Source organism: Macaca thibetana, chromosome 4, assembly GCF_024542745.1.
Source record: "Macaca thibetana thibetana isolate TM-01 chromosome 4, ASM2454274v1, whole genome shotgun sequence".
NCBI classification, from domain to species: domain Eukaryota; kingdom Metazoa; phylum Chordata; class Mammalia; order Primates; family Cercopithecidae; genus Macaca; species Macaca thibetana.
The window spans coordinates 92,826,373-92,970,551 of record NC_065581.1 but is presented as its reverse complement, the minus strand read 5'-3'; positions in this window follow the sequence as shown (position 1 = coordinate 92,970,551).

Sequence of the window (144,179 nt, the reverse complement as noted above, 5' to 3'; positions counted from 1 at the left end):
TGTTTTTCTACCTTATAATGAAATCAAGGCAAAAATCTTCTTTTTCTACCTTACAGTGAAATCAAGGCACATAGGAGTACTGGCGAATTATGAGGTAGAGTGGACATGGTGCAAAAACCTGAACTTGGTAGGAAACCAGCTTATCAAGCCAGAGTTATGCAATTTGGCTGTAGCCCATTAAGGAAGTCCATGAAATGGTGGTTCTTTTTGCCTTGGAGCCTCAGCATGTTTATTAAAACTATCAGTACAAGTCAATAACCTTTTGTGAAAACTTTGTAAAGTACTCAAAAATGTCCCAGCCCAGTCAATTCAAATTTCCTTTTGCTTTCCTTGTCTCCTTCAGCTAAATGCAGTTCAACACACATTTATAGAGAACCTTTCATTTTTTTAGCCTGGTGCTAGACGCTGAAAACCAAAAATCAAGAGACCTCATCCCAGTCCTTAGGGATGCTTGTGTTTATAGGACGTAATGTAACTATGGGCTATAATCTTATTAAGATAATACTAAGTTCACTGAATTCTGTTCCCAGTTTCTAGCAAGAGATAAATATAGAAAAAAAATTAAATGATATTTTTCTCCCATTTTTATTCCTTTTAGGTATGAGTCACAAGGTAATCTTAATATTGGTTTATTTATTTGTCCTTTATTGTTAATTAATATAGTAAAGGATTAGAATAGGAAAACGGAGAACAAAGGAAATAAAAATCTAGATTATTGGTAGGGAAATTGTTCTCTTAGTGGGCAGTCAACCATAAACATGATTTGGAGGAATAGAAAAATGGATTTTTATAGAACAGTAACTTTTATTGCAAAGTACACATAATCTATTCTGCTTGATGACTGAAGATTTGTCTACAGAGTTCCAAATATTGGTTTAAAAACATAAGGCAGTCATGCAGTTATTTCTTAAAGTGTAGATTTTAAGGTTGTGGAAAGCAGTAATTTGGATAACTGACAATTTTAAGGATTCTAAAATTTTAAGCTAGAAACAACCTTAAATATCTTTAAGTCTAATGGATGAGTTTACAACCTGAATAGCTTAAACAAATTATCCAAAATCTCACTGTTAGACGGTGATAAAATCTGAAGTAGAACCTACTGACTTGCTGTTTACTGTTTTTACATTTTAACTAATTTACTTTGCTATTTAAAATGTACTCCTTATTTTCATGTGTAGTTTTACTGTTCTACAGCTCACATCTATGCAAAATTTGCTAAAAGTCTTGCAAGAAATGCCTCTGACTTCAATGAGATACGCGTTTGACAGGTATTAGTAGATAATTGCTGGTTTTTAAAAAAATATTTTGCTTATTTTAAACGTAAGTGTTCTGAGTACAATGGACCACATAGGAATTAGTAAAATTTTTATTTTTTCCAGCATAAAGAATGTGGCAATAATAAGAATACACAGAAAAAAAACAACTTTTTTTTTTTTCCAAATTACTCATTCCCTCCACAGTCTTAGCAGTCAAAGTGAAGGGTTGTCTTTGTTGCTTTATGTATTTCTTGATGAACAAGCAAGAAGTTTATGGCAAATTTTTGTCAGTCTCCTTGTAGTAGAAAGGAAAGGGCCAATGCCACCCTCTTGATTTACCCAATATTATAGCTGTTATTGCTCCTGTTAGTCCTGGATAAAACTCAGAAATTCAGGAAGTAAAGAAAGTATAATTCAATTACATTACTGTAGAATTCAGACCAATAAGAGTGAGACTTGCAGACTGAGAATAAAGATATTAGCATTACTACTGGAAGTATAGATGACCCTCAATAACATTCTCTTAGTATATGAGAACAGAAAGTGAAAAAGCAGAGTGTGCTCGATTGAGAACAGCAGTCTACAAAACAATGTCTGAAAGAGATGGACCTATGGTGTCCAAGTTTCAATTCACTGATTCCTCCTTTGAATGGAATAAGAAGAAATCTTTCACAATTTTATGAATTGTGTAAGTTACTCATCTTCCAGGAAGAATATGTGAGTTGGTGGAAATACAGACAAGCACTCACTCGATGCTCAACAAGCCAGCGAGGCAAACACAAATGAGCTGAGATGAGAAGCAGGAAAAGGACACGAAGGTTTCCACATCACATTTCAGCTCCTCAGTCTGGTTCTCAGCTTTTTAATTTTATTTTATTTATGCTTTGGTGACCAGAGGACAAGAATTTCCATTTGTCTTCCTTTTTTCCCCCTCCTTTCTCCCTCCTCCTTTCTCCCTCCTCCTTTCTCCTTCTCCTTTGTATTCCCCTCTTCCATCTTCCCCTCCTCCTCCTCTTCCTCCTTCTTCTTCTCCTTCCTCTTCTTTACCTTTTTTTTTAATTGTGGTAAAATACACATATCGTAAAACTTACCCTTTTAGCCATTTTAAGTGTACAGTTCTGTGACATTAAGTACATTCACATGGTTGTGCAACCATCACCACCATACATCTCTAGAGATTTTTCACATTTTTCATATGGAACTTTTGATTGTGGCGACGGCATCGCAGATATATGCATATCTCCAAAGTCACTAAATTGTCTCCATTAAGTATGTCCAGTTTTTAAAATGTATCAATAATATCTCAATACAGTTTTAAAAATTCAATAAAACACTATTCATTCCCTCTCCCCGTCAGCTCCTGATGACCATTATTCTACTTGATCCCCATTTTCAATAATACTTCTTGCTACTACACATGTTAATTTTTAATTTTTTAAAATCTAGTTTGTGCTAAATAATGCAGAAATACTGTTACCTTGTGTTTCTTTTTTTTTTTTACATGATTGAGTAACATGTCACAAGTACATTAGCCATTTTTTTTTCATTTTTGTGAAATGACTAAGTTTTAAAATATGTATCAGCTTTATGAGATACAATTAATATACCATATAACCTATCTATTTCAAATGTATAATTTAATGGCTATTAGTATATTCAGAGTTGTTACAATCTATTTCAAGTGTACAATTCAATGGCTGTTAGTATATTCAGGTCATTGCAATCAATTGTAGAGCATTTTGACCACTGCAAAGAGAAACAACATGCTCACTGGCAGTAATTCCACAGTTCTTCCCACTTTCCCATCCCTAAACAATCACTAAAATACATTCTGTCTCTATAGAGTTTTTTGTTATGGATGTTTCATATAAATAGAATACTAAAATATGTGGTGTTTTGTGACTGGTGTCTTTCACTTAGCGTGTGTTTTCGAGGACCATACATGTTTAGCACGTATCAGTACATTACTCTTTTTATTTATTTATTTATTTATTTATTTATTTATTTATTGAGAGAGAGTCTCGCTCTGTCACCCAGGCTGGAGCGCAGCGGCGCCATCTAGGCTCACTGCAAGCTCCGCCTCTCAGGTTCACGCCATTCTCCTGCCTCAGGCTCCCTAGTAGCTGGGACTACAGGTGTCCGCCACCACGTCCGGCTGATTTTTTGTATTTTTTAGTACAGACGGGGTTTCACCGTGTTAGCCAGAATGGTCTCGATCTCCTAACCTCGTGATCCGCCCACCTCGGCCTCCTAAAGTGCAGGCATTACAGGCATAAGCCACCACACCGGCCACATTACTCATTTTTATTACTGAATAATATTCCATTTTATGAATATACCACATTTTGTTTACCAACTCATTGGTTTATGATTATTTTGGGTATTTCCACTTTTTGGTTAATATTTATAATGCTGCTATATTAATTCATTTAAACCTTTATGTGTAGTCAAACATTTTCATTTCTAATAGTGGTATTCCTGGGTCACAAGGTCACTCTATGTGTAGCTTTGTGAGAAACCTCCAAACTGTTTTCCAAAGTAGGTAACCATTCTGCTTCACAGCACTCAAGTCCATCTGTTCCTGACATTAAGTTTATGCCATTCTTTTACAGCCTGTTTAAGATAGTGTCTATTCACAACATTTTAATTATAGATTTATTTCAGAGTTAATGGGATACTAAAATAAAATTACTAAATTTTGATTACAGAGTGTCTTGAGATAGTTGAATCTCAGTAAATGTGTAATAGTTTCATCTGGATATTTGATTTAAATGATTCAATAGCAGTAAGCTAAAATTAGACCTTCTATTCTTGGGGATACAATGGTAATCTCAAAATGAATATCTTAATAGAATTCTTGTATTCTCTCCTGGCTAGTTCTTCTGTACATTTTGCTCAATGAAAATAAATAATATTATTATTCATTTATTTTTTCAGGAAAAATACTCAGAGTTATTTTGTGCTTGTGATAACGTGGGTCAACATCCCTTACCAATATACATCTCCTTTCTTTGGTAGTGGGTTGCCATTGCAAGGACCCCAAAATATCTAGGAAGCAACTATAGCTTTAGGTTTAACGCACTCCTTACCCACCCAGATAACTAGATCTTTTTGTCTTCAAAGTATTAGGGATAGTTCATCACTAGAGGTGAGGATGAGAGGAGCTTCCCACTTCTGTAACTGTAGTTCTCCATGTTTTATGGCTAACCAGGGACACAGTGACATATAATGTCCATTGGTTCAATTATATATCAGATTTTGAAGAATAGCACCCCAAGCTGTCATTCTCAAGTTGTCATATTAACTGTATTTTTAAATAGACTACTGAGAAATTCAGTCAGCAAGTATATCGTATATTGCAGGCCTGAAGAATCCATAATCATGCACCCATGTTGAACCTCTTTCATCAAAGTCCCAGGTGATGCTATGTTGGACTCCATGAAGGTATTCAGGGAGTCTTACTCCAAAAATGGTGGATTGGGCAAGGCGATGAGGGCAAAGAAGGCTAACTCATATTCCCAATTTGTACAAAATACCTGTGAGGTCAGAATCCTGGACCTTATAGGAAATAAGAAATATAATGTCATTAAATTACCACTAAGGAGCTAGTTGGTTTCCTCAAGGGATGAGACGATATCAGCATTATTTTCTGTTGCTGCTACATGCTTTAAGGCCTACTAACTGCCTCCATCACTGCCACCATGACTGTTGAAACTCTGGAGTGGTTGAAGTCAGAGGCTAGCTCACATCCACAGAGAGGTGTATCCTGTTGAACTTGCCTTTTATGGGCAAGTGTTTCTGTGCAGTCTCTGCTGTTCTGCAATTCTATCATCTCCATCGAAACTGGGAATATCAATTCCATGGAAGCATCTTCTACTATCAATCTTGACTAACAGAATTTAGCCACTGCTGGGCTTCTGAATGATTCAACAATCCCAAGTGCCCCTTCTTACTAGCATATGCCTCATAGCATGAATTCTCCCCCACTCCATTTCTATTCCATCTCAGTATACTATAGATGAGAGTCTTAGTTAAGGTTATCCTATGGCATATGGGAGACATTACCATGCTACTTACCAACAATGTGGTCCTTTGAATATCTGTCTGAGAAGTAATCTAATGCCAGAAGCCCATCCTGAAGGTTCGCTTCCTAGAATCAATTCCAGTGCTTACATTTTTTTTCACCCCAGAGCAGACTCTGAGAAAAATATTTGAGTGAATATAGAAACACTAGTAGAAAAATAGGTAAGTGAAAAAGAAAGGGAAGACAAAAATATTTGTATTATTGAGCATGAATTACTCAGTGCTTCCTGCCTAACCTGAGCACTTAGGTTGAAAGAGAGTTCCCAGACATGATGTTAAAATTGTTTGCAGTAAAATACCTTTGGTGTAAACTGGGTTCATAAGTGGCAAAGGGATATTGAATAAATACTAACACTTGCTACAAATATTCTATATATACTTCAGCTTGTTAAATATACTTTTCAAGTTTTGTATACTCTTAACTTTATGTTTGCTCAATCTACCACAAATTGAGAAAGTACATTGAAATCTTCCATGATAGTGTGATATTTTTCATTTCCTTCATGCATCTCTATCAGTTATTGCTTTATATATTTTGAGTGAATTGTATTAGAAAATACTGTTTCAGAATTTTTATATTTTTATGGTGACCATTTCTTAGACCATTTTCTGTCTTTTCACTTTCGATGTTTCTGTGCCCTATTTTAAAGTGAATGTCTTGCAAAAAGCATATATAAAAAAAATCATGTACGACAATCTCTGTCTCCTAACTAGCAAGGTTAGTTCTTTTACATCTATTGTGATAATTCATATATTTATACCTTTTCTTCCATTTTACTTTAAATTGCTTAATCTGTCTTGCTTTCTCTACCTTTTTAATTATCTTTTATTTATTTGAAAAAAAATGGGCATTGTTCCTCCCATTTTGTCCCTTTTGTACTTTTGGAAATTTTTATACAGTATGTAGACTTAGCATAAAGTCTGATATTAATATCTTAACTGTCTCTTAAACAGTACTTACCTTGGAATGATTTTATTCTGATCATGCCACTCCTGGATTACATTCTTCTGTAGTCAAGAATATTTTCTGATATGCTGACAGTGAAAATTATACATTATTATTTTTACAGACCTTTTTGTAGAGATTTACCTATATAACTAATGATATTTTTTGTTCATCATTTGTTTAATCATCTCAGTCCTCCTTCTGGAATCATTTTCTTTCTTCCTCAGTGGCAATCCTTAGAAATTACTTTATTCAAATTACTTGGCAGTAAGCACTCTTACTATTTATTCATGTAAAACCTCTTTTATTTCACCCTTATCCTTAAAAGATATTTTTAGTAAGTACACCATTTTAGGTAGACCATTGCTTTTTCACAGCAGTTCAAACATATTATTTTAGTATTTTCTGCTACCCATTATTGCTTTTGACAAGTCTGTTGTCAATATAATGGACTCATTTACGGATGATCTAGCATGACTATTTCTTCCTTGATCTCTTCTTCACTCTCTGTTCTATTAAAATTACTATGAGTTACTGAATACTATTATTGAACTCTTACTATGTACTATGATAAAATATTTACATCTTTTGTATCATTAATTTTCACAAAATCCCTATGATTTACTATTATCAGACCCATTCTTCAACTGAGGAACTGAGGTACAAGGTGTTAAATTTTCAGGGCTATGTAATTATAAAGTGGTGGAACAGGTATGGGATCTGTGTTTGTTTGATTCCAGAAGTTGCACTCTTAAAAGACTTGCTTTCTTGAGGTGAATTTTCACCTGCTCCCTCTCACACATACTCCATTTAAACTTCACATGAGACTTAAAAATGATAGGTGTTTCTGATTATGATAATTTAAGTGTGACTCAATGAATATCTCCTACTAAGCTAAGAGTTGCTTTTCAAAACTATGCTCTTAGGAGTAGAGTCAGATGGAGACTGTCAATGGCATCATGCTGTAGAAAATTTACCATTAGAATTTTACATCTGCTTTAGCAATTTAATTTTTTAAAAAGTGTACAATATATTTAAATATACTACCATGTACTTGAAAAGTTTTCTATGTTTGTTTGGATATACTTTTGCATTTTCCAAAGAGACTCAACTAAAAATATACTTTTTATTTTTAAAATTATATTTTAGCATGGTGTGGCTTTAAATACTTGATTCCTTGTCTCAATATTTTTTGGCTTCATTTAATAACTATTTATACAACTTCGGTATTCCATTTTGTCCATTTAAAATTTTTTCATAAATTTTTCATATATTACTTTATATAATATATTTTAGATACTTGTTTTATTCAGAACCTTATATTTATACTATATCTAGACTCCCAACATACTAAATAATTTCATTATCTAAACCTGTTTTGCTATTTTTCAAATTTTGAAATTCAACTTCAATTTGACCAAGCCACATATCATATGAGCTTTGAACTGATATGATTTATTCTTGGAGAAATCTGTATTCATATTACTAGATACCCAATGGTTATAATTAATTATATTGTTCAGAAGTCACAACTCTACAACTGGAATATCTATTCTATGTAAAATATACATAACCACTGGTTATGAATCATTACACACTCTCCTTCATCTTAAACACTGAAGTACTAAAAATTCTCCTTGAAATGTTGAAATGTCTCCTAAATAAGGTCTTTATTTACTCTCAATGATTTAATCAAAATTCCTCAATTATCTCTTGAATGAACTATTGCCATAGATCCCTAATTGGTTTCCTTGTTTGAGTCTTCCTACCGTAACCAATGCACAAAGCAAAATCCTAAAAATATCTCCATCATAAGCCCATTTTAAAAGACCTCGGTTGCCCTCATGTTAAGTGTATATTTATATTGAATTTTGCAGCCTCACCCCAAAATAACTCCCCTCAAACCTCTTAAAATATTCCTTCCAAGCATCTAGCAGTAAAAACACATTAAACATTTCCTATCTCCTGGATATATCATTACTTTAATACGTTAACTTCCACATTCTGTCGCTTTTTGGTTATTTCGTCCTCTTCTTTATTTGATCCATTTTTACATACCTTTCGAGAGCTGGCTCAAAGTTTACTTTCTTAGTGACACCTTTCTGGACACTCCTAGATAATATTCCATATTCTTCTCTATGTTTCCAAAGCAGTCATCACCAAGTATTATCATAACATATGCCATACTTTGTTGCAACTATATATTTACCTGTCTTTCTTCGATGGTTGAGAATTCTTTGAGGACAGGAACCATATCATATTCACCTTTGAATCTTTTGTATCTAATAGTTTGCCAAATAAATTAAACATGAAGAGAGATCAGGGTGTTATTCTAACAGTTTTTGTCAGGTAATAATCATGCCTATTGTGATCTTTATGTTTTATATATACTGCCTTTGAATTCTTTTTCAGCATTAAAACTATTATTTACAGAAGTGTCAATGGTATGAGCTGGCTTAGGTGTTCTCTACTGCATCATCCCATGACATCTTGAATTTCTCCTGTGATAGCACATTTTCAGCTTTATTGATTTTACACATATTATTGTGTGCTTGCCCTCTAAACTATAACTCCGTGAGAGCAGGTACCAATTCTGTTTGGTTTACCAGTCTTTCTTTGGGGCTTTGCACAGTGACTGATAATTAAATTCCTTTATTAGTGAATGAGTTTATAGATACTGAACTCAAGTCATAAGTATGGGTTTCATTTCCATCTCAATAATTTCCTAGTTCCTGTGATGTCACTTTCAGATTCTCTGAAATTCCATTACTTTGTGTAAATGAGACAAAAATATCCACTTATATTAGAAAGTCTAGAAAAATCAGGGAAGAATATATTTATTTAAAAACTTCAAAAAATGGAAAGCTGCACAAATACAAAGTATTTTTAGTTTTACAAAAATAACTGCCATACAGGTGAGTTCAGCACAAATGAGGCTGGTGCCTTTTTGTGTAATTATAAATCATTTATCTTTACCGTAAAACTTTTTGATACATACATTTTTGGCACTAAGCTTCAGGAGTGACAAATAATCATTCTTCTCTTCCAAAGTGAGTTCTAGATAAATTGAGAAAACTGCAAAAAAAAAAAAAATAGTTAAATTAAGATATAAATTATTGATAAATCTGACTTGGAAAATGTGGCTTGAATCAAAGCCAAAATTAAGCTTTCTTAATCCTTAAATTGCCAAAATAATAGGCTTACGAGACAATTTTAATAAATACATCAGACATAAGGAGGGAAAGCATAATTCCTGAGAATAAGTTGCTTCCAAAACAGATTCCATATAAGGTATATAAGCAGGTACCCAGTTCCTTCTCCCAGTCTCACCTATGCTCTCGTTGAGAAATAGATTTAGGTAAGAAAAAGGCTAGAAGGGTTTTTTTGTTTGTTTGTTTCTGTGTTTTCTTTTTTGGGAAGAAAGAGAAAATTCTTATTCACCTAGGGAAACATGAAAAATGAAGAATAAGAACTTCTTCCATTAATACTGCCAAGCTCTTTGCTCTCTTTATTGGACATCCTGCTTCTACTTTCAGAAGTCCTCATGACTCATATAAAAACTGATATTTTATTAGATTTTTAGTAGGTGTTTTCTGGGATCAATTGTTGGACAGTTTAGATTTATGACACAAAGCCTCTGATAGTGTAAAATATATTAGATAGAAAAAATGTTATTCAAAGTAAATACAAGTTTCTACTGGTTCTTCAATTTGAACATTTTTATTTATTTGTTTATTTTTTATTTTTTTGACAGAGTCTCGCTCTTTTGCGCAAGGGCTGGAGTGCAGTGACGCAATCTTGGCTCACTGCAACCTCTGCCTCCAGGTTCAAGCAATTATTGTGCCTCAGCCTCCTGAGTAGCTGAGACTACAGGTGCCTGCCACCATGCCCGGCTAATTTTTTTGTATTTTAGTAGAGATGGGAGGTCTCGAACTCCTGAACTCAGGGAATTTGCCTGCCTTGCTGAGTGCTGAGATTACAGGCATGAGCCACTGTGCCCGGCCTAATTTGAAAATTTATTCTTATTCTAATGTTCAATTCGAATAATTCTCAGACATATGGTCCCATACAGTTCTCTACATCTTATGTGAAGATCTTTTGAGAACATCAAATTACCTTAATCCTAAAATAATGGTTTAGAAAATGATCTAAAGTTAAAAATCATAATGCCCCCTTCCTGACCAAACATCTAGGCAAAAATTAAAATCCCAAAACATGATGCATTTATTCTTGCCAACAGTTAGGATATTAAAGTCTAACATTAGTAAAATCTAACAGATGGTAAGAGCACAGTTGTTTTCTAACTAACTTCTCATTTGTTAGGAATCCTGTGTAGAACAAGTGCAGACATAACATTGAAACGTGGGCTGTCATTCACAGAAATTGGTGGAGTTTCTCTACCATGTCTAAATAAATTAATCCATTCCAGATAATTTCATATGTTTTATTTGTTCATAAAGCAATTTCCATTCTGCCTTAAGTCCTGTGTCTCTGATGCAGGCCAATGGGCCAATGTTGAGTTGAACCTGGGACACAAGTACACAGACACTACCCTCTCCTATGGGAAAGAACTACCAACCAGTGGAGATTTTAGCCTAACTTTCTCCAAATTCTCTGATTCTTGTTTCTGCCTCTGTTTCAGTTATGTCTAAAGGCATCTTCCAGTAGGTTCTTACACATTGGGGATCACCATCAGCATAACTCCTGAGGCAAAGCTGCAGTTGATATAACTGAAGCTTATGCTTATATGCATCCAGTGAGAACCAAGACCTCAGCGACATGTTCACAAGATTTCTGAATAATCTTTATACTTCGATAATAGAAAACTATGCCTCTTATTTTCTACTATATTCTTTTTGTAGAAGTGAACCATGACCCCAGTGAGCCATTTCTGATTTTGGTGCTTGACTCCTTCCAAGAAAATTCAAGTGATTTTTTTAAGGGTTAAATTATATTCCTGACTTTCTGGATTTGAAGTTTTTGCTGGATTTGAAGGTCTTTTTTCTTTTGCTTTATCTTTGTTTCTGGACCCAGACTTTTTTTTCCAAAAGTGTTACACCACATTTTATGTTACAAAGTCTCCTGTAGTAATAGGAATGAAAGTAATGAATTCTGGTTCTCTCTAAAAGTTAAGTCCATTGAAATAAATTGTGTTGACTTTCACCTCCTTAAGTTGGATAATATTACCTAGAAAACACTTCCTTATGATATCAATATTGTAAACAATCAATCAGAGTTAAGCAGATAGTATTGAAATCATACTTGTACAGCAAACAAAAGCCTACACAATTTCTGGATTTTCATATTTTTGTTTCAGCTGCTACCTCATAAAACTGTACCATTTAAGAAACCACAAAGTTAAACTATTTACTGTAATTTATTAATATTTATCTGTGCCAAAATGATTAATGCAAAGCAGCTTTATCAAAATCATTGGTTTGACCTCTATATAGGCTATATATCATAAGCATAGCTAGTTGTTGTGAAAACATTTATTATTGAACATAAGGGGCCTTTGGAAACTGAATGTAAAAGGATCAGTGCAATTACATCACTATTATAGGAAAACAATAATTGAAAATACATTTCACACTGCCTGAGTCTTCATTCCATTATATTGCTTTATAAAAACAAATTAAAACAAACTCTTATTAATGTTACCCATTTATGATTCTGTATAAATGATACAAAAATTCCTAAGTAAGAACAAAGATGAGGAAATACATTTTCCAGGTAAATATAAGTACTCCTGTATAAGAGCTATTTGATTGATTATATATTTCCTCTTACACATATTTTCAATAATCCTGATCCTAATTATATTAATTCCAATAGCTAAGGTTAAAAACTTCAGCCACTTATGGTGGCACGCACCTGTAGCCCCAGCTACATGGGAAGCTGAAGCAGGAGGATTACTTGGGCTCAGAAGTTCTGGACTGTAGTGTGCTGTGCCAATCAAGTGTCTGTCCTAGGTTTGGCATCAATTTGGTGACCTTCTGGAGGCAAGGGTAAGTAAGGGTAAACCAAAACAGGTTAAAAAAAAAGCAGATCAATGCTCCCATGCTTTGTCACTGCATCCCAGCCTGGGCAACATACCAAGACCCTATGTCTTAAAAAATAAAACATAAAAGTTAAAAACTTCAAAAACATTCTAGTCAAGATGATCCTGAGAATCCAAATGTAATCAACCACCTGCAAATCCAAACAAACAGCAATGATAGACATATCTGTTTAAATGCATTTAAAAGGCATAGTTGTGTATAAAAGCAAGCTATACATCTCCAAAAATGAGGAATGCAACATAAAAAGAACAGTGCCTGACACCTGAAGCTGTATGCTTACTGGGCTCTTGGAAATGGGCACAGAGGTAGATGGTCTGGAATAGTTTTTCCCCTTCTGAGTAACAGGAATGCAAAATAGGCCATACATATCAGGAGATCAGAGAAAAGCTAAAGGTAGAGCTGGTGACTGGGTTTCCATTCTTCCAACTCTCCACGGAAAATATTCTGGAAAGAGTTGAAACTGTTGCCTAGGTCTGTAGTTTGAACTTCTACCTGAAGCAGTGGAAGAAAGCAGAGACAGCTGCATGACTAGAATCTGAGTGAAGCTGGTAAAGAAATCAATGAAATCTCAATTCTCACATGACTGGGGCAGAGTCATAATGATAAACACTGTTTCTAACGTCAGCCTTCCAGGTTGCTAGGTAGAGAAAAAACAGCTGCTGATTGCAGAAGGGATAACTATCTGTCAAAATGAGACAAAAATTAAAGTGTTAAAGTACAAAAGGAAAAATACATGTGATATATTTGATAAAAGTCAGTCCCAAATTGGTCAGCAAAATTTATTCTTGAAGCAACATGAATAATAGAGCAACCTTAAAGGATTTACAAATGAATATTTCGTTCATAGAATCCTCATGAAAATGTAAAATGGTACAATTACTTTGAAATGGGATGCTTTATTCTATTGCGATGACTATTTTGTTTTTGTTTTCTGGGGCTTTTTGTTTTGATACGGAGTCTTACTCCCTCACCCAGGCTGGAATGCAGTGGCACACTCGGCTCACCACAGCCTCTGCCTCCTGGGTTCAAGGGATTATCCTGCCTCAGTCTCCCGAGTAGCTGAGATTACACTTGTGCACCACCATGCCTGACTAATTTTTTGTGTGTTTAGAAGAGATGGGGTTTCGCCTTGTTGGTCAGGCTGGTCTCAAACTACTCATGACTCTTTTTCTATATAGTGTTGATTACTCTTTTTAAGAAAGGTCAAATAGATAAATTGGTATATTCATTATCCTTTAAAAGCTAGATAAATTCATATAATTAAAATTTCTCTTTTGAATTATTCATTTACTAGCATTATATAGTATATCCTATGTTATACCACTGGGAAGCAGAATAATTTTCCCCATGATGTCTCAAATTTGTTGTGAAGATCTTACATTTATTTATTAAGAAAGATAGATGGGCAAGTCATTTTACTGAATGTTGGGAAACAAAAATATTACTGTCTATATTCATTATACAAATATATGTATGATGCCATCAAACATTCTTTAAGCTTACAAACCTAAAAGAGTTTTAGAAAACTATATTTTAAATTAATTTTTAAAAATTTACTTTTACTGGGATGGGAGTGTGGTATAATAAAAGCATAGCCAATAATGAATAAGGTGCAAATATTTGATGAAAATGGGTAAGATAATGTAGATAATGGTAAACACCATACTATTCACTGAACACATTGAAATAGGTGAAATTATCATTTACAGTCAGAAGTTATTTAGTGTTAGTTATTAATACTATTGAAAATTTTAGTTTGAACTGGCTCAATAAAGAAAAACTACATCCAAACTTAAATGTACAGAGAGTTTATTAATAAACATTTTTTTCTCTAACTTCATAATCAGGGGGAAATGAATAAGGAAAGAAAATACTATTCTCAATGACATGCTGGATAAGAGAGGGTTTTTAATACTGCTTTCTAGAGAAGAGTTTAGCATAACAAGTCTTCTCCCATTTTTCTGTAGGGACATGGCTAGAATATGTTACATTATTCCTGAGATCCTTTTCCTAGTATATAGTCTCCCCTTACCCACAGTTTTGCTTTCTGAGATTTCAGTTTCTGGGATGAACTGTGGTCCAAAAATTATTAAGTGGAAAATTCTGGAAATAAACAATGCCTAGTTTTTAAACTGTGCACTGTTCTGAATAGCATGGTGAAATCACGGACCATTCTGCTCCATCTCGCCTTGAATGTGAATCATCCCTTTGTTCAGAGTATCCATGCTGTATACTCTACCCATCCATTAGTCACTTAGTAGCTGTCTTGGTTATCAGAGCTACTGTCGGGGTATCACAGTGAGTGTGTTTAAGTAGCCCTTAGTTTACTTAATAATGGTCCCAGGGTGAAAGAGTAGCGAAGTTGGTATATTGTTATAATTATTCTATGTTATTATTATTGTTAATCTCTTACTGTGTCTAATTTATACACTATATTTTATCCCTGGTAGGTATGTATAGGAAAACAACATAGTATATATAGAATTTGGTACCATTCATGGTTTCAGGCATCATCCGTGGTTTCAGGCATTTACTGAGGTTCTTGGAACATATTCCCTGTGGATAATGGCGGGGGTGGGGTTACTATGTTCACTCACTGTAAACCAAAACCATCTTTCTCTGACCATTTCATGAATCCTCCAACTTTCTTGGTGAACACCCTTTTAAATTCCTGAAAACTTTGCTTCCTGGCCCTCATCTACATCTCTTGACTTACTCCATTATTTATAATTCTTATCTCTAGCTCTAATCTTTTACCAGTGTATTTTATATTTCAAGTTGCCTGGATGTACATTTTACTTTGAGGAGTGGACAAGCTCTGATAATTCACATTTATATAACTGAAAGTAGACTTTGGTTCCTATTAATACAGCACAATAGATAATCCCCAAGTAGTCTTACTGCAAAGTATGGGTAGATGATTGATGAAATGTAACAATTATAATTCAAAATGCATAGCTGACTGGCAAAAATGGTAGAAAAATGGGCCAAATATCAAGAGAAAGCTGAGAAACAGCTTTAGTCATGAGGTGTGGATACTCTGTTTTGGTTTTCATGTGGAGATGCGAAAGGCTGCTTTGGGTTTACATAAGATTGTGAGTTAGAATGAAACCAATGCATAAAGCTAGGACTTTTGAAAAGCTGCATTTTCCATGACAGGGTACACTAGAAAACTCTTATTTGCCATCTAGGATACACTCTCAGTGGAAAAATAAAAAAATTCCCTAATAATTAGTACAATGGTCTGCCCTTAAAGTGGTGTTGGAATACTAATATACATAAAGTCTAATAACATTTAAGCAGATAACTTAATATGAAGAGCGGCCCTGAGATGGCAATACCTCCAAGGTGATTAGTAGAAGCACATGCAATATGACTTTGCAAACACATACCTTCAGCTAAGGTGTCAAAGGATTTCGACTAAATATGAGCCTACTATCAAAAACTGTAAAATAAAAGCAGATACAGGGTTCTATGAGCAATAGAAAACAGCACCAAAGAGAAGTCATAATTAAAGAATTAAAAACATAAGAATGGAGAAGACACAGTAAATAGGATCAGACCAGTTTGGAAAAGACCCAAGTAGAACACCTAGAAATGAAGAAATTAAATCAATAAGATAAAAACTGAATAATTTAGTTAAACAGAAGACTAGACACATCCAGAGAATGAGTTAGTAAATTGGAATATAAATCAGAAAAAAAATATCACTCAGAGGCAATACAAAAGAAAAATTTTAAAAACATGTAGAATAAGAAATAAATTTCTATACATATCAATGAGACTTCCAGAAGAGGTAATAGTGATGTTATGGCAGATGGCACAATTGATAAGACACTAACAGTGAACATTACAGAACTGATTATTTTGAATTGTCTATCTGAGAATCCTCAGATTTAGGCAGCACAAGAGTAAAATTGAGTAAAGAGTAAAATTGAGCAAGAGTAAAATTTTACTAATAATTTATCTGAGCATAAAATTCCAGCATGACAGTTATTTTATTTATCACTTGAAATGTTTATTGTCTTTTAAATTGTATTGCCATTGGTATATCTATCACGTTGTTAATTGTCTTCTTGATTTTCAGCTATTAAGACCTCTTTATTTATACTATTGCTATTTTGTTAACATACATCTATGTATGATTATTTTCCTATAATTTATAATTTTTTATTTCAACAATTTAGAATACTTATTTAACTGTATTCTCATTTTATTAGCACTATTCATAAATTTATTGCCATTCTAAAAGTTGTCACTTTAATAGTGATACAATATTTCTCTTTGGCTGTTTTTAAGATCACCTTTTGGTCTTTAGTTTTCTGTAGTTTCACTTTGATTTTAAAAAGAGTTTTAGGTTTTTAATTTAAATTTAAATATAATTTAAATTAATAATTTTATTATTTTTAAACATGTACTCCAATGTAAATTCACATATCTAGGAACTTTTACTGAGATGTTGGATTTTTATTTTCATGAATACTGAAAAACATCTGATAGTGAGTTAAGTAGTGCTCCCCCCAATTCATGTTTACTTGGAAGCTCAGCAGTACATCTACCGTTTGATCCAGCAATCCCACTGTGGGTCCAAAAGAGAAGAAGTCATTATATGAAAAAGACACTTGCACACATATGTTTATAGTACCACAACTCACAATTGCAAATATGTGGAAGCAACTTAAGTGGCCATTCACTAATGAGTGGATAAAGAAAATGTTGTATACTTTCTTTACAGCATGGAATACTACTAAGTCATTAAAAGGAATGAAATAATGTATTTTGCAGCCACTTGGATAAAGCTGGAGACCATTATTCCAAGTGAAGTAGCACAGGAATTAAAAACCAAAAACTGTATGTTCTCACTTATCAGTGGGAGCTAAGCTATGAGTACACAAAGGCATACAGAGTGATATAATGGACTTTAGAGATTCATAAGGGGAAGGGTGGAAGGGAGGCTAGGAATAAAAAACTACACATAGGTACAAAGTAAGCTACTTGCGTGACAAGTGCACTAAAATCTCAGAATTCACCACTAAGTAATCCATCCATGTAACAACAACAACAAAAAACTTGTACTGCAAAAGATACTGAAATAAAAATTAATTTAAAAAAGAATGTGAGAATCATTTAAAATAACGTCTTTGCAGACGTTAATTAGTTAAGGACTCATGATGAAACATCCTGGATATAGGATGGGCCCTAAATGACTGGTGTCTTTATAAAGAGAAGAGAACACAGTGAGACACATAGAAAAAGGGCCATATGAACACAGGGTCAGAGATGGAGTTTTGCTGCCACAAACCAAGGAATACCAGGAGTAGCCAACTGGAACCTATAAGGGGCAGAGGCTCTCTCCTAGAGGCTTTGGAGGGAGCATGGCCCCTCTGGTACCTTGATTTCAGACTTGTAGCCTCCGGAAATGTGAAAGAATAAGTTTCTTTTGTTTGAAGCCATCAACTATGTTGTAATTGCATGGCAATCAGTACATATTCCAACCAGCATTTAAAAAATCTTGTTAAATCTATGGTGATGGATTCTAATTACACATGTTTTAAACCTGCATATTCTGCTTTCCCTGTATCTTTTTTTTTTTAATCATAAAAAGAATTTATTTTTTTTTATTTTTTTATTTTTTAATTTATTTATTATTATTATACTTTAAGTTGTAGGGTACATGTGCATAAGGTGCAGGTTTGTTACATATGTATACTTGTGCCATGTTGGTGTGCTGCACCCATCAACTCATCATTTACATCAGGTATAACTCCCAATGCAATCCCTCCCCCCGCCCCCCTCCCCATGATAGGCCCCTGTGTGTGATGTTCCCCTTCCTGAGTCCAAGTGATCTTATTGTTCAGTTCCCACCTATGAGTGAGAACATGCGGTGTTTGGTTTTCTGTTCTTGTGATAGTTTGCTAAGAATGATGGTTTCCAGCTGCATCCATGTCCCTACAAAGGACGCAAACTCATCCTTTTTGATGGCTGCATAGTATTCCATGGTGTATATGTGCCACATTTTCTTAATCCAATCTGTCACTGATGGACATTTGGGTTGATTCCAAGTCTTTGCTATTGTGAATAGTGCTGCAATAAACATACGTGTGCATGTGTCTTTATAGCAGCATAATCTATAATCCTTTGGGTATATACCCAGTAATGGGATGGCTGGGTCATATGGTACATCTAGTTCTAGATCCTTGAGGAATCGCCATACTGTTTTCCATAATGGTTGAACTAGTTTACAATCCCACCAACAGTGTAAAAGCATTCCTATTTCTCCACATCCTCTCCAGCACCTGTTGTTTCCTGACTTTTTAATGATCGCCATTCTAACTGGTGTGAGATGGTATCTCATTGGGGTTTTGATTTGCATTTCTCTGATGGCCAGTGATGATGAGCATTTTTTCATGTGTCTGTTGGCTGTATGAATGTCTTCTTTTGAGAAATGTCTGTTCATATCCTTTGCCCACTTTTTGATGGGGTTGTTTGTTTTTTTCTTGTAAATTTGTTTGAGTTCTTTGTAGGTTCTGGATATTAGCCCTTTGTCAGATGAGTAGATTGCAAAAATTTTCTCCCATTCTGTAGGTTGCCTGTTCACTCTGATGGTAGTTTCTTTTGCTGTGCAGAAGCTCTTTAATTTAATGAGATCCCATTTTCAATTTTGGCTTTTGCTGCCGTTGCTTTTGGTGTTTTAGACATGAAGTCTTTGCCCATGCCTATGTCCTGAATGGTACTACCTAGGTTTTCCTCTAGGATTTTTATGGTATTAGGTCTAACATTTAAGTCTCTAATCCATCTTGAATTAATTTTCGTATAAGGAGTAAGGAAAGGATCCAGTTTCAGCTTTCTACTTATGGCTAGCCAATTTTCCCAGCACCATTTATTAAATAGGGAATCCTTTCCCATTTCTTGTTTCTCTCAGGTTTGTCAAAGATCAGATGGCTGTAGATGTGTGGTATTATTTCTGAGGACTCTGATCTGTTCCATTGGTCTATATCTCTGTTTTGGTACCAGTACCTGCTGTTTTGGTTACTGTAGCCTTGTAGTATAGTTTGATGTCAGGTAGCGTGATGCCTCCAGCTTTGTTCTTTTGACTTAGGATTGTCTTGGACATGCGGGCTCTTTTTTGGTTCCATATGAACTTTAAAGCAGTTTTTTCCAATTCTGTGAAGAAACTCAATGGTAGCTTGATGGGGATGGCATTGAATCTATAAATTACCTTGGGCAGTATGGCCATTTTCACGATATTGATTCTTCCTATCCATGAGCATGGTATGTTCTTCCATTTGTTTGTGTCCTCTTTTATTTCACTGAGCAGTGGTTTGTAGTTCTCCTTGAAGAGGTCCTTTACATCCCTTGTAAGTTGGATTCCTAGGTATTTGATTCTCTTTGAAGCAATTGTGAATGGAAGTTCATTCCTGATTTGGCTCTCTGTTTGTCTGTTACTGGTGTATAAGAATGCTTGTGATTTTTGCACATTAGTTTTGTATCCTGAGACTTTGCTGAAGTTGCTTATCAGCTTAAGGAGATTTTGGGCTGAGACAATGGGGTTTTCTAAATATACAATCATGTCATCTGCAAACAGGGACAGTTTGACTTCTTCTTTTCCTAACTGAATATCCTTGATTTCTTTCTCTTGCCTAATTGCCCTAGCCAGAACTTCCAACACTATGTTGAATAGGAGTGGTGAGAGAGGGCATCCCTGTCTTGTGCCAGTTTTCAAAGGGAATTTTTCCAGTTTTTGCCCATTCAGTATGATATTGGCTGTGGGTTTGTCATAAATAGCTCTTATTATTTTGAGGTACGTTCCATCAATACCGAATTTATTGAGCGTTTTTAGCATGAAGGGCTGTTGAATTTTGTCAAAAGCCTTTTCTGCATCTATTGAGATAATCATGTGGTTCTTGTCTTTGGTTCTGTTTATATGCTGGATTATGTTTATTGATTTGCGAATGTTGAACCAGCCTTGCATCCCAGGGATGAAGCCCACTTGATCATGGTGGATAAGCTTTTTGATGTGTTGCTGAATCCGGTTTGCCAGTATTTTATTGAGGATTTTTGCATCGATGTTCATCAGGGATATTGGTCTAAAATTCTCTTTTTTTGTTGTGTCTCTGCCAGGCTTTGGTATCAGGATGATGTTGGCCTCATAAAATGAGTTAGGGAGGATTCCCTCTTTTTCTATTGATTGGAATAGTTTCAGAAGGAATGGTACCAACTCCTCCTTGTACCTCTGATAGAACTCAGCTGTGAATCCATCTGGTCCTGGACTTTTTTTGGTTGGTACGCTATTAATTATTGCCTCAATTTCAGAGCCTGCTATTGGTCTATTCAGGGATTCAACTTCTTCCTGGTTTAGTCTTGGAAGAGTGTAAGTGTCCAGGAAATTATCCATTTCTTCTAGATTTTCCAGTTTATTTGCATAGAGGTGTTTATAGTATTCTCTGATGGTAGTTTGTATTTCTGTGGGGTCGGTGGTGATATCCCCTTTATCATTTTTAATTGCATCTATTTGATTCTTCTCTCTTTTCTTCTTTATTAGTCTGGCTAGTGGTCTGTCAATTTTGTTGATCTTTTCAAAAAACCAACTCCTGGATTCATTGATTTTTTGGAGAGTTTTTTGTGTCTCTATCTCCTTCAGTTCTGCTCTGATCTTAGTTATTTCTAGCCTTCTGCTAGCTTTCGAATGTGTTTGCTCTTGCTTCTCTAGTTCTTTTAATTGTGATGTTAGAGTGTCAATTTTAGATCTTTCCTGCTTTCTCTTGTGGGCATTTAGTGCTATAAATTTCCCTCTACACACTGCTTTAAATGTGTCCCAGAGATTCTGGTATGTTGTATCTTTGTTCTCATTGGTTTCAAAGAACATCTTTATTTCTGCCTTCATTTCGTTATGTACCCAGTAGTCATTCAGGAGCAGGTTGTTCAGTTTCCATGTAGTTGAGCGGTTTTGATTGAGTTTCTTAGTCCTGAGTTCTAGTTTGATTGCACTGTGGTCTGAGAGACAGTTTGTTATAATTTCTGTTCTTGTACATTTGCTGAGGAGTGCTTTACTTCCAATTACGTGGTCAATTTTGGAGTAAGTACGATGTGGTGCTGAGAAGAATGTATATTCTGTTGATTTGGGGTGGAGAGTTCTATAGATGTCTATTAGGTCTGCTTGCTGCAGAGATGAGTTCAATTCCTGGATATCCTTGTTAACTTTCTGTCTCGTTGATCTGTCTAATGTTGACAGTGGAGTGTTGAAGTCTCCCATTATTATTGTATGGGAGTCTAAGTCTCTTTGTAAGTCTCTAAGGACTTGCTTGATGAATCTGGGTGCTCCTGTATTGGGTGCATATATATTTAGGATAGTTAGCTCTTCCTGTTGAATTGATCCCTTTACCATTATGTAATGGCCTTCTTTGTCTCTTTTGATCTTTGATGGTTTAAAGTCTGTTTTATCAGAGACTAGTATTGCAACCCCCGTTTTTTTTTTGTTCTCCATTTGCTTGGTAAATCTTCCTACATCCCTTTATTTTGAGCCTATGTATGTCTCTGCATGCGAGATGGGTCTCCTGAATACAGCAGACTGATGGGTCTTGACTCTTTATCCAGTTTGCCAGTCTGTGTCTTTTAATTGGAGCATTTAGCCCATTTACATTTAAGGTTAAGATTGTTATGTGTGAACTTGATCCTGCCATTATGATATTAACTGGTTATTTTGCTCGTTAGTTGATGCAGTTTCTTCCTAGCCTCGATGGTCTTTACATTTTGGCATGTTTTTGCAATGGCTCGTACCGGTTGTTCCTTTCCATGTTTAGTGCTTCCTTCAGGGCCTCTTGTAAGGCAGGCCTAGTGGTGACAAAATCTCTAAGCATTTGCTTATCTGTAAAGGATTTTATTTCTCCTTCACTTATGAAACTTAGTTTGGCTGGATATGAAATTCTGGGTTGAAAATTATTTTCTTTAAGAATGTTGAATATTGGCCCCCACTCTCTTCTGGCTTGGAGAGTTTCTGCCGAGAGATGGGCTTCCCTTTGTGGGTAACCCGACCTTTCTCTCTGGCTGCCCTTAAGATTTTTTCCTTCATTTCAACTTTGGTGAATCTGGCAATTATGTGTCTTGGAGTTGCTCTTCTCGAGGAGTATCTTTGTGGCGTTCTCTGTATTTCCTGGATTTGAATGTTGGCCTGCCCTACTAGGTTGGGGAAGTTCTCCTGGATGATATCCTGAAGAGTGTTTTCCAACTTGGTTCCATTTTCCCCACTTTCCCTCACTTTCAGGCACCCCAATCAGACGTAGATTTGGTCTTTTTACATAATCCCATACTTCTTGCAGGCTTTGTTCATTTCTTTTTCTTCTTTGTTCTTTTGGTTTCTCTTCTCGCTTCATTTCATTCATTTGATCCTCAATCGCAGATACTCTTTCTTCCAGTTGATCGAGTCGGTTACTGAAGATTGTACATTTGTCACATATTTCTCGTGTCATGGTTTTCATCTCTTTCATTTCGTTTAGGACCTTCTCTGCATTAATTACTCTAGCCATCAATTCTTCCACTTTTTTTTCAAGATTTTTAGTTTCTTTGCGCTGGGTACGTACTTCCTCCTTTAGCTCTGAGAAATTTGATGGACTGAAGCCTTCTTCTCTCATCTCGTCAAAGTCATTCTCCGTCCAGCTTTGATCCATTGCTGGCGATGAGCTGCGCTCCTTTGCCGGGGGAGATGCGCTCTTATTTTTTGAATTTCCAGCTTTTCTGCCCTGCATTTTCCCCATCTTTGTGGTTTTATCTGCCTCTGGTCTTTGATGATGGTGATGTACTGATGGGGTTTTGGTGTAGGTGTCCTTCCTGTTTGATAGTTTTCCTTCTAACAGTCAGGACCCTCAGCTGTAGGTCTGTTGGAGATTGCCTGAGGTCCACTCCAGACCCTGTTTGCCTGGGTATCAGCAGCAGAGGCTGCAGAAGATAGAATATTTCTGAACAGCGAGTGTACCTGTCTGATTCTTGCTTTGGAAGCTTCCTCTCAGGGGTGTACTCCACCCTGTGAGGTGTGGGGTGTCAGACTGCCCCTACTGGGGGATGTCTCCCAGTTACGCTACTCAGGGGTCAGGGACCCACTTGAGCAGGGAGTCTGTCCCTTCTCAGATCTCAACCTCCGTGTTGGGAGATCCACTGCTCTCTTCAAAGCTGTCAGACAGAGTCGTTTGCGTCTGCAGAGGTTTCGGCTGTGTTTGTTATTGCCCTGTCCCCAGAGGTGGAGTCTACAGAGACAGGCAGGTTTCCTTGAGCTGCTGTGAGCTCCACCCAGTTCGAGTTTCCCAGCAGCTTTGTTTACCTACTTAAGCCTCAGCAATGGCGGACGCCCTCCCCCAGCCTTGCTGCTGCCTTGCCGGTAGATCACAGACTGCTGTGCTAGCAATGAGGGATGCTCCGTGGGTGTGGGACCCTCCTGGCCAGGCGTGGGATATGATCTCCTGGTGTGCCTGTTTGCTTAAAGCGCAGTATTGGGGTGGGAGTTACCCGGTTTTCCAGGTGTTGTGTGTCTCAGTTCCCCTGGCTAGGAAAAGGGATTCCCTTCCCCCTTGCGCTTCCCAGGTGAGGCAATGCCTCGCCCTGCTTCAGCTCTCGCTGGTCGGGCTGCAGCAGCTGACCCGCACCGATCGTCCGGCACTCCCCAGTGAGATGAACCCAGTACCTCAGTTGAAAATGCAGAAATCACCGGTCTTCTGTGTCGCTCGCGCTGCTAGTTGGAGACTGGAGCTGTTCCTATTCGGCCATCTTGCTCCGCCCCCTCGCTTTCCCTGTATCTTAATACATCTCCTTATTTATTACTACCTCCTTATCTTCCTGTGATGCATTCCTATCCTTCAGATAAATCTTTCAGTTCATTTACTCTTCATTCAGCAATGTCTAATCCTGTTTAACCTGTCTTTTTACTTTTCAAAAAATTTCAATCTTTATGGTTTTCATGGATTTTTTAAAATGCCTATTTATTGCTTATGAAATATACTTTTCCTACATATATGTTCTAAATTCTGTATCTAAAAGTTCTGCAGTTTGGGGGTACCTAATTCTGTTATTCGTTATTCATTTTTTGTGATCTAATGGCTTGGCTTATCATGTGCCTGTTATTTTTTTATTAGCTTTTTGCTTGCCCTTAATCTGTGGGACATCAAGTGACTATATATAAAGGAAAGTTTCCCTCAGAAAAATATTTCCTTCTGTTGATATCCCAGGAGCACTACTGCCTGGTATGACTTTAGGCCTACCCCGGGGTCCTTGCTCAGGGCAAATTTCAGGCTTACTTTCCTCAAATTAGTACCATTAAAGGCTCAGTGTGAAGATTACACTGTATAGCATATATATACATATATATACACACACACACACAGATGTGGTGTGTGTATATATATATATACACACACACGCACACACACACACAGATACAGTATATATATATAAATATATATAGAATCTAAGGAGATTCTTATGTACCCCCATGTACCCATAAATGAATTGTCGTCCTTACTAGCTCAGTTGTTATTAGTTGTAACTATGTAACCAAGTATAGAATTGGTCCCAAGTATACAGGAGGTGTTTTATATTAGAAACCCTTGGATATAATTTAACATGTTAATAGAATCAATGAACAAAAATAAGTGTGACCAACTACAAAGAAGAAGGGATAATATTTAGTATAATGCAATACATGTTCATAGTGAAAAATCTTATTAAACTAGAACTCTAAAGGAATTTTCTTATCCTGCTTATGGCAGCTACTCCAAGTCTACAGGAAAAATTATCTTTGTAAGAATGGTAGATATGCATTACATGTAAAGTTGCTATGGTAGGCAGCCTTCTAAGATGACTCCTAGTGACCCTCAGTATTCTATAGCCCACTCTGCTTTGAGTGTGGGTGGGAGTTAGGACTACAAAGAGATATCACTCCCATGACTCTGTTAACTTATTTAGTAAATGGGAAATTATCTTCAGTGGAACTGACCTAACCAGACAATGCCTTTAAAAGCAGAATTTTCGCCTGCTTGTCACAGAAGAGGAAGTTAGAGAGATGAACTTTAGTGAGCCTTAATGAAAGCAAATGTCCATATTATAAACCACCTAAACAAAACTCCACCTAAACAAAACTCCAGCCACACTGTGCTCAGATGTTTGACCTGCAAAAACTGTGAGATACATTTGTGCTGTGTCAAGCCACAAGGTTTATAATAATTTATTACACAGCAGCATGAAAATGAATATAATAAACATATCTGTATATCGGCGATCCCAATGTATTCAATTCTTTTCTATACCCGAGGTTTATTCTGGGACTGTAGAACTTTCTGTGATGATGGAAATGTTCTATTTCTGTGTGGTACAATATTGCAACCACTTAACTCATGTGGCTATTGAGCACTTGAAATGTGGCCAGTAACTGAGGAACTGAGTAGTTAATTTTATTTAAATCTACTTAATTTAAATGTAAATAATCATATGTAACTAGTGGCTACTATTGAGGACTGTGCAATTCCAGCCAATGCAGTGAGTAACTAAAAATAAGGCAAAGTCATAATTCTTATAAAGAAAGTAATACACTTTTACATTGATAGGACTGCTTATGTAGATGATCAAAAAGAACCGAGTTGCAAACTTTTGAAACTACTCAGGGAGTTCTGCAATTTGCTATACAGATATAAAACAAAGATGCAAAAAAAATGGTGTTTCTGTTCACTAGTAAAAATTCAATAGTATCAAAATTTTGAAAATCCTGGTTTTTAGCAACCAAAAAAATTAAAATCAAGGTTGGGCGCAGTGACTCTTGCCTGTAATCCTAGCATTTTGGGAGGCTGGGGTGGGCAGAACACTTGAGCCCAGGAGTTCGTGACCAGCCTGGACAATATGGCAAAACCCTGTCTCTATAAAGAATACAAAAATTAGCAGGGCATGGTGTTGGGAACCTGCAGTCCTAGCTACTCAGTAGACTGAGGTGAGAGCATCACCTGAGTCTGGGAGGTTGGGGTTGTGGTGAGCCACGGTTGTGCCACTGCACTCAAGCCTGGGTGACAGTGAGACTGTGTCCCCACCCTCCAAAAAAGCATTAAAATTATAATCTATATTTAAATCTAGCTAAATATAATAGCAGTATCTTATATGAAATATCATAGAGAGTTTTTGAAGAATATGAAGTCAGACTTAAGTGGTGAGATATATTCTTTCCTGAATGGGAAGCCTCAATACCACAAATATATCTCATTTCCCACAAGTAATCTATACATTTAACATAATCCAGTCAAAATATCGGCAAGGTATTAGTAGATTTTAACAAGTGATAGTATTATAAATACTTATTATGATGTTATAAAAATCTAAATATTATGGTGTTGATGCAAGGATAACAAATACAGGGTCAGGGGAGTCACTCACAGACAAAAAAATCTTTCTTAATACAGAGGTGGCATTGAACATGAGTCGGGAAAATATTGACTGTCTAATAAACGGATAATTGGCTGTCCATATTAAAAAGCAGAAAATTGTACCTCAACCTCATGCGACATGTTATACCGAAATTTTGGCTTAACTCCCACATTTCATAATTAAATTTAAAACAATACAACCAAACGATATAAAAGCAACAATAAACTCTATTACTTCAAGGCAAGGAAGAATCTCTTAGACAAGATATACAAAGTACACACCCCACAAGAACAGAGTGATAAATTAGACAATAAAATTGGAAACATCTGTATGACCAAAGACACTATAAACAAAGTAAAAACCCACCCACAGTGAATGAGTCAGTGAATGAATGAAACCTGTATCACAAATATTTACATAGGTAACCAGTAACTCTGAGTTAATAAAGTAAGATGCATAATGAAAGGTTTAAATACATTTTGAACATGCATAATCAATACTTTATGGAATCACACAAATTTAATGAAAGTATAAAAACATAGACTGTAAACATGAAATAACTTTAGACTTATGTCTGCCTTTAATCATGGGGGGTGGGAGTGAATGGAATAGGGGTGTTCAAAGACATCTGTATTATTTCTTTATATGAAAACTGTAAAAACAAAGACGGCAAAATTACAGCAGTTGTCAAGTCTATATGCTTAAAAGAGGTAGTCACATTAAAAATTCAGCATTTTCCAGGTATCTCCACAGCCAATAACATATCTATTCTTACAATATTGTTTGACAGGTTGGGATCTCTCATCTGGTATGCTTTCATTTACTTTTATATTTTTCTCTATTTTCATACGTAAATTGTCCTTTACATACTGTGTCTGATCATTGTATTTCTTTCCCATAAACTATGCTAATCCTTCTTTAACTAATGCTGGAATATCTACAAGTGTCTTCAGTTTTTCTAATTTCAATAATTACTGTTACAACTCAAGCTACGTATGACTTCAAGAATGCTTTTCCTTACAGAGCATTTATACCCTACTAATTTTGAAATAAATTTACGGCACCTCTCATTGTCCATGCCCTGAATTTAGAGTCAGTCATTTAGTGTATTCATTTTAGACACTGCAAATGTAAATGCTATGCATAATTTGTCTATTATTTTCCTAACAATTTCTCTTGCATAAATTTCTCTCCTATTCTTTCCTACCAAATTACGTCCATTAATTCCTGAACTGGCCAGAAATAATTTTATTCTAATCCAGCTTGTTCTGTATCCCATCTCATTTAATGAATGAGTCACCTAATACGGGTTAAGCACTGGAGCCATAATATGCATATGCATGGTCCTCATTCTTATTACAAACTTCTATTGCTGTTTGTTCAGAAGGTCTTGCTTTCTATCAATGAGATGCTATAGATCTCTTGTATATGTCTTAGATCCCAAATCAAAATATTAGTTACTTTAACACTCTAAGTTTTTCTATCCTTTTCCCTATCCCCTCACTCTGTCATCCACTTTTTAAAAGTATATGCAATTAGCAAATAATTGATAACTGACTTAAATCCAATTCATCTTCTTATGTGTGTCATATTTCATGTGCTTTGGAAAGTAAGTGCAGCGAAGTAGATCTACTAAGTGGCTGAATCGTGACTCGTGTTCAGCCTCAAACCTCACCTGGGGATCTACCTACCTAGTATTTGTTACATTTTAAGCTTGAAACAGGGTTTAATATTAAAAATTCAATAGGCTGTCTTGTCCCAGGTTGGTCCTTGGCTAATAATAGGCCTTTCCTTGATTCCTCCAATTATGAGACTGGTTGAATTGTTGGGACTTCTGGTCTAACATTATTTAATTCACTTTTATTGTTTGCCTTCACTCTTTCATGTAAATCATCTGACGAGAAAACATCCACCTTAAGCCTTCATATCACGGGACAGATCGTGTAAGCGGACTAGATGTATCTAAAATTTCTGCTCTCGTGAAGATGCATCTTTGAGATTTACACCTTAGAATATCATTATCATTAAATTCTACTTAATATCTTAAATTAACTTCTACTTAATATCTTAAATTAACTTCAACCTGCATTCTAAATAGCCCCTGAGCTCTCCTATTTGTACTTAAGACAAATGCTAACATAACATTGCTTCAGAAAAAAAAAAGTATTTGCTTCCCTGTCATATTTTATTCACTGTCTTGAGAGCCCATTTCATTTCACTACTGACTAATCATTAAAAAAAACCTCAAAGAAGAAAACACATGCTCAGCAGGGCCTAAACGTTTTCAAACTCATTGCACAAAGTACAGGACCCTGAGAGAAGGTATCGCACCAGGTGGCAGCTGCAGAGCCAGCATCTGGGCTTCACAATAATCACCTTGTGTGAATCACAGCAGAGAAAGAACAGCATTACTAGATGAGGTGAGCCTCAGACACTTCCATCTGTTTTTCAAACTGCACTGTGTTTATCAGGGTTGCAGTTTGTGACATCTGGCAGCTTTTCTTATACTTCATGTGTCTTTGAGATGAGAAAAAGAAAGAGAGGCAACAGAAAGTATCATTCCTGACCAGCGAAAGACATTTGTGATTAAATTGCTGTATCTTTAAAGTCTTCATATCTTGTGTACATGGTTGAAAAGCAAGAACTTGAAGGTGAAGTGTTTCTAAATAAATTGATTTTCTTATTACTTCCATAGTCTATAAATGTGTTGAGCTGCTATTATTGTTATTTTTTAAGACTGTCACAGATACAAGTTGTTAAATACTTACATCTAAAAACATGTATACACCTTATAGCTGTGGTAAATCAATAAGGTAAGTCTGAGTGAAATTGTTTTGAAGATATCTCCAAAAATAGCCTCATATTCTAGTAGGTATCCAGACAAAATGTTAGTAGTTTATGTCAATTTAAACCCCTTTTCAGGAGCCACTTATTCCTGTGAGTTTTTGACCAGTCTGCAATGACTGTACAATGTGTTAGTGTCAATAAAAGAAACTGTGACTATCAAATTTGGCTCCAAGAAGTCAATATCTTTGAAGTCTGGGTGTAGTAAACAAACATATAACCTCAAGGGCCCATAAAAATTTTGATAATTATCAAATTATATTGATTCTATATGCACTGAATATGTTAAAATGCCAGCAATTTTTCATAGAAACATCTTAAATTCGAATTTAGGAATCTATGAAGATTCAGGCTCTGCTAACTTTCCATAGCGCCCTTTGAGATCTCCTCCTCTTATTAAATTTCACGCTGTATTTACATGGGGATGCAAGAAGAAAATTGTTTTGCTTGGGAAAATTGCCCATATCGGGTTTCATATTGGAACATTGAAAATAACACTGATAGCAAATGTGTCCCTGACTCTGATAGTGCAACCAAGAAAAAGTGAAGAACCTGGAAAATTCTAATACAAGCACATATCAAAATGGAGATCCTACTCCTCCAACAGGAAAGTGACAGTTTATTGAGACACTTTTAAATAGAAAAGGAAGTATTTTCACACCAGATGCCTTGATATTACTGGACAGTGCTTGATGAAAGAATATTGACAGATTTATAATCTCCAGATTTTTTGTTGTTTTAATCATTGTTGTTATTTACTTGTTGATCATTTTAACATTTATTCTGGGCCGGGCACAGTGGCTCACGCCTGTAATCCCAGCACTCTGGGAGGCCAAGGCGGGCGGATCACGAGGTCAGGAGATGGAGACCATTCTGGCTAACATGGTGAAACCCCGTCTCTACTAAAAAATACAAAAAAAAAAAAAAAAAAAAAAAAAAAAAAAAAAAAAAAAAAATCAGCCCGGCGTGGTGGCGGGCGCCTGTAGTCTCAGTTAACTTGGGAGGCTGAGGCAGAACAGCGTGAACCCGGGAGGCGGAGCTTGCAGTGAGCCGAGATCGAGCCACTGCACTCCAGCCTGGGCAACAGAGGGAGACTCCGTCTCAAAAAAAAAAAAAAAATTATTCTGTTAGTATTAGTTAGCTTGAACTTTCCAAAGTACGATTCCACTTTTTTTTTTCTTTTCTTCTCTCCTGGTAACATATAGCATATTTGTTATTTTATTTATAATAGGGGACACTGAGTAAGGGAATATGACTGATGTCCTTTATTACTATCCTTGTCTTTGTAAGTTTTATCAGCAGCAACTGTCTTAAGAGCTCTAAGATATTCACTAAAAGAAGTGTTGATTGTGTGAGATTCATTGTCCAGCTTATTCTTTGAGAGGAACTCTTTTTTTTTTCACTTGGGATTATAGGATATTTCTTTCTTTCTTTCTTTTTTTAATTATACTTAAGTTCTGGGATACATGGGCAGAACGTGCAGGTTTGTTACATAGGTATATATTTGCCATAGTGGTTTGCTGCACCCATCAACCCATCATCCACATTAGATGTTTCTCCTAATGCTATCCCTCCCCTTGCCATCACTGGTCATTAGACAAATGCAAATCAAAACCACAACGAGATACCATTTCACGCCAGTTAGAATGGCAATCATTAAAAAGTCAGGAAACAACAGATGCTGGAGAGGATGTGGAGAAATAGGAACACTTACACTGCTGGTGGGAGTGTAAACTAATTCAACCACTGTGGAAGACAGTGTGGCGATTCCTCAAGGATCTAGAACCAGAAATGCCATTTGACCCACCCATCCTATTACTGGGTATATTCCCCAAGGATTATAAATCATTCTACAACAAAGACACATGCACACATATGTTTATAGAGATGAACTCTTTCAGGTTTCCAAGCTTTGCTTTTCTAGTCAACTCATTAGGACAAATCAATCACAAAAAACATCTTTGTATGTCAGCAAGTGCTTTTTTCCTTAATGGACTGGTGCTTTCCTCCTGTGGCCTCTTGCCTGCTAATATATTGCCGTTTGCAATACTTTCCTTTATTTCCTCACCTCTACTACCTTTCATTTCACTCTCATCCTTGCCCATTTAAAAATTAAGGAACTTCGGGTTCAGATTCTAGGGAAGGTGGGTAAGTACACTTCACCCAGTTTCTCCCACTGAAACAACCCCAAATTCCAGACAGAATGCGTGAAGCAGCAGTCCGAGGCCCTAAAAAGCACATGGTAGCAGTTGTATTGGACATTAGAATTTCAAAATTCAAAGTTCCGTGGAACTGGTGGTAAGTTTACAGTGTTTTCTTTCTGCCTCTGGTATTACCCAACCTGGACTAAAAACAGCTCCAAATCTGGAAATGCATGCCAAGCACAGATAGAAAAAGGTCCGTGAGAAATATGTTCTCCAATCTGAGGAGAAAGAAACTACCGAAGTTTGGAAAAAATGAAAGAAATGGCCTGTTTTGTTTAACTTTTTTTCCTTCTCTCCTGTTCTAGCTCCCAGGCAGCTGTGATGGTGGGGTGGCAGCTGCACAGTGATGGCAGTGGCTGCCAGGCAGGCTCCCACAACTCTAAGAAAGGAAAATTCTGCTCTCTGGCAAGAAAATCTGGGGTCCCCAGAGCATGAAGCAAATTTCCATTTTTCCCCCTCCCTCTGTCCTCCCACCATTTGGTCCTGAATACAAACATGCTTTTTGGAAGTGTCTGGAAGAGCAAGAAGTTAGGTTTCTGGAGAGAGGACAGGAAAGGGTGGCCTTAGGAAGGTAGAAGGTGTTGTGGAGGTCACAGAAAGAAGAAAGATCAACAGAAATCCCATAAACTGTGTGGGAACTCCTCAACTCACCTCCAAACTGCACATTCATGCATCTCACACTAAATATCATATCAAAGATTTTGGAAACTGAGACCAGGGTAGGCTTCCACTCACTGTTTGGCCACTGGGGGACACAAATGTGGGGTGATCTAAATAGTACAGTAAATGCTCTGAAGACTAAACTGAGGGAATAAGAACCCACAGAAAGCAAGTTGTGGCCTAAACCTCTACCTAATCAGATTGCGTGATAAAAAGCAAAAAATCAATATCCTCTTCAGAATTTAAATGAGGCTGAAAGTCTGATAACATAATATTAAAAATATCTATAATTTGATTTCAAATTACCTTGCCTATACAGAACAAGGAAAATCACAGGGGAAAATATAATCACAAAATGACACAGATGTTGGGATTATCAGACAAAGTCCATAAATTAGCTGTTATAAACATGCCCCACCCAACTAACAAATGACAAAACCAAGACCTGAACTCAGCTCATGCCCTATACATTATGTTCGTTATCTTCTTCATTCCCAATTCAAGATAAACTGTCTCAGAAGTACAGCCTCAGTGTGAAAAATTAAGCATGAAGCTAATGCATAAACTGTATTATTGAGAATAAGGCTGAGCAACTAAGGGAAATGCATTTGTTATAGCCATGCAGGTCCTGTCATAAGTACTTTTTGATATAGTGATTTTATATTTTTCTCTCAGTTTTTGGGACATTGCACATTAAAAGAGGATTTACTAATAAATTTACAAGTTAATTAAATTAGAGTACACACTTGTATTTGGAATGATATAGCTGTGTTTAGTGTAAGTCATAGAAGTCGTGTTTGTCCATTTTATTCTCTTACAGCGGGAACTAGCAGCCTGTGCCCCAACTCTGTCTGGTGGCCCATTTTACCCAATATGAGAGATAAGAACTCTTTTTTACCTATTTAAAGAATTTTTAAAAAGAGGAGGATGAGTAGGAGGGGCAGGAGGAAGATATGGAGAAGGAGAAAGGTGAAAGAAGTCTTCATAAGTACTGTATGTGGCCCATAAACCCTAAAGTATTTAACATCTGACACTTTACAGAAAACCTTTGCCAACCCCGGTCCAAAGAAATGGAAGCACCTTGATAGGAACAATTTCATGTTTTTCTGTTTCTTTCTAGTGTTTTAAATTCATGTCACAAGGGAGCACCTAATAAGGACCTGACCCACGGTGGACATTCAGTGACTATGTGAACTAATCGGTGGATATATAGTTGGCTGTCTGCCTCCAGCATAGCAAAGCAAGTCAGCTTCTTGGATACCTTTTATGGGAGATAAATGTCTATCCAAATGTTCACCACTCCCTCACTTACACCCGGCGCCCACTCATGGGAGATATATAATTCCACACCCCAGTGATGTTGGGTTTTGACATGTGACTTGCTTTGGCCAAGAGAATGTAATCAGACATAACATATGCCACATTGTGTCAGAAGCTGTGAGAGTTATTTTACGTTTCTATCAGTCACCTTTAATTTCTGCCTTCTGCAATTTTAAAAGTATGTTGTAGTAGTGGCTGATATTTCCACTTGGATACTGCAATAAGGAAACACAAGGAGACAGGCCAAGCACAATAAAACCAACCAACCAAATCCAGAAATGCTCAGCCAAACTGAAGCTGACCCTCAGCATTCATATAATGGGTGAGAACTACAAGGTGTAAGCCTTTGAGATTTTGTGGTTCTCTGGCTGAAAGAAAAGTTGATTGACATACTTCTATAAAACAAAAGATTCAGAAGGATCTAATGGATTAGGTTTTAGTATATCATTGCAAATCATAATGAATTCTTAGATACAGATTTTTTTAACATAATAGGAAGAGTAGCTATTTATACAACTCATGTTTACAGGATGATTTCATATTTTTAGTTCATTTTCTGCTGTGTAGAAACGTAATGGTTATAATATGGTGCCCTTTCATGCTCATCAAGCACCATTTTATCTCACTAATGAAGGGCAAAAGTGATGGATATATGTTGTTACTAGAATAAAAAGGCACCTTACACTCAAGAAAATTAATGTATTACTGTGATAACTTTGCTCTCTATTAAAAATGAATCATTCTTGAATCAGAATTTCTTTCCCTTGGAAGTTAGTATTTCACTCTTACAACAATTTAACTTTGTAGAATTACGACTAGAAATTAAATGGCATAAAAACTGAGAAACAAATTTATACAGAAAAGATTTATAATTTATAATGAGTTGTGCCAAGTAGCAAATATTTTAACCTCAGTAAAGGTAAGTGTGAGATCAAGAAATTTGTAATCAAAGGTGGTTCATCCTATAAAAATAAAAGTATACAGGAGAATACTGATGAGAAAAGAAAATTAAAATATCCAGAAATTTTCATGTAGCTTATTTGAAGTCACAAAATGTGACAAAAATACCATAAAATAAAATGTGTAATTCAGGGCTCCAGAAATGGCCATGGTGCTGATAGTTGACAGCTGTTGTTTTTGCCTGCCCAGCACTCTCCCACTTCTTAATGTTAAGAGAATTCTAATTCTGTTTTGGGAAACATCCTCTCCTCTTTCACTTCAGTAACCCTAGTGCTACAATGTCATTCCTCTTTTAAATGTGGGCAATGTGAGCCCAGTAAATCAGAGTCTCTTATGACCCTTGCCACAGGCATTTCTTTAGGACTGGTATCTGAGCCAAGAGAAGATACTCAGAGCAGATAGGAATCTGAGGAGTGAGAGAAACTTTCTTCAGCTATTAAAGTTGGTAGAAGATAGCAGTAAGATGGGAGCAGCCGGTGTACATCTGGTCAGCAGAAGTGGCAAGCCAGCCTGAGAACTCCACTAACACAAAGGAAAGCAAAGATCAGAGAAAGCAAGGGACAGACCAAGTTCTGATGATGCCATATAATCCTACATCCTTCCAAACAGGATATATCTGATTTTTTAACCTTGTTTTCCTTTCTCTTGCAATTTCAATCCCTGAAAGATACGGTGCTACTGGGGGCAGTTGAGACATTTCAAGTTGAATATTTTACAATTAGTCTTTCCCTTCACGTCTGTATTTCAGTAAACCTATAAAGAACATATTTCAGAAGTGGTTGAATTCTTGTGATGTTTCTCAATTTAAGTTTCATTTTTGCAACCATGGAATTCCAGCAAATGGCTGGCAGTGAAGTTTGGCATGCAAACATATAAGAACTATATCTGAAAATCTCCTTTGAATATAGATTGATCAGATGATTAATCTCTATTTTTTAATTTAAAAAAGCAGGCTGTATTTTCAATATAAAAAGAGTTTTGTTCATTTCATAAACTTTTTATTTTGGGAAAAAAGTCAAACCTACAGAAAAGTTGGAGAAATTTTACTATAGGTACAATGCCACCTGTACCTAGCTAAATTTAGACATTAAATTTTTCCTAAAATTATTTTCTTTCTCTAAATACATACTTTTTTTTTCTTTTGCTGAACAATTTGAAAATAATTTGCAGGCATTTCATAACTTCTCTGACAAATATGTTAGCAGGACTCTCCTAAGAATAAAAACATTCTTCTCTATAACTACTATACCAATGTTGCATCTAAGAAAATTAACACTAATTCTAAAATATCACCTGATATACTGTCCATCTTCAAAATTCACTAATTGTTCTAAAATTATCTTTTAGAATCTTTTTGTAAAACTCCAGGATGCAATTCTGGTTTGTAAATTGAATTTGGTTATGTCTCTTTAGTTTCTTTTAATGTTGAACTGTCCCTTATCTTTTTTCTCATTATATTGAAATGTTGACCATTCTAGGCCTCTGGTCTTTTACAATGTGTTCCATTCTTGTTTTTTCTTATGTAAATTCAGTTTAACAATTTTGGCAAGAATAGTACACAGTTGCTGTGTTGTTTCACAATAGTACACAGTTGCTTGTTGTTTCACATTAAGAACATTATATCAAGTTGTCCTACCATTTATGATTCAGAGTTTGGCTGCTAAATCTCCAAATCATAAAGAAAAATTGTTTTCTATTAATAATTAATATTATACTTGTGTGACATCTTGAATAGGTAGGAAAGCCCTGTTTTCCAACAATCCACCACACAATGGTTTTAGCATCTGTTGACAACATTTGCTCAGAGAAGGCAAGGGACAGACCAAGTTCTGATGGTGCATTTTCGTTTTCGTTTGAATAAAGTTCATTTTTAGAATTCAATTATTTTTTCCATATTTGTTAGATGTCCTTTATATATAAAGATAAAGACGAGTTTACTTCCATCCCTCCATCTTCTTCATACTCACACACATAATTAACCATTTTCATTATTTTCTGTGTATCTTTTCTGTGTGTGTGATGTATTACATATTATACATTTTAAATACATATATAATAGAGAACATTTGTTTGTACACATACACACACACAAATTTCTTCTGCGCTCATTCACAAACATGCCATAGTATGTATACTTTTTTAAGCCCCTTTTTTCACTGAACAATGTATCTTGGAAATACTCCATATAAGTTAATAGCTAGTTATCTTTTCATTGTTCTATAAATTATTTAATCTGTCTTCTATAGATAGGCATTTTGTTTGTATCCAACATTTGTTATTTTAGTTAATGCTGCAGTGAATAACCTTTTGCATATATTGTTTTGTTATTTGCAGGAAGGTATATACAAGCAAAGTCTTAGAAGGAGGATTTCTGGATCAAAGTGTAAATGCACCGGCAGCTTTGTTAGATATTGCCACATTGTGTTCAACAAGGGTTTTACCATCATATGATCCCATCAGCAGTTATGAGTGTCTATTTTCCCAAAGCCTAGCCAAAAGGATGTGTTTTCAAGGCACTCATTTTCTACTAATCTGGTAGGTAAGAAATAGCATAATGGTGTAGTTTTAGTTTGCATTCCTATTATTATCAGTGAGTTAGAGTGCCTTTTCATATGTTCAAGGACCATTTTAATATATTTTCTCTAAATCTTTCTTTTTTAAATCATTTTCCTATGTTTTTTTCACTTTATTTTCAATAACTTTTTAAGTGAAAGATACTAGCATTTTATTTTCTGTGATGTAAGTTGCAAATATTTTTGTCCAGCCTGTCTCTTAATTTTTCTCAGTTTTATCATGAATTTTAAAATTTTTAATGAAGTTGCATTTATAATTTTTATGTAGCTGCTTGATAGTGAATCATAATTAGAAATGTCTCCACACACATTATAAAGAAAGCCAAGCATGTTCCCGTTTAGACTGTTGACCCAAGTAGAGTGTTTTCACGCTCTCTACTAGATCAATAATGGATCCAATATTTTTCTTTTCTAAAATACTATCCAGTTTTCCCAACACTATGTTTTTAAAAAGCTATATTTTTTCCAGTAGCCTAAGATAACATATATAATATTTACTAAATCTTCATTTATACTTGAGTCTATTCTGAACTTTCCATACAATATTGTTAACCTATTAATATATTCTTGAATCTGTATCATGCTGTTTTGATTACAGAGACTTTATAGTATTCTTTTTAAAAATAGACTTTAATTTTAGGCTAGCTTAAGGTTCACAGCAGAAGTTACAGAGATTTCCCAGATACTCCCTACACCAACAGATGCACAGCCTCCTCCATTATCAATATGCCCTATCAGAGTGGTACAATTGTTATAATTGATGAACCTAAACTGAAAAATCGTTATTACTCAGAATCCATAGTTTACACTGAGGTTCACTCTTGGTTTTGTGCGTTCTATGGGTTTAGAAACGTTTATAATTGTATATACCCATTCTTATAACATCATACAAAGTAGTTTCACTGCTCTAAAAATCATCTGTGCTCCAGCTATTTGCCTCTCCCTCCTCCTAACCCTTGGTCTTTTTGTTATCGCCACAGTTTTGCCTTTTCTGGAATGTCATATAGTTAGAATTATATGGTATATAGCCTTTTTAAATTGGATTGTTTCATTTAGTCATTTGCGTTTGAATTTCCTCGATGTCTTTTCATGGCTTGATAGCTCATCAAAAAAAAAAAAAATAATATTTTATTGTCTAGATGTACCTATTTTATTTATCCATTTACCTACTAAAGTAAATCTTGATTAATTTCATGTTCTGAAAATTATAAATAATTGTGTGTATTTTAATATCTGGCAGTACTACCTAACTAATTGCACTTATTTTTAAATGTTTACTTAAATATTATTTCATGTTATTTCTTCTAGAAAATATATAAATTAAATGTAATACTAACAAAGATGAAAGAATCAGCATATGTACGGATATTGAGACATATCCATGAACAAGGAATTCTTGAATCCAAACAATTGTTCAAGCTTGGTCTTACAGAGTGGTTTGGAGATTCTTATAGGTTTAAATATTTCTAGAAAGGATTTAAGTTAATTTAAGCATGTTACTATTTTTATTGTTATTATATTTTTAAATTGTTTTCGGATTATTTTTTGTTTATATAAGGATTATTGATTTTTGTGTGCTAACTCAGAAGTTTTGTTCTTATACAACAGTTATTGCAATCCCTATAATACTCTCTTTGTTGAAAAAAATTTACTTCTGCTATTGAGTTCCCTTTCTTTCCTAAAATGAACTTACCACTGGCACAGTGACTCACACCTGTAATCTCAGCTGAGGCAGGAGGATCACTTAAGGCCAAGAGTTGGAGACAGGCCTGGGCAACAGAGAGAGACCCCATCTCTAATAAGGAAATAAATAAATAAAATAAACTCATTTTCTCCCTGGTATTTATTTTTTTATATCTACCTTATAATTGAACACCCATAGATCACAATCACTTAGTGCTCAATAAGAAAAATGTATTCAGTGCATGATAATTGTGTGTATTCAATTCTATTATTTCCATAAGCTAATTATAAAGTTGGACATATGTATCTCTGAGAAAATAGTGACCTCCAAGTGTAATAAAATTTAAAATGCTTTTAAATAATTATTTGATAAAATATATAAGCTTAAATGAAAAATTAATGTTCTGTTCAAAAATCACACATTTCTAATCAAATGCCATCCTCAAACTGCAATTCTATGAACATGCAATGTTTTGTGTATGCACAACCATAGCAAGTAGAAACCATGCAGGATCATTTGAGCAGTGCTGAGAAGATAAGCTTTGCCCATGTATCTGACCCCTAACCTTCATAAGCTTCAGACTGAAAATCAGATTTAGAAATTTAGAAGTATTAATATGTCTAGTTATCTTCATTAAATACACATTACATGCCTCATTAGCCAGGGTAAGCTTTTCAGATTAGTCTGTTCACCACTATGGACCTGAAGACATGAGGTCTAGGGCACACCATTTTCACAAGGGATAATGGTGACATAAGCTGGATGCTATATTGCAGTCCAGGAGATTGTGTGTTGTAGCTCTAGTAAGACAAATAAAAATAAATGTTGATTTTTAAGGAATTTATTTTGGCACAAACCTTCAAAGCACATAAATCACTTTGCTTGCTGAGATGCTGTGTCATAATTTTTGAGTGTGTATTGGTCCTGAAAAAAAAAGAATCAAGAAATGTGTGTTCGACTGGGTGTGGTGGCTCACACCTGTAATCCCAGCACTTTGGGAGGCCGAGGCAGGTGAATCACCTGACATCAGAAGTTCGAGACCAGCCTGGCCAACATGGTGAAACTCTATCTCTACTAGAAATACAAAATTCAATGGGCTTAGTGGCGCACACCTGTAGTCCCAACTACTCAGGAGACTGAGGCAGGAGAATCACTCAAATCTGGGAGGCGGAGGTTGCAGTGAGCCAAGATCACACCATTATACTCCAGTCTGGGTGACAAGAGCAAAACTCCATCAAGAAAGAAAAGAAAAGAAAAGGAAAAAGGAAAGAAAAGAAAAGAAAAGAAAAGAAAAGAAAAGAAAAGAAAAGAAAAGAAAAGAAAAGAAAAGGAAAGGAAAGAAAGAAGGAAGGAAAAAAGGAAGGAAAGAAGGAAGGAAGGAGAGAGAGAAAGAAAGAAAGAAGAAGAAAAAGAAAGAATGAAAGAAAGAAAAAAAGAAAGAAAAAGAAAGAAAGAAAAAAAGAAAGAAAGAAAGAAAGAAAGAAAGAAAGAAAGAAAGAAAGAAAGAAAGAAAGAAAGAAAGAAAGAAAGAAAGAAAGAAAAGAAAAGAAAAAAAAGAGAAATGTGTGTTCTAAACCAGGAATACTGTCTTAGCAAAAAAGCTCTGAAAGGACTTTGGACCTTTCATATTGGTCTCTCTCATAAGGTATGGGGTATACTTCTTGGGAAAGAAACCACTCTTAAATAGAGAACAGCAAGCCACATTGATTATTTCCAATAATCTGACCCATTATTAATAAGGGACAGGTGTACTGAAGGTATCTGGGTGCAAATCATGTTCCCTTTTCTGTGAATGCTCTCTGACATCAGAGGCAGTCACCAGTTATGTCAAACGTAATATGTATGGCAATAACTACATTTCCTGATATATGAACCAAAACATTGGAAAACTGGACTACAGGGAGGGTCAGGGACAAAAAGAGGAAAAAACACGGGACTGCAGAGTAGAGCAAAGTCCAGGGTCAAAGCAGAAGTCCCAAGAAGACTCAGACTTTCTCTTTAATATGACTTTGCCTATTATATTATAAAGAATTACATTTTTGTGATTATGAAATCCAGAGTCAGTTTCTGTTGCAAATTCATACAATAAGGGCAGTGCTAAACGAAGCACACTTTCTGCCGCTTTGATTGACCTCAGTCTAATTCATTCACTTCTTCAATAAGTACTTTGGAGACATACTAGTATTTTCCAAGCTTTGTGCTCAGCATTGTTGTTAGTGGTGCACAAATGGACACAGTCTTCACTTTTATGGTATTACCAATATAGTGAAGGAGACAGGATTTAAGAAACAACCAATGGAGAAGTGCAAATAGCATAAGATATATTTGGTAAAATAACAGGTATCATAACAATTTATAGCATGACTAATAGATTAAATTAGTGGTTTCTAAAGATGTGAAGTGACATTAAATTGAAGCTTGAATGATGACTAGGAAGTAGCCAGGTGAAGAGTAGGGATAAGAGTATTATAGGCAAAGAGAACCACATGAGCAAAGGTTCTGAGTAGGAATGAGTGAGGTACTGATGCTTGGGATGGCTGGTGTGTCTGAAACATATTAATCCAGGGAGAAGTGTAGTGTGAGATCCAGCTAGAGATGCAGTCAGGGGTAATGCTATCAATAATAAAGATAACCAAACGAAAAATGTATTCTAAATTCAATGTTAAATCACTAATAACTTTTAAGCCAGTTTGGTGGCTTAACAAACACTGAAATAAGTTATTTCTATATAACACATTTAAAACCTAAAGAAATCCTGATGTGTAATCCTGGAAGTAGAAACAAAAGTATAGATCATCCTAAGCAGGAGATGATTTGGAATGGAGAAGAAACCAAAAAGAATACAGTACTTAGGTGGACCTGCATGTGCAGGCAATGGCTGAACCAAGAGCCTCAGGGCATACATTTGTCATGAGAATCACTAGCACTGGGCATTTGGTAAAGTGATCTGTGGCTTAATAGTGCCACTGTAATTACTTAGACATGAGCCAGTTGTCACCATGGCCTAGCAGAAAGTCCTGGTTCAAAGAACATGTAATATTGCTTCATGAACACTGTGACACTGTCTCACCAGAAAACTTCCAAAATATTAGGAAACATCTGAGACTATTCTCAGATTCTGGTATTCTGCAGAGTGGGTGAGTACAGAGTAGAGGAAATTTAAGTCAACTAATTCTTAACTAATGTGTATAGGAGTAGGTGGAAGGATATATATGATTTATTAAGTTATCACTTTTCTTTTTCTTAACTGTAAACTTCTGAGGCAGTCATTTTCACTGTAATTCTGAAATAACACCCTAAAAGATCTAGCTGTAGCTTTCTAGCCTCAGGAGATTGTTCCATTATATTAGAAGGAAAGTTGGAATGATGGTATATGGAAATATCTTTGAATTAACACTAATGTAGAAAAACATTTTTGCATGAATAAAAAACTTAACTACTCTTAGTAATAGATTATTTCCAACATATCACACTTATCACAGAATACCTAGACTCTTGCAATGGTCTTGCAAGAGAATTACTAAATAAATATTTAATTCTTGTAAAGAATTTGTAACCTATTATCCAAATGTCAAGAAGGTCCTAAGAATGTTAATATTGAGGATTTACCCAGAGTGACTCAAGTCATTTCCTAAACAATTAAAAAAGCAGAGTTGAGAGAAAGAGATTACTTTACTCCCTTTATTAAGGAATTTGATTTTTCTTATTTTTCATAAAGCACATTAAAAGTGAAAGAGAAAAAAGAATTGTAGTCATATATTAAATGCAATATAGTAATGTAATTGCTCTTAATGGCAACATTCGCCCTTCTCTAACAATATCTCATTTTTTTAGCATTCAAGTTGTAAATATAAGTGACTATCCAGAATTTTATTTAGTTAAAGGAATATAATCTGCAAGATTATAAGATCTCTATACAACTTATAATAACTTTTTCCATAAAACTATTAACCTGTTTTTTATATACATACACATATATACATATATAAATATGAAGAGTCTTTAGGTATACTTCAAGCAATTGTCAGAGTAAATGGAATCAAATAAAAATGTATTATCTTCATTAGTGCTTATTATTAAATCTATTTTTAATGAAACTAAACTTGCTTTTTACACTATCAATGTTTTTGTAATAGATTAAGCATACATCTCTATTACTGATTGATTACTTGTGTACATTACAATTTTATTTAGTATATTTAATGTTAATGGGGAGAAAAACCCTACACTATATCAATCATTACACTTATAAGGATTGACTATACAGATGTTGAGGATTCCTAAACGACCTCAAACTTTAAAATGTGCTAATTTTGTCCTTAACCACTGACAAACTGTTGCAGGCTGGATTTTGCATTCAGGTACTCTTGAATCAGGCTGGATTTTGCATTTGGTTACTCTTACATTCAGGTACTCTGGTACTCTTGCTTCTCTGTTCAAGCTATAGGCGGTTGTAAATTTTCTGAAATTTCACTCCATGCATAGACTTCTATGCCCTAAAAGACACCACCTGACTACTTTGCACTACATGAGTAGCTCACTCCCATTTCTCACATACAGAACACAAGCTGTGCAGCACACATTGACTCATGGGGATAGATGAGAAATTTCTTTTACTTCCATCTCAGCCAACACAGTGTCTCTTCTTGTCTCTGCCCCATCCCTGTGTCACTAATGCTTATATTTTACTTTTCAATTTTTTAAATTTTTCATGTCATGGAATAGCCACTATTTGTATAGCTGGTTCTCAAGCTTTATTTAAACATTCCTAGATATTTTTCCAATTACCAAGTTTAAAGAAACCTAATTTCTTTTATTAGTAGTTACTTTATTGTTTATTTCTTTCTTTAAAATTTGTTCAAGAGAAGGTAATGTTTTCCCTGTTTTCTCAGTCTTCCAGTGCTCTACCTTCAGTCTTCTGAGTCCTTCACCCTCTCTATGTACATACTGTTTTGGCTTATGATAAACTGACGAGTCAGAATGACAAAATAACATTTAGTGTCAACGGCATACGCAAGAACTCATTGAGTGAATGGGATTTTAGCGATATAGCTATGCAGAATCCACAATTGTGAGTCCTCCTTAGCCCTTTCCTCATCTGGGACAACTAAATTTTCAAGTGTGAGACTTCTGTAAGAAATAGGAAGATTCTAAGATTCTAAGATCAATGGAAAGATTTACACATTAATGACAGACTATATTGAGGACTTTCAGACTAAATTAATTGGAACCGTACGTGGTCGTATCATAAATCTCAACATTATTTTACTATCCCATTATGGTAGGATTTATTATACATAGGAAACACCTAAGTCTGCTTCAAAATTTCTGTTACAGCAAAGGCCTGTATCATTTTGATGTCTTTTTTTATCCTACAGGATGATTCAGGAGTCTCAGACCTGTCTGATCCAGTCCAGGCCGGCTTACATCCTTTCAGTTCGAGAAGCACCAAACACATTAAGAGTTTGGGTTGCAGTACCATATGGTTTGGCTCTGCGTCTCCACCCATATCTCATTTTGTAGCTACCATAATTCCCTTGGGTTGTGGGAAGGACTCCGTGAGAGATGATTGAGTTATGGGGGTGGGTCATTCCCAAGCTCTTCTCATAATAGTGAATAAGTCTCACGAGATCTGATGGTTTTAAAATGGGGAGTTTCCTTGCACAAGCTCTCTTCTCTTGTCTGCCACCATGTGAGACATGCCTTTCACCTTCTGCCATGACTGTGAGGCCTCCCCAGCCACGTGGAATTGTAAATCCAATAAACCTCTTTTTTTTGTAAATTGCCCAATCTCCGTCATGTCTTTATTAGCAGTGTGAAAATGAACTAATACACTATATATGCCTTTTTAAAAATGTAAGTACTTAATTTCTTTTGAGAAAAAAATAACTGGTTTCTTTTGAGTTAATTAAAAAATATAGAGAGGTAAGGAATAAATTAACCTTAACTCAGAAAGAATAAAACAATCCTGATATTGTTCAGTGAAGAAGAAATAGCCTTTCTTCCCTCTTGCCTCCAGGAAGCTTCCACATTTCTTTCCTTAATCACTTTAAAGAAAAGACATATTCTCCATTTGATTTTTCAGAATTCCAGATACTGATGGAAGCGTGGTTGTAAGTGGGTAGGATTACTGTGCTCAGCAAGTGGTACCCAGTGCTGTTCTCTGTTGCTTCTTTTGCATTCCATGGAGTGAGCCGATCCCAATAAGGTGCTCCCTCGGCAAGCACCATGGATCAAGGCCCTCCTCTTACTACATTTCTCATCTGGGGAGGTTTCTTTTCAAAACTTTCTATACATATAAGTCATCTATATTTTTCTTTTTCTCTACAAGTAAGCACGAACATAATGAATTTAAAATGAGCAAAGGGGTAAACAGAAAGCTTTACTTGACCCTCATCCATGAGCCATCCCTCCCCAGCCAAGATTTTGTTGTAGAAGTTTGCACTGAAGTTTCTAAAACTTGGATAGCTTTTCACCACGCTTTTATTCTTATTCTACAACTCTTCTTTGTAAATTCCCTCCTTAGATCCTTACATTAGAGGTGGGAGAAAGAAAGGCAGGCTGGTGGCTAAAGGTAATTGACAGGTTAAGATTCAGGTGTAACTTAGTTTTGAAGCAGGATATTTACCTGGCCCTTTCATGGGTGGGAACTGGAGTACACAAGCACTAGAGTCAGCTGGCCACTCCAGTGCCAGCAGGGGCAAACTCCACTCACTTGGACCTGCTGCATTCTGCTCCTCGTGGGAGGGAGCACACAGGAGACCGGGTGCAGGAGACAGGGCGAGTGCTTTTTGGGTGCTGGCAAGAGCCAATTCCATACCAACATTGCAGCAGCCTCTGGTAGAGATGCGGGGTGTGACCCCTGAAGCCCTGGAGGAAGTCTTACAGTACTCTTTTAGCTCTACCGTCTGCTGACGGCTTAAGTGTTAACATCTCAGTAGCCCCTTTGCCTTTTCACATGAGGCAGCTAGCTGCCTTCTGCCAGCGAGGGCAAAGGCTCAGTGTGACAGTCTTTTGCATCTGCACTTGTGGCACCCAAACTCTTGTCTGGCATCCAGGAGAAATGAAGTTGCGTGAACAAATTGAAGGATGGTAAATGTGGGAGATTTTATTGCTGACGGGGGTGGCTCTCAGTGGAAAGGAATGCTGAAAGGGGGACAGGGTGGGAAGGTAATCTCCTGAAGTTCAGCTGTCTATGTCCAGATTCTTCTCCAAAGATTTGCTGTCAAGCTGTCCCTCAGAGGTCAAGCTGCTTCTCTCATGTGTCCAGCTGTGGTTGCTGACATAGGCTGCTTCTCCTCTCTCTGCTGGCTGAGCTGGGGGTTTTACTGACACAGGATGAAGGTCGAGGCAGGCCACGGGTGGTTTTAGAAAAGGCAGCATTTGAGCAGAAAAACAGGGATGTAAGTTCTTGCTTTGGGCCACGGTTTCAGTCTTGTGGGTGGGGTTTTTTCAGAGACTCACCCTTTTCTGCCTAGAATATCTCTGCTTCCTGCACCTATCAGTTTGGGGTCATAAAGCCATATTTTGCAATTAAAAAAATCACCTATAATCGCTTAAATATAGCAACCAGTGGTAGGGAACGTCAGTTTGAAGGGCAAATCAAGCTTCCTGTAAGCAAAAGAGGCACTATATTACAAGTTAAGCAACTGAGTCTGTTTTCAGACACTTCAGAAGAAGAGGGAGAAAAATGAGATATAAAAGAATTATGAAAAATGTGGAGACTAAGCCAACTTGAAACAATAATTTCCTGGAAGATAATGCCACAAATTATATTGTTAAATAGCAAAATCATTAACATGTTGTCAAATGTCCTTAAAATATGATTAATCTTAGTGGTAATGACCAAGTTAAGGTTATTAATTGTAGCTTATTTTAAACAGAAATAGCTTAAACATCATGAGTCTTTGAAGCTTTCAACTAATCTACAATTTATTCACATAAATTTGATCTTTGAGCACTGAAATATTTTTCTGTTACTAAACAATGCTTGTTTTATTAGGTTGGTACAACAGTAACTGCAGTTTTTGCCATTAAAAGTGATGCAAAATATATATTTGGAGCACTGCTTTTGGTAAGATAAGCATATAGATTAATGTAGTCTAGAAAGATCTTTAATATGAGCTGATAAAAAGCCTGGTATGCAATCGTTGTTAAGATATCTTCATGTTACTTTTTTTCTACTTGTTGAGTACCTATTTTCTGTATGCGATAAGAATCTTTTTAATGTATTTTACAATTTTGTTAACTTTATGGATAAACAAAATATCACTTGTACCTAAAACTAGATATAGAACACTTAGGGAGTTGAAAATTGATAAATAGACACTTAATGAGAAAAAAAAATAAAGAGAAACTAATTTCAAACACTGTCAACAATATGGAAGATAAGACCTAATCTCAAACTTCAATGGTCTTAGTTTCTAATGTAATTAATCTGTCAAAATGAAAACAAAATAAACATACTAGAACAAGAAATTCAAGTGATAGATGTTACTGATTCATGTTAACTTATCTTGATCATGTGATGCATTATAATTTGCATCAGGATAGTATTCAGTGAATACGCATGCTGGCATAACATATGCTCATGAGGTTGCATGGTATATATTTTATATTTTTATTTGAATCCTCCAATAATCCTGTCAGTAAAGAAATAACAGCAACTGGAAAATATCCATCTTTGTTTACTGTCTCTGTGACATACAAATCCCCAATGTCTGTGACAATAAATGTCAACATAGAAACTGTTCATATTGCATGAGCACTTACCATCAACTAAGAAGTTCATATCAATTCTTTCTTTTGATCCTTATCTTAGTCTTATAAATTGAAGTACTTTCATTTCACATGGTAGGCTTCAGGTTATGAAAGATTACATGGCCAGAATTTTGACCAATGTGTCTATCCCCTAAGACTTTGTGCTTAAGCATCCTCATATCGCTCCCCCTACACACTTCTGCTGCACTGTCATAAAAGGTTTTCTTAACAATCTGAATCCAATGCAGGTCTCAAGTCTTATTACCTTAATTTTTAACTAAATTTCTTTTGATTGGCACCCAAAAGAGAGAACTGAGTTCCCAGAGTAGTAATCATTTTAGTGCTAGCTTTTAACACTTGGAAACTGTCTACGTGTCTTTGAGCTTATTTAAATTTCCATTTAGTAAACATATTAAAGTACACAGACTAGAACTATGATCAAATTAATTATTAATCTGACATTTTTTTCAGTGGCCTAAAACAATTCGGGATTTTAACACCACATCCTGAGTTATTTCTGGATGTCTCTCAAGACCTAGAACAAAAAAGCAGGTATTGATTGCCCTTCATGTCATCTCTTTTCAAATCACATTTTTATGTTTTAACACACGTGAAGCCTTACCAGATGAGGCCTTTGCCAGCATTTAGCATCAATACCTTTTTGCAACCAATTTGAAGCTCCAATACATCCATCTCCTTTGCACAATATCTCTTAGTATTATAATAAAGTTATTAAGATCTGTGGTTTCCTGAATGCATCCATCACCTAATTTCAATTTAGTTTTTCTGGTCCTGAATTACTGCTTTTAAATGGCCCTTTCAGAGGCAAAGAAAGATACACTTTAAAACTATTTACTAGTATCAAATTATATACTCATCTGTAAGGTTATCTCTATAGAATGTTCAATGTCTGGATTAAAACACAAAGGAAAATAAATCTAATATGATTTTGAACATTTAAATTTCATTGCTTTGTATCTCAACCAATAATATATGGTGACATGTCATTACAAACTTGGATGATATTTGGTGTTTGTTAGTTTATTCTTTGTAACAGGAAAATGTGCATATATATTCAATCTCAAAGTAAACTTAATTTCATGAAAGCCTTGTGGGAGTAAATTCTGGTTATTTCCTAAAAGTTGATAAAGTCATTTCCATGCCATTTGATATTTACATTTATCTTAGCTGCCTTCTCCCTTCAGTTCCAAAAATAGAAGTAAGTTTGATTTTATAATATATTTAGATGTATGGACTATAGCAAATAGTTATATTTTAAAAAGAAAGTCATTTTTTAAAGCATTGTAAGTTAGAAATGCAGAGATAATATACTATGAATTATTTGGGGTTTATCATGAAAAAAATGATACCACTATACACTTATTAGGGTGATAAATTGAAAAAAAAAATACTAGCAATACCAGTATACTGACAAGGATGTGAAGCACTTGGAGCTCTCCTACATTGCTAGTGGAAATACAGAATGGTACAACAACTTGAAAAGTAACTTCTTATAAAGCTAAATATACACTTACTTAATGACCCAGCAATCCCACCTCTGAGTAGTTACTCTCAAGTAATGAAAACTTACATCTTTATGAAAACCTATACATGAATATTTATAGCAGCTTGCCTCTTAATTGCCAAAAAGCTGGAAATGACTCAAATATTCTCTAACAGATGAATGGACCTGAGAAGATAAGGAAAACCCATCATTATCTTTCTTAAGAGTGAAAAGATACATGGACCAGGGCTTTTTGTGAGAATCAGCTTCTTTTGTATTTTAGACACCTATGACCATCAGTGACATTTTTGTGCAGTTCCTGACCTCAGTAACATTCAGATTCTCTGTAAAATAGCAGTGCACCTGGGATCCAGCCATTTTATTAGCTTTGTAAGTACACAGATTCTTAAATTAAAGCCTGTCCTGTCTGAATAGCCACAGTGCTTATTGCTTTTCTGAATAAGTGCTGCTCTAATAGAAGAATGCATTACCTTCACTTTACAAATGTGCATTCTGAGGCATTGAACGTTTCACCGTGAGTAGAGGTAAAGACATGATAGGATTGTAAAATCAGTACTCATAATCATTCTTTATCTCCAGAATTTCTGCTACTTTCCGCAGGAGAATGCTGCTTTAAAAAAAATTGTGGAGTGACCTATCTTTAGCCATTTTCCTTTGGGTAACACAATATGGATGTTGGGTCATGCACATAAGAAAGACCCTCATTTCCCTCTATACTAATGGTACAAGACAGCATTATGAGAATAAATAATAGAGATGGACCTTTTTGAAGGTCTATATGTAGGTCATAGAATACTGAATGGGGTCACAAATTATGTCTTACCCTTGACAAAGAGATCACTAGAAATAACATATAAGATGACAAGAACCAGAAATTATAACTTTGATAATATCAAAGGAGATTGGGCTAAAAAAGTCTTAAGGTGAATTTTAGGAGATAGGAAGTAACCAGATTACAAATTAAATAACTAGGGATCTACATGGAGTTGAAAATCTTCATTGGCAAATATGATTTGAAAAAAGGTCAAACTGGACCCGGTGCGGTGGCTCATGCCCGTAATCTCAGCCCTTTGGGAGGCCGAGGCTTGTGGATCATGAGGTCAGGAGATCAAGATCATCCTGACTGACATAGTGAAACCCCGTCTCTACTAAAAATACAAAAAAAATTAGCCAGGCGTCGTGGCAGGTACCTGTAGTCCCAGCTGTTCGGGAGGCTGAGTGCCACTGCACTCCAGCCTGGGCGACAGAGCAAGACTCCGTCTCAAAGAAAAAAAAAAAAAAAAAAAAAGGTCAAACTGAGACACTGATGAAAGGGAACAATAGGGTCATTTGCAAAACTCAACACATGCAGTGGACTCCCAGGAAAACTGGGTATGCAGAAGGAAATGTTCCGCCAGGTCTCATGTACCACTTTAAAAATAAAATAAAACCAAGAAAAGAGACAGACTACATGAGTGGGTTTCACAGATTGAGTTTGAAAGGCACTGTGAGTTTCTATGCACAGTTTACATATGTAAAATACTTTATTTTGTTTTTCTGCTAACTTAACCCTCAGTGTAATATTTTGACAACGTACTTGTGTCATACTCAGGTATTCTCATGAATATACAACCTTGAGGGAATTTCTTTTAGAAAAGAATACTCTTGAAATGATGTAAAGATTTCTGGAGAAATATGTTTCCCACTATGCTTTTGTGAAATCGTATTATATCCTCTTAATCAAAAAACTTGAATTAAAAACATAAATTCTTAAAAATTATTATACAAGAGATTTATGTTTCAGCAGTATTCATCAACAGTGATTTTATAATCTATGTACCTGCATCTACTTTGATGAAAATGAGTTTATTCCTATTTTATAAAAGGAAAAACAACATTTTAAAGATTTTAGGCTTCTATTATAATAAATGTGAAAGTTCTAAATTTCCCATTTTTGTGTTATATGTTTATATATTTCTCATAAGAACCAAAACATAATTTCAGTTTTTCATACACTCATTGGTTTTCAAATTTCTTTATACTCAATATTTATTAAACATCTCATTTTTTATTAAGTGCTTTAATATAACATTTTAAGAAATAAATAGAAATTCACCAAGAGCAATTTGAAATAGCCCTATTATCTGTATATAGCAAATGCTGTATTTTGCTTTCACTTTAAAACAAATGTTAGAGAATTAAATTGAATGTCTGTTTTGAAATATGCTCATAAACAATTTTATGTGTTTAGAGATTTTTTCATAAATTTCCTAATTTTGTGGCAACTAGATTGATAGATAAAAATACCTACAATGGAAAAAAATAATTTTTTTTGGAATTTAATATTTGATCCTACAGAATACAATACACAGAACACAATGTGAATGGCATCTTCATCCCAGAGCTCAATAGCAAAACTGGAAATGAGTTTAAAAGGCTGAAAAATCAAAAGATAAACTAATTTCATATATTTCAAAATTAAAGATAGTATTTCTAAGAAATCCAGGAGTCAAAAAGCACAGTAGAAGTTAAGATGCTAAAAAATAAATAGCAATGAAACTATGATATATTAAAAACTTAAGAATAAATCCAAATAGTAATTTGAAGGGCAATTTATAACCTTAAATGCAGCTATTTAAAATGAAAATGTTTGAAAGACAGAAAATTACTGACATCATAATTCAACATAAACGTAAGAAAGATAAGCAGAAAAAATACATTAAAAAAGTAAATAATAGGCAGAATACAACAATAAATGAAAGTAGCAAAGGTCTATGTAAAAGACTGATCAAATAAAGTTTTGGAAAATTTAATAAAAACAACAAAAATAATGATGCTAAGAGATAAGGCACAGATAATAATAACAGCTTGTATTTCACATGTATTAACTGATTTAATTTGCAACAACTTACAGAGTAGAGAGTGTCACTGTTCTCAATTTATAGTTGCCCAAAGTCACACCATTGGCCAAGCTCCCACAATAAGCCAGAAATTTGAGTACACGGAGTCTATCTCTAGTGCCTTTTTGCTCAGCAAAATTGTTTTATTTCACTAGATAAACAGTATTTGTTTCTGGATACTTTTATAATACAATAATATGATAGAATTTATGCTAATAAATTTGAAATTTTAAATAAAATAAACTCATGGTCAGTGAATGTAGCATATCTGATTCTACTTTCATGAGAAGTTTTTCTAAGAATTTGTATCTTCCTTTCCCCTTTATTCAACTTCTCTAGGTAAGCTGGGATAATTTGATTGATAATTGTGGGCAGAATAAATGGTACACGGTCAGCTCAGTTCCTCCCAATTCCTTTGGAAACTGGCCGCCCAGAAGAGCATTTGTTCCTCACTCCTTTGAGCAGTGTGGAGCTAGGGGTTTTCCTTCTGTGTTCATCAGGGTCAGTTTGGGTGGATATGCTGACCTCATTGTGGATTTCAATATCAGGGAAACTGTCGGTGTGCTCCCCAACCTAACCTTCAAAATCATCCTCGTCAGCAATAAGAGTGACACTGTTTTCCATCGACCTTTATCTTTTGTTTTATCTTTCAATTTCTTAAGAACATAAAGGGATGAGGTAGGAAAAAGGAATCTTATGTATCCTCCTCAAATATCAAGATCTACTGCATGGGGAGATAGCAGGAAGTGCAATTTTGCAAAGGAAAGATAACTTGTGCAGATGAAGATTCTGGCAGTCAGGGCATGCGGCTTTAAGCATTGGGGCACCGCTGTATCACAGGCTTTTGACCTTGGCAGAGTGCTATGACCTGTGTTGTATAGTGCGACTGCATTACCAGGTGTGTGGCTGAATTTAACTTCAATTCTTAGATCTTCTGGAATTTTCCCTTTGTGTCACTGAAGCTTATGGTGGATGGCAAATTAGAATCCAGACATGCATAACTCTTTGCTGACCTCTTTTTTTTTTTTTTTCCTTAATGGGCCAAACAAACACAGTTCTATATGCAAGTTCTGCTGCTTCATGCTGGAATATCAAAGGAAACTGCCCCTGAAAGAGAGGGCTATGTTTTCCACTGCCTCCTGTGACTGGCAGACACATACCTTATTCTGGCAGTCAGGATTAAAAAGTTTTATTCCCGCAGTTATAAACTACATCTTTTAACCTGCATTTTATAAATAAAAGTGATATTTTGATCTCCCCTTTATTCATTTATATATGTGATTTATCAATTTCTGCAAAACTCAGTATGAAGGAGAGCTAATATATATTTGTCACTTTGAATTCAAAAATCTAGTGTATAGGCTGAAATTCTGAAATGTGGACAAGAAGTGGACTTGGGAGTACATTAAAATATAGGGAAACGAAAGCTCATTGCACGGCCAGGGCAGGGGACTTTAGGCCTTGACAATATTTTTCTAAAGGTAGGACAAGTGGAATTTTGATCCTGTTGAGGCTCTGCAGTATATAGTTATTTTGCTGAATTAATATACCATAGCCCTCAGCAAAGACACTGACCTCATCAAAGTGCAGACTATTCTGTCAGCAGGCACTTTGTATTAGTTGCTCCAAATCCTTTTCCTATTTTACTTTTTTCTGAACTGTCTTCAGGGTCTAATTCTTGTATTTTCTCCATAGTTTCAAACGTCACTTTCTACCACAAGCCGTTAAGTTGATTTTAGATTTGTTAATTATAAAAATGTTGAACATTTCAAAAATGAAACTTAAAAGAAGGATAGGTTTTACTCTGGAAGTCAGGATTAGAGGAATGAGGCCCCTTATTGTGAAAAAAGTACGTAACTGATCAACACACTTCAATGATCACAAAGCCTAAGGTTAAAGAAAAGGTTAACAAGACTTGCACATGAAATGCCTGTCTCCTGAAATCAAGATTATCCAGAAAACTAAGGAAAACCTGGAGTGGGTTTGAAAACATGTTTGCCATCAGAACAGGAATAATAGAAGAATGAAAACAGAATGAAGTATGGTAGACTGATTAAATTGGGAAAACATAGGTTTCTTTTGGTTATAGTCTGATAAAAATGGTAGAATAAAAACTTAAAGGACTGGAGAGTCTGAAATAAAAAGGAAACCAGTATCTACCCCAGTTTGTGCTAAATGGATTTTCAGGAGAGTGGTTATTAGTTCAGAAATAGTTCTTGGTATCCAATAAAATCTGAAGGAGAAAGAGGTATGGATATAGAGATTGTACTGGAATGATACTCTCAAAAGACTATGACAGTCCCTAATAAGAGCTGTATAAATGCTATTAGAATGGCTACATAATATGTTTAAATTAAATTTCAAAAGACATGAGCTGAAAAGTTGAGGAAGATCAGAATAAAATACATAATGAATTACTGGGTGTGTTTCAAGGTATTATAGCTATTTGGAGAGTACTGCTGCTATTTGAGAAATTTACGATATTTAACTCTGAAAGAGTATAACAAATATAAATCATATTAAGAGAGAATCTAGGGTACAATAATAGGGCAAAATCTAGCTGGTTGAGATGTTGGTTTGATCAGGGCCCATCTACTGACTGGATTTATTTATCAATTAAAAAGAATAGATGGATGATACTTGTTTGAACAATGTATGGTTTTTGGAAGACTCAGAGCTCAATGACATCCTATATCTTACCTTTAGAGAATCCATAATTTAAAATCTAGATATGCCTTAAGAAGTAAACATCTTGCTAAGATGCAAAGGAGAAAAACAGAAAAAGCTTGTATCAGCGAACCATACTTATTCCATCATTGTAGACATAAGGAAATCTTTAAGCAGATTAAATGGCCAATAGTTATATGAAACAATGCTCAACATCACTAAGGCAGAGAAATACAAATTAAAACTATAATGAAATACCAACTCACAACTACTAGGATGGCTAATCCCAAAAAGACAAGAAATAATTGTTAGAGAGGATGTGGAGGAAAGAAAAGCCTTGCATGCAGTTGGTGAGAATGTAAATTAGTATAGTCATTATGAAAAACATTATGGAAATTCCTCAAAAATCAAAAATAGAAGTACCAGATGATCCAGCAATTTCATTTCTTGGCATATGTCTGAAAGAAATAAAATCAGTATGTCAAATTGATATTTGCATTTCTATATTCATTGCAGCGTTATTCAGAATAAGCAAGACACGGAATCAGCCTAAGTGCCCATTAATGGAGGAAAGGATAAAGAAAATATGGTGTATAGGCAAAATAGAATATTATTCAGCCTTAAAAAAAAGAAGAAAATCCTGTCATCTGCGAAAACATGGATGAACCCAGAGGACATTATGCTAAGTGAAATAAACCAGACACAAGGAAAAACGATGCACAGTCCCACTCATATGTGCAGTCTAAAAACATCAAACTCATAGAAGCAGATAATAGAATGGCGATCCAGGGACTGGGACAGGAGTTGGGAGATTGGGAAAATGTTGGTCAAAGGACACACAATTTTAGTTAGATAGAAGGATGAAGTTCAGGAGATCTATTGTAAAACATGGTAATTATAATTAACAGTGTACTGTATCCTTGAAAGTTGCTAACACCATAGATTTAAACTGTTCTCACAAAACACAAAAAAGTGATAAGGTAATGTATGCATTAATTAGCTTTATTTAGCCATTCTGCCATGTATGCACATCTCAAAATATCATACTGTACACCATAAACATTTACTTCCTTTTTAATTAAAAATAAATTATTTTGAAAAATATTTTTTTTAAAGAGGCAGATTAAAGTGTAAGGACACTGGTTAACAATTTACTAGAGGCATATCTCAATACAACAGAAAAAGATACAGAAGGAATACAAAGGCTGGGATATTTGGAAGTCGGGGTAAGCAAAGGAGCACACAGAGTGCTTTTGGTCCTCATGTGCTTTTAGGGACACTGGCTTTAGAAGCATCAACTACTGCCTCAAGTCAGCAAGAGTTTTGAATATAATGAGTAAGAAAGAAAGATACCTCAAGTAAGACCTGATGACGGGGAATGTCAATAATGCAAATTTCTAAACATTGCAGATATTAAGTAATGTCTCAGTTACCAAAGACAAGATGTATATGTTGATTTTCCCTGTATGTTGGGTAAATAAACCACTTGTTATGTTTCTCCTGATTGAATTTAATATCTCAATGAGTAGACTCTGGATATCAATTGAAGCTGAAACTCAAGTCAAACTCCTTCATTAGACACCACTGAGTTAGTGCTATCACCTTGGCAATGTTAAGCATTGGTTTCTGGGAATATCACTTTGTTGGGGTTAATTGCTTTAGGGGACATATGTTAATTGTTTCCTAAATTTGGTGGTAGTGATTTCAACGCTGTGATAATCTTGTATGTTCTATAAATGTGTTGGATTCTGCAAAAGTGAAGCACATCAGAAGTTTGGAATTGAACTAATTCTCCTCCTCAAGACAGCAAGGAATCTCGTCCATTCCCATGAAAGGTAGCCCAGGCTGTAGCTTCTGAAGAAACTTCAACTCCATCCAGCAATTAAGAGCCCCTCTTGCTAAGAGTGAGAAGGATAATCAATTGTAAGGATCTATAGATGTTTTATACTCAAAGGGCGAGTTAGTGTGATTTTAAATTTTACTTACACTGGACTTTAGTATGCAAGGAAATTTAGTATTTTGACTTTAGTTTTTCCAATGAAACTTTGTAATTGGAGAAAGGAAGTTTGTAATCATTTTTTGGCCCCTCTGTCATTGGCACTTTATTACTAGATTGTCTTTATACTGTTCATTGATTTTGCTGAAGAACTATAATGTGATATGTTAAAAGCATGACTATACTTATTTGGAATGGGAAACATATTCAGTAATAAATTTGCAGCTTCCAGTGCAGAATAATCTTTAAGTTAACTTAAGTAATATGTCAGTTTCAGAGACCCATATTTTAAACTGTTCTGAAGATACATTCTATGGTGTATTAGTCAATTCTCACACTGCTAATAAAGACATACCCAAGGCTGGGTAATTTATAAAGGAAAGAGGTTTAATTGACTCACGGTTGAGCATGGCTGGGGAGGCCTCAGGAAACTTACAATCATGGTGGAAGGGGAAGCAAACACATATTCTTCACAAGGAAGCAGTGAGGAGAAGTGCAGAGAGAAGGTGGGAAAGCCTCTTATAAAACCATTAGATCTCGTGAGAACTCACTATCACGAGAACAGCATGGAGGTAACCACCCCCATGTTTCAATTACCTCCCATTGGTCCCTCCCATGACACTTGGGAATTATGGGAACTATAATTCAAGACGATATTTGCTTGGGGACACAGCCAAACCATATCACTAGTGCTTTCATGTAGATCCACAAAAGCTCTGCAGGATTTTGACAGAATAGCTTTATGAAGACTCAAGGTAAAATCGTCCTCATGCAAGTTGTGGATCTCCAATCCAAAGGGAATGTCTATGCCCCAGGTTGCCTGTTGATTTAATGATTAAACTTATTGGATTAACCAAAAAATTAGAGGAAAAACTCTAAGGTTCTAATATTATTAGAGAAGTTTACAAATAATATTTCAAATTATACTGTAATAAGTCAAATATCCTTGCTGAAATATTTGAGAGTAGCCATTAAAGAATATTGCAAGGGAAGTATATGACTAATAAGTAAACAGAAATATGTATGTAAATGCAGGCAACAAAAATAGCAGAACAGTAAACAGCTAGATCAAATAGAAATATAATGATTAGCATGGTGTGATAAAACAAAATAGGTAGGTAATAACATCACATGTAAAAGGATTAAATACTACAAGGAAAAACTATTACCATATTACTACAAAAAAACTATGTGCATCTTACTAGAGATACACATTTTATAGGAACACAGAAAGTTTACAAATAAAAGGAAAGATGGAAGAAGATATACTATGCACACACTAACCTAATAAAACTAATGTGACTGTGTTAATATCACTCTAGACTTTAAAGCAAGATGAATTACTAGGGATGACAAACTTTTTGTAATGATAATAGAGGCTTAATGACTTATTTGCAAAATAGATGAAGTAAAATAACAAGATCTTAAAAATAGACACATATATAATTACATTGTGAGGCCTTTACTTATGTCTTTCATTAGCCAATAGAAGATGCAGACAAAAAAATCAGTAAATATATAAAAGATCTGTAAAATACAATGAACAAACTAAATGTAATATTTATTTAAAAATGCATTCAACCACTGCCAAATACACATTCTTTTCCAAATATTCATGGAATATTAACCATAATTATCATATGCTAGGCAATAAACACAGTCTTCAATAAATATCAGATATTGAAATCATTTAGAGGATGCTCTCTTACCACAATAGAATTAAACTGCATTTAAATGATCTAGAAATGCATTAAAAGAACTAGAAAATCCTCAACCGCCAAATATTAAACAAAGCACTTCTAAATAATCCACAGTTCAATGATAAAATTAAAGTGAAAAGCGGAACACATTTTAATCTATATAAAATTTAATGTATGACTTCTAAACTAGTAGGATACAGCTGTCAAAGAATCATCTATTTACGATATTGAGTACTTCCCACGAAGAAAAACTCTAGCCGAAATGCTTTTACTAATCATTATTTTCCAAATTTGTAAAGAAGAGATAACATGAGTCTTTCATAAACTATTACAGAGCAAAGAGAGAAGAATGAACAGTTACTAATTATTTTTACAGGGCTAGCTTAACCTTGATTCTAAAATACAATGAAAATATCCCAAGAGAAAAGCACATATATACACATCATATATGTATATACACCCATATATATATAAACAGATACATATATTTCTGCAGATATATATTCTAGTGTACTTATGTGGAATACATATAATATATATACCTATATATATATTTATTTATTTTGTTATTTCGTGTCTATCTTTCCATTCTAGAGAATCTCTAATACATATTCAGAAACAAATTAGAAAGATGTTCTAAAAGACTAATATAATTTCTAAAAATCAGAAATAATGTTCACAAAAAGTAAAATACATAAATACATTTTAAAGTGTACAATTTTATTAAATGAAATTTATTAAATAAATGTTTGTGTCAAAATGGGTAAATCACAAAAGCATAATGCTGATTGAGTGAAACATGTTGCTGAATACGTAATGCATAAAAATATTTTCATTAATGTGCAAGAAAATGTCATTCTTTGGTGAATCCTTATTTATGTGAAAATTATAAATCACATGAAAATATTGATGTGAACACATTCATCAATGTAGTTATTATCTCTGTAGAAAAAAATTAAATAAGAAAGTATGGGGCAGAAAAATGAATTGACCAACATCTGAATTGTTGTATTTTAAACAAACCAAAAAAAATTCAACCTCAGAGAGCTGCAGACAAAGAAATGACCTACCTGCTTGTCTCCCAACCCCTCTGACCACCACCACCAAAAACGACAAAAAGAAAGAGAAAAAAGTCCAAAAGAATCTAGACTTCAGTATAGATAAGGTTGTCACTGGGCAAGAATCTTGTAAACCATCTTAACACCTCTAAAATGGACAGAAAATAAATCTGTACAGTTATTACCAAAAGATCAGGAAAGAAAATTCAACATATATCAACTGATGAAATCCCACCATCATTCTCTCAAAAGACCATAAATCAGTTCTCAAAATATAAGACAACACCTGAAAACTAGTCAAACATATACTCAAACAAACATTTGGGGATAGGAAAAAACCTTGGATCAGAGTATTTAGAACTATAGAAAGAGGTAGATAAAAGAGGAAGAAATAAAAATGGAGTTAATTATGTCAGAAAAAAATGCAAAAAAAAAGGCAAAATTATCTCAGAAACAAAAATAGATTGCAAACTGCTTGAATGAAAAATTTTAAGTGAAAATGTAGTGAAGAGGATTGGAGAAAGGCAGGATAGCAAGAGATAACAATTTTCTTTTTCAAAAAGAAAAATAAGTGAAATGCTTTTGAAAGAAATAGTAGAAAATAAGAAAAAAAATTATATAATCAGTATTCCTTAAGAAGATTTAAAAAATGGAATATAACGTATCCCAAACTATAATCTTAGAAATATTTCTAGAAATAAAAGAAAACCTGAATGTATGCATTTAAAGGATCTATGAGACACCTGGGATAATTACTTCAAGGCCAATTACAGTAAAACTATTACACTTAAAAGATGAAGAAAAAAAATGTCTTATGGCCACAAAGAGACATAATCAAATAATTGCAAGGACAAAATAATTAGCCTGGTATGAACATTTTATGGAGTAGCATTTTCAAAAAACTCAAATATAGTATGAATTACAAACTACATCTAGCTATGTAATATAGTATGAATTACAAACTACTTTTAGCTATGTAATACAGTATGAATTACAAACTGCAACTTGTCTTTCAAGTGTTAAGGTTATAGAAATCAGTTTCGGGCATACAGGAGTTTAGCGAACTCTGCATCCATGAACTCTCCTTGAGGTGCCTAGTAGAGCAGTAATCTGATCTGCTTATGAAAATAAAGTTTTGTTGGAACACAGTCATGAATACTAATTTATGGGTGTCTATGGCTGCTTTTGAGCTACAATAATTGTATTAGCCAGGATTCTACAGAGAAACAGAACCAATAGCACATATATATATATATGAAGATTTAATATGGGAATTGACTTACGTGATTATGGAAACTGAAAATTCCCATGGTATGCCATCTGCAAGTTGGAGAACTGGGAAAGCTGGTGGTATAATTCAGTCTGTGTCCAAAAGCCTGAGAACTAGACTAGGAGCTTCAATGGCTGAGGGCAGGTGAAACTGATGTCCTAGCTCAAGAAGGTAGAAAGAGAATTCACCCTTCCTCTGCCTTCTTGTAGTTTGGACCCACAAAAATTGGATGATGCCTGCCCACATTGGTGAAGGTGGATCTTCTATATTCAGTCTACTGATTCAAATGCTAATGTCTTCAACAAATACTCTCACGAACACACCCAGAAACAATGTTTTGTGAGCATAAGCTAATTCGACTAAGCTATCATTAGAAAAACTTCAGCAAAAGGAATGATGGGGTGGAGATGACAGTAAAAGACTAATACACAGATGTCATATGTTGCACAAATTAGAAATAATGCAACTAGATGTTAGGAGGAGAAGGGAGAAAACGTAGAATAAATTTATTGATTAGATAACATTAAAGGATACCATAAAACTGACAAAACTGTTAGTAAATATTGTATAAGATGACAGAAGAATAAGATTTTTAAAGAAGGTAAAGTACAAAGGAAATTACTATAAAAACAAAAACCTTCCTAAATACCGTTTTTTCCATAAATTAAAAAGAAAAAATACATTAAAGAAGGGAATAGAGCTAATTATCACATAACAGATACACTTAAAAATTTAACAGAGTTCAGAGTAAACATTTCAGTTGCACCCATAAATGTAAATAGGATCGACTTCATCCATTTAAAGGTCAATCTTTCAACTTGACTAATGAAGTACGACCCAACCATATGCAGTACATTACATACTCATAAAAATAATGACTCAGAAAGGCTAAAAAAAAGAAATGATGGACAGACAGAAACAATAAAAGAGCAGTGGTAGTGTCCTAATATCAGAAAAGTAGAATTCAAACCAAAAAGTACAAAATGTGATCAAAAAGTTTACTATTTAATGCCAAAAGCCAAAATTCATAAAACATATTCATAAATATATATGCAGAAAATAAAAGTGCATCCATCTTTATGAAGGATAATTACAGGAGATAAAAGGAAACATACCTAGAAAGAGAAGAATAATGAGACTTTACTGCCCCACTGTCAGTGTAAGACAGACAAATGAATAGATGTAAGTACTAAACAACATAATGAGGTAGATCCAATAGATACATAAAGCTTTCAAACTCTAATAATGAAGGATACATCTTATTCTCAAACATGATGGAATAATCACAAAAACTGAACACATATTAAGTTGCAAAAAAATCACTAAGTTCTACAAAGTAGAAATACTATGAAAAACACACTCAGATAGCAATGCAGTAAAATTAGAAAGTATTTTTTAAGGGTCCTTTTTCATTTAAATTTAAATGTCTTCCATTAAACAACTATTGGGTAAAACGAAAAACGCAGGTATAAATTACAGAATTCCTGGAAAATAGCCATAGTGGGAACACTACATTTAAGAATTTGAGATGTAGTTAAACAGCTATCTAAGAAAAATTCATCTTAATAAACCCTTTATCTGTAGAAATAAAAGAATAAAATAAATACATGGTTCAAAATAAAAATAGAGAGGAACACAGTAAATCAAAGAAACGATATAGAAGGACATATGAAGAAATAAATAAAATAGAATATGAAAGCTGTAGACCTAATTAATAAATCAAATTTCTGTTTATTAAAAATAATAAACTAATCTCATCAAAAGAAAGAAAAACCCCAATACAGAAAAGAAATGACAACAGGGAGCTATAGGTTGAAATAGAAAGGAAATTATTAAATATGAAGGACAACTTTTTAGGCCTTTATAAAAACAAACTTTAAAATTTAGACAAAATGAATAATTCCTAGGTCATACTGGGATCACTTAAAAAAAGAATGCATAGACAGATTTTATAGAATAAGTAAAGAAATTTGTTATGTTACTACTACATAAACACACAAAAGGACCAACTCTGATTATTTTTACAGTGGATTCTAGTAATTTTTCAAATTGGTTGTTCCAATACTCTCAAAATTGTTCCAGAGTATCAAAAATAAAGCAATACTTTCTAATTGTTTTATGAAACAAGTATGACATTGACACAGAAGTATAAAGAAAATGTGGTACATATATACCATGGAAGACTATGCAGCTATTACAAAGAATGAGATCATGTGCTTTGCAGGAACATAGATGAAGCTGGAGGCCATTATCCTTGGCAAACTAACACAGGAACAGAAAGACCAAATGCTGCATGTTCTCACCACGTAAATGGCAGCTGAATGATGAGAATGCATTAACACACAGAAGGGAATAACACACATTGAAGCCTATCAGAGGGTGGAGGGTGGGAGGTGGGAGAGAATTAGAAAAAATAACCAATAGGTACTAAGTTGAATACCTGGCTGATGAAATAATCTGTACAACGAACAAACCCCACGACACAAGTTTACCTTTGTTAACAAACCTGCACACGTACCCTTGAATTTAAAAGATAAAAAAAAAAATGAATAAAAATAAATAAAAAACTTCAAGCTAATATCATCTATAAATATTGATGTAAAAATACTAAGTAAAATGTTAGCAGACATAATTGAACTCCACATTAAGACGAGTTAATGGATGCAGCACACCAACATGGCACATGTATACATATGTAGCAAACCTGCACATTGTGCATATGTACCCTAGAACTTAAAGTATAATAATAAAAAATTTAAAAAAAGAAAATAGTATACCTAAACCAACTATAACTTATTCCAATAATACAAAGTGATTTGAAATTAGAAAATCCATCAGTATTATGTGAATGTAGATCTAAGGTAAAATTTTATAAAGCTATCTCCACAAATAATGTAAAACCCTTCTGCCATCTTGATAGCAATATTAGAGAAAAATGGAAGTTAAGGAACCTTTTTAAATACAATAGTTCCTTAATATTAGGAACATTTTTAAATACAATAGTTCCTTAATATTAATGTAAGTATCTTACTTACTGTGCAGTATACCTGCAAAAATCAGGAAGAAGACAAATATATGTGCTATTTTCTGAACAAAATATTTTGCTTTGCAGTTATAAGAGAGAAAAAAATGAAAAGCATAACTTTTGATAACAAAGTAGTAAAAGGATCTCTCTTTGTAGATTATATATGAAAAACGTGAGATAATCCTTGATGAAACTAAACCAATAAAATTCAACAAGAAAACAGGATATCAAATTAACATATTTAAATTAATAGCATTCATATACACAAAAAATGACAAGCTACATAATGTAAAGTTAGAAGGAAATCCCATTTACAATAACAACAAAAATGAAGTAATAGAAATAAACTTAATAAGAAATGTACAAAAATATTCTCAAGAATTGAAAATTACATGAATAAATGGAAAAACCTCTTTTTTGAATGGAGGAAAATATATATCAGTTCTCTGGCCAGGCACGGTGGCTCATGCCTGTAATCCCAACACTTTGGGAGGCCAAGGTGGGCAGATCATGAGGTCAGGAGATTGAAACCATCCTGGCTGACACTGTGAAACCCCGTCTCTACTAAAAATACAAAAAGTTAGCCGGACATGGTGGCGGGTGCCTGTAGTCCCAGCTACTGGGGAGGCTGAGGCAGAAGAATGACATGAATCTGGAGGCGGAGCTTGCAGTGAGCCGAGATCACGCCACTGCACTCCAGCATGGGCGACAGAGTGAGACTCTGTCTCAAAAAAAAAAAAAATATATATATATATATATATTTTAAACATATATAAAAATATATTGTATATATATTTTTTATATTTATATATTCTATAAATATATTCTATAAATATATTTATATATATTTAGATATATAAAATATATATATCAGTTCTCCCTATGTTAATTTGTATATTAAAAACAACGTCAATAAAATATCACAAGTGTTTTATGGTTTTAAACAACTTGATACTAAAATTCATACGAAAAAACAAATAGAAAAACATAGGCAGCAAAATACTGAAAAAGAAAAACTACAGAAGGGGACAAACCCTATCAGACATTAAAACATATTCTAAAGCTTCTATAATTAAGTCAGTATTTTACTGGTACATCGATAAACATAAAGAACAGCAGAATAGAATGTATAGCCTCAAAATAGATGCAAATGCCTTTGGAAATTAAGTATATGATGATGGTGTTAATTCAAATTTCTGCGGCAAAAATAAACGTTTTAATAAATGCTTCTGGGAAAACTGGATAGTCATTTGGTAAAAGATAAAATTAGATCTATAATTTACACTGTGCCATCCAAAGAGGATGGAGTGAAATGTTTAGAGTTGAAAGGAAAAGGAAACAAAAAAACAAAAACAACAACGAAACAAACAAACAAAACACTAACTTAGAATTCTATTGAGTAAATTATCCTTCAAAAGTAAAGGAGACATAGAGACTTTCTTCAAAAAATAAAAAAGGAGTAAATTCGTTGCCAGCAGAACTGCCCTCAAGTAAATGACAAAAGATGTTCACCAGGGAAAATCAGAATTACATAGGCCAGAAATACAGATCTATGTAAAGAAAGGAAGAGCATCAAGAAAGAATAAATCAAGGTGTATAAAATCTTTTGTTTTCCTTAACTGATCTAAAATATCTGCTTTTAAGTGACAATAGAAGCAATGCATTAGATGATTTGCAGCATTTGGATAAGCGAATATGAATGACAGCAACGTTATAAAGGTTAGAAAAGAGGAACTGGCAATATTTTGTTATAAGGTACCTGCACTAAATGTAAAGAAGTAAAGACCTATTGGAAAGTGGACTAATATTACTTGTTACTGTATATTGCAACCAGTGAAACAAAGCAACCAGTGAAACATTTTCATGAAAATGAATAATTGAAATGAAATACCATAAAATGTTGAAATAAAACCAGAGAATGCAAACAATGTAGTGAATAAAAACTGTTATGTTAGTATCAATCTAACGATATCATTAATAATTTTGTATGTGAATGGTCTAAACACACAAATTAAAATACAGATATTGTTAACTGGATACAAAAAAATAAGAATTATTGTGTAGTCTAATGTAAAGCTACGTTAAGTATAAAGACACAGGTTAAAAATAAAGAGATATACTATGCTAATGACAAATAAAACAAAACTGGAGAAGCTATATTAATTTCAGACAAAGCAAACTTCAGAACAAAGGAAATTATTAAGGATAAGAGTAGTATTACATAATGATAAAGGGAGTAAATTCTCCAGGAAGACATAGCACTCCTTATGATGCATACTCCTTACATCAAAATACGTAAGACAAAATCTGATATAACTTAAAGAATAAATAGACATATACACACACACAAAAAAAAACCATATATTGAAGTCCTTATAATGTGACCTTATTTGAAGTTGGGGTATTTACACAGATTAGTTCATTAAAGTGGGTATTAATCCTTTATGACAAATATTATTATTAAAAGGGGACGTTTAGGCACAGACATGCACACAGAGAGAACAACATGTGAAAATGAAGGAAGAGATTAGGGTGATGTACACAAGCCAGAGAAGTCAAAGTTGCCAGCAAATTACCTAGAAACTTAAAGGAAGGCATGGAGCAGATTTTCCCCAACATCACTCAAAAGGAACCCTGCTGTCACCTTGATCTCAGACTTCTAGCCTCCAGAACTATGAGATAATTAATTAAATTCTGTTATCTAAGACATCCAGTTTGTGGTTCTTTGTTGCAGTTCTAGCAAACTGATATGAAGGTCTTTATGTGGAAAACTAACCATAGCTCTACATACCATTAGAATAGCTAAAATCCAAAAATTTGACAGTATAAATGCTGGTTAAAAAAAAAAAAAAAAAAAAAAAAAAGCAATTGTTGCTGGTACTAATGCAAAATGGTACAGCAACAGCGACTTTGGATGAGCATTTGGCAATTTCTTATAAAACCAAACATAATCTTAGCATATGATTTAGCAATGTGTGCTTGAATTGTTATCCAACTAATTTTAAATCTTATGTCCTTATGAAATTCCACACAAAAATGTTTATAATGGCTTTATTCACAATTCATAATCTCCCCAAACTGGAAGCAACCAAGATGGATTGCAATAGGTGAATAAGCATTCATTCTGTGAAATATTAATCAGCAACAAAAATAAATAAGCCTTTGAGGGACAAGAAGATATGGGTGAACCTTAAATACATATTGTTATGCATTGTTAGGTTTAAAAAGTTGTTTTAAAAAGGGTACATACTGCATAATTCCAATTATATGACATTCTGGAAAGGGCAAAACTACAAAGACAATAAAATGATGAATGGTTGCTAGAAGATTTGGAAGACAGAGGAAGGTTGATTAGGTGAAGGATATGGAATTTTTAGGGCAGTAAAACTATTCTGTATGACACTATAATGGTTGATACATGACTTTTTGCATGTGTCAAAACCCATAGAACTTTATGACATGGTGAATTCATTTTAATAATTGCAACCTACAAAAAGTAATAATGAGCCAGACCTGGTGGCTCATACCTAGAATTCTAGGCTTTTGGAAGTCAAGGCAAGAGAATTTCTTGAGGCCAGGAGTTTGAGACCAGCCTGGGCAACATAGCCAGACCCTGTGTCTACAAAAATAAAATAAAATAAAATAAAAAATCAGCCTAGTACAGCAGTATGTGTCTGTAGTCCTAGCTACTCAAGAGGCTGAGGTGGGAGAATTGCTTAAGCCCAGGAGTATAAGGCTGAAGTAAGCTGTGATCATGCCACTGCACTTCAGCCTGGGTGACAGAGTGAGAACTGGTCTCCAGGAAAAAATATTAAAAAATAAGAAGCAGAAATTACACAGGAGATTTGCGGATCATAGAAAGAAACACAGACTGAGAAAATAGAGTCTAACTGTATTACAAACTATTAACCTAAAAGAAGGGGATTGGGAGAAAAGTGCCTTTGAGTGGAGTCTGTAAGACTAAGGGCAAAAACAAACTACATACAAGCACTCACTCTACATTTTTTCTCTTTTTAGAGACAAGCCCTTGCTCTGTTCCCCAGGCTGGAGTGCAGTGCTGTGATCAAAGCTCACGGCAGCCTCAACCACCAGGCTCAAGTGATCCTCTCACCTCAGCCTCCCAAGTAACTGAGACTATAGGCACATATCACCACACTGAGCTAATTTTTAAATTTTCTTTTTGTAAAGACAAGGTCTCACTCTGTTTCCCAGGCTGATCTAGACTTCCTGAACTCAAGCTATCCTTCCAAAGTGTTGGGATTACAGACACTAGCCACTGCATCTGGATACACTCTACTCTTGATAAAGTTGTTTCACATAGCAGTATAGGTTAACAATCCTAATATCACTTTACTGGTATACTGGAATTGAACAATTAAGAATGATGAATAATGAGAACAAATTTTCTCACTGCTGGATTGTTACATATCAGGAATGAGAGGAGGCTAGAAAGATTCATGTAGTAATAGATTAGTGTTGGAGAGATCAATATAAACTCATATTAAGGTTAATATAGATAAAGCTGGTTACCTATGTGTTTTTATACTGAACAATATTCACACTTTTAAATTTTCCTGCTCTTTCAGCCAAAAGAACCTAAGAAGACTTGATAATTAAATGTATTGTGGCAATTCTTGGTGGAAACTGTGGGGTTTTACAAAAGGAATTGAGGTAAAAACTAAATAAAATTGAATAAACTGTGGACTTAATAATCATATGTTAATATTGGTTTATTAATGCTAACAAATGTAATATAATAATTTAAGATATTAATTGATATGGTTTGGCTGTGTCCCCATTCAAATCCTACCTTGAATTGTAACTCCCACAATTTCCACATGTCATGGGAGGAACCCAGTGGGAGGTGATTGCATTATGGGGGTGGGTCTTTCCTTTGCTGTTCTCATGATAGTGTCACAAGTCTCACAAGATCTGATGGTTTTAAAAATGAAAGTTTCCCCACACAAGCACTCTCTCTCTTTGCCTGCTGCCATCCATGCAAAAAGTGACTTACTCCTCCTTGCCTTCTGCTATGATTGTGAGACCTCCCCTCCCATGTGGAACTGTAAGTCCATTAAACTTATTTTTCTTCCCAGTCTCAGAAATGTCTTTATCAGCATCTTGAAAATGGACTAATACAGTAAATTGGTGCCAGTAGAGTGGGGCTCTGCTGAAAAGATACCTGAATATGTGGAAGCAACTTTGGAACTGGTAACAGGCAAAGAATGGAACAGTTTGGAGGGCTAAGAAGAAGATGCGAAAATGTGGAAAAGTTTGGAACTTAGTGAATGCTGTTAAAATAATTCAGCTTTGAAAGAGAAACAGAGCATAAAAGTTCAGAAAATTTGCAGCCTGATGATGGGCTAGGAAAGAAAAACCCACTTTCTGAGGAGAAATTCAAGCTGGCTGCAGAAATTTGGTAAGTAACTAGAAGCCAAATGTTAATCACCAAGACAATGGAGAAAATACCTCCAGGGCATGTCAGAGATTTTTGCGGCACACCTCCCATCACAGTCCTGGAGGTCTAGGAGGAAAAAATGGTTTTGTGAGCAGGGCTCAAGGTTCCTGTGTTTTGTGCAGTCTAGGGATTCGGTGCCCTTTGTCCCAGCTAGTCCAGTTGTTACTAAAAGGGGCCAAGGTACAGCTTGGGCCATAGCTTCAGAGGGTGCAAGCCCCAAGCCTTGGCAGCTTCCACATGGTGTTGAGCCTGTGGGAGCACAGAAGTCAAGAACTGAGGTTTGGGAACCTCCACCTAGATTTCAGAGGACGTATGGAAATGCCTGAATGTCCAGGCAGAAGTTTGCTGCAGGAGTGGGGCTCTCAAGGAGAACCTCTGCTAGGGCAGTGTTGAAAGGAAATGTGGGATGGGAGCCCCATATAGAGTCCCTTCTGGGGCACCACCTAGTGGATCTGTGAGAAGAGGGTCACCATCAACCAGACCCCAGAATTGTGGATCCACTGACAGCTTGTATCGTGTGCCTGGAAAAGCCATAGACACTCAACACCAGCCCATGAAAGCAGCCAGGAACGAGGCTGTACCCTGTAAAGCTGCAGGGGCAGAGATGCCCAAGATGATGAGAACCCCCCTCTTGCATAAAGCTGGTTACCTATGTGTTTTTATACCGAACAATATTCACACTTTAAAATTTTCCTGCTCTTTCAGCCAAAAGGACCTAAGAAGACTTGATAATTAAATGTATTGTGGCAATTCTTGGTGGAAATTGTGGGGTTTTACAAAAGGAATTGAGGTAAAAACTAAATAAAATTGAATAAACTGTGGACTTAATAATCATATGTGTGACATGGATGTGAGACACGGAGTCAAAGGAGATCATTTTAGAGCTTTAAAATTTGACTTCCCTAATGGATTTTGGACTTGAATGGGGCCTGTCTGTAGCCCCTTTGTTTTGACCAATTTCTCCCATTTGGAAAGACTGTATTTACCCAATGCCTATACCCCAATTGTTTCTAGGAAGTAACTAACTTGCTTTTGATTTTACTAGATGATGAGTTGATAGGTGCAGCAAACCACCATGGCACATGTTTACCTATATAACAAACTTGCATGTCCTACACATGTATCCTGGAACTTAAAATAAAATAAAATTAAAAAGAATTACCTGACACTGATGAGACTGAGCAATTTATAAAGGAAGAGGTTTAATTGACTCACAGTTCAGCATGGCTGGGGAGGCCTCAGAAAACTTACAATCATGGCAGAAGGTGAAGAGGAAGCAAGGCACCTTCTTCACAAGGTGGCAGGAAGGATAACTGCTGAGTAAAGGAAAAAGAGCCCCTTATAAAACCAATAGATCTCCTGAGAATTCACTCACTACTGTTAGAATAGCATGCAGGAGACAGCCCCCATGGTTAAATTACCTCCACCAGGTCTCTCCCTTGACAAGTGGGCATTATGGGGCTTACAATTTAAGATGAGATTTGGGTGGGGACACAAAGCTTAACCATATCACCAAGGAATTGTTCCAGATTCTCCAATCTGGAGACATGGCAACTACATGCAGTTTACTATCCTGGATTTGTCATTAGGTTAAATCTGAATAAATTGTATAGATTAACAGTGTTACAGACTGAATGTATATGTCCCCCAAAATTCATATATTAAGGTTCTGACCCCCAGTGTGGCTATATTTGGAGTAAGGAAGTAATTAAGGTTAAACGAAGTTGTAAGAGTAAGGTCCTGGTCAATAGGGTTGGTGTCCTTAAAAGAGGAGATGCCAGAGAACTTTCTGTGTGCATAGGTACTGAGGTGAGGACACATGAGAACACAGCAAGAAGGTGGCCATCTAAAGCCCAATGGGGAGCCCTCATCAGACACTGTGCTGGTGCCTTGATCCTGAGCTTCCTAGGCTTCCAGACGGGGTAAAATAAATGCCTGCAGTTTAAGTCATCTAGCCTGCGGTATTTTGTGATAGCAGCTTGAGCAGACTAATGCAAATAGTTATTAAAAGTATAATATCAGTGTATTGTATCAATTAGTACCAAGCACTAACATTTAAGCCTGGGTATTATTTTAGTGACTTTTTGTGCGATTTAGGGTATATTTTTAATACTTTATCATAGACCATTCATATGTGGAACAATTTTTCCCTTCCATGAATCTCTCCCTGATGTTCCCACTCCAGATGATGAGGCAAGGGACTGAAAACCAGGAGATTAATTACAAGTCTTCATAGAGAAAAAATAGATCCTCACTCTCTCCTGTGTCCAGAAATCAGAACGCTATGAGTGTGGCTGCTATCCAGGTAAGAAATGGAAGTAAACTCTCTGAAGAAACTAAAATTCCCCAGAAAAAAAATCTTCAATGTAAAGAGCACTCCTCCCAGTTCCTCCACCCACATTTCAAATGATGTTACATTGACGATGATCCCTGCTCTGGTCATGGAGTTGTAAGGATCTGAGCAATAATCTTCAATTCCTTGGCTCTCAATCTGTGTGCAAAACTATATCAAAAGAGTGATACTGAGAATAGCAATATAAAGTAGACAGGGTGGCTTAGAGTCTGATCAATTGAGGCACCACATCTTACCAAAATGAATGTTTTATTCCTTTTTCCCTTGCTTTTGCTTTTTTGTTATAGCTCATATCATGGTTTATATTCAAAACTTCATAAAAGGATTTGAGTTCTGGGCTATTTTTTATTAAGTGCGATTGAAAAATGTCATATTCATTTTGATTCAGTTATTCATAGTTATGGTAAGCTGTTAAAACAATGAAGGATTTTTAAATCTTTTAAATGTTTCTGTGTCTCTCTGTCTCATTTTCTTAATCTATAATATGGTGATGATAATAGTATTGTAGGGTTGGGTCAATTAATTGACATGATCCATGGCAAATGCATAGCACTGCATCAACAAATAAGCATTCAATGAAGGTCAGGCATTACTATCATTGTTTGTTATTACTATTTCCTTTATTTTTTAATTATTCAATCAATCGTGTAATTATTTCCTAAACTAATGTTGACAACACACGGTTAGGGGTACCAGTCTCTGAGCAGTTAGAAATCTGCATATAACTTTTGACTCCTCAAGAACTTAATTACTAATAGCTACTGTTGACTGAAAGTCTTACTGATAATGTAAATAACCAATTAGCATAAATTTTGTATATATATTATATAGGTATACAGTCTTAAAGCAAGTTAGAGAAAAAATATTGTTAAGAAAATCATAAGGAAGAGAAAATATATTTACTATTCATTAAGTGGAAGTGAATCATGAAGTTCTTCATCTTTATAATCTTTCTTTTAAGTAGGCTGAGGGAGGAAGAGGAGGAGAAGTTGGTCTTGCTTTCTTAGGGTGACAGTGGCAAAAAAGTCCACATATAAGTGGATCCATGCAATTCAAACATATGTTGTCTAAGGGTCAACATGGTTACATTATGTCTGTATTACGTTTGTCAACTTAATTTAAATTTTGGAAATACACACTATAACATAAAGTGATAAATTACAAAGAACACTCTCAATTTTTCATCTTTAAAAATGTTTATTTTTGAGGAACAACATGTTAGGTTTTTTTGCTTTGAAATGTACCTTGTAAAATGAGGGTGTTCCTTACTAATATTAAGAATAGAACAGAAGTAAATGATGCTGTTGTGAAATAAATGTACTCTAGGATATTAGAGTTCATTATTAGCTTACATAAAATAAAAATGTCAGCAAACTTAAAAGTTCAATCAATTTATGGACTTCCTTGTTTTATTGTATTATCTTTCTCATATCAAAGTCAAACCTTTGTTTATTATAACCTTTATGTTTTATTGTTTCTGGCAAATTAAATAGATTAATCTGACAGACTTAAATGTTACCACTTCATATTTCTGCTATTATCCAAACACAGCTGTTTTGCTGCTGACAACATGTACAAGTGCAATTTGTACTGCAATCTTTTCAGTGTTCTCTTAGTAAAAGAATAGTATCTTAGTTACAAAAGGTGAATAAAACATAGCAGTGCATAACATTTTAAGTTTGTAGGAATTATTAAATACTTGAAGAAATTTTGGACTTGTCATTACATGAACATAAAGAGTCATCTGAAGGCATAAAAAAAATAAGACAGGAATGTGTTTTTTTATTTTACCCATTGGCCATTGCTAAAAGTCTTTGTTTAACCAGAATGTGAGTTCTTTAAAGCAAGTTAGAGAAAAAATATTGTTAAGAAAATCATAAGGAAGAGAAAATATATTTACTATTCATTAAGTGGAAGTGAATCATGAAGTTCTTCATCTTTATAATCTTCCTTTTAAGTAGGCTGAGGGAGGAAGAGGAGGAGAAGTTGGTCTTGCTTTCTTAGGGTGACAGTGGCAAAAAAGTCCACATATAAGTGGATCCATGCAATTCAAACATATGTTGTCTAAGGGTCAACATGGTTACATTATGTCTGTATTACGTTTGTCAACTTAATTTAAATTTTGGAAATACACACTATAACATAAAGTGATAAATTACAAAGAACACTCTCAATTTTTCATCTTTAAAAATGTTTATTTTTGAGGAACAACATGTTAGGTTTTTTTGCTTTGAAATGTACCTTGTAAAATGAGGGTGTTCCTTACTAATATTAAGAATAGAACAGAAGTAAATGATGCTGTTGTGAAATAAATGTACTCTAGGATATTAGAGTTCATTGTTAGCTTACATAAAATAAAAATGTCAGCAAACTTAAAAGTTCAATCAATTTATGGACTTCCTTGTTTTATTGTATTATCTTTCTCATATCAAAGTCAAACCTTTGTTTATTATAACCTTTATGTTTTATTGTTTCTGGCAAATTAAATAGATTAATCTGACAGACTTAAATGTTACCACTTCATATTTCTGCTATTATCCAAACACAGCTGTTTTCCTTAAAGGTATCTCCCAATAATTGCTGCTGACAACATGTACAAGTGCAATTTGTACTGCAATATTTTCAGTGTTCTCTTAGTAAAAGAATAGTATCTTAGTTACAAAAGGTGAATAAAACATAGCAGCGCATAACATTTTAAGTTTGTAGGAATTATTAAATACTTGAAGAAATTTTGGACTTGTCATTACATGAACATAAAGAGTCATCTGAAGGCATAAAAAAAATAAGACAGGAATGTGTTTTTTTATTTTACCCATTGGCCATTGCTAAAAGTCTTTGTTTTAACCAGAATGTGAGTTCTTTTCTGCTCTGTTTACATCCTGGAAGGTTCATCCCTCTGGTGAATTGCATTGCAGTACTGGCACAGAATGACAAGGGTATTTGTGTGCACGTGTGTGTGTGTGTGTGTGTGTGTGTGTGTGTGTGTGTGTATTTCCATAATATCAAAATACCAGCATTAATAACAGCATTTGATTTAAAAGTATCCACAATACACACACGAAAAGCTAAAACTAAATATATGATCCTAAGAAAAATATGTGTTACAAATCAAAACTTATATAAGTAAATATAATTATCTATATATATAATATAAATCAAACACAGAAAGGTATAAATATATTATAAAGTATTAATTATAATACACATTAGTGAATATATATAATTCAAATATATTATGATTCTATTATAAATTAGTAGCAGATATATACCTAAAATAAGCAGTATAAAGTGTGAAAGTAATTTAAATACATAATTGAAAGTAAAATATTATTTTTAAACAAGTGGATTTTAAAAAACAGTGCATCAAAACTCATCCATGGTTGAGTTGAAGCATCTTTTTGAGCATTTTTTCCTCAGCTGATGAGAAATAGAAATATCTTTATGGCTCCATGGCATAATGTTGCTAAATTTAGTTTGAGTACACAGCAGGCCAAAACCCTTGAGCTCAGCACGCTTACATTTCTGCCTCCTAAGGAGCTTGTCACATAGGCATGCACCATCATAGCCAGCCATTCACATTACATGTGTAAAGGGGGAAATTTCATTTACAACCTCCACTGAATTTTATGAGAGAATTCCCGATAGCATCAAACCCTTGTTTACTGAGCACTATCTTGGGCTTTGGTAAGTAGGTTTGAAGGTGGAAGCTGGGGCAAAGCTGAATTACTTAGCATAGCAATTGGGGTGAGGAAAATTCAGAGATAAGGAAATAGAAAGCCATGAGGCTAACCTAACCCCTGTGGACAGAGAGCAGAAAAGAGCAATGCCCATTAGTGATGGAGGCGTGAAAGAAAGGGAAGTTAAGAGAGCATAGGTGTCTGTTTTATGTTTTAAATTCATGTACTTTGGTGTGGGCTGAGGGCAAACAAGGATAACTAATGCCAAGAAACATGACATATGATCATATGGTCAAGCCCCAGGTTTAGAACATTAATATTGAATTGTCGTCTTGTTGCCATTCTATGTTCTCCACAGTGAGTGTCTAGCTTGTGCCTTTCTCTATTGGTTATGACATCATGGAAATTCCTTTAAATTAAAATTGTTTATAGTTTTTAGTCAATTCTGGAAGCACTATTCCCTCTTTTCTAAAAGTTTCAACTTTAAAAGTAAAAATCTCCTTAGTTCTTGGAGTCTGACTTGACTTAGGATTTGAGTGCTGACCTCAAATCTTGAGCCAAAATATTTAAAATTTCAAAATTAAAATCAGCATCTTAAACCCCAGAAGTCATATAGTACAAATGAACTCTCCGTTAGGTGTATGACATGACCAAAATGAAATAAAGAAAATATACACCATGAATTACTACACAGCCATAAAAGAGGAATGCAAGCATGTCCTTGCAGGAACATGGGTATAGCTGGAAGTCTTTATGCTAAGCAAATGAATGCAGAAACAGAAAACAAAATACTACATGGTCTCACTTACAAGTGGGAGATAAATGCTGGGTACTTTTGGACGTAAAGATGGAAACAATGGACACTGGGGACTACTCGGTGGGGAGGAGGGAGGAGATAAGTGTTGAAAAACTAACTATTGGGTACTGTGATCAGTACCTGGATGATAGGATCAATCATAATCCAAACTTCACTGTCACACAATACACCCAGTAACAAATCTGAGCATGTATCCCCTGAATCTAGAATAAAAGTTGAAAATATTTTTAAAAAGGTCAACCATCAGTCATGGATTCTCTCCAAAGGACTAGCTTCTAAGGCTGAGGTCAACTCACTTCCACCTCTGTAACAAAGATAAAAAAAATTTGTTACCAGTACAAAACCAGAATTCTTATTTTTTTCAGTTTTGGTAGTTTCTTTTAACCTATCTTGATGCTCAGCAATTCTTTCGTTGGATGAATTGAGTCTACGGATGAGCCTTGAAAGGCATTCTCTGTTTCTATTACAATGTTATTCATTTCTAGAACTTCCACTTGATTCTTCCTTACAGTTTCCCTTTCTCTGCTGAGATTACACATTTAATCTTGAATGTTGTCAATCTTTTCCATTAAACTTTTAGCCTACTCAATATGGTTATTTTAATTTCCCTGGAATATAGTACAAACATCTGGGTCATGGTAACCTTGTCTCTTGGAGTATGTTGCTTTATCCTCTCTTATGTGCTTCATAATTTTTAGTTGTTTTGGAAAGCTGGACTTCTTATATAGAAAAGACTGAGGTAAGTAGCATTATATACCTGGAAATGGACATTCCTTCCTTTCAGTGGTGCCTTGAGTGAGGGAATTACTCTAAGTAAGAGTTGGCTTGGGTTTGAGATTTTTTCTTATTATGTTACCCTTAATGTATTATAGCCTTAAAATTCCTTTACATAAATAGTATCTGTTTAGAGAAGGGGTTAGTTTTCCAGATATTTTTGTTTGTTTGATTTTCCTCAGTATTTATTCTGCCGAGAGCTTTGCATTGCATCTCAGAGATGTTCTCTCTTTAGCAAGGTCCTTTCTAATCTAAGCCTGTTAGCCTAGTAGTAATGGTGGGGTGGTAGGTATTTTACGTTGTTCAAATAAAGCCTCAGTCTTAGGTGGATACCATATCTCTGCTGACCTTTCCCCAGGGATAGAGTTATTCTCCTCTTCTTTTCCCTCTCTTACGATGGATTTTCACCAGTGCCCTAATGACAACAGTGTTTTTCCCTACAGATGAAGGCTTTTGTTCGGTAGGAGAGATGGGGATGAGTATCTCAGCAGTGTTCTCCAACCTCATCCCTACGGGGAGCTCCTGGTGCCCTCCCCCTGCTCTGCACTATGAGAGAGACATTCTCAAAATTTTCTCAATCTTTCTGTGACCACCTGGTAGTTTGTGGACAAAAATGGCGTGAAAAGAATGTGCCACTCTCAGAAGCTTCGCCCCTGTCACTAGCACATACACCAACAGACCAATCACCCAAGCTAAACCACTCCTGCCAGTGGGTGTCTGACTATTTATTGCACAAGAATTCCAGGGCTCTAGTCTTTTCTCTGCCTGCCTGTCTCTCCTTAGATTTGGAGCCAGCTGGTTGCTATGCAACCTCAGCCTTCAAGTGGATCAAAAAAAGAGTATAAATCTGATGCGTGTTTAGCTTATTTTTACTGTAAGATTGGAGACCTCACTTTTTGCAGCTCCCTACATCTCTGAACGGAAACCAGAAGGAAGTCTTAGTCCTTTGAATTTTTCATTTTTTTGGTTACTTTCTTTGAAAGCTGCTTCTTTTGACTTGTTCTTAATATGCAATCAGACCAATGACATAACAATTTCAATTGGGATGCACGGAAAGATACATATAAAGATAATTTGGAAATAACCAATCTTTACTGAGTCAAATATTATCTTTCCATTTACTTTACATTCTAAAATTACTGTTTCAGAGATATTCAGACACGTCACAGACAAATACATGCAGACAAACAGTAAGAAAGACTAATGACAACAGTGTTGTCATTTGCCTAAGGAAAATGTGGAATAAATATTATCTCAACCTACTACTAACTTAATAAAGATTCTCTCCCCGGAGAAGCAGAAGTCACTTTAAGGTTTCCTAATTTGTTTTTATATTGCTGTTAAGAGAAGCAATAATAGTCCTTATCACACATGCTCGTGGAGAAATTAATAAAGGTACCTTGCCCCAAGCCAAAGTTAATTGGTCCATGAATCACTGGAAACTCTAACTCCCAATCCAGTGAATCACTCCCTTCAGCTCCCTCTCTCCAAATAAAGCCTATTTAAGGCTCCTGAATGCTTTAATTAAGTGTCAGATATTAATATGAATGTTCTGGTTTTTTATATTTTCTTTCTATTTTATTCAACATCTAAAATCTTGTGCTAAAATTTTTCACCAAAGATGTGTCTTCTATATGAACTAGACATATGCCCTAGAAACCAACTTCCACAAATCTTGTAGGTTCTGTGCTGCTTTCTAACCTTGTGCCAGTAATGCTCACTCATTTCTATAATTTTCTAGAAATATAAATAAAATAAAGACCTACAGACTGAATTCTGCCTCCGGAACTTATATGGTAATTATAATAGAAAATAAAGCAGCACTTAGGAACCTCATCTGTGGAGATGCTGCATTGACAGCGCTGGAGGCTAGTTTATCCTAACTTGGTGAGTAGATCTCACCTTGGCTATGCAGCAAGCTTCCTATAGAGTAGTACGTCTCAGATTTTCCTGTGCACATCAACTCCTGAGTTCTTGTGAAAGTGCTAATTACGATTCAGTAGGTATGGGAAAGCCAAAATTCTGCATGTCTCAAAAGCTCCCAGGAGATGCTGACAATATTTTGAGAGCATTTTTGAAAACAATAAACCTCACTTTCTCATGCTGAAGATCTCTGAGGGCAGCCTTATAATTGTATTTTTTAAGAGCTGCAAATGTTGATTTTATTGCCCAGCTAGGAAAAAGGATCACTTCTGTGGGTGTATCTCACCTTTGTGAAAATGTTTGCAAAGGGTCTTGTACAGCTCGATTTTGATACCTAATTAGCATAATATATACAGTATTTTCTTATTTACTAAATTTCATGTTAAAGTGTTGGATAATACAAAAGATCCTTTTTGAAATTTTATGGAATATGACAAAGTAATATATTATTTTAAATTCAATTTTTCACATAGGTTTTTTAAGCAGGGCATACTTTTTTAGAATATCTTATACTGAGATGAAAATTATTTCGAATGTTCTCTTTTGCATAACTCATATTTTCAAAGACTAAATCGTTGTAAGGAGAAAAAGTTATTCTGAGGCAAGATAGTGTGATTCTAGCAGTTTAAAATTCTTTAAGGATGACTGAATTAAATTCTAAACCATAATTACAAAATCTCTGACTTCACAAAATTTCTGATAACAGGATTTGAGGCTATCTTATTATAGGATCCCATCAAAGGGAGATTCTTTTGCTATAAAGAGTTCTGCTATATCTTTGTTCACTGAACCAGAGGGTCTTAATGTTTTTGTCAACTGAATCAAATTTTAGACAGGCTTCCTTCTGCATCTCAGCCCCTGGCTTCCTTTTTGTTAGAGCATTTACTTTTGAAAACTTGTAATTGTAAATTCTTCCTCACCTTTTTGAGATACGAATTTCTTAAAAGCCTTTTCCAGTTTTGAAAACCAAGACTGTCTCTCAAGAACCTGGGAACCAAAACTCTGAAACGCCCTAATTTAGAAAGATAGTACCTCTATCTCTCAGTATCTGAGAGATAGGGGAGGAGCCTATCTCCTGTTACAAAAATACTAGAAAGTTTACTTTCCCTTTGGGTGAGGCCAATGAGTAAATACAGATGGCCTTTGTTTCAGTAGAATTAAGTTGAGCTTTGACCTCTCTCCTCTGTTGCAATATGGAAGTCCTCACTTATCCATGGGGGATAAGTTTTAAGACCCCCACAGGATGCTTGAAACCAGAGAGTATCAAACCCGGTTTCCATCAATCCAAACACACTTCTGTTCATGTCTTGTACCCACAAATTTAATGCCTTTTTCATCTTAACTAAGCACTTGACATGCCCTGTGACCATAACTTTTGCAGTCTGAGGTGCGACAGCAAAGCTAGCCTAAGTTTCTTGCTTTTTCTTCTTCACAGTTTCACAAATAGAAGATTCATTCTTACCATAGAGTTTTAGAAACTTAGCATACATTTTTTCCTTTATTAAGTCGACAACTTTCACCTTTTTCCATAAAGGAAATATGTTACAGCTTCTTTCTGACATATCCAAATTTTCAGCATCACTATTCTTGTGCCTTGAGTAAAATAAGGGTTATTGAGTAAAATAAGGGTTACCTGAACACAGCACTGTGACACCACGACAGTGAATCTGATAACCAAGATGGCTACAAAGTGACTAACAGGTATGGATACACTGGACAAAGGGAGAATTCATGTCTCAGGTGGAGCAAAGCTGGACAGCTTCAGATTGCATCACACTACTCAGAATGGCCCACAGTTTAAAATTTACCAGTTTTTTATTTCATATTTTCAGGCTGCAGTTGACTCCAGGCAACTGAAACCACAAAACACAAAACTGCAAATAAGGAGGAACTACTATAGTCTTGAATAAAGCCTTTAACTTTAACCTGTTTAATTTTTGCTTTGACATCATCTTGATATTACACTTTTAGAATGAATTTAGGAAATAATCTGTTTCCTAAACTTCCCTAACAGAGAAAACTAGTCTTGCATCTCTTTCTCACCACTTTCTAATACCAGCCCATTAAGATTTTTCTTGTTTACTTGAACCACTAGTAGCTCTCACCAAAATGTGGGTTCAATTAAGTATGTTTCAAAACTGATTGAACATACACTTCCTCAGCTGAGTGAATCTACAACACAGCACTTATTTAAAGGGGAGCTGGGTTTAGACACAGGTTTATTCTGGAATGCGGTTGATCAGAATTATCTGTGTGAGATTTTCAGATACTTTCGAATATATCATATTCATAAAGGTCCTCAATTGGATATTTATCTCTTCATGGACAAGGAGAGAAAGACAAACAATAATTGGCTGGCAGTGATAGACTAACCACATTTATTTTTCTCAGTCTATGCTTTTTAAAATTTCAAGCTTATTTTATCCATTAGACAAAAACCCATGAGGAAAAAGACCATGTTTTTGCTCACCATTTTATAAACTATGCCTAGTACAATGTTAAATGTACACACAAAAAAGCAGTTATAGTGGCAAGATGCAAAATCAAAGTTAAAAGTAGATAATATTTTTTAAAATCAAATGTAAATATCAATGCAAATTTTTTAGTATCTCAAATAGATCCAACAATGGGAATAACCTTACATTTTGTGAGAGAGACTCATGGAAGATCAGTTCTCCAGATATAGCTAGAAGGTTCACTGTTTTATGTACTAGAAACCAACTTGCTCAAATCTTATAGGTTCTATGCTGCCCTGTAATCCTGGGCCAGTAATACTCACTCATTTATATAATTTTCTAGAAAATTAAATAAAATAAAACACCTGTAGACTAAGTTCTGCCTCCAGAATTTATATGGTTACTGAATAATTTCTGTCAATTTGTTTTACTTTGTTGAATCTATCAGTTAGGACTTTCTAGCTGTCTTATAGAATTTTCTGTCTCATAGAGTGTTCTCTCAAATTCCCTTATGAGCGTGTTAAGTTAGTGTAATAATAACATGACATTTATTGAAGGTGACTATGTTTTAGGCACTATTTTAGGCATTTCACATACATCGACTTATTCAGTCTCTGCAACAATCCCACGAGGTTAAGTACTGTGTTTAACATTTTACACATGAGAACACTGGGTTCAAAATTATCACATACCTTTTCAAAGTTACGCAACTTCCAAATTACAGAAACATAATTCAAAAATCATACCTAAACTTATTTGATTCTAAAATCGATTATTTTAATCCTTTACCATATTGTGACTTATGATGTAATTTTTCATTATCTTGTGGAAAAATGCTTAATTGATATATGTAACCATAGTCAAACTCAAATTTTGGTAAAATATAGATTTGTTGAGTATAAAACAGGTATAGTAATTTTTATTCTTCATTCCTCTAAATGTCATTTTTCTCAGATATTTAAAAATATTATTTCCTCAAGATGATCCTCAAAAATTTCAATAATGTAGTTCTTGCTGTGAAGTATTCACATCTCATTCAGCTCTATGATTACTTACCATAAAAGCCATTCGTATATGTATCCTTTTATATCCAACTGCTGTTTAGAAAATATTTAACAAGCAACTGCATTTAAATTATTTGACATAGCTGAGAATTCTATTAAGTATTCAGAGCTTTCAAATACAGGTAAAGAATTCTGAATAACAATTTACCTATAATTTTCTTAGAATTCATTAAATATCAGAAGAGCAGCTTCATTAATTTATTAATTTTGCTTTTGTCTGCATTGTTACACATTTAAAGATGCCTGTTACTTCTCAAACACACATACAATCTGCCTGTGGCTTGGGGATGCCAGGAAGTTGTATTATACCCAACATGTTTATACGTTACATAGAAAATATATAGGTATCATAAATTAAACCTTTGTTTGAGAACTTTATTAACACTGATCTTTATGCCTAGGACTATTTCACTAGTCTCATCTGCTTGCCCACCTTGTAGGATCAACCCCTTAGCTATCTTTAATACTCCTACCATGCCCATCGCCCATGGTGCTTCCTCATCAACCACCACAACTAGGAAAACATATGCTTAGCTGCACAGTGGAATTATCTGGAGAACTTTAAAATGTACTGATGCCTGAACTTGGCTCCTAGAGACTGCTTTGTTGGTGGACTCAGTCATTTTAACAACTTCTCAGATACATGTGGTATGTGACCAGGATTGAGAACCTCTGGACTTCAATCAGAGCAGGTCTTTTATTTGATTTACTTGTAGTGTTTACCCAAACACTTCTTTCAAATGTCAACTTCTACTTCTTTCAGAAATATGTTTAAAATCTATTGCAGAGTTTTTATGCCTTTCATATGACACCATGGACATTAATCTATATAGTTCTAATACTCTTTGAGAAGTATGGTACTTAATGCTACGTATTTCCTTTCCTTACTGACCTCTTTGAGATCAGAGTTTATGACTTAATCTCTCTAGTCCTTATGTTTGTCATTTATAAAATAAGAATTGCAAAAAGGCTCATTGTGTTGATTAAGGGGGATCATCCATATGAAGTGTCAAAAACATAGTGAATGATCAATAAATATGTATTTAAGAAACGCCTTAAGTAGTAGAAAATAAGTATTTATCCTAGATGTAAGTAAGCCAAATTACTTGCTCCAGAAATAGTGTATGCTGTCATAAACAATAAAATAACTTCTTTTAATTTCTATAGTTTAGGACACTAAACTGGAATAGCTTCTTCTGTGCATGTCAGTACCAACAGTTAACCAACATGCTGGTCAGTTCCACCGCCCCACTGAGTACATGTCCTCCTCTTTCTTCCCAGGCAACAACGCTTCCCTCCAGGTAACTCACCTGCAAGAAATATGCTCCTCACTCTGCTTAGGTCTGACACCATGGGCTGGTACACTTTTAGGCAGCTGCTCAAGTCACTGCATTTGTTACCTTGTCCCACACTTGAAGACATGCTAATCAACCCACTTGAGCTCCAAGATCTTTCCCTGGACTGCTTTCTGCTGAGTGTTTCCACCACTGTGTTTGGGCTCAAATTCTCTGGGATAAGCCACTCCTCTGTGAGGCCCCCTCACATCCTGGTTGGACTCCAAAATGATGCAGCTGGCCACACTCCCTTGAGGGTACTCCCCGAACCCCACACAGCTATCTTCCCATGGGATGCCCATGTGGATATGACATCACTTCTCAGAAACAGCTCCTCTCTCCAGTCAGCCTCCCTCACTCTTCTCAGCATGAACTCCTTATTTGGCTTGGCACCTCCTAACGGCCTTTGCACTGTGTCTTAGTCCTTGTGGGTTGCTATCACAGGATAACATAAACTGGGTGGCCTAGAAACTACAGAAAGTTTTTTTTCACACAGTTATAGGGAGTGGAAGTCTGAGATCAAGGTGCAGGCAGATTCAGTATCTGGTGATGGCCTTCCTCCTGGTACACAGACTGTTGTCTCCTAATTATGTCTTCACATGGTAGAAGGGACAAGAGAGTTCTCTGGGATCACCTTTATAAAGAACTAATTTCATTAGTGGACTCTTCATGACCTAATCATCTCCCAAACGACCCACATCCAAATATCCTCACCTTAAGGATTAGCTTTCAACAGGCATATGAATTTTGAGGCCCATTAATATTCAGTCTATAGCTGACTGAAATGTTCAGAAAGGAACGGGGAAGAAAAAGAGCTTAATTTCTTTTTAAAAATACCATCTACTAGTATGTTTCTATCACAAAGTGATAGAAATATTATAATAATATTTTAATAGATAATAATAAAGAATAAACAATATTTTTCAATACACATAATTTTTTGTATATATTTACTAGGAAAATTATATGTACTGAAAAATATTGTTTATTCTTTAAAAATTTATCAATAGCCAAGACCAAGTGTATTTCTTTTTTCAGCCTGGAGCAGGAAAAATAAGATGTGAACCTGAAACACCTTGTAAAGGCAATAATGTTAACAAATAATAAATGCTGAGAATAATAGAATTAGCAAAATCACCAGTTTGCAAACATCAATGTAGCAATTGGTTTATTTTTCTTTGTTCTTATTTTTCTGTGAAATTTCAACATTTATTTGAGGTTCGGAGGTATATGCACAGGTTGGTTATGTGGGTATATTGCATGATGCTGAGCTTTGGGGTACAAATAATCCCATCACTCAGGTAGTGAGCATAGTATTCAACAGTTACTTGTCACTATCCTTTCCTCCTTACTCTAGTAGTCCCCAGCGTCTGTTGTTCACATCTTCATGTCCATGTGTACTCAATGTTTGGCTCCAATTTATAAGTGAGAACATGATATATATGACTTTTTGTTCCTTCGTTTTCTCAGAGGATAAGGCCTCCAGTTACATTCATGTTCCTGCAAGGGCATGACTGCATTCTTTTTTATGGCTATGTAGTAATCCATGGTGTATATGTACCATATTTTCTTTCTTTCATTTTGGTCATGTTATATACCTAAGGGAGTGTTCATCTGTACCACATAACTTCTCCTGGGATTTAAGATGCTGATTTTCATTTTGAAAATGAAAATTTAATATCTGGCTCATGTCAGCCCCTAAATCTAAAGTCAAGTCAGACATCAAAAGCTAAGGAGATTTTTACCTTTAAAGCTAAAATTTTAGAAAAATTTTAGGGAGAAGAGTGCTTCCAGAATTGACTAAAGTTTCTAAATAATTTTATTTTAAAAGGAGCTTTCCATAATGCCATAATCAACAGAGAAAGGTTTATTCACTTAGGATAATGGCCTCCAGCTGTATCCATATTTCTGCAAAGGACATGATTTCATTCTTTTTTATGGCTGCATAGAATTCCATGGTGTATACGTACCACATTTTCTTTAGACAATCCGCCATTGATGGACACCTAGGCTGATTCCATGACTTTGCTATTGTGAATACTACTGTGATGACCATGAGTGCATGTGTCCTTTTTGTATCATGATTTCTTTTCTTTTGGATCTATACCTAGTAATGAGACTGCTGGGTTGAATGGTAGTACTGCTTTCATTTCTTTGAGAAATCTCCAAACTGCTTTCCATAGTGGTTGAACTCATTTACATTCCCACCAACAGTGTATAAACATTCCCTTTTCCCACACCCTCACCAATGTCTGTTGTTTTCTTGACTTTTTAATAGCCATTCCAACTGATGTGAGATAGTATCTCATTGTGGTTTTAATTTTTCTGATGATTAATGATGATGAGCATTTTTTTCATGTTTGTTGGTTGCTTGTGTATCTTCTTTTGAGAAGTGTCTGTTTATGTCTTTTGACCATTTTTTTAAAAATTGAATTATTTGCTTTTTGCTTGTTCAATTGTTTCAGTTCCTTATAGATTCTGCATATTAGACCTTTGTCAGATTTTTATTCTTGGTAGTTTCTTTTGCTGTGCAGAAGTTCTTTAGGTTAGTTAGGTCCCACTTGTCAATTTTTGTTGTTGCAATTGGTTTTAAGGACTTAGTCTGAACTTCTTTCCCAAGGCCCATGTACAGAATGGTGTTTTCTAGGTTTTCTTCTAGGATGTTCATAATTTAAGGTTTTATATTTAAATCTTGAATCCATATTGAGTTAATTTTGGTATATGGTGAAAGGTAGTGCTTCAGTTTTATTCTTCTGTATATGACTAGCCAGCTATCCCTGCGCCATTTGTTGACTAGGGAGCTTTTACCACATCGCTTATTTTTGTTGAATTTGTCAAAGATCAGGTGGCTGTAGGTGTGCACCCTTGATGGTTGACTTTCAGGGACATGTTTACCAAATGAGTGGTCATTGATTGATTAAGAAGATTTAAAAACAGTTCTAAAGTTTACTGATTATCACAACTGTAGAGCAGAATGGGAATTAAATAAAAATTTGTAATTCTGTATATGATTCTAATTGCTAACTTGGTCTAAGATGAATTAAAAGCCATAAACACATGAAACAGTTAAATAGAATTATTTTATTTCAAGTCTGGCATAGCTAGTTTTCATGGTGTATTTCTAATACATTTCTAATTGCTGAAAATTTCAAAGATTTTGAGACATTAAGGTAAACCAAAGTGGACTTCTATTTTAATACCATATTTTTATGTTATGTAATCATGTTGTTAGGATGACAAGCACACACCACCATGCCCAGATTGCTATTTTTCTGTAGAAATGACATCTCACTATGTTGCCCAGACTGGTCTTAAACTCCTGGGCTGAACCAGTCCTCCTCCCTCAGCCTCTCAAAGTGCTAAGATTATAGGCATGAGTCACAATGCCCAGCCTTAATCAGATTTTTTTTTTTTTTTTTAAGGATTCTCCTCCCCTCTGCTGTATTTCAGAGCTTGGGCAAAATCATTAATTTCTGTTGTATGATTCCAGATTTACAGAATAATTTCTATTGTAGACACATTAAAATTAAATTGAATATGAGAAGACACAGCAAATGATATTTGATGCATTACTGTGATGCATCTCAGTGTGTGGGTTTTTAATTTTGAAAATATTTTAAGACTGAGTTTTAGAAGAATAAAAATCATTTATTGCAGAAAAGAGCTTATCTCAAGATAGCATCTGTTTATGTGATTGTGATTACTTTTGTCAGAAACTGTGTAATTGACAATAATTTTCTTGCTAATCTAATTAAGCTATGAACAAATGATGCAAGAAATTGTGAAGAATTCTGGGTAGAGCCTTGGGCCCTTCTTGATAGATATTACTGATGGTACTAAGTTCACTGTTCTGTCATTATTTTATGCATTGGATGGTGAAGAAAGATTCGAAATATCATTTTTGCAGTAGTTCCGTGTTTAAACTCCCAAACTGCCTACTGGTGATTTAAAATAAGAAAGTTTTTAATGTGTGATAATATGAAAAAAAAAAAAAAAAGAAAAACAGGAGGATGTACGTAGCTGACAAACTAGCAGTGAATCAAGAACTGTGTCCTCACTACATATGTCCCCCTGCCTCTGACTCTCAGGACCCCAGGTGTTTCTACCTGTCTCTAATGACGGGCTCTCACCCCTTTCTAAGAGCAAGTGAGTCTTGGGCTGAAAGGAAATAACAGAGTTCTGGCTCTGAAGCCAGTTGCCTTGGCACTAATCCTCATTTCTTTTGCATGCTTAAAAATAATCACATTTTAAAAGCAAATATCTGTACATGCCTGGCAAGCAGAAGTATATGTGGAGAGACTACAGGTCAGGCTATTTAAAATCAAAGATATTTCAGAAAATTTTAGATTCTTGATTATTGTATCTATGATTATTTTACTCAAATATCTGTAGATAAGCCCCTCCCCTTCTAGTCCTTTCCAGCCTCCCCCTACTTGTACATTGCTTCAGTCATTTATTCGCAGTTAATTTACTTAACCATTCAATAAATATAAATTGAGGTTATACTTTTATATCTACCACAGTCCTAAATGCATCAGTAGTTTCCCAAATACCTGACATACTTCTCCATTTGATTTTTCCTAAGACTTCTTTCTCCTTTTTATGGCAGTTCACATGTTTTCATTCACAATTATTTCCATTCAAATATTTGATGTAAACTCCATAAGAGTGAATATCACTTCTACTATTTACTCCAGCTATGGCCACCACATACCCTAGTTTAAATTAGAGCTTTTCAGTACGCATTCATAGAATAAATTATTCAATGGAAAGATCTGTTTCATGTTCATTCTTTTTTATCAAGTTTAGGTATATGAGATTTTCCACAAATGTTGAATGGATAATTAGTTAATTAATGTATTCAAACTTTCTATTTTTCACCCAATAAACTTTGATTTTTTTTTTAAATTTTTATTCAGATCATCTGTTGCTTATTTGCAGCTTTGCTCCATAGCCTCATACTTTTTCTGAAACACTTGCTCACCAGACCTGACTGTGTTGTACTTGAACTCTGTGTCTTCTATCATTACCCTCCCTCCTGGTAACCTACAGCTCCTCTCCTAACTATTCAAATTTCTGTATCTAACATTTTCTGTTCTGCCTCTTCCTAGTCCTGGCCAAGTCCTGGCTGGTAGCCTCTATTCACCCTGTGCTGAAACCCCTGGCCTCAGAAGGCTTGTCCTGTCCTAAATCTTGCTCCTGGGGCCCAAGTTTAAATAAGGTCACATGATAAAATTTTTTGATTTGAGATTTTGAACTGGTTAATTCTACATTGTTACTGTACTTAGCATTTTCCTTAAAATCCTTTTACCTCATTTGTTTCATTTGGAATGTCTATCGTTCTCACAAAAAGTTAAAAATCTGTGAAGGCTAGTGACCATGCTATATTTTTTTCTATTTTACATTTTCTCCCTGCAATCTGAGCATCTAGCTCAGTGTATTATTTATGATAATGACATGATGCATAGATAAAATAAAAACTAAGTAACAAAATAAGGAAAAATTTGTAAGATGTTTATTTATTATATAACAACTACTCTCAGAAATATGAATTATTTAAGAATCTATGTTCTTAGTGGCATCTACACTATTAAGTCAGTCTTGAGATATGAAATTAGACTCATGTGAGTCTTCCAAAACATCTGGGTCTTTTAAATTGAGTAGACTACTAATTTTAGATTTTGTACTAAAAATTTTTTAATAAAATTTCAACTAAGATGAAATTATCTGTAGGCCCTCAGCTATTATTGCTATATAATAGATGTACAAGAAAGATATATAATGTAACTAAAGCATAATATTATTTTACATTTGTAAAGATCTTTATAGTTTAATAATAATCATTAACTGCATTTCTCATTGAATCTTTAAAATACTACTGTGAGGTGAGTATATTATCTCCATTTTTAGGTATGGAGCTCATTTTAGGTATTTTAGGGATGTTAAACTGGCTTTTCCCAAAATAGAAAACCCAGACCTTTTGATACTACATTTAATACTTTTCCTAAATGAATACCTTGTCTCTTGTTTTGATGCTTAGAAGTATTTAATGAGCTAAACTTTATTTTCTTTTTTAAAAAAAGAAACCTTAGAGTCCCTTATTTTTTTATCAGTAGGTGAAAGCTTGATACTAATGTATGTTTAATTTGAATACATTCAGTTCTTGGTCTATTGTAAAAACTTAAAAAATAATTCTATAGTAAGTTTCTGAATTATGATAAAATCATGATGAATATCACAGGGGAGCTATGTCTATTTGAGCTCATGGCATGAGGGTAAAACAACTTATCAAGACAGTTGTAGATAAAGAAAGGTTTATTGAGAAAGTATGAAAATACATTGCAAGGGAGCAATGGGCAGGATCAGCAGAAGAGGAGCTGACTATGAGGAAACAAAGACTTGCTGGAGATTTTACAGGATAGTATTTATGCCGCATGCTGTAGAGGGCTTTGTGCAATACTGAGAACTCCAAGATTGTAGTGAGCTAACTTGCAGTGTTTTTGTATCAGGCAAGGATCTAGTGATAACTGGACACAGAAAGATTGTGAGTTATTTGCGCTGGAGGGCTATGTGTCCTGGGTCGTGAAGTAAGGCAGACTTGTAGCTTATCTGCGTCTTCTTTTTGCTTTCCCCTGCTCCCACCAGTCTGACTTCCTTTCCTTAAGTAGGACATCACAATGAAGATCATGTAAAGGTAACAACCTGTGAAAGTCAAATCAAATATTAGAGCTGGAACAAACAGAGAATGCATCTAGACCCAGTGTGGTCAAATGACTTGCCCACGGGCATTCCATTCTCAGAGTCAATATTTGGAAATGAAGTTTACTTAACATGACACTTCTCTACACCATGTTAGAATTGATGAAAATATAAATATGTCTTAAACACTTTTTTACTTTAGGTGCTCCACACCTGCCTCTGTACATCTACTTGTCGGGGTCACATATTGTTGCTGACCATCTCTGCCAGTAGATGTCAGCACCACCTGCATATACTGACATTTTTATTAGGCTAACAGACACCTCATAAATAAAGGCAAGAAAGGATGGTTAAAACTCATGAGGTAAATCTGTTTCATCTATAATATATACAGTTAGCTTTCATGTGGATTTTCTAATTACAAATTTTGATAATTTATCTTTAAAATGTTAAATGCTTTTATCACTTGCCTATTACATATGTATGTCTGCATTTGTGCCCTTAACATTCAGTGTTTAAGGCATGTTTATGAATAAGACAGTAGAAGAAAAGGAATAACGTGATAGGTATTGGATCACGCAGCTTGTGGGGATACTGATGTATAATATCTCCAATTAAAAAGTGAAATATCACAAATAAATTAGTCATCTTCCAACTTCGTGTGGCAGTTTCACCTTTAACATACTATTTTTTAAATCTATACCTTTCGTTAATAGAAAGAAAATTATGAATCATGATTTTACTAATTCATACATGTTAAGTGTTTGGCTAAATAAGGGAATGTACATGAAGTATAGTGATTTTTTTTAAAGCAATCTCAAGGTTGCACATGCAAGTTTCAACATAGAGGCTTTGTATGAAAAGGAGCTCAAACAATTTTATTTCACCAGTGAATACAGATAACATGGAATTTTATACTAAAAGTAAATTTAGAGATTTTTCTAATCCATTTTCATATTATAGATCATGAAATAAAGACCCTAAAAGGTTAAAGACTCTTTACAAATTTTCAAAATTCCCAAATTGTGGCATCTAAAGGGGCAGGGATTAGAATTTATTTCTCCTAGGTCTCTATCTGAGTCCATCCTTGTGCACTGAGCCTCAAGGCCAACATATTACCTGTTAGATGAATCATTCTATGTCATATTAAAAAGTATGGCACAATCATTTCTTTTTCAAGAAAGTGTGTTTTTAGAATCAAGACTATGAATTGTATCTTATTAAAAGTTATTTAGTAGCAAATTATATTGCCTATTATTTTAATATTTATATTATAGGCACTCTATCACTTGTAAATAAATAAAATTGTATAGAACTAAATAAGGATGCCTATTCTCTTAGGCAATCTGATCAATCAATCAATGAATCATTGAAAATATTTTCGGGGGGGGCGGAGCAAGATGGCCAAATAGGAACAGCTCCAGTCTCCAACTCCCAGCGCGAGTGACACAGAAGACCCGTGATTTCTGCATTTTCGACTGAGCCTCTGCTGCTGACACCCAGGCAAACAGGGTCTGGAGTGAACCTCAAGCAATCTCCAACAGACCTACAGCTGAGGGTCCTGACTGTTAGAAGGAAAACTATCAAACAGAAAGGACACCTACACCAAAACCCCATCAGTACGTCACCATCATCAAAGACCAGAGGCAGATAAAACCACAAAGATGGGGAAAAAGCAGGGCAGAAAAGCTGGAAATTCAAAAAATAAGAGCACATCTCCCCCGGCAAAGGAGCGCAGCTCATCGCCAGCAATGGATCAAAGTTGGACGGAGAATGACTTTGACGAGATGAGAGAAGAAGGCTTCAGTCCATCAAATTTCTCAGAGCTAAAGGAGGAATTACGTACCCAGCGCAAAGAAACTAAAAATCTTGAAAAAAAAGTGGAAGAATTGATGGCTAGAGTAATTAATGCAGAGAAGGTCCTAAACGAAATGAAAGAGATGAAAACCATGACAAGAGAAATACGTGACAAATGCACAAGCTTCAGTAACTGACTCGATCAACTGGAAGAAAGAGTATCAGCGATTGAGGATCAAATGAATGAAATGAAGCGAGAAGAGAAACCAAAAGAACAAAGAAGAAAAAGAAATGAACAAAGCCTGCAAGAAGTATGGGATTATGTAAAAAGACCAAATCTACGTCTGATTGGGGTGCCTGAAAGTGAGGGGGAAAATGGAACCAAGTTGGAAAACACTCTTCAGGATATCATCCAGGAGAACTTCCCCAACCTAGTAGGGCAGGCCAACATTCAAATCCAGGAAATACAGAGAACGCCACAAAGGTACTCCTCGAGAAGAGCAACTCCAAGACACATAATTGCCAGATTCACCAAAGTTGAAATGAAGGAAAAAATCTTAAGGGCAGCCAGAGAGAAAGGTCGGGTTACCCACAAAGGGAAGCCCATCAGACTAACAGCAGATCTCTCGGCAGAAACTCTCCAAGCCAGAAGAGAGTGGGGGCCAATATTCAACATTCTTAAAGAAAAGAATTTTAAACCCAGAATTTCATATCCAGCCAAACTAAGTTTCATAAGTGAAGGAGAAATAAAATCCTTTACAGATAAGCAAATGCTTAGAGATTTTGTCACCACTAGGCCTGCCTTACAAGAGACCCTGAAGGAAGCACTAAACATGGAAAGGAACAACCGGTACCAGCCATTGCAAAAACATGCCAAAATGTAAAGACCATCGAGGCTAGGAAGAAACTGCATCAACTAACGAGCAAAATAACCAGTTAATATCGTAATGGCAGGATCAAGTTCACACATAACAATATTAACCTTAAATGTAAATGTACTAAATGGTCCAATTAAAAGACACAGACTGGCAAACTGGATAAAGAGTCAAGACCTATCAGTCTGCTGTATTCAGGAGACCCATCTCACATGCAGAGACATACATAGGCTCAAAATAAAGGGATGGAGGAAGATTTACCAAGCAAATGGAGAACAAAAAAAAGCAGGGGTTGCAATACTAGTCTCTGATAAAACAGACTTTAAACCATCAAAGATCAAAAGAGACAAAGAAGGCCATTACATAATGGTAAAGGGATCAATTCAACAGGAAGAGCTAACTATCCTAAATATATATGCACCCAATACAGGAGCACCCAGATTCATCAAGCAAGTCCTTAGAGACTTACAAAGAGACTTAGACTCCCATACAATAATAATGGGAGACTTCAACACTCCACTGTCAACATTAGACAGATCAACGAGACAGAAGGTTAACAAGGATATCCAGGAATTGAACCCATCTCTGCAGCAAGCAGACCTAATAGACATCTATAGAACTCTCCACCCCAAATCAACAGAATATACATTCTTCTCAGCACCACATCGCACTTACTCCAAAATTGACCACATAATTGGAAGTAAAGCACTCCTCAGCAAATGTACAAGAACAGAAATTATAACAAACTGTCTCTCAGACCACAGTGCAATCAAACTAGAACTCAGGACTAAGAAACTCAATCAAAACTGCCCAACTACATGGAAACTGAACAACCTGCTCCTGAATGACTACTGGGTACATAACGAAATGAAGGCAGAAGTAAAGATGTTCTTTGAAAGCAATGAGAACAAAGATACAACATACCAGAATCTCTGGGACACATTTAAAGCAGTGTGTAGAGGGAAATTTATAGCACTAAATGCCCACAAGAGAAAGCAGGAAAGATCTAAAATTGACACTCTAACATCGCAATTAAAAGAACTAGAGAAGCAAGAGCAAACACATTCGAAAGCTAGCAGAAGGCAAGAAATAACTAAGATCAGAGCAGAACTGAAGGAGATAGAAACGCAAAAAACCCTCCAAAAAATCAATGAATCCAGGAGTTGGTTTTTTGAAAAGATCAACAAAATTGACAGACCGCTAGCAAGACTAATAAAGAAGAAAAGAGAGAAGAATCAAATTGACGCAATAAAAAATGATAAAGGGGATATCACCACCGACCCCACAGAAATACAAACTACCATCAGAGAATACTATAAACACCTCTACGCAAATAAACTGGAAAATCTAGAAGAAATGGATAATTTCCTGGACACTTAACTCTTCCAAGACTAAACCAGGAAGAAGTTGAATCCCTGAATAGACCAATAGCAGGCTCTGAAATTGAGGCAATAATTAATAGCCTACCAACCAAAAAAAGTCCAGGACCAGATGGATTCACAGCCGAATTCTACCAGAGGTACAAGGAGGAGTTGGTACCATTCCTTCTGAAACTATTCCAATCAATAGAAAAAGAGGGAATCCTCCCTAACTCAATTTATGAGGCCAACATCATCCTGATACCAAAGCCTGGCAGAGACACAACAAAAAAAGAGAATTTTAGACCAATATCCCTGATGAACATCGATGCAAAAATCCTCAATAAAATACTGGCAAACCGGATTCAGCAACACATCAAAAAGCTTATCCACCATGATCAAGTGGGCTTCATCCCTGGGATGCAAGGCTGGTTCAACATTCGCAAATCAATAAACATAATCCAGCATATAAACAGAACCAAAGATAAGAACCACATGATAAGTCAGCATCACGCTACCTGACTTCAAACTCTACTACAAGGCTACAGTAACCAAAACAGCATGGTACTGGTACCAAAACAGAGATATAGACCAATGCAACAGAACAGAGTCCTCAGAAGTAATACCACACATCTACAGCCATCTGATCTTTGACAACCCTGAGAGAAACAAGAAATGGGGAAAGGATTCCCTATTTAATAAATGGTGCTGGGAAAATTGGCTAGCCATAAGTAGAAAGCTGAAACTGGATCCTTTCCTTACTCCTTATATGAAAATTAATTCAAGATGGATTAGAGACTTAAATGTTAGACCTAATACCATAAAAATCCTAGAGGAAAACCTAGGTAGTACCATTCAGGACATAGGCATGGGCAAAGACTTCATGTCTAAAACACCAAAAGCAACAGCAGCAAAAGCCAAAATTGACAAATGGGATCTCATTAAACTAAAGAGCTTCTGCACAGCAAAAGAAACTACCATCAGAGTGAACAGGCAACCTACAGAATGGGAGAAAATTTTTGCAATCTACACATCTGACAAAGGGCTAATATCCAGAACCTACAAAGAACTCAAACAAATTTACAAGAAAAAAACAAACAACCCCATCAAAAAGTGGGCAAAGGATATGAACAGACATTTCTCAAAAGAAGACATTCATACAGCCAACAGGCACATGAAAAAATGCTCATCATCACTGGCCATCAGAGAAATGCAAATCAAAACCACAATGAGATACCATCTCACACCAGTTAGAATGGCGATCATTAAAAAGTCAGGAAACAACAGTTGCTGGAGAGGATGTGGAGAAATAGGAACACTTTTACACTGTTGGTGGGATTGTAAACTAGTTCAACCATTATGGAAAACAGTATGGCGATTCCTCAAGGATCTAGAACTAGATGTACCATATGACCCAGCCATCCCATTACTGGGTATATACCCAAAGGATTATAAATCATGCTGCTATAAAGACACATGCACACGTATGTTTATTGTGGCACTATTCACAATAGCAAAGACTTGGAATCAACCCAAATGTCCATCAGTGACAGACTGGATTAAGAAAATGTGGCACATATACACCATGGAATACTATGCAGCCATAAAAAAGGATGAGTTTGTGTCCTTTGTAGGGACATGGATGCAGCTGGAAACCATCATTCTTAGCAAACTATCACAAGAACAGAAAACCAAACACCGCATGTTCTCACTCATAGGTGGGAACTGAACAATGAGATCACTTGGACTCGGGAAGGGGAACATCACACACTGGGGCCTATCATGGGGAGGGGGGAAAGGGGGGAGGGGGGAGGGGGAGGGATTGCATTGGGAGTTATACCTGATGTAAATGACGAGTGGATGGGTGCTGACGAGTTGATGGGTGCAGCACAGCAACATGGCACAAGTATACATATGTAACAAACCTGCACGTTATGCACATGTACCCTAGAACTTAAAGTATAATAATAATAATAAATAAATAAAAATAAAAAATAAAAAAATAAAAAGAATATATATCAAAAAAACCCAAAATATTATAAACACATCTACGCAAGTAAAGTAGAAAAAAAAAGAAAATATTTTCAATATTGTGTATAGAAGAACACACAAGGTCCTAAATTTGTAAAAACTTATGATTTAGTTGGGGAGATAGAATAGACTTATAAAAATTAATTGACTATATAGAGCTGAGAAAAGCCCGATGAATATAATTTGTGTCGGAATTTGTAAGGTATTGGGAAAACCTTGACATGCCTAATAAATGAAGATAGGTGAGATTAACTTAGGATTTTTTAAAATAACAAGCATTTAAGTAGGTGAGAAGTGAAGACAGAGAGGCAAATGAATTGTGAGACAACAAACCAATTGGAGAAAACCAACCTGAATTCTTCAGTTTGAGATGAGTGTTTCATGAGAAATAAAAATGAACACACATGCATACCTTAGATTATTTTATATTGTGTTTCTTACCTCATTCAAGAGCTAATGGTCCTTTTTTATAGAAATGTGGGTGCTTGTTTAGTTACCATTATTTTAAAAATAATTTCAATAAATAAATGGAATATTAAATAAATTGCCTGATGTCCCAAAGCAAAGGCATTACAACTATTTGAAGCATCAACATTTTTAGCCACTGCAAACTTCTTTCAGGCTGAAAGCTTAGTTCAGTAAAATAAATTTAAAATTTCAAAGTCCCATACATATATTTGTAGAAACCCACACATAATGCAAATGAGAGAGGAATTGATTAGTAGCATATGTAAAAAAGACCTATGAGATAATTGTGTGTGTGGCTGCCAACAGAATAAATTTGATATAAATATCATATTTTGAAAAATGAGAATCATTTATATCTTGCAGAATAAACTTACATCATTTGATGTCTGCCTTTAGGTAAATCTTATAATTTTATGTTTCAAATAGATAATATTTGCTTTACTGATTTTAAATACCAATTGGAACTTCTATCTGACTCCATGTTATCAGCATTGATGTAGTATTTATACAGAAGATTCTTTTGAAAACTTGAGAAATAATTTGACATTAATTATCAATGAAATTTTTGAAAAATACTGCGACTGAAGACACGCCATTCTGGGAGACACCATGAAATATTTTTTCCCTCAAAATATTACTAGATTCAGAAATAAATTAAATTGAATTCCTTAAGCTTGGATGTCTACCTTAGCTTTTCAAAGGGAATAATAGAAACTAAACAGACTAGTGAGTGGGTGTCTTTCTATATGTGGGTGTAACTGGAAAGCCTTTTAGAAGCACTTTGCATAAGCAACTTTTTAAAAAATGTAGTGCTTTTCAATTATTACTAAAAACTGGAAGACATGAAGAAAAGAAAATCTTCAGGAGCCAAGATGGCAAGTGAAGATCTGAAGGCAAATTATCTGACATTAAAGAAAAATATGAATCAGCTAAAATTTCATAAAAAATTTAATTGCATTTAAATTATTGGTTCATGTATAAACCAGCCTTTCATAAACTAAAGAAAAATAATAAAATGTAATATGGATTTTTATGGTAATACGAGTTCTTTGCATGAACAATTTGAGTGTGATTCATCTAGTCTATCCAACAGTTTTGAGAGCTTGGCAAGTGTTTCTTAGTGTACTCAGCTGCAGGAAAATTTCTTACAGTTTTTTCACTTGGAGAAAAATGTATGATGATGTGCTTCCAATAAATAGACTATATTCAAAAGGAGAATTAAGAAATAAATGGTCTTCAGGTGATCCATATGAAAATTATAGCAAACAGTGCTAAGGAGTCTGAAAGGTGAGAAAAATATATACTTTTATAATCTGTTAGTGACATTTCTCTCAGATAAGTTCATAAGACTGCATTTCAGAAAATAGGAGGTAGAAGTGAAAGAGGGTGTGAAATAGAAAAAGAAAAAAATAATATTAATTGAGAGGAAGAAACTATTCCATGAGGAGAACAGAGGTATCAGGAAATTAAAATACTTGCTTAATGTAACTTAATGTAGGATGTCGTATATCTGTAATTTCCTTAAACAATCAGAAAGTTTTTATTCAAGCTACCACTAGGACATTTTATCCTAAATTTAATTACTCTTCAACTATTATCCTAGTAGGCATGTAGACACAGCATTATTTAAACGATTATAAATGCATTCACACCTTTTATTTGGTGATGAAATAGAGACACATTTAGGAAGCATTCTAATTCATAAAACGAAAAAGCTAGTAAGTTCTTCAACCTGTGGAATGGAGAAAGCCATTATTAGATTTAGGCATTTTTTGGGAGAAATAACCAGAAAAAATTTAAAAAGACAAAATTGCAGTAGCAGATTTAGACTTTCTCCCTTTTCCCTCCACATTCTTCTACTTTAGCTACTTTCCCCTTCTTTTTATTATTTTTCCCATTGATTCCACACTACTCACCTGACAGATTCTACAGACTCCCTATTGCATGGAGAAACTAGATTTTCTGTGTTTGTGCACCCACGTATTTGTGTGCTGTGTGTCTCAGGAGCCTGAGAATTTTCTAGATTCACAAGGGTTTGTTCTGTAGCATAAAGTCAATTCTTATAAACTACAAAAAGGATGTCAGTACAAAAGTTTAATTCTAATTTTTGCTCTAGAATTTATAAAGTGTAAGTACCCCCCTCCAATTAATTGATTATGATTTTCACATAGCAGTTTCCATTAATCTGAAAAGGTATAAAATAATACAAGACATCACACAACTTCCGCTTCTGGGAAAAGATGGTGAAGACTCACATTTTCTGCTCCTCTCCTCAAAATATGCTAAAAGAACCTGGAAATAAATAACGATGAAAGGACCCTGAAATTTAAAAAGAAGAAAAGAGGTTGATTTGAGGCCTTGGGACTTGAGAAACAAAATACAGTGAGTTTTCTAGGTTGTCTTGTTTTTTTCCTTTAATTTTCCTTATACTCTGAGCTAGGTACCAAACAGGCATGCAACCCAGAACCACCAGCCACCTGTTTATCCTTCCTTTCAGCTGGTGATTTTGTCTAAAAATTCAGTAAGAAAGATGAAGCTATCAGATACAAATCTCTTATATTTCCACTATCAAGTACAAATATACTACACTCACACCTGCTGTCTCCTCCTTCTTTCCTGTTACGATGTAGGACAATATTAGCAGAGACTGCCCCCTCCACCTGAACTGTACAGCCAGTTCCCTCTCACCTTTTCAAGGAATTCAAGCCCATTCATATACTCTTCCCAGCATCACTATTTTTGCCCTCACAGCTGCTGAACTGTTAGCATATAAACAATTTTTAGCATCTCCTGCTAAAATTTGTCTTAAAAAATAATTCTTGAATCCATAGTCCCATCTACAAATCTGATCATGGAGTATTTCACTGCTTTATTTTCTGTTCACTTTTACAACCTAATTCTAGGATAAAATTGTATTTGTCATTCCCACTTTATTATTTACTCATCAGTTCTTGTTCTGTTTTTGTTTATATATTATTCTCTTTTTGCTTGGAATTTATATATTTTTCTGTTCTTTCAGTGATTAACTTTATGCTTCTGAGCATCTAAAGTCAGGCAATATATTCTAAATACACATGTGGACAATAGAACTCAGCACACTTCAAGGTGTCATTGTCCCTTTCTCAACTTACATGCCATAATTGAACCATATTTTAGTCTTATCATTTGTTATTCTTATAAACTATCTTTATGATTATGCTAGTATTATATTAATAAAAGAAAGTGTTTTCTTCCATTACTAAACATTTGCTTTTTAATTTTATCATTCCTTCTTGTATTTCAGACAATTTTCTTGTATTTCAGACAATTTCTCTTATTCCTTAAGTAAAGCCCATGATGTTTCCATAACATCTGTCATACGTTTCCTAAAATTATTCTATCTGCTACTAGTTATTTAATATATGTTGTTCTTGCTAGATTTTAAGCTCAATAAAAGCAGGCCCATATTTGTTTTTCTCTACTATTTGTTACACTTGGCAGAGATTCTAGTAGTGTGTTAGTTTTTGGGTGACATTTGATGGAATAAACATATTTTAATAAAAAATTTTCGCTTCTGCTTTTCTTTATATTGCAAAAGGTAATTTCCTCTCATGCCATAATTCTAGTTAGCCAACAAAGTCTCTAAATCTACCTTGAGTCAAGAAAAAGATGAGTTAGAGACAGGAGGAAAGTGGAGGGTATAGAAAGAAAGAAAGAGAATATCAATGTACGGAAAGGAGAGAATTGTAATTTTATTTAAGTCTGGTAACAATTTTTTTTTCTGTTTTGTTTTGTTTTTGCCATTGAAATGATCAGTTCCTATGGCTCTACCTTGCCAATAGAATATACTTAATTCATACTTCCTGAATGATTAGAGGAATAAAAGACTATAAATTCCTCTGTAAGTAACAGAACTTTTAATTATTTTGGAAAAGGCACAATTACCTGAATCTTACATGCCAGACAAAGACTATGCCATAGTATTTGTTAGAGTGGTTGCTTAAGGAATTTGAAATACAAACATCATCCAGAGACTAGTTAGAGAAATATTTATTAAAAGGCAGTTAGGTGTTAGTTTAATCTGGCGTTTGAGAATATATTAATATTCATCAATTTATTTGACCTATATTTCCTATCTTAATTTGAAAAGAAAAATAAACTTTGACTTTTTCTCTCTTGCTTTTTCACAATCTGTAACCCATTTGTTGCTTTACCTGTGGTTTGCTATTCTCTTAATTCTGGCCCTGATTATCTAGTTTCCCTTACATTATGTTGATTATGCATATGTTTGAATATAATTCTGCATAATTTGTGATCTATTTTTGTTTGTTCTCAACAATATGATAAATTCCTAGAAATCAGGTCTTACTAAACTTTTATCTTCAAATAATGTCCTGCTTTCCTCAGCCTTGAGCAACATCTTGCACATGGCACATGTTCAGCAAATTCAGTGACTCAAATTATTTTGCTTTAATACAGACTCATTCTAATACATTATCATTTCTCTGTTTTCAAATTGGAAATTTGATGCCAAGCTTATATACAGTCCATTGGAGATATGTTTCCAATTTCTGGGTGAGAAATTGGATCAAGGAAAATGTAACACTTTAGTATTCTGGTTCCTTAATGTCATTGATTTTATAATCTGAGAATTTCTAAATTATTTTAAAGTACTAGCAAAACATTTTCTGTTTAAAAGAAATTTTGTTGAAATAGAATTAGTAAGATAAGGGCTAGAAGTGATGTTAGCAAGGTGTTAGAATAGGAGTTTTCAGCCCTCATCACCCCTTCTTCCCACCAACACACACAAATTGATTTCAACAACCACCCATGGATGAAAGTACCTCTGTGGGAACTCAGGAGAGGTCGCAGCACACAGCTGGAGTAGAAAATCCCAGAATATGGCACCTTAAGTAGACTAAGAAGTAGAGTTTCACTTTACCTGAATCACCCCTCCCTTGAGGTTGCACAGGTCAGTGTTAAGAGAGACCCCTTTGGCCCGTGATTCCTCTCACAGAAGACAGTGAGAGCATAGTGAGCAGAACACTGCCCAAGAGGCCTACTTCTTTCTCTCCTCATCCAGATCACTGAGGGGATCAGAGGGAAGAATAGTCTGTGGACAGATAAGAGCAGAGAAAAGGGGAAGGGGGCTCACAGCAACGGAGACAGAGATTTCAGCAAAGGGCTATAGTTTCTGCTAACCGTCTGTGAACTCCACCAGAAAGCCTGCCCACAAAGCTCACAGGATAAATCTCTCTGAGAACACACCTAGACAGCTCATTGCACTTCCAGCATTTCTCATATTCCTCCTAGCCCCACCCACCACTTCTGCTGGATTGGAGAAGATGCATAACCTTGAGCACTTCACAGAATAACCCTGGGGAAAATAAATAAAAAGCTCTACACACCAATTTGACTTTTCAGGATCAAGAGAAGACATAGAGTCCTGAGTTTTCCCCAGGAGGGAGCCAAGAGGATTAGTGTGCAAAGGCCTGAAAGGGCCCAGAAACCTTAGTGGGGCTGATGGGTGAAGTAATTTGTCTCCTGAAGCCAGTCAATAAAGACTGGAGGTGGTGACTACTTCTTCAAATGTAAAGGTAGAAAGGTCAGAATTCAAGGAACACAAAAAAATTAAGGAAACAGGACACTATCAAAGAAAACACATAATTTTTCAGTAACCAATCCCAAAGAAACAGAAATCTACAAATGTCCTGAAAAATAATTTAAAATCATTGTTTTAAGGAAGCTCAGCAAGCTACAAGAGAATATAAACAATTCAATGTTTTCAGGAAAACAATACATGAACAAAACAATAAGTTTAATAGAGATAAAAATCATAAAAAGAACAAACAGAAAATCTGGAGATGATTAATACAATAAATGAAATGAAAAGATGCAGGAAGTTTTAATAGGAAACTCAAAAAAGTATAAAAGAACTTTACTTTAAATGTAAATAAATTAAATTCTCCAAATAAAATAAATACAGTGGCTGAATGGATTTTTTAAAAACAAGATCCAGCAATATGTTGCCTACAAAAATAAAATAAAAAATAAAAGAATCTGTGAACTCAAAGACAGGTCATTGAAATTATCCAGAGGAGGAGAAAGGAAAAAAGAATGACAAGTGAAAGTATGGGATTTATGGTACACCATCAAAAGAACCAAAATAGAGATTATAACAGTTCCAGGAGGAGAAAAGAGAGAGAAATGAGAAGAAAGTTCATGAAAAGAAATAGTGTCTGAAACCTTCCCAAATCTTGGAACGATAGCAATCTCCAGATTAACAAAGCTCTAAGGTTCCCAAACATGTACCCTCTCTCCTGAATTATATCAAGACACATTATAATCAAATTTTCAAAAGTTAAAGACAGAGAAGAAATTTCTGGAAGCAGCAAGAGAAAAGCAACTCATCACATACAAGGGAACGTGCATAAGACTATCATTGAGTTTTTCAGCAGGAGAGATTGGGACAGAATTTTCAAAGTACTAAAAGAAAAAAAATTGTCAACCAATACTCACTAAAATTGCCTTTCAGAAATGAAGGTGAGATAAAAACTTGCCCAGGCAAACAAAAACTGAAGGAGTACATAACCAGTATACCTGCTTTTCAAAAGTGTTAAAGGGAGTTTTTCACATTGAAATAAAACAATGCTATTACTAGTATGTAAACAAGAAAGTATAAAGCTCATTAGCAAAGGTAAATATATATTCAAATTCAGAATACTCTACTATTGTAATACTGCTGCATACATTGCTTTAAACTCTTTTATAAAAGTTAAAAGGACAAAAGTATTTTTAAAAGCTATAATTACAATAATATTTAATTACTGATTATATGTACAATATAAAACAATGTATACAGTATGAAACAATGTAAGCTGTGACATCAATAACATAAAACATGGGGATAGAGTAGTAAGAGCTTAGAGTTTTTACATGTGATTAAATGCAGTTCTTAGCCAAAAATAGACTGTTAACAACTATAAAACATTTTATGTAAGCCATATGGTTAAAATAAAAAGCCTCTAGTAGATTCACAGATATATAATAGATCAAGAGAAATAAAGAAAAGCATATCACTTCTGAAAATCATTGAATCGCAAAGGAATATATCATAAGAAAACAGAACAAAGTAATTACAAAACAATCAGAATAAAATAATAAATGACAATAGTAAGTTCTTACCCATAAATAATTAGATGCTGCTTGACTTATGATGAAGTTTCATCCCAACAAACATATCACAAGTTGAAAATAATGTCAAGTAGAATGTGATACACCTAACCTACTAAACATAATAGCTTAGCATAGCCTACCTTATACATGTTCAGAACACTTAGCCTACAGTTGGGCAAAATCTTCAAGCACAAAGCCTATTTTATCTATTTTATATTAAATGTTGGTTATCTCATGTAATGTATTTAATTATTTACTGAAAGTGAAAAACAGAATGTTTGCATGGGCACTTGAAGTATAGTTTCTACTGAATGTGTCTAGCTTTGGCACCATCATAAAATAAATAAATTATAGATCTACGATTGTGAGTTCAGGACCATATGTACTTTAAATGTAAATAAATTAAATTCTCCAAGCAAAATAAATACAGTGGCTGAATGGATTTTTTAAAAAAACAAGATCCAGCAATATGCTGCCTACAAAAATAAAAATAAAAAAATAAAAAAAACCCAAAAATTTACTTTAGGATTAATAGACTGAATGAATGTAAAAAGATAGAAAAAGATATTTCAGGCAAATAATAACCAAAAGAGAGCAGGGTGAACATAGTTATATCAGAAAAAAAAAGTCTTTAAGTCTAAATCTGTAAAAGGAGACAAATTCATCATAAAATGATAAATGTGTCATCAGGAAGCTATAACATTGTTTCGTATTACATACACCCAACATTGGAGAACCAAAATATTTAAAGCAAATATTAACAGAATTGAAAGGAGAGATAGACAGCAATGCAATAAAAGTAAGTGACTTCAATACCCCACTTTCGACAACAGTTAGATCATTCAAACAGAAAATTAATAAGGAAACAGCAGATTTAAATAACATAGACAAGATGGACTTAACAGACATATATAAAACATTCTATCCAACAGCAGCAGAATATACATTCAAGCAACTTGGAACATTCTCCAAGGATATGTTGGGCTACAAAAGATTGAAATTACACCAATTATCTTTTCTAACTACAATGGTAGGAAACTAAAAATCAATAACAGGAGAAAAATTAGAAAATTCACAAATTTGTGGAAATAAAATACTACCCTTCAGAACAACCAATGGGTCAAAAGAAATTGAAACAGAAATAAAAGTACCTTGAGACCAATAAAAGTCATAATAAAACAGTAGAACTTATGAGACAGAGCAAAAGCAGTTCTAAGAAGAAAGTTTATAGCAATAAATGCCTACGTTAAGAAAAAAGAAAAGTCTTAGGTAAGCCTAACTTCACTTCTCAAAGAATAAGAAAAAAATTTACAAACTAAGCCTGAGTAAGCAAAAATAAGTAAATAATAAATATTCAAGCAGTAATAAATGAAATAGAGACTAGATAAACAGTAGAAAAGTTCAGCAAAATTGAGGATTTTTTTTTGCAAATATTATCAAAATTTTACTTAGACTAACTCTAAGTAAATATTTTAAAAAGACTCAGGTAAATAAGATTCTAAATGAAAGGTAAGACATTTAACTGATACTAGAGAGATAGAGAGGATCATGAGATATTATGAACAGATTATGTTCTATCACACTGGATAATCTAGTGAAACAGAAAAACCCCTAGAAACATACAGTCTTCCAAGACTAAACCAAGAAGAAATAGAAAATCTGAACCAATCAATATGGGTAAAGAGATTGATCCAGTAAATAAAACTTCCCAACAAAGAAAAGCCTAGGACCCAATGGCTTCCCAAGTGAATTCTATCAAACATTTAAAGAAGAATTAACACCAAACCTCCTTAAGCTTTTCCCAAAACTTGAATAAGAGGGAATACTTCCAAACTTACTTTATGAGGCTAGTATTACTTTAATACCAAAGCCAGATTTCTTTTTCTACAAGACAAGGAAACTACTGGCCAGTATCTCTGATAAACATAGATGGAAAAATCAACAACAATTTTCTAGCAAACTAAACTCAACAGCCCAGTAAAAGAAGCATTACCATGATCAAGTGGAATTTATTCCTGGGCTGCAAGGATGGTCAACACATGAAAATAAATACATTTTATATACCATGTTAACAGAATGAAGATTTAAATCTTTTAATTATCTCAATCAATTCAGAACAAGCATTTTCCAAATTTCAACATTTTAAATTATAAAAATTCATCATATTAAGTACAGAAAAATATATGTCAACACACTAACGACCATGTATGACAAACCCACAGCTATCATCTTACACAATGGTGCAAAGTTAAAAGACTTTTGTCTCAGATCAGGAACAAGACAAGAATGCCCATTCTAACCACTTCTATTCAATATAAGGCTGCAAGTCATACTCCAAGCTAAAAGGCAAGAAAAAGATAACAGTTATTCAGATCAGAAAGGAAGTAGTAAAATTGCCTCTGTTGGCAAATGGTATTATGTTATTTATAAAAGAACCTAGGCCGGGCGCTGTGGCGAACGCCTGTAATCCAACACTTTGGGAGGCCGAGGTGGGTGGATCACGAGGTCAGGAGATAGAGAGCATCCTGGCTAACACAGTGAAACCCCGTCTCTACTAAAAACTACAAAAAATTAGCCAGGCATGGTGGCGGGCGCCTGTAGTCCCAGCTACCTGGGAGGCTGAGGCAGGAGAATGGTGCAGACTCAGGAGGTGGAGGTTGCAGTGAGCCGAGATCGCACCACTGCACTCCAGCCTGGGTGACAGAGCAAGACTCTGTTTCAGAAAAAAAAAAAAAAAAAAAAAAAATTTCACCAAAGAATTACTCAAACTAATAAATGAATTCAATAAAATTGCAATATACAAAATCAGTATGCAAATTTATGTTGCTTTTAATCCGTTAGCAACAATCAAAAAGATTATGAAAACAATAATCTAATTATAATAGCATTACAAAAAATATTTAGGATTAAATTTTTTTTTCCCTATGTATTAGCATTTTTTTTCTTTTATTTATTTATTTATTATTATTATACTTTAAGTTGTAGGGTGCATGTGCATAACATGCAGGTTTGTTACATATGTATACTTGTGCCATGTTGGTGTGCTGCACCCATCAACTTGTCATTTACATCAGGTATAACTCCCAATGCAATCCCTCCCCCCTCCCCCCTCCCCATGATAGGCCCCGGTGTGTGATGTTCCCCTTCCTGAGTCCAAGTGATCTCATTGTTCAGTTCCCACCTATGAGTGAGAACATGCGGTGTTTGGTTTTCTGTTCTTGTGATAGTTTGCTAAGAATGATGGTTTCCAGCTGCATCCATGTCCCTACAAAGGACACAAACTCATCCTTTTTGATGGCTGCATAGTATTCCATGGTGTATATGTGCCACATTTTCTTAATCCAATCTGTCACTGATGGACATTTGGGTTGATTCCAAGTCTTTGCTATTGTGAATAGTGCTGCAATAAACATACGTGTGCATGTGTCTTTATAGCAGCATAATTTATAATCCTTTGGGTATATACCCAGTAATGGGATGGCTGGGTCATATGGTACATCTAGTTCTAGATCCTTGAGGAATCGCCATACTGTTTTCCATAATGGTTGAACTAGTTTACAATCCCACCAACAGTGTAAAAGTGTTCCTATTTCTCCACATCCTCTCCAGCACCTGTCGTTTCCTGACTTTTTAATGATCGCCATTCTAACTGGTGTGAGATGGTATCTCATTGTGGTTTTGATTTGCATTTCTCTGATGGCCAGTGATGATGAGCATTTTTTCATGTGTCTGTTGGCTGTATGAATGTCTTCTTTTGAGAAATGTCTGTTCATATCCTTTGCCCACTTTTTGATGGGGTTGTTTGTTTTTTTCTTGTAAATTTGTTTGAGTTCTTTGTAGGTTCTGGATATTAGCCCTTTGTCAGATGAGCAGATTGCAAAAATTTTCTCCCATTCTGTAGGTTGCCTGTTCACTCTGATGGTAGTTTCTTTTGCTGTGCAGAAGCTCTTTAGTTTAATGAGATCCCATTTGTCAATTTTGGCTTTTGCTGCCGTTGCTTTTGGTGTTTTAGACATGAAGTCTTTGCCCATGCCTATGTCCTGAATGGTACTACCTAGATTTTCCTCTAGGATTTTTATGGTATTAGGTCTAACATTTAAGTCTCTAATCCATCTTGAAGTAATTTTCGTATAAGGAGTAAGGAAAGGATCCAGTTTCAGCTTTCTACTTATGGCTAGCCAATTTTCCCAGCACCATTTATTAAATAGGGAATCCTTTCCCATTTCTTGTTTCTCTCAGGTTTGTCAATGATCAGATGGCTGTAGATGTGTGGTATTATTTCTGAGGACTCTGTTCTGTTCCATTGGTCTATATCTCTGTTTTGGTACCAGTACTATGCTGTTTTGGTTACTGTAGCCTTGTAGTATAGTTTGAAGTCAGGTAGCGTGATGCCTCCAGCTTTGTTCTTTTGACTTAGGATTGTCTTGGAGATGCGGGCTCTTTTTTGGTTCCATATGAACTTTAAAGCCGTTTTTTTTTTTTTTCCAATTCTGTGAAGAAACTCATTGGTAGCTTGATGGGGATGGCATTGAATCTATAAATTACCTTGGGCAGTATGGCCATTTTCACGATATTGATTCTTCCTATCCATGAGCATGGTATGTTCTTCCATTTGTTTGTGTCCTCTTTTATTTCACTGAGCAGTGGTTTGTAGTTCTCCTTGAAGAGGTCCTTTACATCCCTTGTAAGTTGGATTCCTAGGTATTTGATTCTCTTTGAAGCAATTGTGAATGGAAGTTCATTCCTGATTTGGCTCTCTGTTTGTCTGTTACTGGTGTATAAGAATGCTTGTGATTTTTGCACATTAATTTTGTATCCTGAGACTTTGCTGAAGTTGCTTATCAGCTTAAGGAGATTTTGGGCTGAGACAATGGGGTTTTCTAAATATACAATCATGTCATCTGCAAAGAGGGACAATTTGACTTCTTCTTTTCCTAACTGAATACCCTTGATTTCTTTCTCTTGCCTGATTGCCCTAGCCAGAACTTCCAACACTATGTTGAATAGGAGTGGTGAGAGAGGGCATCCCTGTCTTGTGCCAGTTTTCAAAGGGAATTTTTCTGGTTTTTGCCCATTCAGTATGATATTGGCTGTGGGTTTGTCATAAATAGCTCTTATTATTTTGAGGTGCGTTCCATCAATACCGAATTTATTGAGCGTTTTTAGCATGAAGGGCTGTTGAATTTTGTCAAAAGCCTTTTCTGCATCTATTGAGATAATCATGTGGTTCTTGTCTTTGGTTCTGTTTATATGCTGGATTATGTTTATTGATTTGCGAATGTTGAACCAGCCTTGCATCCCAGGGATGAAGCCCACTTGATCATGGTGGATAAGCTTTTTGATGTGTTGCTGAATCCGGTTTGCCAGTATTTTATTGAGGATTTTTGCATCGATGTTCATCAGGGATATTGGTCTAAAATTCTCTTTTTTTGTTGTGTCTCTGCCAGGCTTTGGTATCAGGATGATGTTGGCCTCATAAAATGAGTTAGGGAGGATTCCCTCTTTTTCTATTGATTGGAATAGTTTCAGAAGGAATGGTACCAACTCCTCCTTGTACCTCTGGTAGAATTCGGCTGTGAATCCATCTGGTCCTGGACGTTTTTTGGTGGGTAGGCTATTAATTATTGCCTCAATTTCAGAGCCTGCTATTGGTCTATTCAGGGATTCAACTTCTTCCTGGTTTAGTCTTGGAAGAGTGTAAGTGTCCAGGAAATTATCCATTTCTTCTAGATTTTCCAGTTTATTTGCGTAGAGGTGTTTATAGTATTCTCTGATGGTAGTTTGTATTTCTGTGGGGTCGGTGGTGATATCCCCTTTATCATTTTTTATTGCGTCAATTTGATTCTTCTCTCTTTTCTTCTTTATTAGTCTTGCTAGCGGTCTGTCAATTTTGTTGATCTTTTCAAAAAACCAACTCCTGGATTCATTGATTTTTGGGAGAGTTTTTTGTGTCTCTATCTCCTTCAGTTCTGCTCTGATCTTAGTTATTTCTTGCTTTCTGCTAGCTTTCGAATGTGTTTGCTCTTGCTTCTCTAGTTCTTTTAATTGCGATGTTAGAGTGTCAATTTTAGATCTTTCCTGCTTTCTCTTGTGGGCATTTAGTGCTATAAATTTCCCTCTACACACTGCTTTAAATGTGTCCCAGAGATTCTGGTATGTTGTATCTTTGTTCTCATTGGTTTCAAAGAACATCTTTATTTCTGCCTTCATTTCGTTATGTACCCAGTAGTCATTCAGGAGCAGGTTGTTCAGTTTCCATGTAGTTGAGCGGTTTTGATTGAGTTTCTTAGTCCTGAGTTCTAGTTTGATTGCACTGTGGTCTGAGAGACAGTTTGTTATAATTTCTGTTCTTGTACATTTGCTGAGGAGTGCTTTACTTCCAATTATGTGGTCAATTTTGGAGTAAGTACGATGTGGTGCTGAGAAGAATGTATATTCTGTTGATTTGGGGTGGAGAGTTCTATAGATGTCTATTAGGTCTGCTTGCTGCAGAGATGAGTTCAATTCCTGGATATCCTTGTTAACCTTCGTCTCGTTGATCTGTCTAATGTTGACAGTGGAGTGTTGAAGTCTCCCATTATTATTGTATGGGAGTCTAAGTCTCTTTGTAAGTCTCTAAGGACTTGCTTGATGAATCTGGGTGCTCCTGTATTGGGTGCATATATATTTAGGATAGTTAGCTCTTCCTGTTGAATTGATCCCTTTACCATTATGTAATGGCCTTCTTTGTCTCTTTTGATCTTTGATGGTTTAAAGTCTGTTTTATCAGAGACTAGTATTGTAACCCCCGCTTTTTTTTGTTCTCCATTTGCTTGGTAAATCTTCCTCCATCCCTTTATTTTGAGCCTATGTATGTCTCTGCATGTGAGAGATGGGTCTCCTGAATACAGCAGACTGATAGGTCTTGACTCTTTATCCAGTTTGCCAGTCTGTGTCTTTTAATTGGACCATTTAGTACATTTACATTTAAGGTTAATATTGTTATGTGTGAACTTGATCCTGCCATTACGATATTAACTGGTTATTTTGCTCGTTAGTTGATGCAGTTTCTTCCTAGCCTCGATGGTCTTTACATTTTGGCATGTTTTTGCAATGGCTGGTACCGGTTGTTCCTTTCCATGTTTAGTGCTTCCTTCAGGGCCTCTTGTAAGGCAGGCCTAGTGGTGACAAAATCTCTAAGCATTTGCTTATCTGTAAAGGATTTTATTTCTCCTTCACTTATGAAACTTAGTTTGGCTGGATATGAAATTCTGGGTTTAAAATTCTTTTCTTTAAGAATGTTGAATATTGGCCCCCACTCTCTTCTGGCTTGGAGAGTTTCTGCCGAGAGATCTGCTGTTAGTCTGATGGGCTTCCCTTTGTGGGTAACCCGACCTTTCTCTCTGGCTGCCCTTAAGATTTTTTCCTTCATTTCAACTTTGGTGAATCTGGCAATTATGTGTCTTGGAGTTGCTCTTCTCGAGGAGTATCTTTGTGGCATTCTCTGTATTTCCTGGATTTGAATGTTGGCCTGCCCTACTAGGTTGGGGAAGTTCTCCTGGATGATATCCTGAAGAGTGTTTTCCAACTTGGTTCCATTTTCCCCCCCTCACTTTCAGGCACCCCAATCAGACGTAGATTTGGTCTTTTTACATAATCCCATACTTCTTGCAGGCTTTGTTCATTTCTTTTTCTTCTTTGTTCTTTTGGTTTCTCTTCTCGCTTCATTTCATTCATTTGATCCTCAATCGCTGATACTCTTTCTTCCAGTTGATCGAGTCAGTTACTGAAGCTTGTGCATTTGTCACGTATTTCTCGTGTCATGGTTTTCATCTCTTTCATTTCGTTTAGGACCTTCTCTGCATTAATTACTCTAGCCATCAATTCTTCCACTTTTTTTTCAAGATTTTTAGTTTCTTTGCGCTGGGTACGTAATTCCTCCTTTAGCTCTGAGAAATTTGATGGACTGAAGCCTTCTTCTCTCATCTCGTCAAAGTCATTCTCCGTCCAGCTTTGATCCATTGCTGGCGATGAGCTGCGCTCCTTTGCTGGGGGAGATGCACTCTTATTTTTTGAATTTCCAGCTTTTCTGCCCTGCTTTTTCCCCATCTTTGTGGTTTTATCTGCCTCTGGTCTTTGATGATGGTGATGTACTGATGGGGTTTTGGTGTAGGTGTCCTTTCTGTTTGATAGTTTTCCTTCTAACAGTCAGGACCCTCAGCTGTAGGTCTGTTGGAGATTGCTTGAGGTCCACTCCAGACCCTGTTTGCCTGGGTATCAGCAGCAGAGGCTCAGTTGAAAATGCAGAAATCACGGGTCTTCTGTGTCACTCGCGCTGGGAGTTGGAGACTGGAGCTGTTCCTATTCGGCCATCTTGCTCCGCCCCCCAGGATTAAATTTAACCAAGGAAATGAAAGACCTGTACACTGAAAACTATAAAACATTGATGGAAAAAATTGAAGAAGACACAATACATGGAAAAATACCCCATGTGCACTGATTGAATTACTATTGTTATAATGTCCTTATATGTCAGATATATGGTTTGCAAAAGCAATCTACAGATTCAATGCCATCCCTATCAAAATTCCAATGGCAAATAATCACAAAAACGTGAAAAAAAAATCCTAAAATTTATATAGAACCGAAAAAGATCCTGAGTATCAAAACTATCATGAGAAAGAAAATCAAAGTTAGATGCACCAACTTCCTTATATCAAAATGTATTATGAAGCAATAGTAATCTAAACAGGATAGTATTGGATAAAAACAGACATATGGACCAATAGCACATAGTACAGAACTTAGAAACAAGTCTACATGTTTAGGCTCAACTGATTTTCAACAACAGTGTCAGGAACGCAAAAAGAGGAAAGGATAATCTTTCTAATAAGTAATGTTAGGGAAATTGGCTATTGACATGCAGATGAATAAAATCAAATTGTTACCTTACACCATACAGGAGTTATGTGTGAAACTGCTAAAACAAAATGTAAGGAGAAATCTTTCTGACATTGGTTTAGGTAATGCTTTTTTTTGGCTATGATCCCAAAAGTGTAGGCAACAAAACCAAAAAATAGACAAATGGGAATGCATCAAGCTAAAATGTTTCTGCACAGTAAGGGAAACAATCAACAGAGTTAAGAGACAACCTATGTAATGGAAGAAAATATCTGCAAACTATATATCTGATACAGGGTTTGATATCCAAAATACATAAAGAACTTATATAACTTAATAGTTTAAGAAACACATTATTTCATTAAAAAATTAGCAAAGTGGACTCCGTCCAGGGCCAGCCATTTTCACATAAAACGGAATGAAACAGACATGCACACAGACCCATTTCAATTATGCCCATCTTACCACAATTATTTGAAAAATGTGTTAAATAAATTATATTCACAAAAAAATGAAAACTAAGCAAAGACATGAATAATCAGGAAAAATAGCTAAAGCATGCAGTGCTTAATACTTAGGTGATGGGTTGATAGGTACAGCAAATCACTATGTCACACATTTACCTATGTAACACACCTGCACATCCTGCACATGTACCCTGAAATATAAAATAAAATAAATTTAAATTAAATTAAATAACTGGGCAAAGACATGAATAGATAATTATCCAAAGAAGAAGACGTGCAAATAGTCAACAAGTATATAAAAAGGTGCTCATTAGCACTAATCATTAGAGAAACGTGTATCAAAACCACGGTGAGAAATCACGTCACACCAATTAGAGTGGGTATTACCAAAAAGACAAAAGGTAACTGTTGGTTCAGATGTGGAGAAATTGAAATATTTGTACACTGTTGGTAGGAATGTAAATTGGCATAGCCATTATGGAAAATGGTGTGGAGGTTCCTTAAAAAATTAAAAATGGAACTACCATTTCTAGCAATTCTACTTCTGAATATATACATCCAAAGGAAATTAAATCAGAATCCCAAAATGAGATCTGTACTCAGGTTCATTGGAGCTTTATTTACAATAGGCAAAATATGGAAACAACCCAAGTGTCCATCAACAGACGGAAAGATAAAAAAGATGGTATAGATACACAATAGAATATTATTCAACCTTAGAAAGGCAGAAAATTCTGCCACTGGCGATACCATGGATAAAACTGAAAAACATAATGGGAAATGAAATAAACCAGATACAAAAAGTCAAATATTGCATTATCTCACTTATGCACAAAATCCAAAAAGTCAAATTCATAGAAGCAGAGAGTAAAATTGCAGTTGCCAGGGGTTAGGAGGTGGGATTAAGATGAAGAGCTAGTGATCAAGTAAAGAAAGTTTCAGTTATTAGTTTTGGAGATTTAATGTAGAGACTTTAAATCTATCCTATGACTGTATGTACTATGTAGACTATCTATACTATCACTATGACTATAGTTAATAATACTGTACTGTATATTTGAAATTTACTAAGAGAGTAGTTCTTATGTATTCTCTTCCAAAAAATAAGGTACCTGTGTGAGGCAATAAATGTGTTAATTAATTTGATCCTGGTAATTATTTCACAATGTATACTTGTATCAAAACATCACATTATATGCCTTACTATGATAAAATTCTTATTTGTCAATTATAGTTCAATAAAGCTGGAAGAAAAGATGAGGGCTAATACAATAAAATTCTATGATTTGCTTCTATTTGAATTGGAAATGCAGTTGGCAGCCCATGGAACGTCGCTATCTTCTGTTTAATATCCTTGGAATGGTTTTATGTTGAAGAATAGTGATTTATTTAAAAATTATTAAATTACCCACTATTTTTAAATCATATTTTAATATAACCCTGAGTCAGAGGCCTAATGTTACTTTACATTTTCATATTGATCCCTGTAAGTAATCTACTGCAATTAGTGTTTTCATCCAAGCTCTCATACAACTCTAATGCTATCAATCATAATTTCATCTATTGAACTTCTTTGAATGTAGTTTTGATCAAAAGAAAGCATAGTTAGTAGTATGATGTAGATTATGTTGGTATAGATTCAGTTTCAAAGAAATGTGTTGAATCGATGCTATCTTCCAAACAGTTTCACTATATTATCTTATTTTATTTTATAACAATTTGACCAGGTTTTCTTGGGAGCACTCAGTAACTCTGTCCTTTCTTTCCAGCATGCCAGCTGGAAACATTTCATGACTTCATTTTTTAAAATCACCAGAATTTCAAAACATATACTTTTGTTTTATAAAAATAAACATTTGAAACAATATTAAAATAATACAGTGAACTTTTAATAATTATTTTGATTTTTCATTGTATAATAAACTTTATCATCTTTTCATCAGACCACTCTTTTAGATCAGTATACAATGCCAAAAAAATGCCATATTCCTCTGAATTATGTAAAATAATCACAATTTACAGAGAAAATATTTATTAATTTTGTACTTATTAATTTTATGTTTACTTTATATATATTAATTTTTGTGTAAAAGGATATAATTTTCACAACCTGAAAATTCAGCATGTAAAACAATAATTTTGTTTATTTTTCCATCACTGAATATAATTTTCATCTCAAATCTCCAATATATCAAATATTAAAATTTTAATCTAGGTAAATGCAGAGTAAACTAAGACATATCAGGTTATTTTTCTCATTTGATTCAGGGTTTGCTTAGTCAACTTAGGGATATCTCCAGTATATTTCTAGAGTTTTGATCCAGACTTTCAAATAAAATCTTGCATCTAATTATTAATAATATGTTTAATAATGTGTAATGTAAAATAGGGCTATAATCCAACTTGGCCATTTAAACAGGATTGCCTTTTAGGGACTAGAAACTCTTTGCTGTAACAAAGTAGTAGCTTATAAAATGGTTGTTCTGTGGTCATAAAGAACTGTTATCATTTATAAAACATGTAAGTCATGTTGTAGTCAGAAAGGGAAAAATTGTTAGGGGAGATGAGTAACAAAGGCAGGCTTTAGTAAAAGATTTTTTTTGAAGTATATAAGCACTTATTCCATCAAAAATTTGCTTGCCATCTATTTAAATGTTACTGAACATATAATTGTCCTATTAGAATTTTCTGTTTTTAATGTCAGTTTATCTCAGTAGTTGAGGTTTTGGGACAATTTAATTCTTCCTCTAAAGCAGTGGCTCTCAACTGGGGATGATTTTTCTCCTAGGAGACATGAGCTTAGAGATGTTTCCAAGTGTGTGCTGAGGAGGGGAAATGATCATCACTGAGAACCATGCCACTTAAGGTACATCCCTAAAAGCACTGGTCAATGTTCTTATTTCCAGTACTTTTTACAGTATGGGAAAGAAGACTATTATTAGTAGCATCAGTAGTTCGATACAAACAACTGCAATTTAACCTAGATATGCAAAGGTTTACGTAATTTGTCATTGCAAATATGGTGAAATATTCCCAGGCTAGGTTCCAAAGGGGGAATAAGGTAGATGGTTTTTCTGCTATTCTGTGATATTTTCAGTGTGTAAATTACACTACAGAAGAAAGCTGAAAGTTTTTAAAGATATTAATTTTTTGTCATATTCTCATTTTATTTAGCATTATGATTTGCCTAGTGTGATGGTTAATATTGAGTGTCAATTTGACTGGATTGAAGGATGCAAAGTTTTGTTCATGGGTGTGTCTGTGAGAATGTTGCCAAAGGAGATTAACATTTGAGTCGGTGGACTGGGAGAGACAGACCCACTCTCAATCTGGGTGGGCACCATCTAATCAGCTGCCAGTGTAGCTAGAATGAAGCACGCAGAGAGAAGTAGAAAGACCAAACTTGCTGAGTCTTCCGGTCTTCATCTTTCTCCCGTGCTGCATGCTTCCTGCTCTCAAACATCAGACTCCACGCTTATTGGCTTTTGTACTCTTGGGCTTACACTAGTGGTTTGCCAGAGGCTGTCTGGCCTTTGGCCACAGACTAGAGGCTGTACTGTCGGCTTCCCTGCTTTTCTTTAACTCTTTTAGTATCTGCACTGAGCACCTATAAGAGTGCTTGGCCGCCTTGTCTTGGCATTAATAAAAATGACAAGTAAAAGGAGAAAATAGAATTGGAATGCTCAGTTCTCTAGCATGAGGAATATTTCTTTACCAAAGACATAAAAGATAAAATTGATTTTCAACGACTATAAATGGTGTTTTTCTCCAGTTCATAAAGTACTGATTTTTCACAATTTACCACATGTCTAAAAGATCATGATTTTAGAAACCTTTGTCATCTCCTTTAAGAAAGGGTAACTTGATTTGTGTGAAGCTGTTTTTTATTATTTCCTGAACATAAATATGACAAATCGAAATGCTTAGAAATTCCTTTCCCTTACAGTCTTTTGAGTTAAAAATGTCATGGATTATTAAATATAAATGGACAAATATGACTCTATCTTTAAAAATTAGCTGCAGCCTCACTTTACCCTTAAACATAAAGACTGCATATTTACAAGTCTTATTTTTACAAACATTTTTATATCAGGTGATTCGAGGAACAGCTTCTTACTTATAGACTCGTTTAATCTTTATAATCTCTCCCCAATAGACTTCAAAGACCTTACAAGTATGCAAATCTCATTTATTTTTCAGTTTGCTGTGCTCTTGGTAAAATACCCTCCAGGCAAAAGTACAATCAAATGGCAGTAGTTCAAAATAGTTTGTTTAAAAAAAGGACCAGCAGCGAAAATCAAACCCTAACAAACTAAATAAAGTAGCAAAAAAAAAAAAAAAATGACAACTATAATTTTGCTAGCCTAGGAAGGCATGGTGTTAAAATGGCTACAACAAAATTTGCTTAGTTGGACAAATAGCACTTTAAGAGACAACGCAGCATCTGAATAGCAAGGAATAGAACTATTTAAGGAAAAATCCACCATAATCGGTAATACTTTCTTCTGAGGGTCATCTCTTTGTGGCCACCCTAAATAGCCTCCTTATAATACATTTAATTCCAGGAGTTCTGAATCCCCTAAGAAATTCACAGATGTCTATCTCTGAAAGAACATGTAAGTCTCAAGACACTAGGCACTGTGTATATTTGGAACCCTGGTTTATTCTGAACCATCTCTTTCATTCTTTCTGCGTGATATGTTCAGGAACAACTGCTTGTGTGAGCCAGTATAACACCCTCTACCTGCACACTACCACAAAATTTAATTGCTTATAATCAAGACTATAGATATAATTCAAAGACCAATTGGTAAGGTCCAGTCCTGTAATGAGTGCACCTTACCACTCATTACTCTTAAGTGGACTTATTCTGTATGACAGACAGTAGATAGGAACTTGTTTTCTCTGTTGCTGCATAATACAAAACCATTATGTCTATAAAAAGTTAGAGGTCTTAGTTTCATGTCTGCAGTTTTAAAACATAAACCATTAACATCTTCAATGTCCTTCTTCTTGCCAGGCGGTATCAAAAGTGGAGAGAAGTGGTGCCGGTTAGGGAAAGTGGGAGACACACTAAGATGAAACAAGGAAGTGGACAGGAAGAAGGAATTCAGCATCAAAGCATTGTTACTGGGGAGCTCTGCTGTGCTGAGAGGTGACCATGGCAACAAGGGAACTGAGATGATGAGAGAAAACAACATGCTCCAACAATGTGAGCTCCTTTGTCTCTTGTCAGAACACTTGATAGCTTTCAGAGTTGAGACATCCAAGTTCCGTATTGTGTTTTCTAGCTCTAGGAAGCAAATGGCTTTGGCAGGATCATAATCAAAGAATACTCAGAAAGCGGCTAAAATATGCAGTGCTCTCTATTATAGCCTGCTGGACTTCTACTCTTGGATATTTTATTCAACCTATTTCAAATTACTGTCCATATGAACATACCTGAAAGCTAAGGGGTAGCCCAGTGCATTGGAAGCGACGCTACTGGGGAGAGCAGGTGGCTCCGTCTGCATTAGCCTGTTTGCTGACGTGGTTGGAAGCAATCCCACACAGCTGTTTCAGGGAATGATGGCTCCATTCCTTATCAATTACTTAGTCTTCCTATCTGATCATTGGTTAGTCCAGTTCTCTGAAGTACTCTAGAGAGGAAGATGAAAAGTCTAACGTACTTTCTGCAGAGAGAAAATACAGTTCAGGAAGCACTGACTTCACTAAGGCCATTTTATAAAGAGAGTGCTTAGCATAGAGATAAATTTTTGATATGTCTTGGTGTTGACAGTTTTTTGGAAAAGAATGAGGCATACACATGCACACACATAATCATGGGAAAATTTTCTTAAGAATACTCCAGAGAGTATGTAGTCAAATAACATAATTACACATTTAAATTGTGCTGAGACTTTTGACATCACTTGTTTTCATACATGTGATGAGACAGCAGATTTTTAGGTCTAACACCAATAGGATACAATTTATTTTTAATTAGAGGGGATGATAATGTTCCCCGATGGTGATGATCAACCCAATGATGTTTCTAATGTTGGGTTATTTCAAAAATGTAATTTTTAGGTTGGCAAATATTATCGTTAGTACACTGATGTTACGAGGAGCACTTGCAAAGTAGAAAAGTATTGGGATGTCAATTAAGTTATCAAACATTCATTTTTTGTTAATTTATTTGATAAACTTGTTTATTGTCTTTGGTTTTCTGTTTCAATTTGCTGTTTATTCTCCCTGCACTGTGTGTGAAAAGAAACTTCATCCTGACTATCAGGTTTCAGGAATGGTGCAAAACATTAATTAGATTCCTATTTGTTTATCTTCTCCTTTGCTCACATCATAATTTTTATTGTCTTCTTATACTATCTACTTTTACATAACTCTTGATTTCAGTGAAGATATAGTTTATGACAAACTAAATGAAATGTGGAGGAAAAATGAGTTCTAGAAAAGTTTGCATTCATCAGGAGTTTCTGCCTCAGAGAGTAGACACCTATGTCTATCACGAAACCATTGATAACCTTTTAGAGAAGAGTTTTTATTCCTTCTAAAATATAACACCTATGACCTATGGGAACTAGATAAGATTTTCATCCTGATTTTTGCCCTTTTCTTATTTTAAACATGATTTTACAGTAGTGGGTGTTTATGTAACATATTTCTTCTAAGTAATTCAACAGATTTTCCTATATTTTACCTCTGTTATTGCCTATGAAATAATAACAGGTATATACTATTTCCATGTCTCAGATAGAGAAATAGAGAAAAAATGATGAAGAGACTTATCAGTCATTATGTGACAACTAAGGTTTGGACCTTGTTTTGAATATCAAACTTTTTTTATTAAGCAACTCTTCTGTTTAGAGAGCAAATAAAGGAGTATCAGCATAGAAAGAGAGCAGGACCATGAGAGTGGATGTGATGAGACAGATTTGGTGATATTCTGATAAATCTTTGTGGGTACTTCAATGGAGGCTCCTTGAGTGGAATAATAACGTATCTCTACTTATTTTGAAGTGAATGCACTATTATCATTGTGGACCCATATTCTAGAACTTCAAAAATCATGTCTTTGCATCTATCTTTAAATATTTTATTTGGAAACTCATAAAACTGATTTCCTCCTAGGAAGAAAACTCAGTGAGAGAGAGAATTCCACTGCATCTTTCTGTGTCTTTCAAATATTGAATTCTGTGACTATTATGTGTTTAAAGATGTCATTAGAAATTATTTTTTTAAATTGTGTTTTAGCAAGGGACGTTTTCAACTTCTTATAAAATGAAGATCTGTTCTAAATCACTGAAGAAGATCTCAAACTTTGGAATCTTGGCTCCCTGTTTTTCTGTTAGGTCCTACTCCTATTTTCCTAAACTTTTTTTTTTTTTTTTTAACTGAGGAATACATGTAGAGAAAAGTTCTATGGGAGTGGCAGCTCAGTTTATGGTGCATATTGAAGTTGTCTATACAACTGTATCTTCACCAGTGGAATGCCACATGCTCTATAATCTCTCCCTTTCTCCTAGCCCTTTCAGCCCTCATCCCCAAACCCACCATTAACCAGGGGAAGAAGCTTTTAAAAGCAATGCAATGAGAGTGGTCACTACTGGTAAAGGAGACTTATGAGGGCTCCACTTGGAAGCATGTGAAGCTCTAGGAACAAAAGGACTTTCTAACATGGAAAAAGGAGAGAGGTCACATAGGACCAGGATGAAAATATGAAAGAGAAAAGGAAGGATACCAAGGGTAAGGGAGAGTTCTGAATGCCCATGCAAGAAAACTTTAGCAGTGCCTCAAAAACCATCCACAGGCAACAGTAAAAACATTTTATCCCATTCTCTATACTCAGAGTACTTTCTCCTTGCTAAAACTTTACACTGGTTCATGTCTGATTCTACATCAGGGGTTGGGATGAAATGGCATGATTATGCTTGTGTATTATTAACACTCTTGATTTTTTAAAATTCATGAGTGTGGTAGGGAATGGGAATTTATACTGTCTCATAGGTGAAATATCTGTCATAAGCCACTGGAAAGATTTTTATTTATGTATATTAATGTTTAAAATTTAGATTGGATTTTAAACAGTCAATGAATTTCAAGTTCTGTTCTAACCAGAACCTATCTTAATATTTATTGGCAAAAGTCATGACTCTATTAGAAGAAAGCATACAATTCTGCTCTTGATGTATTTTTCTTTTGCTTTGTTTTGTTTGGCAAATTCATTTATAAATGTGATTTGACCATGTTTACTGCCCGGGAACCATCTGCCAAGGTGAAAACAGATTCACATTGTACATTGACAGAACTTGGTTTGTCAGTAGGAAATTAATAGCTGTTTTGTTTTTATTGCTAACACAATTGATTTTATGAAACTATTTAATTTTTTTTTGTTGATCTCAGAGTCGTATCACATTATTAATACCTGAGATTTCTTTCCTTTTAATGAGAAAAATGGATGAAATCTATAATAACTATTTGTGTGGAATGCTACTTAATATAGCAAGGATTGTATTCAGGTATTGTTATTTGTATCTCCCCCAAGTCTCTACCAAGAAAATATCGTCTAGTAGGTTTTTATTTTCTGGTCACAGAATTCTACACAAAAAGTGCACAAGCTGACACATGGGAAGTATTAGAATCATTAAGTGATGATATCAATGAAATATTAGCACATAAATATGGTCCAAATTGTTCTTCATAACTTATTGGACATTATCCTTTGAAAGAAGAAAGCAATTCCATGCAGAGTATAAATTAAGCAGTGAACAAAGCAGGGGAAAATAATAGTTGAATAATTTTTCAGGCTTTATTTTTTAAACTGACATTCTTAGCCTGCAGACAATTTTAGTTCTCTTTATCCACCACCTCTCCTTTAATGTATCTTAAGGTTATTTCTTAGCTCTGCCATCCTAGAAAAAGTTGACAAGGACAGGGCAACATGGTAATTGAAATAATCTCCTCTCAGTCCTTAAAGAAAATTGTCAGTGTGGTCATTTTTTTTTCTAGTGGTTAATATTATTTGGTAGAGACATCTAAAAGATTTTCTTCTCTGACTGCCCATATGACTTTAAAAATTAGTCGGTTCTTCAACCTCCTAAAATAATGACATATTTTTTCTAGGACTCTCAAGCAACATCTGATTAAAGATAGTCATGTAATAATATTTTTAGTCTTTTATTTCCATGAAGCCTACTGGATGATCTTAAAGGCTAAAAAAAAGAACATATCTCACAAAAGGATTCAGACAATGCAGTAGTAGGTAAGGGACTAAAAATGTGGTTGCATTTTTCTAAGAATTAATAGTTGATATAATTTGTCTTTAAAAAATTGTCAGATAGGTGATAAACGGTTTCAATAAGAGGTAATGAAGAAAAGCCTATGTCTCCACAGGAGTAAAAATTTCCATATTTTTGCTTATAATGAAGGCCAAATAAACCCTGAGAAAAAAAAGGGCCATGTGGTAAAAGCAGAGTATCCAGGAAGTAGACTGTGTATCCAAACATTCAAAAGCTTTTCACGATTATGTTTGTAATTAAAGCAATCACATAGGAAAAAATAATTTCAGTTGGTTGGTGAGATGCATAGAGGATATCTGTTTTTACAAAATGGCAAAATTATTGAAGCACTAAATTTAAGAGCTAAGTTATCTAAAGATACACAAAATATGTAAATCTTCCACAGTCAAAACACAAACATTCTAAAATTTATAGTGTCTCTTTCATGTGTATTAACCAAAAACAGTCTGTTCAGATTAATGTCATGATTTAACTCGCAGTGCAAACTTCTCATAAAATAATCCCAGTTATTTTACATATCCTGTACATTTGTATAAATGCATTTACTACGTGTTTTCTCATTATATCTTCAAATGAAATGGAAGAAAAATTACTGTACATATATTTCTCTTACCAGAGCAACATCAGTTAACTATAAACCTGAGTTTGTCAAAATGGAATTCATGTTGTACGAGATTAAAGTTTAGCAAGCTTCTCCCTGCTGAATAACAAAGTATACCAAAATTCTTCTCAAGATAAAGAGCTTACTTTAATCTTGCTACTAAAATATCTTGTTTAAATTGTTGAAAATAAAGATACAACAAATGCGACTTCTTTTATTTAATTAATAAAAGATAGCCATTTGCTTTTAGTATTCAAAGTTGCATTCAAGTTTCTTTAGGGACTTAACATTATTTAATTATAAGGAAAAGATGTGCGTAAAATGAGGATGCATTTCTCTTAACAACAACTCCAACATATTACGTATTTGTTAAAATTTTTCTAAACTATTAGCTTAAATTCAAAGGTAAATACAAAGGCAGAAAACTTCACCAGAAACAGGAGGAGGAGTTTCAAGAACTACTAAGGTTCTGAGATTTTTACCATATCTAAAAGCTCAAAAGTAAACCTGCTATAGTTTCATGGTGGATAACATGAGACTTCTGGTTCAGAGACAAAGGAATTTATTATTCACAGCAATAGCAGAAGACAGAGTATTAGCTTCTCTTGCAGTGATCTCTCAAACTTCAATTTCCATAGGGTGACATAATGAAGGCCAGATGACACCTGCATATTCAATGGACTGTATTACAGGAAAGAAACTCTCACCTTAAAGAGCATCAATCTTTTATAATGGGCAATAAGCATGTCTTGTGTTTTCTCCAGTAGGAGACACTATCTCTGCCTTCTAGGACTGTAAGCTAACCTGCCCTTTACTTTGGAAGTAAGTACTATCCCTATCTTCCCAGGTTGCTTGTTATGCAAACATCTATGAAAGAATAATCTCAAACAAAAGATAATCAGTCTTGCTCATAAAGCATGCAGAAAAGCAAGAAGTTCATAGAGAAATGGTGCCAGCAATTACCTACCACTTGCTTCGACACTTTCTTTGTTTCTGGTGAAATTTCCCATGAGTACACTGTAGGCTACTCTGATTATTCTAACAAAGGTTGGCCAAATTTGTTGAATTTGCCACTTAGAATTTATTACAACTGAGACTTATAGCAGTCAAGGTGGTCAGTTTGATGACCCCTCCAGTATGGCTCACTGGTACGCTGTAGGGTTTCTAGTCCATTTCAAGTAATTGTATTTAGGCCTTTCTTTTGGAGGAACCACCTGAGGGTATTCATGTCACCAGCCAAGTTGAGTTCATCTGTACTGTGGAACGACTGAACAACTGTTAGTGGAATGAGGGATGGAGAAAATCTCCAGGTGGTTTGTATGGCAGGTGCAGAAACTGGGGCTACCGTCTGCTATTTGATTATGGTAGATACTTTCAGTACAGTTAAGATGAATGGCAATCAAATTTTGGTCAGAGCTGTTTGGTGGGAAATAGCAGACCCAATAATCAATTAAATGTACTATGTTTGCAATAGTTTAGGAAGGCCACACTAGGAATTTTCTTTGTGAGAATAACTCCATGGAGCAACTGTGAAAGATATTATTAATGTTCTTCACTTCCTTCGCAGAGACAGGGCCATTGTTGCCCCTCCACTGCCATAAACATGGGTATGTCCTAGTTCAGTAACTGTAACCTAACTTTTTTTTTTTTTTTTCAATTATCTCCTGCTTACATGTTTTGAATGGAAGGGCCATGTAGAAGAGGGACAAAGAAATTTTATAAAACATATAGATATCCATTATTTTCTTATTTCAGCCTGTGTGGGCCACTGCAGGGAACAGTGTGGAAAATGCAAAGAACAGTGAATTCAGGCTGGGCGCGGTGGCTCATGCCTGTAATCCCAGCACTTTGGGAGGCCGAGGTGGGTGGATCATGAAGTCAGGAGTTTGAGACCAGCCTGGCCAGCATGGTTAAACCTGGTCTCTACTAAAAATACAAAAAAAAAAAAAGTTAGCTGGGCATGTCACACGCCTGTAGTATCAACTACCCAGGAGGCTGAGGCAGGAGAATTTCTTGAACCTGGGAGGCAGAGGTTGTAATGAGTGAAGATTGTGCCACTGCACTCCAGCCTGGGTGACAGAGCGAGACTCCATCTCAAAAACAAACAAACAAAACAACAACAACAACAACAACAAAACAACAGTGAATTCAGCTAAGTGGTCATTATCCATATAATTTTCCTTATAATCAAGGACCATGCCCATCCAGTAAGAGAATCCAGGTGGCTAAACCAGAATGAGGCTGGAACCCACCAGACCTCTTTGTGAAGAGTGTACTAAAAAGCTAGCCTAAGGTTACTATCAAAAGAAGAAAACAAAAATATGTCAGAAATCATCAGGGCAAAATCTCTAATTTTTAAAATAGGTCCCTATAGCTCCCCTACCTCTATCATCCTGATTGAAGCACAGGGAGCGGCTAGCGGAGGATGATCTCTTTCTGGAAACAGCCACACTTAGTGTGTTAGTGTATAGACTAGAAGGAGGTTAGGAAGTAATCTTTTTGAGCTACTTTTTTAATGCATGTTGTTTTAACACTAAATACCAATGTCTGCATATTGCAGAAAGCGTGCAAGGTTCATGGCTTAGTTAATACCTCGATTAACAATATGTGACTCGACAGCATTCGTGATAGAAGGAGCATCCATTGTCAGAATGCAAATTATCTGCAAAGCTGAAAACATGACACTGGGTAGTTTCAAGGTGATATATAAATGGGCCAGTGGTGGCTCCTGTACATTGACCACTATGTTTTTGGTGCCCAGATACTTGGTCAAATATTATTCTAGGTCTTTCTGGGAGGGTGTTTTTGAATGAGGTTAACATTTTAATCAGTAGAATAAAGCAATACCTTCCCCAAACACCACATGAGTGGGCCTCTTCCAATCCATTGAAAGACCTGAATAGAACGAAAGACGAAAGACCTGAATAGAACAGAAAGAATGATTCTCCCCTGAGTGCAAGAACATTCTTCAGCAGATTGTCTTTAGCCTGGAACTGCGCCATCTGCTCTTCTAGGTTTTAAGCCTGTCAGCCTACACTGTGGAACTCAAAATTTAATACAGATTTCCTGGCTCAGCATAAGTTTAACCAAGAACTTGTTACCCAATGATTTTTATAAATATTTCTATATCAAAAGCTTTAAGTAAGTCTCATCTGATTTAGATATTCAATCCTGGAAGTAAGACAAACAAACTAAATGCACTTTTAGGCTAAATCTGAAGGAAAATTTACACTAAAATATTAGAATAAGTGAAAATGGCATTTGGCCTAAAATTTTCATAAATTCAACAATTTAGTTGGACCATACAAACAAAAACTTGCTTAATTGATGTATTATTCTCTCCAACAAATAATTGTCAGTCATAAATTTTCAATCATGGTCTTTGTTCTCTAATTGCCAGTTTCAGACTGTATTTGACTTTTGCTTTGTGTTTGCTTTGTGTTCTGTGTTTATAGGATAAGCTTTGTGAGCGGAAACCTTACCCTGATGGAGCTTTCTAAAAGCTTATAGTGTACAATAATGGCAAAAATGCATTTCCAAGATAAATTCTTTGAATAAACAGAACTCAAGGTAATTTCACCATTTATAATAATTGTCTATTATTCTACCATATGTGGCATACTGAACATTTTTATTTGGAAAAGTAAATGAAAATCAAACCCATTATATATTATCTCCCTTGTACATATATTTAACTATTTTTAATTTTCTATTAAGTGCTCTCCTTTGTTGTAATTTTAATCATGAAAAATAATATTAAGACTCAACCATTAGATTTAGAAATATAAAACACTAATGTAAAAACCTGTTAATTTGATTTGAAATTATTTATATTTGTACTCTATTGCTATCTTTGGGGCTGCAGGAAAGGAGGCTCTTGCTTATTTGAATCACAGATACTTTAAATATTTCATAAACTGAGGCTGGTTTTCACTATATAGAGAGTGATAAGAACGATTCTGTCAGGATGACCTTGGAGTAGGCTTTAGGTCAAATGGGCCTGGGTTTGATCTAACTCGAGTGTTTCCAGCGTTAATTATTTGTGCTACTACAACGGTCTGCTAGGGTGGCCATAACAAAATACTGTTGACAGGTTCACTTAAACAACAGAAATTTATTTTCTCACAGTTCTGGACACTAGAAGTACAAGATCAAGGTTCTTGCAGAGTTGCCAGAAAAATTGGTTTATAATGAGGCCTCTCTTCTTGGCTTACTGATGGCCACCTACTCACTATGTCCTCACATGGCCCTTCCCCTGTGTTTGCACACCTCTGGTGTCTCTTTCTCCTATTAGGATACCAGGCCTATCAAATTAGGAGCCTACCCTTATGAACTCACTTAACGTTAATTACCTCCTTAAAGGTCCTGTGTCCAAATACAGTCACATTAGGGGTTAAAGATTTAGCATATAAATTTTGAGAAGACATAATTCAGTCTAAAAGGTGACCCTAGGCAAATAATTAACCTGAACCTCTGTTTCTCTTTGTTTAAAATGGAGATGTTAAAGTTACCTTGAAGAACTATTCTGATTATTAAATGAGATACAATGTGTCAAGTTCCCAACGTAATAGCAATGCTTAATAAACTAAACACACACACACACACACACACACACACACACGCACGCACACAGAGAACTGTTACTCTGTGAATTTTCCACCCTCAGCCCTAACTCTCCATCTCCCATTGGTTGTTGGTTATTGCATAGGTAATCAAGAAGCAAGGGTAGGGTCTGCACTAATCAAAATTTAATCATAGAATACCTTTAAAACTAATAGTATTCCTTTATGAATTAACTAAAATCAGTTTGGTTGTAGGTTAGGTCCCTTTTTTGTGATTGTCTATGTTTTGCCTAAGTCTCTGTGCTCTTGAAAGATGGGAATTTATTCAGGGTATCCTTCGCAAATAAATGTGATGTGAATAGACCAAAAAAGTGTAATCGTTTGATATAGTAGTAATTCAAGCCTCAACCTATAAGAAAGCCAAACAGGGTACATTTAGGTTAAGTGAGTTGCATAGGATGGCACAACGAAGTTTTGACAGCGATGAGCTTGTTACCTAAGTTTATCTTAATTGCTTGCCTTACTTATTAGTTAAGTGACTTTGGCTCTTTAAACCTGCCACTTGTTTTTTCATTTGTAAAATAACAATTATAGAGTTTTATCCATAGGATTTTTATGAGAGTTAAATGTGTGTGTGTGTGGTTTTTTTTTTTTTTTTTTTTTTTTTTTTTTTTTTTTTTTGTAAAGTGGAGCAGAGTGCCCAACACATTGTAATGATCAATAAAATTAAATTTTTATGATAATTTCTAACAGCGTAATTGGTATCATTATCTCCTGGTCAGTTTCTTTCCCTGCAGGTGCAGTTTTTCACATTTAATTCCTTGAGGTAAATAATTGCTTTATGACTGTTTTCCGCAGCCTTACTTTCAGAACTCTCCAAAACGTAGCCTCTATCACCCACCTGGTATGAGTTCATACTGTACACCAACTTGAACCTCTGGTTCCAGTCCTCCAGTCATCAGTGTTATCATTGGTCTGTGTAATTCTCACTCTCAGAAGCACCCTTCTCTGGCAATATTCTATCAACTTCTAATCATCTTGAAAGGTGAAGATCAAGTTTACTTTCCCATTAGCCTCTTTCTCAGCCGTTGTTGTACATATTATTTCTCTTTCATTCGACTGAACTAATTCTAGTCTGATTCTTAGTCCACTTCAATTGGACTTTTAGACAAATTATTCATGCCATATTCTCAAATAGAAATAAAGTCTCAACAAGATTTTAACCACATCCTTTTGAAGCCTATTGGCGGGGAGTGAGAGGGGAGGATAGAATCATGTTCTTCTAGGTAATGGGAGTAACATTTACAATCAGTGATAGTTTTTATTTGCGCAGTCACTACACAAAACATTTTGGTCCTAGGAGACACAAATTAGGAATATGGGTTACATCACTGCTAGGAAGCTTCAGCGTTTAGTATCCCTCAGCTTAAATACTTTCTTAGTCACTTAGAACTAGAACGTACCTTTGTCTTAAAAATATGTAACCAATGATGCCTGATTTAAGGCACAGTGGGATTTACGGCCCAAGGGAGAAACATAAGAGTATATAGAGGGGATTTATATTGATCAAATAATTGATAGTTGAGGATGCTGTAGCATTTGACCTAAAAATTAAAGAATGAATGGTATACAGAGATATGAGAAAGAAGGCACATATTGGGAGACTGAAAGGGTATTCCAGAAATAACTTTATCAAAGGAGCAAGTTTAAATAAAAAGGAGAGTATATCGAGAATAGGACAGGTACTGTGGGCCTGAAACGTATATAATTTATGGCTTTTTTGAAAGAATACACATTTGAGAATAAAAACTTGATACAAAGAAAATATTTTGAATGGCAAATGAAATCCCACAAAATTCCTGGAAGCTTGGAGATTTAGGACTTTTCCTTCTGAGATATCTTTAGGCAATTTTTCAGAAATGCTGTCACAGAAGTGCTTCCTGATTGTAACCTGACTTGCAGGTCTTCTCTCATAATTCTCTATTGAGAACTCCCAGCAACTTCTAGCATTCAATGATCTATGCAAGTAAGCAGTCCTGGCATATCAAGTTCATCAGGCTCATGGTAAATCTGTGATTAAGAATGATAACATTATAGATAAAGTAACAGGAGAGAGGTGTAGAAGGTGTGGGGATGGTGGGGTTATTAAAGATCAACTTTAAATAGAGAAAAATGAGTCAATCATGGGATGCCTTAAAAGCCATTTAAGCTATTTTGGATTTATTCACTGAAGAAGTCTACAAGGAGTTTGGAGCAGTCACTTTTGTAATTCAGGACTTATTTTCTTATAATAGAAACCACACAGAAAATGATTTGCAGAGATACATCATTTTTCCTGGCGCTAAAATGGAATATGCACTTAATATAGAATTGATTTGATCACCATTCCAATCTAATGTGTGCTATATATAGGAGGTGACTTACGATAGGGCTTCAATGGCTAACTTCGTACTCATTAAAGTGTGTTTTTCATTTCCATGCCCTTAAAAAAACAAAAGTCCTCATAGAAAGAAATTTGATAGAATTTTTATTATTTCCTTATCTTTCTTTAAAAGTGATTTTATTTTAATGACATGTACTTAGGAAAATAATGGGATGGAGTTTCATGATATGCTATTTTGATGGAGACAACCACTTTTATTACTAAGCTCCCATACATAGGGCAGAGAAACAGAGTATCAAAAGAAAGATAAAATATTGATAAGAATTTTTTTTCAATTAGAAATATGAGTACAATTGCTTATTTGGGACAAATAAAAAATTAAAGTGAAAGCTAAGCTAGCTCTATTTTGTCTTTTCCCTGTCCTGTGAGAGTTCCCATTTGTGTTATAGGGGCCAAGGGTTATAAGCCCTTATGAAATGCCACTGAAAATGCTAATGTGGCTTGGAAATTATTCCTTCAAGTGACCCCTTAGAGGGGAACTGTATCAGAGTGGAGATGCCTTCTGACAAGTGAGGATTAGACATGGGTGTTCTGTTTTCACATACTCTGTAAATCTAGTATCCTTGTATACAAGGAGGGTTGGGTGTTTTGACAAATGTCCTGAGATGGTTTCCTTTTTCTGCAGTCAATATCTGTTGTAAACCACCTCGTTAGACAGCAAATATGCATCCTCTTTACCCTCTCAACTTCAGCTTCTCAGGTGCTACAGCTTGTCTTGTGTTCAGTTAGGTCTCTACTCCTCCTATGTGAGGCTAGCCTAACACCTGATTTTATTTGCCCTTTTTCTTAGAGTGTTGTCCTAATCGCCTTGTATCTGAGTGACCAAAGGAGTTTATTAAAATGCAGATTGTTTAAAGTCTGAGTCCAGAATGGTATCCAGGAATCCACACTTTTACCAAGCTCTTGAAATGTTTCTTACGAGTCTCAAATTTGAAAGACTCTCTTCATGACTAAAATACAAAACCTAAAAGAGATTCTTGTCCCACTTCACCAGTATTCAGCAATGCAATGTAACACTTTGAGTATATGTCTCATTTTTCTGATTTGTAAGATAAGATATGTTTATAAAATGGTATGGATCTAACATGAATACTCTCTATACTAAGTTAGGTTAGGCTCTGACACCCTTTCTCCTTTACCACTTCCCCATTTCCCTTTCTATATTGCTCCTTAGTCCGGAAGTTCTTAAAGTGTAGCCTTGATACCAGCAACATCATCATTCATCATCTGTGAACTTATCAGAAATGCAAACATACATGTCCTATGTTGTCTCCTCCACACTCCAAGTCCTGTTGAACCAGGAACTCTAGGAGTGTGACTCAGCCTTCCAGATGATTCCAGTGCACACTGAGGTTGGAAAATTTGATCTTAATTTCTTTCCTTCATATCTCTGTTGCCTACTCAGGAAATAATGGAAATTTTTCAATCAAATCACACCAAGTTAATTAAGAACGTCTGTATCTCAAAAGAAAATCTTGGTAAGAGAGTAAGTGCTAATCCCACAGAAATAAAGTAGAAACTGAAAAAAAAAAAATAGTTCTTTTAGATCCTTGAGGGAAAATATTTTGATGAGATTAGTGAGGGTGTCATCAAACAGTTATGCACTTTATGCTTGATCTACCCCTGAAAGTATCTTAGTGCATTTGATTTGCTATGAAGAATTACGAGGCTGAATAATTTATAAAGAAAAGAGGTTTATTCTGCTCACAGTTCTTCAGGCCATGTAAAAAGTATGGTGCCAGCATCTGCATGTGGTGAGGGCCTGATGGCAGAAAGTGAAGGGGACCCAGCTAGTCATGTGGTGAGGGAGGAAGCACGACAGAGGTCAGGGTGGTGACAGGCTCTTTGTAACAAACAGTTCTCATGGGGGCTAATAGAGTGAGGACCGATTACCACAAGGATGGCACCAAGCCATTTGTAAGGGATCTGCCCTGTGACCCAAACACCTCCCATTAGACTCCACCAACATTGTGGATCAAATTTCAACGTAGCCTTAAGGAAGCCAAACAAACCACATCCAAAACGTAGCAATATCCCATTTCCAATATCTCATCCGTGCAAATCCATTGGAGTGTACCTAACCTTTTTCATCCCCTCCAAGGTCTCTTTTCTAGGGCAACAAATAATAGATAAATTAATACGTGCTTATATACAATTATGTTACTCAACATATGTAGCTTATAATTTTATTGAGATCTTCTGAAGATGATTCCCCAGTCCTACATGTTGGAAAAATCCAGGTAACATGGTAGATTGAGAGGTAGAAAGAGAGCTTCCATGAAGCTTGTTCTATCTCCTCATGACTCTTTCTTTTTCTTCAATGGGAGTTTACACTTGTACCTGAAATATTTACCTAAGAAAACATTAAAGGGAAATCTAATTGCTGTCTTATCTCATTTGAAAGGCAAGTAAATAAGTACTAACTTTGCTATGACATTTACAGGAATGTATATTTTAGCTCAATATAAAGAAAACTTTTCTAAGAACTAAAACTCTCTATCCCAAAAATTCAAGCAGCATACTGTAGATATTAAGAGCACATTCTGTGGAAGCAAAAGGATCTGAGTTCATATTTTGTGACACCTCTTATTTTTTGTTTGACATTGAACAAAGTAGTAAATGCTCAAAACTTTAGTTGTCTTTAAAAAATGACAATAAACGGTCTTCTTTATAGTGTCATTGTGATAATTAAGTGTGATATTTGTTAGGTATTTAACACAGTCCCCAGGACAAATGAGCACTTAGTAAATGGTAGCTATTATTTTCATAGTTTCTAGCAGAGGATGAATTACCACCTTACAGTGATGCCAAAGAGAGGGATGAAAAAACTGCTAATGCCTATTTTAAATCTATGAACCTGAGACCCTAGAAAGCCATATATTCTATAACTTTTACATTTAGATGAAGACTACTTCTAGAAAATAATTAAATGTGAAAAAAAATTTCCTCAAATTAATTTTAAGATGCATTTTGGCTGGCTTACTTTTTCAGGGAGCCATACAACAAATCCTAAACAATCCTTTCAGTGGTCATTTTTTTCCACTCTGAAACTTTTCCACATTTGTAAGACAGTTTCTTTGAGGATATTTTCATCTCACACATCAAAATTCAAATATGGACATGCATCCGTGTTAACATGAAGATTATCTCCATCACTTATGTCAAATTCCATGGAGCTCATGGAACACTGGGTTGGCCTCAAATGCTATATTGTCTCCGGAAGAGTGGCCTTTTTCTTTTTCCAGTCTGCTTCAACATAGTTTTCCGGACATAGCTTTCTATTTCCCCTGAGTTAAGAGATGGATAAAAGTTTTTATCAATCTGACAAGTTATTTCTTGCCATTATTCAAGACATTTGAGATTTGGAGGGTTTTAATGTGTGCACTCTTTGATGGCATTTGAAAAACATCCATTAAGAATCAGCAATATTCTGATAAATCTCAGAGAGGAGCTTTTCTCTGCTATGCTCAGAAAATGTGATTTTAAATGAACAATGAATGCATAAAAGTCCTTTTTTAAGTGGGAAAAACATTCTCCTTTTATCTCATAAACAAAAAGATACATTTTCCAAATGAAACCAAATATGAGACTCTAATACAATTTTAAACTATCACAGTGCCTTTGATTATAAATTTCATGTATTGCTTATGAGTCCTGTGGATGTTTTGGCAAATTTGTGTTAGAGTAAAAGCAGAAATGCGACTCCAAAAAGTGAACCCTTTATATTTGCCTCTTTGAATTCCTGGCCAAGTAGATGTACCATTAATAATTTATTTATGTTAGTATTGACTTCATTTGCTTTCACACTGGGTGCGGGCCCTTTGGGAACCTAGAATGCCAATAGAGTGGATTTTTGTCAGAGATTTATGGAGTCAATGATCTTGGGTCCATGGCAACAATCTAACAAATTACTCTGGCAGAGGTTAGTGGTCATTCAGTCAGTGTCAGAGACTTTGGAGGCAATTCATTTATGAGAATCAATAATCATAACTCAGGCTGGGGCTTAGTTTGTAATCTACACAGCTTTGTTTATTTTCAACCCACTCTGGTAAAAAATAAAAGAAAATAGAGCTATTGCATGTTCTTTTCCATATAATTTTGCATCAGTATTATAAAGCTTTTACTATACTGTATTTACATAAAATTCTAAGGGCAGTATGGAATCAGAGAAAAAGTGATATGGTTTGGCTGTGTGTCCCCACCCAAATCTCATGTTGAATTTTAATCCTCAATGTTGGAGGAGAGGTCTGGTGGTTTGGTGGCAGGTACTTGGATAATGGAGACAGATTTTCCCCTTGCTGTTCTCATAATAATGAGTGAGTTATCATGAGATCTGGTCATTTAAAAGTGTAGCACTTCCCCCTTGACTCTCTTTCTCCTGCCCTGGCCATGTGAAGACATGTCTGCTTCCCTTTTGCCTTCCACCATAACTGTAAGTTTCCTGAGGTCTTCCCAGCCGTACTTCCTGCACAGCCTGCACAACTGTGAGTCAATTAAACCTCTTTTCTTCATAAATTGCCCAGTCTCAAGTATGTCTTTATAGTAGTGTGAGAATGGACGAATACAGGAGGAAACAACTTGAATTTAAAACCATAAACACTGGGAAGAAACCTTCTTCTTAATAGCTTTAAAATTTTAGATACAAATTAAAAGGAGTATCGGTTACATCCCTGCTTGGAAGCATCACGGTTTATAATTCCTCAGATTAAATATTTTGTTAGTCAGTTAGAACTAGAATTTTCTTATACTTTGGACTCTGTAGCAGTGATTCTTTTTAAGAATTTTATATATAACATTTTTATGATACTTTCACTGTTGCAATTTTACAAAAAATGGGAAGCAAAACACAGAATTTAAGTAGCTTGTCCAGAGTCTTTAGCTTTTATTGGAGATTCAAATCAAGACAATTGTACTTCAGGGCCCATGTTCTTAACAATTACACATACTGTCCTTAACTATTAAGTATAAAATAACTTATTATACAGAATTATGTAAAAGATAGGGAATAAGCTGTTGTTTATTAATATTATAGTTACCAGGTGTTTCAAATATAACTGTCCCAGAAGCCATGCAAGTTAAAATTTGTGTGTAACACCAAACCCATTTTACAGATTAGGGAAATAAATTTCAGAGTGATAAAGCAATTTGCCGTATATTCTATGGTTAAGAAGTAGCTGGTCTGAGGTTTAACTTTAAATCTTCCTGAACTCAAAAATTAAATTACTTGTATTCTATCACACTGACCTTAATAATCATAAATAATATTTCTACCTGTTAGAAGTTTAACCCCTAAAGTTACCCTTCAGAAGTTTATTTGTTGAATGTACAGATGGTTCTGAAAAATATAGTAAACCTCTAAAGTATATTGCTATGATGAGAAGAAATTGAAATATTCTTTTTGTCTCTCTGTAGAGACTGAAATTTCTTCAAGAATAGTAATTTCCTATTTTATAACATTAAAAATATATACCTTAATTCACCTGAAAGCTCAAATGGATTTTTCAGCATTCAGTAAAGAGAATATGATATATACAGAAAATGTCCTCTCCATAAAGTAGGCAACTGATTTCTGCAATTATAGATAATCATTAGATAACAAAACCTTTATCAGCTACTTTAAGTCATCTTGAAAGAATCTTTACATTGTTGATGCATAATGCACAAGAGAGTGCTCTCTTGGTAACTGCAAGTATATGTGAAGATACAAACTAGTATAGGTAAGGAGGAAAGATTCAGTTTTCCTACAGAATTCATATCCAGTTTGGAGTCTTAAAATAACTGAAATCTGGCTCTTCATGGGGCCATAGTTTCAAACCACATTGAAAGGGTCAAGAGTAATGGATATTTGATATGCAGATATACTGCAGCAATTACATTTTTATAAGGTCAATTGGAGTCATATGGGTAGTTTAACACAGCATGGTTTTTAATGCTTTTGAATAACCCACTTAACTTGAAAGTCCTCAAATCAAGTCTTAAATTAGAGGGCCATTTTAAAAGCACAGATATCTAGGCCCAAATGGTCATGAGAATCTACTCTATTTTATTTTACTAGATTAATGACAACAATCTGACACTTTGATTGAAGTAGCAATAATAGGATAAGACTAGCCAAAGTACACAAAACCAGTAGTTCAGATACATAATTTGTGAAGACATAGAAGTAGCTAGCAAATAAGTCTAGGAACATCAAGGTGGGATGTATTAATGTGGGCTTAAAATGAAATTAGGACCTAGATATAAAAAATAGCTCAGGACTTGCCATTTCTTCTCACAGGGCTCCTGAAAGAAAAATATGCCCAGAAAAAGCAAAATTACCATTTTACTGTGAGTGGACTTTGCCTTAAATCATCTGTGACTCTTTAATGGACTAGCCAGAGGTAACATAAGATAGAAACAAAGCAAACCCAAATAGGCCAAAATCAAAGTAGGTGAAAGATCTTTTCAGTTTATATCCTCCACAAACCCCAATCTTACTTCAAACTCTAATTTGAAATAAGTTTAAATCATGTGTACCTTCTTAAAGAACATGAAGAAACGGTAAGTTGTCCCAATGCCAAAGGTGAAGCCCCCACTTGATTTCCTGCCTTGGAGCTTTTCGTAAGTGTTTCCTGTAGGGTCTTCCTTAGCTATGTGGATAGCCCATTACAGTGTCTTCAACTTGAAAAGCTAGGATTAAAACCTTTCTTATGGGGGATGAAGTTGAGGCTAGTTTATGGAAGCAGGGAGCAGGAAAAAAAAAGTTGACTTCCTTCTAAATAGGATAATACCCCTGACTTTACCATGTACCTTTTATTAACCCCTTAGGTTTAATAGCAAGCCCCACAGTCAATGAAGAATATGAGAATTTTCTTTTGGGGAGATAATCACAGATAATCAAAAAGGCCTGCCAACAACTTCTCTAAGTCTTGCACTACAATTTTTTTCTTAGACCAATAAATTGGAAAAGAAAATAATAAATTGGAAAGTTCACCCTCTCGAGATTTTTTTGATTTTACTTCTGGAATGTTTGAAAAAGTTTAAAAAAGTACACTGAGTTTATTCAAAATTAATTTTAAGCATAAAATAAAAAAGATATTTTAAATCTTACTCTGAAAGTTTCTGTCACCCATCTAAGATTTCCTGGTGCACACCAGGTGGCAACACAGCTTGAAAACACCATCATGCCAGTCATGTAAATACAACAGCAGTGTGTTAATGCCTTCTAACAGGTAACAAAAGACAACTTTCTGCAGGCAATTTCTATTTCCCAAAGAAAGTTTGAAGTTCTTGCTATAGTTTGAATGTGCTCCCCAAAGTTCATATATTGAAAACTTTATACCCAATGTGGCAGTGTTGAGAGGTGAAGTTTAATGGAAGGTATTTGGTTCATGGGGTACCACCCTTGAGAATAAATTAATGCTGTTATCATGGGAATGGGTTTCTTATAAATGGACGAATTTGGTTCCCTCTTGCTCTCTTGCCATCTTTTTGCCCTTCCAAAATGTTATGATGATGTAAGAAAGCTCTTGCTAGATGCCGGGCTCTCAAGATTAGACTTCCCAGCCTCCAGAATCATGAGCCAATATATTTCGGTTCATTATAAATTACCCAGTCTGTGGTATTCTGTTATAGCAGCACATAATGGATTAGAAAGTTCCAATTTGAAACTTCTCCCTTTCTTTTCATTGTTTTTATTTGAATTTTGCTTAATTGTTTGTTACTGATCTAAATGTTTTTACTTTTTCTTTATTTCCAACATTTATTTTAGGTTCAGGGGTACCTGTGCAGGATGTGCACGTTTGTTGCATAGGTAAACGTGATGTGCCATGCTGGTTTACTGCACAGAACATACCATCACCTAGGTATTAAGTCAAGCATCCATTAACTATTCTTCTTGATGCTCTCCCTCCTCCCATCCCCCACACTCTGACAGGCCCTGGTATGTGTTGTTCCCCACCATGTGTCCATGTGATCACATCATTCAGCTCCCACTCACAAGAGAGAACAGGCAGTATTTGGTTTTCTGTTCCTGCACTTAATTTGCTGAGGAAAGTAGCTTCCAGCTTCATCCACATCCCTGCGAAGGACATGATCTTCATTTTTATGGCTGCATTGTATTCCATGATATATATATGTCTGTGTGTTTTTGTGTGTGTGTGTATATATATATACACACACACACACACATATACACACACATATATATACACACACATATATATACACACATATATATATATACACACACACACACACATTTTTTTTTTTTTCCTCCAGAGACGGAGTCTTGCTGTGTCTCCCAGGCTGGAGTGCAGTGGCTCGATCTCGGCTCACAGCAAACTCCGCCTCCTGGGTTCAAGCAATTCTCCCGCCTCAGCCTCCCGAGTAGCTGGGACTACATGCACCCACCACCATGCCTGGCTAATTTTTTTTTTTGTATTTTAGTAGAGACAGAGTTTCACCGTGTTGCCCAGGCTGGTCTCAAACTCCTGAGCTCAGGCAATCTACCCGCTTCAGTTTCCCAAAGTGCTAGGATTACAGGCGTGAGCCACTATGCCCAGCCTCACATTTTCTTTATTTGGTCTATCATCGATGGGCATTTAGGTTGATTACATGTCATTGCTATTGTGAATAATGCTGCAATGAACATACATGTGCATGTATCTTTATTATAGAATGCTTTATATTCCGTTGAGTATATACCCAGTAATGGGATTGCTGGGTCAAATAGTATTTCTGCCTCTAGGTCTTTGAGGAATCGCCATGCTGTCTTCCATAATAGTTGAACTGATTTGCACCCCCACAGAACAGTGTAAAAGCATTCCTTTTTCTCCACAAGCTCACCAGCATCTGTTGCTTTTTGACTTTTTAAAAAGGTATTTTCCATAATTTATTGGGGTACAGGTGGTATTTGGTTACATGAGTAAGTTCTTTAGTGGTGAGTTATGAGATTTTGGTGCCCCCATCACCCGAGCAGTATACACTGCGCTGTATTTGTAGTCTTCTATCCCTTGCCCCCTTTCCACTCTTCCCCACAAGTCCCCAAAGTCAATTGCATCATTCTTATGCCTTTGTGTTCTCATAGCTTAGCTCCCACATATCAGCGAGAACATACGATGTTTGGTTTTCCATTCCTGAGTTATTTTACCTAGAAAAATAGTCTCCAATCTCATCCAGGTCACTGCACATGCTGTTTTTTCATTTATTTTTATGGCTAAGTAGTATTCCAACATATATACACACACAAATATATCATCATAAATAATTATATATGTGTGTATATATATGTGTGTGTGTGTGTGTATACATATATATATATCTCACAGTGTATTTGTCCTCTCATTGATCGATGGGCATTTGGGTTGTTTCCATGATTTTGTAACTGTGAATCGTGCTGCTATAAACATGTGTGTGAAAGTATCTTTTTTGAATAATGACTTATTTTCCTCTAGGTAGATACCAAGTGGGATTGCTGGATCAAATGGTGGTTCTGCTTTTAGTTCTTTAAGGAATCCGCACGTTGTTTTCTGTAGTGGCTGTACTAGTTTACATTCCCACCAGTAGTATAGAAGTGTCCCTTGTTCAACGCATTCACGCCAGCATACACTGTTTTTTGATTTTTTGATTATGGCCATTCTTGCAGGAGTAAGGTGGCATCACATTGTGGTTTTGATTTGCATTTCCCTGATCCTTAGTGATACCGAGCATTTTTTTCATATTTTTGTTGTCTACTTGTATATCTTCTTTTGGGAATTGTCTATTAATGTCCTTAGCCCACTTTTTGATGGGATTTTTTTTTCTTACTGATTTGTTTGAGTTTGTTGCAGATTCTGAACATTAGCCCTTTGTCAGATGTACAGATTGTGAAGATTTTCTCCCACTCTGTGGGCGATCTGTTTATTCTGCTGACTGTTGCTTTGCCTTGCAAAAGCTCTTTAATTTAATTAGGTCCCGGCTATTTATCTTTGTTTTTATTGCATTTGCTTTTGGGTCCTTGGTCATGAAATCCTTGCCTAAGTCAATGTCTAGAAGGGTTTCTCCAATGTTATCTTCTGGAATTTTTATAGTTTCAAGTCTTAGGTTTATGTCCTTAATCCATCTTGAGTTGATTTTTGTATAACGTCTCCTACATGTGGCTAGCCAATTATCTGAGCACCATTTGTTTAAAAAAAAAGTGTCGTTTCCCCACTTTATGTTTTTGTTTGCTTTGTTGAAGATCAGTTGGCTGTAAGTATTTGGGTTTATTTCCAGGTTCTCTATTCCATTACATTTGTCTATGTGCCTATTTTTGTACCAGTACCATGCTATTTTTGTGAGTATGGCCTTATAGTATAGTTTGAAATCAGGTAGTGTGGTGCCTCCAGATTTGTTCTTTTTGTGTAGTCTTGCTTTGACTGTGTAGACTCTTTTCTGGTTCCATTTGAATTTTAGAATTTTTTTTTCTAATTCTGTGAAGAATGATGGTGGTATTTTGATGGGGATTGCATTGAATTTGTAGATTGCTTTGGCAATATGGTCATTTTCACAATATTGAATCTATCCATCCATGAGCATGGGATGTTTTTCCATTTGTTTGTGTCATCTATGATTTCTTTCAGCAGTGATTAGTGTTTTGTAGTTTTCCTTGTAGAGGTCTTTCAACTCCTTCGTTAGGCATATTCCTAAGTATTTTATTTTTTTTGAAGCTATTATAAAAGGGATTGAGTTCTTGATTTGATTCTCTGCTTGGTCGCTGTTGGTGTATAGAAGAGCTACTGATTTGTGTACGTTGATTTTGTGTCCAGAAAGTTTGGTGAATTCTTTTTTCAGTTCTAGGAGCTTCCTGGAGGAGTCCTTAGGGTTTTCAAGGTAAACAATCATATTGTCAGATTACCTTCCTGATTTAAGCTAGGAGGGTTTTATTTTTCCAGGAATTTATCCATCTTTTCTAGGTTTTCTAGTTTTTGTGCATAAAGGTGTTCTTAGTAGCCTTGAATGATCTTTTGTTTTTCAGTGATGTCAATTGTAATATCTCCTATGCCATTTTTTAGTGTCGTTATTTGGATTTTCTGTCTTCTTTTCTTGGTTAATTTTGCCAATGATCTATCAATTTTATTTAACTTTTCAAAGAACCAGTTTTATTTCATTTATCTTTTGTATTTTGTGTGTGTGTGTGTTTCAATTTTATTTAGTTCTGTTCTGACCTTGGTTATTTCCTTTCTTCTCCTGGGTTTGGGTTTGGTTTGTTCTTGTTTCTCTAGTTCCTTGGGGTGTGAACTTAGAGTGTCAGTTTGTGCTCTTTTAGTCTGTTTAATGTAGGCACTTAGGGCAGTGAACGTTTCTCTTAGCACCACGTTTGCTCTATCCCAGAGGTTTTGATAGGTTGTGTCATTATTGTCATTCACTTCAAATAATTTTTAAATTTCCATCTTGATTTCATTTTTGACCCAATGCATATTAAGGAACAGGTTATTTAATTTCCCTGTATTTGCATGGTTTTGAAGGTTCTTTTTGGAGTTGATTTCCAGTTTTATTCCACTGTAGTCTGAGAGAGTGCTTGATATAATTTCAATTTTCTTCAATTTATTGAGGCGCATTTTATGGCCTATCACATGGTTTATCTTGGAGAAAGTTCCATGGGCTATTGAATAGAATGTGTATTCTGCAGTTGTTGGATGAAATGTTCTACATATATCTGTTAAGTCCATTTGTTCCAAGGTGTAGTTTAAATCCATTGTTTCTTTGTTGACTTTCTATCTTGATGACCTGTCTCGTCCTGTCAGTGGAGTACTGAAATCCCCCACTATTATTGTGTTGCTGTCTGTCTCATTTCTTAGGTCCCTTAGTAATTGTATTATAAATTTGTGAGCACCAGTGTTAGGTAAATATATGTTTAGAATTGTGTTATTTTCCTGTTGAACAAGGCCTTTTACCATTATATAATGTCCCTCTTTGTCTCTTTTAACATAAAGTTTGTTTTGTCTGATATAAGAATAGCTGTCCCTGCTCACTTTTGGTGTCCATTTGCATGAAATGCCTTTGTCCACTCCATTACTTTATGTTTATGTGAGTCCTTATGTGGTAGGTGAGTCTCTGAAGGCAGCAGATAGTTGGTTGGTGAGTTCTTATCCATTCTATGGTTCTGTATATTTTAAGTGGAGCATTTAGGTCATTTACATCCAGTATCAGTATTAAAATATGAGGTACCATTGCATTCATCGTGCTCTTTGTTGCCTGTGTACTTCGGTTTTTCAGTTTTTGGTTTTTCATTTGTATTTTAGTTTTATAGGTCCTGTGTGATTTATGCTTTAAAGAGGTTCTGTTTTGATGTGTTTCCAGATTTTTTTAAGATTTAGAGCTCCTTTTAGCAGTTTTTGTTCTGGTTGCTTGATAATAGCAAATTCTTTCAGTATTTGTTTGTCTGAAAAGGACTGTCTCTTTCCTTCATATATGATGCTTAGTTTCGCTGGATACAAAATTCTTGGCTGCTAATTGTTTTGTTTGAGGAAGCTGAAGATAGGGCACCAATCCCTTCTAGCTTGTAGGGTTTCTGCTGAGAAATCTGCTGTTAATACGATAGGTTTTCCTTTATAGGTTACCCTACTTGTGTCTCACAGCTCTTAAGATTGTTTCCTTCGTCTTAACTTCGGATAGCCTAATGACAATGTGCCTAGGTGAAGATCTTTTTGTGTTGAATTTCCCAGGTGTTCTCTGTGCTTCTTGTGTTTGGATGTCTCAGTCTCTAGCAAGGCTGGGGAACTTTTCCTTGACTATTCCCCTAAATATGTTTTCCAAGCTTTTAGAATTCTCTTCTTCCTTGGGAATGCCAATCATTCCTAGGTTTGTTTATTTAACATAATCCCAGACTTCTTGGAGGCTTTGTTCATATTTTCTTATTCTTTTTTCTTTGTCATTTTTGAATGCGGTTAATACAAAGACCTTGTCTTCGAGCTCTGAATTTCTTTCTTCTTACTCAATTCTATTGCTGAGATTTTCCATGACATTTTGCATTTCTAAGAGTGTGTCCAAAGTTTCCTGAATTTTTGATTGTTTTTTTCTTTAAACTATATATTACCTTGAATATTTCTCCCTTCACTTTTTTATAATAGTTTAGATTTCCTTGCATTGGGCTTCGCCTTTCTCTGGTCCCTTCCTATTTAGCTTAATAACTAACCTCCAGAATTCTTTTTCAGGTAAATCATGGATTTCTTCTTGGTTTGGATCCATTGCTAGAAAACTAGTGTAATTGTGTAATTTTGGGGGGGGTGATGACGAATCTTGTTTTGTCATATTTCCAGGGTTGGTTTTCTGGTTCCTTCTCATTTGGGTAGGCTCTGTCAGAGGGTAGGTCTAGTGCTGAAGGCTATTGTTCATATTCTTTTGTCCCACGGGGTAGTCCCTTGATGTAGTACTCTCCTCCTCTTCCTTTGGATGTGGCTTCCTGTGAGCCACACTGCAACGATTGTTGTCACTCTTCTGGGTCTAGCGGTCCAGTGATCCTACCGGGCTCCAGGCTGTTCCTGGAGGTTGTCAGCACAGAGTCCTGTGATGTGAACTGTCTATAAATCTCATTGCCTGTTCCAGTGAAGGTGGTGAGGGGTGCAATGGACTCCGTGAGGGTTCTTGGCTTTGGTGGTTTAATGTTCTGTTTGTGCTAGTTTGGTGGTCTGATGTTCTTTTTTGCTGGTTGGCCTCCTGCCAGGGGGTGGCGCTTTCCAGAGAGCATCAGCTGTGGTATTACAGGGAGGAACTGGTGGCTGGCAGGGCCCTAGAACTCTCAAGATTATATGCCCTTTGTCTTCTGCTACCAGGGTGGGTAGGGAAAGACTATCAATGGGGCAGGGCTAGCTGTGTCTGAGCTCAGACT